Source organism: Poecilia latipinna, unplaced genomic scaffold (genome assembly GCF_001443285.1).
Source record: "Poecilia latipinna isolate Pla-1442-1.1 unplaced genomic scaffold, P_latipinna-1.0 Scaffold500, whole genome shotgun sequence".
In the NCBI taxonomy this organism is placed as follows: domain Eukaryota; kingdom Metazoa; phylum Chordata; class Actinopteri; order Cyprinodontiformes; family Poeciliidae; genus Poecilia; species Poecilia latipinna.
Window position 1 is genome coordinate 3,069 of NW_015113116.1, and position 119,695 is coordinate 122,763.

General features: G+C 37.5%; 8 protein-coding genes and 1 long non-coding RNA gene across 21 annotated transcripts in view; 6 read left to right on the plus strand and 3 right to left on the minus strand.

Annotated features, from left to right (window-relative positions):
* The first annotated feature begins 3,801 nt into the window (after window positions 1-3,801).
* Window positions 3,802-19,280, plus strand: LOC106952217 (neuronal pentraxin-1). Its single transcript, XM_015040201.1, has 6 exons — window positions 3,802-3,924; window positions 9,941-11,175; window positions 13,044-13,725; window positions 14,905-15,155; window positions 17,132-17,311; window positions 17,406-19,280. Exons 2-6 carry the CDS (start codon window positions 10,432-10,434, stop codon window positions 17,613-17,615), a joined length of 2,067 nt encoding a protein of 688 aa, XP_014895687.1. The 5' UTR covers window positions 3,802-3,924; window positions 9,941-10,431; the 3' UTR covers window positions 17,616-19,280.
* A 1,450-nt stretch (window positions 19,281-20,730) lies between these two features.
* On the plus strand, window positions 20,731-25,886 carry LOC106952212 (C-type lectin domain family 1 member A-like). Its single transcript, XM_015040198.1, has 6 exons — window positions 20,731-21,013; window positions 21,641-21,730; window positions 22,333-22,497; window positions 23,135-23,286; window positions 23,771-23,895; window positions 25,164-25,886. Exons 1-6 carry the CDS (start codon window positions 20,950-20,952, stop codon window positions 25,315-25,317), a joined length of 750 nt encoding a protein of 249 aa, XP_014895684.1. The 5' UTR covers window positions 20,731-20,949; the 3' UTR covers window positions 25,318-25,886.
* A 195-nt stretch (window positions 25,887-26,081) lies between these two features.
* LOC106952214 (cytochrome c oxidase subunit 6B1-like) lies at window positions 26,082-29,321 on the plus strand. Of its 2 annotated transcripts, none has more exons than XM_015040199.1 (4): window positions 26,082-26,184; window positions 27,514-27,628; window positions 28,689-28,789; window positions 29,190-29,321. In XM_015040199.1, exons 1-4 carry the CDS (start codon window positions 26,113-26,115, stop codon window positions 29,241-29,243), a joined length of 342 nt encoding a protein of 113 aa, XP_014895685.1. In that variant the 5' UTR covers window positions 26,082-26,112; the 3' UTR covers window positions 29,244-29,321. The 2 variants fall into 2 exon arrangements, with proteins under 2 accessions (XP_014895685.1, XP_014895686.1); XM_015040200.1 differs by lacking the exon at window positions 26,082-26,184 and adding an exon at window positions 26,787-26,895.
* A 1,582-nt stretch (window positions 29,322-30,903) lies between these two features.
* On the plus strand, window positions 30,904-50,365 carry LOC106952218 (solute carrier family 2, facilitated glucose transporter member 1-like). Its single transcript, XM_015040202.1, has 11 exons — window positions 30,904-31,138; window positions 31,420-31,564; window positions 39,075-39,176; window positions 40,091-40,251; window positions 40,374-40,614; window positions 40,978-41,140; window positions 42,084-42,271; window positions 42,673-42,777; window positions 42,863-42,961; window positions 43,706-43,909; window positions 44,523-50,365. Exons 2-11 carry the CDS (start codon window positions 31,553-31,555, stop codon window positions 44,847-44,849), a joined length of 1,602 nt encoding a protein of 533 aa, XP_014895688.1. The 5' UTR covers window positions 30,904-31,138; window positions 31,420-31,552; the 3' UTR covers window positions 44,850-50,365.
* Window positions 50,366-50,875: 510 nt separating this feature from the next.
* On the plus strand, window positions 50,876-67,648 carry LOC106952219 (polyhomeotic-like protein 1). Of its 4 annotated transcripts, none has more exons than XM_015040203.1 (15): window positions 50,876-51,185; window positions 52,692-52,849; window positions 54,574-54,690; window positions 55,017-55,082; window positions 56,049-56,177; window positions 56,250-56,414; window positions 56,514-56,595; window positions 57,287-58,257; window positions 58,573-58,708; window positions 59,581-59,753; window positions 59,843-59,936; window positions 61,412-61,499; window positions 63,402-63,639; window positions 65,107-65,314; window positions 65,807-67,648. In XM_015040203.1, the coding sequence occupies exons 2-15, from the start codon at window positions 52,727-52,729 to the stop codon at window positions 65,956-65,958; spliced, it is 2,742 nt and encodes a 913-aa protein (XP_014895689.1). In that variant the 5' UTR covers window positions 50,876-51,185; window positions 52,692-52,726; the 3' UTR covers window positions 65,959-67,648. The 4 variants fall into 4 exon arrangements, with proteins under 4 accessions (XP_014895689.1, XP_014895690.1, XP_014895692.1 ...); XM_015040204.1 differs by having other exon boundaries at window positions 52,725-52,849; XM_015040206.1 differs by having other exon boundaries at window positions 50,879-51,185; window positions 63,420-63,639.
* A 214-nt stretch (window positions 67,649-67,862) lies between these two features.
* LOC106952221 (tyrosine-protein kinase STYK1-like) lies at window positions 67,863-78,340 on the minus strand. 3 transcript variants are annotated; one of them, XM_015040210.1, is made up of 11 exons: window positions 78,049-78,340; window positions 76,309-76,364; window positions 74,242-74,490; window positions 74,012-74,162; window positions 73,713-73,981; window positions 73,315-73,496; window positions 72,615-72,683; window positions 72,295-72,506; window positions 72,015-72,055; window positions 71,525-71,621; window positions 67,863-69,963 (listed from the first exon to the last, which is right to left on the minus strand). In XM_015040210.1, the coding sequence occupies exons 2-11, from the start codon at window positions 76,361-76,363 to the stop codon at window positions 69,768-69,770; spliced, it is 1,521 nt and encodes a 506-aa protein (XP_014895696.1). In that variant the 5' UTR covers window position 76,364; window positions 78,049-78,340; the 3' UTR covers window positions 67,863-69,767. The 3 variants fall into 3 exon arrangements, with proteins under 3 accessions (XP_014895696.1, XP_014895693.1, XP_014895694.1); XM_015040207.1 differs by having other exon boundaries at window positions 73,713-74,162; window positions 78,049-78,338; XM_015040208.1 differs by lacking the exon at window positions 78,049-78,340 and adding an exon at window positions 77,451-77,707 and having other exon boundaries at window positions 73,713-74,162.
* Window positions 78,341-81,143: 2,803 nt separating this feature from the next.
* On the plus strand, window positions 81,144-111,354 carry clcn1a (chloride channel, voltage-sensitive 1a). Its single transcript, XM_015040211.1, has 24 exons — window positions 81,144-81,245; window positions 85,350-85,629; window positions 85,701-85,832; window positions 86,024-86,152; window positions 86,702-86,835; window positions 86,943-87,020; window positions 87,152-87,230; window positions 87,509-87,634; window positions 87,890-87,974; window positions 88,339-88,440; window positions 88,687-88,771; window positions 93,380-93,535; window positions 96,271-96,340; window positions 97,642-97,752; window positions 98,518-98,731; window positions 99,468-99,601; window positions 99,826-99,917; window positions 102,350-102,442; window positions 102,796-102,883; window positions 103,751-103,833; window positions 105,018-105,062; window positions 106,169-106,273; window positions 107,976-108,062; window positions 108,803-111,354. Exons 1-24 carry the CDS (start codon window positions 81,153-81,155, stop codon window positions 109,310-109,312), a joined length of 3,111 nt encoding a protein of 1,036 aa, XP_014895697.1. The 5' UTR covers window positions 81,144-81,152; the 3' UTR covers window positions 109,313-111,354.
* On the minus strand, window positions 90,222-104,415 carry LOC106952224 (uncharacterized). The gene is made up of 4 exons (XR_001425938.1): window positions 104,404-104,415; window positions 102,184-102,185; window positions 91,003-92,980; window positions 90,222-90,827 (listed from the first exon to the last, which is right to left on the minus strand). It is a non-coding gene; the product is annotated as an uncharacterized LOC106952224 (long non-coding RNA).
* A 1,798-nt stretch (window positions 111,355-113,152) lies between the features above and the next one.
* LOC106952223 (uncharacterized) overlaps window positions 113,153-119,695 on the minus strand; it is a 48,748-nt gene continuing 42,205 nt past the window's right edge. For all 7 annotated transcript variants that reach the window (XM_015040213.1, XM_015040216.1, XM_015040215.1 and 4 more), the window contains 7 exons: window positions 119,279-119,497; window positions 118,707-118,847; window positions 116,161-116,316; window positions 115,884-116,056; window positions 115,281-115,415; window positions 114,381-114,515; window positions 113,153-114,257 (listed from right to left, as the gene is read on the minus strand). In XM_015040213.1, coding sequence (XP_014895699.1) covers window positions 114,027-114,257; window positions 114,381-114,515; window positions 115,281-115,415; window positions 115,884-116,056; window positions 116,161-116,316; window positions 118,707-118,847; window positions 119,279-119,497 — 1,190 coding nt within the window. In that variant the 3' untranslated portion in view covers window positions 113,153-114,026. The remainder of the gene's footprint in view (window positions 114,258-114,380; window positions 114,516-115,280; window positions 115,416-115,883; window positions 116,057-116,160; window positions 116,317-118,706; window positions 118,848-119,278; window positions 119,498-119,695) is intronic.

Genomic DNA, 119,695 nt, shown 5'->3' on the forward strand with positions numbered 1-119,695 from the left:
TAGAAGGCGGTTAGATGTGCCCTTTTTTTTTTTTTGAGCTCCTGCCCCTTTAGTGGCCTCTGCACGGCCCTGTCAGGCTCTGCTGAAACTAAACTCCAAAGAACACTAATGAGTCATCAATTTAAGACTTATGAGTCCAAGCCGTCCTTACATGTCTCTAAATAGATGAAAGTAATGTGGAAGGTTGAGTCCTGTCCTTCATAACTGAAGTCACCAGCTTTTTAAATGGTGGCTGAGACTGAAGTAGATACAGGAGTTTCTGAAGAGAGCGTCAGAGTAGATATTTTGGCAACAAAATCTTATAAAACGTTTCACACAGGCCAGGAGATTAACTAACATGGTCAGCATTATAGTGTTAAAAACATTAAAAAAACAAGAGTATGTGACTATCAGCAGCATTTGATTAATAAGCAATGTTAGAAGACCTAACAGCTTGTTGGTATTTAATGAGCTGTTATGTAAAATGTCCAACTTGTCAAATCTTGTCTTTTCCTCTAAATACTTTTGCAGGGACAAATTTCTATTCAGCTCAGTTTGGGTTTTAGTAGAACAATGGCTTTCAAAATGTCAGTGCATGTAAGAGAGATTTGTGAACTTCCAATTTGAAAAGGGAGAAAAGCTGTGATTTACTCAACACAGAGTTGGAGATGTTTGTATTGTGATTTCATTGTATGATCCAGAGTGTTCATTGCTGTCAAACACCAAAGCATAGACACCATCCTAAAATAACACAAGATGGACTACATTTAGTGATCACATTATCTCTGAAAACAGTTGGTTGCACCAGATTTTATTTTGAGGTATAAGAGTAATGGGTGCCAAATTCAAGTTGGCCTTTCCATTGTGTCCATTTCTTTTCATTCTATGATGTGCTACCTTGTGTTAGTTAGTCCATCAAAGCCTGTGGCTAAAATTATCAAGTGGCGTAGTAGCTTTTGCAAGGCACTGTACATGATTATTTTTAAATCAATATTGATTTAGGAAAGCAACTTTTAAATCAAAGTGATTATCTGGCACCACCAAACAGCTTTAATGATCTAAGCACAAGGCTGGGTATTAGTACAATTACTTAACCAAAAAGTTATAATAAAAATGGTTAACTGGTTGGCTGGCTCTCAACACAGGTCAGAGCAGGGAAAAGACCTGGATTTAGCCCGGCTGAGGGTTATGAGTTCAACCTAACAGGATTATGAAACATGCTTACTGTACGGCCCAGACCAGTGCAGAAGCTCTAAAGTTTTCTGGGACCAGCAGCATGTGACCAAGACCCATTTAAAATTTAACAAAAAGAAATGAAACATTTTATTTCCATTTCCTTTGCAACTCTATAGGTAAAAAAATAGGGCCATTTTTTGTCTGCAGTTTGTTAGGTGATTATTTTCATCACAGTCAAAAATCAGATCCTTCTACATTATTAATTTTATCTCACACCACTGGAGTGTGTAAATTAGAGTGTTATTATTTACAAATCCCAAGAACTGATGTCTTGGTAATTTTCCAAAACCAACAACACAAAAAAAAATCCATTTTGCAAAGCCAACAGTGTTAAACATTTGCAGTCAAAAGACCTTCACAGATACATGAACACGAAAGTTACTCTTCACCCACATGCAGGTTCAAAAAATAGAAAAATAACCCAGTGCTCTCAGAATATCCTGCTTCAGTTTATTCTCACTTTTTTCTACATTCACTTGACTTTCACACATGTATTCCTACTACCACTGCCACTCTCCACCTACATGCTCAAGTGTGCGAGCCAGCAAGGCATGAGAGATTCCAGTGGTGGAACAACATGATCTAACTAACTCTAACCTGTGCTCCCCTGTTAACACATTCTGTTTGTGTCTTAAACCTGCTGCGTGTGATTTACACTACGGCATCTGGTGAACAAAGGTGGCATTGTGTCATTTGTTCTGTGCTTTCAGTCTCTATCTGCTGTCTTTGCAGTCCTCTGATTCTTTTAATAATCCTGTACAATATTGTATTACTGCTACTCTTTCTGTTATGTATTTTTCATCCCATTGATTTTGCTAGTGGTTCAAAGTGTTTTTGTCCTAAATGAAGCCTCAGAAGGAGCTGCTGCTTTCGTTAGTTCTTTAATGTCTTTAACATAGCAAGTATCACTGGAATATTTCTTCTGTTAAAGCGGAGTTGTCCTTTTCACTGCCGTCACATACATGCTCAGTATGAGGGTGAGAGGAAAGGTACAGCCAGTGCCGGGCAACACAGACAGACACTCATACCAACATTTTAGAGCAGACAATTAAACTAAAACTGTTTTTTTTTTTTTTTGCTGTGGAAGGAAGCAGAAGTACCCAGAAAAAAACTCAAGCATGCACAGGCAGAAATTTAATTCAATAACAAAAATAATTTCAGCTGTAAAACCTGAATTATGATTTTAGATGCTAAAACCGGAAAACCTTCTGTACTTTAATAAATATACTACAAATTAAAAAACCTCTATTGAAAAAGAAATTATCTCAACTAACAAGCTGTTTTAAAAAATTTTAACATGATTTATCCCAGGCTTTTTCTAGCCACTCTGCTCCATGCATAGCACATTGTTACTTCAACAGTTCTTTGTTGTTGTGCGCTCTAATTAGTGCCATCAGTGTTCCAGACATGAGCAAATCACTTAAGTGGGACTTTCCACTGCAAATCTTGTGCCCAGGCACATCCGGTGACGCACAATGCTGCAAGTAAGTGAGCTTATTTAATACACCATCAATTAGACTTTAGAAAGATGGGAGATTGGAGTGATCTCTACTTGGGCCTGGTACCTGGATTTCAGGATATAATTATGTTTTATTAAAGGTAAAAATGGTAAAGTGTATTACAAATAACCTACAAAAAGTTACTTGAATTCTTTCTATGACTTGCCTTTGTAGGAGCAATGTTTCCCAGCCTTAGCAGCTTTGATGATACACATGCAAAAAGCCACACAAAACCTCCTTAGTTTTATCTCAACTATAATTCAAGAAGAAGGATGTTAGAAAGATTAGCATTGATTCTCAGAGACTGCAAATAATTTTGAAATAAACTAATTCATTTTAAAACATTTCTTCATCATCTCAATAATTGTGGTGGATCTTTGGGTAGGTTATTTTTCCTTTCTGGTCCATTTGAAACAACAGGGGAGAAATTGTTTTTATTTTCTAAATTTGTATTTTCAGTACAGAGTATGTGAAAAATATGCTAGTCAGAGCTGCACATTATTGCTGGTAATTATTTCATTCTGTTTTCTTTTATTTTAAGTTGTCTCAGCAGCGCCCCCTTCAGGCCCTATTGCTCCAGGAAAATGCCAATGTACCCAGCTCTGCCCAGACTCCCACACTCCCATCAACGGGTTTGACTCTGTGTGATATTAATTTTTCTTATGTGTTGTGTTAATTTTATATCAGACTGATTGAAAATATGACTGAAACAATTATTTTTGTGTTTACCCAGGTAATCTTGGCTTTATTTACATTTGTTTCAAGTGAAATATTCAGTTCAAAAAACAATGACTGCATTATTAGGCATTTGGTCACATTCTGTGGATAACTTGATAAAGCCAAACTTACTATTTCAAATCAGAACATCTGTCTTGAAAAAGTCTTTCAAGACAGATTGTTAGTTTGATATGACTCACATCATATCAAACATAATTTGCATAAAACAAGTGAAACTACACAGACTGACAGCAAAGAAGACGATGAAAAGGAGCAGACACAAAATAAAGCAGAAATTAAACACACTGAACACTCTGACTGCCCTTCTCATAACTGAGAGCTATATCCTCAGGTTACTCTGCATCAATCAAGGAGAGAGAGAAAGAGAGAGAGGGAGAGCGAGTTAAAATTATCCACCTAAAGCCAATCCTCCTCAAGCTGATCACTGAGCTGAATGGACTAACAAGCTCAGGGACTTCAAAACTACAGGCAGGTAAGAAAACTTTGTTTCTTTCTTGAATAACTAAGTTGCTGTTTTCTGCACAAAACAGATAAATACTTGATTGAATCTAACCTTTTACCCACAGCGAAAGGTTGTCATCCCAAAGAAAAAAATATGGAAATAATTCTGCCACAGTCTGAGATCATTTTCATTTGTTTAGATTATCTGAAGTTTAAAGGAAAAGTATATAGTTTTCAGAGTTTTCTTGGGATTTAATGGTTTACAAACAGTTGTAGGTCAGGATAGCTAGGCTTGAGGCTCAAGTTCATAGTTTTCATGTATTGAACTCTGCAAGACTAACAATCCCAGTTTTTTTGAAGGAAAGCGAATCCAGCCAGTTTGGAGGAACAAATTACATATTTTTTTCTATGTGTCCTTTCAAGACAAACTTGGATAGCTGAGCTATAAATGTGTATATAAAGACAGTGACGGTTAGTAAAAGTAACTCTTAAGTTTCCCTTTAAATGCGCTAAAAAACTTGGCTGAATGTCTCACCAATGTGTTGGTTTAACTCAAATCAGTTTTCCTTTTAATTGCAACAATATTTAGTAATTTGATCATTGTGAATTTTTTAAAATCATTTCTTACAGATTTTTTTGACCAACAACTCCTGATATGCTAATAAATTATAGGAAATCGATAATAAACAACATTTTGGTATGTTATTAAATTCTATGATTTTCTTGAAAGAACACCTCTGTCCTTTGTTTTGTAATAGTTTGATTAGTTTGAGGTCATGCGCTGCAAATTTCACACAACCTCAAATAACTGGATAAATATAGAATTATACAAACTTGTGATTTTTTTAGTTTACTGCCTTAAATCTCCCAATATACATTTAATAAACTGACAATTGTAAATTTTATTGGTACTGGATTTTTTCCATACAAAATACAAAATAATGCAGTACCTGCATTCACTTATTTGCTGGCTTATTTTTCTTATGTAAAGAAGAAAAAATCTTTACTGCAAAATAAAGTATCCAGAGAAAAGTTAAGATAATCAAGTTTTTAATCTTGATTATCTTAACTGTGATTCTAATTGATGTATTTGATTTGTGATGTTGAACTTGAGTGTTTGATATTCCTAGTGTTGTGTTGTTACTCAAAAAAAGTGTTGTTATTTTAGCTAATTTTAAATAAACAATAAGATATGCTAAAAACATAATTCACAATTCTAGCAAGGAAAGCACAATGCCTAAAAGGACACTTGGCATAACCTTACAGTAAAAAGACATCAAATTAATTTAATTTTTACCATTTATTTATTTGAAATATCAATACGTAAAGCAGAGCCAACGAGACATTATTACGATTATTATTTTTTATAAGTTTGATCTATCTTTGAGTCCTTGAGTTCTTGGGTCAGTGCATCACTGATGAGGTTGAAGCCACGTGCAGCTCTGGGACTTTAGCTTGACTCTTCTTCACGGGCAGGAGACAGATTAAAAAAGCCAAGCAAATTGTAAGGATGATCCAGTCCCTTTTCAGGTGTGAAGTGCACCTGTTGACTCGCGTGAGAGGCCAGCTCTCATGAAATAAACTCAGAGAAAACATTATCATTTGAACTGAGTTATTTCTCCTCAACACTTTATCACTGTTAACCATTTTTCATGTCATTTGCCTTAAATGCAAGATTGTTCAGAAACTAACAAAATCAATAATCCGGGCACAGTTCACAGTGAGGTCAAGTGTGACAACAATTAATATATAAATATAATTTTGCAAAAAATGGAAATTTCTGATTTGTTGGAACTGATGTTGAAACACAAAATATCTTTATTACAAACTTATTTATTAATGGCTCTTTAGATTCTTTAGCCTGCTTTTTTCAGACTTCTGAAAAAAGCCTGAAAGATAAATTTTTGTACTATGTTGCTAGAAACCTTGCATAACACAGTGGGCCCAAACCCTTTCATGGTTTAGTGCAGAGGTTCCCAACCTGTGGGGCGGGCCCCCTAGGGGGGGGCGCCGTGTCATTGCATGGGGGGGGCGGGAAGCCGTCTGGATGAAAAAAAAAACCTAAATTTGAACACTGTATGCGCTGGGTTTTTACCTTAGAATGGCCAACTCTCTGTTATTCCTATGTCAATTTGATACAGTAGAGGCTTCCACACTTCCCATATTTGTGTCTTCTGTCACTTTTACCAGCAGTTAAAACTGTTTAATCCGTTAACATGTTGTAACCTGTTTTTCCGAGCCGCCTTTAAACGTAACATGAGCGCTACGGCTCGCGCTGGGTTTACACCTGTGAAGGAGACCTGCTGCTGCTGGGCGGAGCTACGTAGGTTTGTGTTAGAATCACGGCAGCAAACCAGCAAAACGCAAATAACTTTTCACAGTTTTTCCCTCCAAACTAACCGACTGAGTTGAGTGAAGCTGTTGGATGCAGGTAATGTTAGCTAAAAGATGACTAGCTAATATCAATACAGAACCTTAAGCTTAACAAATTCCTTGTAGGCTACCGATGTTGGTGTCTATTTTCAGCTACGTACATTCATTTTGCCCCCCAAAAAGTCGATGCGCGCCCCCTTCAAGTTTTTGAGGATTTTAGCTATTCACAGGCCCATGAATACTGGGAGTCCATTGTTTTGGTGATCTGATACATTTGTCACAAAGTATTTCAATCCAGTTAAAGATTACTCAAAAAAGTGTTGTTTTAACCAGTTTCCACTTTTCCCATCAAGGAAGACCTAATTTTTGAAGGTCAACACTGCCTAAATGTTAATTTTATTAACCTCATAACCTTTGATTTCTTCAGTATAGTACAAAGATTGTTTTGACTATAGATAAAACTTTTAGCCTTTGTGAAAGTTTACCTAAATGCCCGCTTCTACTTTCATAACTTTACTGGGCAAATAGTCACAGAAAACAACTCAAAAATGCTCATCATGCAGTGAGGACACAAGTTACAAACCAAACAGTTTATTGGACGTATGCATTTATATGGAACGTGGTTCTCTTTGGCCAAATGAAAACACACATTGTGAAAAGATTATCAGACTATGTTGTTGAGGCTTCAAAAATTTGGATCTTGTAATATTCTTTCTTATTTTTAAAGTGAGGGTTATTGAGGTATCGGCCTCTAAAGAGTCGTCATATGTTGCTCAGAAAAATAAAATAGGGTTTTATTTTAAAAGGATAATTTACCTTTTTTTTATATACCTGCTTTAAGAGCAGGTATATTTTCACTTACCAAACCATCACTTTACTGTTTAGATATAAAGAGAAAACATTTGCATTGGTAGAATATTATATAAAACAACATTTCATTACCATATTAATTAGCTTTCAAGTTACTCTAAATTAGAAGAGAATCTTTTACTAATATAATGGCAAAAAATGTCAGTAGTTATTTTTATTTAGGTAAAAAATTAGAAAAATATTTAAACCGAAATAGCTAATTTCAGAAAAGAGAAATTTACAAATAAAGTTGAAAGAACATTAAAAAAATCTGAGCACCACCAGTCGTGGTTATATTTGCAGTTGCTGATCAAGATGAGGTATAACTCATGTTCCTGTTAAAGTTAACCATGCAGCCAGAGAACCTAATGGGGAGGGTTGAGTCGTGCAAAGCACGAGGTCAAAGTCTGCACAGGAAGAGGCAAAGCATCTTTTAGCCTCAGACAGGTCAGGACCCTGTGTACATGTACACTTATAAGGCAACTGGGTGTCTAGCGCTGTCTTAAAAAGCTAAACTGGCACTGAGAATGACACTGTATGTCAACAACTTCTAAGAAATCTTTCCTAAAGCTGTGTAAAGAACTTTCTTTAGCTTTAAAATAAAACACATATATTTCAATCTATTCCTAAGCCTGGTTAATCACAAGTTCTAAACATCTTTCATACATACTAGTGTGACAATGAAATAACACTTTCAAAGTTGACCATCATTTAAAAATCTCAAAAAATCAAGACAAAACAAAACAAAAAAGAAACATTAGGCACTTTGTGATCACTTATGACGAGACATGCAGAAAATATATTCCTAGTGTTCACAAAACAGAACAATAGTCTGTTTGTTTTTTATGTGTGTTTTTTTTATATTACCACAAAAAACTGACAGTAGGGCCTGGGAGGGAATCTGTTGTTTTCCTCCAGCTGTTATTGAGGGAGATGCGGGTTACATTCAAATCACCAGATATTCAAAACATGACTTTTATGAAAGTCATGGAATGTTTTCTGAAAGGAACAATGTTAGTGTTTTGTGAAAAGATACTTTATTTTCTGCAATTAAACCAAACACTGTTCTAGGATGTCTTATTATTATTGATAATTTTACCTCTTTGCCACTGAAGAGGTATTTGTTTTGAAATTTGATTATTTCATTTTTTGTTAGGTTTTTTATTTATTTATTATTATTCACATTGTGTTTTATTGTATTCTTGTGAAGAAAAAGAAACAGATCTTTGCTTGGAGGGCATCCATGTGCTGCCACGTGTCGTTGAGAAGTATCATGTCTTTAAAGCTCCCTTAATGTTGTCTTTAAGTATGGCTTGTTGTCAGGTTAAGTCCCTCATGTTGTTGCTAAATCTTTTTATCACTCACTCAAAGGTAGCCAATCTACTGTCTGAAGAGGAAAAAAAAGATGTCATGCCTTTCCGGGTCAAGCTAGAAGTTGTTTATTGTGATTTCATATGCAGCAAAATGCATAAAAGCAGCAGGAGTTCCCTAAGAAATCCATGTGACTGTTTGGACTGCAATTTCCCTCACCAGCTTGCGTATCCATGGTAACTTACTGCAATATTGTTTAGTGTTGCTATTGCCATCTCAGACTTTAGCTCAGAGTTGTACCTCAAATTCAGGATAGACAGTCCAGGCACCAGGATGTTGGCTGCTAGTTCTACTGTAACGTCATCTCAGGTTTTACTATGTATGGAGCCTGTCGAAAAGGAAAATGCAGCGATCTCTTACTTAGGGATGTATATGCATGCATACTAGCAGAGACAGGATGACCAATAAAAAGCCATGTTGTAATATTTTTATGCAGGTCAGCTCTAAGTGCTACATGACTAACAGCTTTGTTGAGTGTTATGTTATTGAAAGTTTATCCATTTATTTTGATGACTACTTAAATGTCATGGGAATTTTTTTTTTTTACTGCTCAAATGCTACTACCAAAACTTCAAACCAACATCTGTTCAAACATAAATTTTCACAGTAGCGCAGCAACAAACTGGAATTAGTTAGTTTGTTTATATTTCAAAACCTCTTTTTTTTTCAAAGTCACATAAAGGCATGACATCAGACTCAAATGTCCATGGTCTCAGTGGGTGTTTAAACTGGTGATTGGCTATAAGGATAAGGAGCTTAAAAGGAACAACAGCTTATGTGTTCTGAAACCTTATTTCTTGGCTTTGCATCACACTCTTTGGCAAGCCTCACAAACATCCTTAAGTTGTTTTAGAAATGAAAACATTCACTTTTGTTCCACTTCTGTAAATTTAGTAGAACTCACTCAAATTGTGCTTTTAATACCTTAAAGTTATTTTCTTCTTAAATTAGGCATAAAACAGTCCCCGTCTCTTCAAATTTTTCCCCCCTCTCTAAGTTAAGCAAAAATATATATTTCAAAACCTCTATTTGTGGAAGATATGTGAGTATCAAGGTATAAAAGAAATCTATTAGTAGTCAAAAACTGATATTTGGATGGAGCTCAAACTAGATGTTAACACAAATTTCAACAGAAAAATGAATAAAGTTCTATAATGGTTGTAAATTAGTACATGACATTTAGAAGAGACAATAAATGGAATTGTGATTTTAGATTGTCAGTGGATATAAATGTAGCTTATACTTTTTCTTTAAGACTCAGCAGATGTTATGATTGTTTAGTGGGATCTCTGTTGGTAATAAGGTAAAGTCATCATTTATTAAATGAAGAACATATTTCAACAAAACATCTTATAAAATTTAGCAGTTTGCATCAATTAATGGTTTTGTTTCAATATGCTTTCATTTGCCCAGACTGTTTTTTTTTCTTACCTCGTTCTCTGTCTGTGCAACAGGAAATGTTACTCCAGGATCTGGTGTTTAGAAGCTGAAGTTAAATGGATTACACTGAGCTGTCAAGCACAGGAAGTCACAGGAGCCAAGACTGATCACTTGCCTGGCACTGGCCCAACACCACGTCCTCGAGTGGGTGGAAGAACCTTTCACAATACATCAGCCAAGTTCTCACAGCCTGTTGATTTGCCATGGAGCCAAGAGACTTTGTCTGATTCGAATAGGTTAACTTAAGGGCAAAAAGATAAACAGTTTGGCAGCGACCTTTGTTCATTTCTAGATCACTTCCTTGCTCTCTTGGCATTTGCGTTACTTATATTTGTTTTTTTATCATTCAAGAGGAAATTATGTCTCAAGTGAATCTGTTGAAATGAGATGCTACAAAACACCTACATCCAATACAAATGACATCCATTCATGGTGTTCTTCAAAGTAAAGCTAATTTTTGGGGAAACTGTCATTTATCAAGGGACTACATTCATTCTAACAAAACATGGCCAGAGACAACAGCCTTCTGAGCCTCATGCCTTCACCTGTGAGGTATGAGCAAAAGTGTGGACCACTCCTGCCTCTTTTTCCCCTACATTCTCTGATTTTTTATTACTTTTTGTCATGTGCTGCTGCTGTGGGCACCATAGAATATGACTATGGAATTAGTCCCAAATTTGTCTGTACTCCCGTTCCCCCAGAAGCAGATCCCAGCTGTTATTCACCACCCTCTGTGCCCCATGGACCAAGTAGTAGCAGTCATGGGAATGACCACAGCACTGGCAATCATCGAGGCATAATGTCAGATGAGGCAAAAGCCACCATTTTGCACCTTCGTGAAAGCCTTGTAAGGCAGAAGGAAACAATCCTGGACCAGAGGGAGACCATCAGAGAACTGACTGCCAAACTCACATTGTGTGAAGGGTTTGGTGGTCACCACAGCATTGGTCATCACGAAAGCCACCATGGTTACCAAGACAATCATGACACGCACCATGGCAGCCATCATGACAATCATAACAGCCACCATGATGAGCACCTTGGACATCATGGCAGCCATCATGGGCCATCATCACTGCACCATGGGCCCTCAGCACATCATGGCAGTGATCATCACTCCTCCCATGGCAGCCACAGGTCAGACCTCCACCACCAAAAGGGCTCGTCATATAGCAAACACAACTCTTTTTCGCCAGAACAGACTGGAAAGACGCTACAGACGTTGAAAGAGAGGCTGGAGAACTTGCAGGTGAGTGAAGCAAAATTAATTTCAGACTTTTTCAATGTTCACTTTGACCTTAATTCTAAACTGTTACCAAAATGTTGTTAATGGGTTGCCATGTCATGGTTTTGAAGTGTCACTGAAACTTTTGTATTTTTGGATATTTATGTTAGCCTTGCTATTCAAAGTGCTTAAGTTTATCATCCATGCACAGGGAAAAAACATAAATTGTTTACAGGAAGAACCTCACCGAGAGTCAAGCTAGAGTCTTCTTGTGGGAATCCAACAATGCTGCTAATCTTTCCAACCGTGCAGTATCTAAATCAAACAGCAGAAACATGCATGTTGTTTCTCATCTTGGCGTTTTGTGGGGGCATTTTGACACCTGTGTTTTGTTTACATTGTTTCAAATCAACTTATTTTAACTTTCACCTTCTTCTGGTGGTGTGGTTTCTTGAAATCTTGAAAGTTGCAAAGGGATTTGGTATTGGCAGAAAAGACTTGCAGCCTTTGTTTGTTTACTCTACAACATCCGACAATGCAATGCATACCCGGATACAAGAAGGCATGCGAATTGAGGTTGTAGCATGCATCTGGTACCTGAGTTGTGTTGAGGTTGGATAGCACACTAAACAAATCTCTCTGGATTTCATTTGTAATCGTACTCAGACTACACCCTCCCAACAGTCTTGGTACGTTACGCACCCCAGTGCAATTTCTGTGTTTATATCCAAGTTAAAAAACAAAACCAAATGGGGGAAGGAACCAGAGTTTGTTTTAATGGGGCTCCAGCTCCAGTCCTCCTATTTTTAGATGTCTCTATTCCAACACAGCTGATTGAAATGGCTCAGCTGTACCTGAGCATGCCACAAAGTTGTGCAGAGGCAGTGATTTGATTCACAAGTGTTGAATCAGATAAAAGAACTAAAACATGCAGCATACCCACTCTCGAGGACAAACATTAGACACCACCGTTTTAAATGGACCAAACACTTAAGGTATACAAACATCAGAAGTGCCTATGGGGTGTTTCTTACTACTGTCATTCCAATCAGAGTAAATGAAAAAGACATTTAAAAATTGTTATAGTTAGAACTGTAAACATTTCAACAACCTGTGAAATGTTGTCACAGCCTTTCTGTGGTGTCTTGTGACTTTGTGAAAGCTGGGATAGCCTACAGGTAATGATGAACCAGAACAACATAAATCAGGGACAACAATTGTGCAGATGGAACAATATAACAACTGCACAGATTTTTAAAACAGTTTTACAGTTATTGTGGTTTTTAAAAGTAGATCTTTAAGTGTTAACTGGTCTCTTCTCAACTTATTTTAAGCATACTTCAAGTGAATGAGATATAAAGGTCATTAAATAGATTATATATATTATCTATTTTCTTTAGAAAACAATCAAAATGTGATTAAATATTCTTATCTTCCCAATTCAGAAAATAAGTACAAAGACATATTTGCTCCTAGTCAAAGCAAACCTGTCTTTTAGAGACTCCCTCCTCTAACAAGATGTCTACACCACTAGCCCCTGGTCATGCACCGAAGGGCGCTAGCCAGCCTCACCTTCAATTACCTTCATCCTTCTTGATAAGGCTACTAACTGTGGCGTGTGTTGGCAGGAAACAAAGCCGGATTTGCCGGTGAGGAAGATGAGAACAAGCAACGGGGAGAGGGAATGAAAGCTAATGAAGGCAGGGGTTGAAAGTGCTTTGAAATTTAAGAAATATCTTGCTAAACATTTTTAGTACTACTCCATTAGGATATTATTGCAATAGAAATAAAAATGCTATTTAAAACTTGATTTCATTGTTTCGATTAAAACTCAGACCTCAGGTATGAGATGATAGAGCAGTTTATAATACTATGTATATTTTTATCTCCAGGCAAGAAACTCCTCCAGTTCCTACTCAAGCTCCCTGAGAGAACTCCTCCAGCGGAAGATCAATGCTCTAGAAGAACAGCTGCACAGTTACTACAGAGACCACCATAATGACCACCATGCTGATCACCATGACGACTCACATAATGACAACCACAACGGCAGCCACCATGATGACCACCATTCTAGTCACAATGGTGGCCATCCTGACGATAGCCACCATGATAGCCACCATAGCAGTGGTCACCATGGAGACCATCACAGCAGCCACCACGGTAGCCATAGATACAACCATCACAGCAACCATCACAGTCGCCATTTTGACCCTCAATATGGCTGGCATCATGGTCGTCACTATGGTCACCATGACGACCATCACAGCAGCCACCACAATGACCATCATAATGACCACCATAGTGACCATCATGGTGGCCATGATAGCTATCATGGCCACCATGATTCTCTCCATGGACCTGGACATCATGATGACCACCACGATGATCACCATGGTGACCACCACGATGATCACCATGGTACTCACCATGACACTGAGGACCATGAGCACAACCACGAAGGGGAGCACCCGCCCAGGCGCCTTCCTTACACTAGCAAGGAAACGAGTCTGCGGGGCCCTGGACACAGCAAGCTGGAAACAGTTCTCAGCCAACTACATCACAATGACCATGGTAAGCGCACACACCCACACATGTTCTGACCAAACATTTATATGAATCAGTTGCTATTGGTAATTAGGTATTTTAGATTATTCATCAAAGTTACATCTTCACATAAATACTCAAATATCCTGCAGCTTACCTTTAACTCTATATTTAACAAATATTCCATATACATAATGTTTCCATTTGTTACTGTTCTGATCCCCATTTGAGCCACTCATCGGTGTTGAAATGTGGCAGATTAGAGGTCCTAATAAAACAACAAATAACTTCACGAGGCCTTGTGGTAATAGGTATTATTCAGTGGAGTCTGTGGAATAGTGGAAAAGTATGAAACAGTTGAAACGACTGGCGCCTGCCTTCATCTCTGACTTCTGACATGTCTCCCACTAAACTGCCCTCTTACAGGCATTGGCATTCACCAGTCCCTGTATATTTACTCCTATGTTTCCTCGGTCCTTTGTGGAGTTGTCAGTAGTTTATATTAACATGTGGGAGTTACACAAGGAAGCACTAGGTACTATTAGCCAGTGTTGACAGGTTTCCTAATCCTCGTCCCCACGGCACACACTGCCGTACATGTTTTAGATGTTTCGCTGCTTCATGACACTTAATTTTAATTGATGGCTGATAAACAGGCTTTGCTGAACTGCAATCATCTGAATCATGTGTGTTAAAGGAGGGAAATGTAAAGAGAGAGTGCCTTGTGGAACAGAGCTGAGAAACACTGGTATAACACCTTAAATTATGATTTACTTCTTAAACCTTACACTTTAAGCTAGAAGCCCTACTTTGGTCAGTTAGCTACAGCTACTTTTGTCATTTTATATGGTTGTTTTATTCTTAATGTTATTTGTTTACATTTAATAAACTGTCACCAGTCATGACTTGGATTAAATTATGCATAAGAAGAGATAGACATCATCTATTTCTACTTATGACTATGTTTAATGTGCCTCCTAAATCATCTCAAGTCATGTATAGTGTGTTAAAACAATTATTCAACTTTTGTAGTTAACAAAAACCAACAACAGTTAAAACTAAGCTATGGAAAGGAATTCCACTGAAAATCTCTAGCCTGCTAATGGCCAAAGGTGTTTTTTTTGTGTGTGTGAGAGAAAAGTGCAGACTATGTTTGATCTTTAGATTGACTGGAATTAATCCAATCTTTTCTCCCAATCTTACCAGGAAACCAAAAGAAGCTTAAGAGTCCAAGTGCTTTCCTGCTTGAGTTTCCCATGAGGACCAACTACATGTATGCCAGGATGAAGCGATCAGTGGTCAATGAGATCTTCGCCCTGACCATCTGTCTGTGGCTGAAGCCAGGGGAAGGTTCTGGCCTCGGAACACCCATTTCCTACGCCGTGCCTGGGCAAGCTAACGAGCTGGTGCTAATGGAGTGGGGCAGCAACCCAATGGAACTTCTCATTAATGACAAGGTGAAAACATTGTAACATGGTCACATGTACAAAAACATCTACCATCAGATATGGCAGAAACTGATACTACAAAAATGTGGTTTAAGCACACATAAGCATTTAACCAAAATCTTATATGAGGTCATGCCTTCTTATACACTTGTTCAGGCATAATTTTAAAAAATGATAGTGAATATACAGAAATATATATTTTTACAATTATAAAATAAATGACCAGCTGAAGAAAGTGGGCAACAGGGTTGACTTCTTAAAGGAACATTCCTGTACTACTTTTCCCGACAGTCAAACGTGTTTAGTCGATTTACCCAAATGTTTCCCGTTCCTCGTAAAAAACTTCAATACTAATCTAAACAATAACATCAACTTATTTACTTCATGTATTATTTATGTTGTATTTTAAAAAATGCCCAGGCTTTTTCGGATTTTCTTATGAAGAGAGGTTTGTAAATCTAATTGTATATATTCTGTTTCTCCAGGGAATTAGTTGTGGATATCTAGGTTCGCCTGACACTAACCTACATACAAATGAATGACCTACTAAGATTTCATTATACTGCTAATCCCCTAATCTTTTTTCTCTGAAAATCCTTTACGTTTTTTCCTTTTGAATGGAAAATAGATGGTTGACTATGTCCCTTCCCTGCCCCAGTACTGGGTGATCACAACAAACAAATAAGCAAAGCAATTAATCCTGTTATAGTCTTGTACTGACTGACCTAATTGTCTGTCGGAGAGACCAGGAAGATAAAACTATCATGTTTGCTGTCTGTGAGTCACATGCACAGTCATGACCAAAACTATTAATGACCCACTTAAGACCATGAATTCAGTTAGCAAGGTTTAAAATAATTTGTCGAGTTGAGGTGATCTTCTTCACTGTTCACATGAAAGGCTTATTGTTCAGAATATTAACCATTTTTGCCAGTCTGCTCTTTATAGGATATTGCTGAGAGTACAGTAAGCTGACACTGACGGGTTAATTAATCAGGGTATCTGTTTAAATACCCAGGCTGCTCTTGGCTTCATTACAAATGCTGCTCATAGCTTTCTAAAGGGACTAATAAAACAAAATTAAAATTAAAAGACTAATGAGTAGTGCATCTTTAATTTTGACAATTTTACTTCCAGATATATATTTTCAAACACTTGAAAACTTCTTTCTTTATGCACATACTGTGTGTGTGATACCCTTTTTCATTTAGTTTATCGTCAGTGCACAGCAACACATGTTGAGGTCCATCGCTTGCTGATCTGTTTTATCTTCGTATTGTGGTATTTATGCAGAAATTTAAAACGCTATTGTAAATATTTATTGCTAGTTCTAAACAGAAAAGTTTATTTTCCCCCTATTGCTGCTAAAAGAGATAGGTGGCACTCTGGTGATCTATGGTTTTCTTAAGAGAAAAGAAAAATCCAAATAACCAAATTTCTGTTTTTTATTGGCAAGGGAAAATAAGTGAACAAGCTTTATTTGGGTAGTTATAGGTGTGGGGGTCAGGAGGCATTATTTTATAACTTGCTGCTACATACAGCTAGAAAAAAACTCTAGTTAGTCCGGCAATTCCTCTGCCCTGGCTTTAAATCACAGGAATGGGGTGAAAATTTTAATCTGCTTTGAAACTACAGCTTTAAAAATGTGGCATAACTTGATATTTGTGACCAGCTTGAGCCTAGTGGAATATCAACGTAATAAAATAATTTCTCAAAAACAGTTCACCATGTCCAACAGATGTAGGGATGTTGGACATGGTGTCCACAAATTGACCTATTTTATTCATTTATTTTATCATGTTGCATTTCAAGATATCCACCACACTAGTAAAAATGAATGAAACTGATAAACCGTTTGGGTCAGAGTTATTGACAGGACGTAGCAGGCGTTTGTGAAGACGGCACTTTAAAAGTCTTCAGTTTTAGTTTAAATAACAGATTTTTGTGTATTTTTTTCTACCCTTTCCTTCTTTCCTGGTTTATAGGCGGTGACAGTACCAATAAGTTTGACAGATGGAAAGTGGCATCATGTGTGCGTGACATGGTCAACACGTGACGGCGTTTGGGAGGCTTACCAGGATGGAGTGAAGAAAGGTTCCGGACAGAACCTGTCAGCCTGGAATCCCATAAAACCAGGAGGGATCTTTATGTTGGGTCAGGAGCAGGTGAGACGTTTGCTATAAGTATTATTGAACTTGTTAATCTGTACCTCCTCTTTGGAGTTTTATTTATTTATGTGCCTTCTCCTCCACACCACAGGACACAATGGGAGGTCGCTTTGACATCACTCAGTCTTTCTTGGGAGAGTTGTCAGATCTCCAGTTCTGGTCCAGAGTCTTGACAGCCAATGAGATTCACACCCAAGCAACATGTGGAAGCCACCTCGTTGGTGACGTCCTGTCGTGGTCTGAAGAGCAATTGGAACTTCATGGAGGGCTGACTGAGCTTCCTTTTGAGCCTTGTCACTAAAGAGAAACATTGAATTCTCACAGGCAAAGCAGTAGGATTATACGATTAAATGCATGTGTCAAAAATGGATGGGGAGTGGAGAAATATAATCTTCCTGTCGTCTCCACCTACGCGCTCACTTCCATGTTCTCAGCAGAACTGCTTTGAAAGCTCCCAAGAGCGCAGCGCTCTGGATTTACTGCCTGTATGGTCACGACTGCGGCTGCTCTGATAGATTCAACACACATAATTGGATTTCCTTTCAGCAGAACAGCGACAGAAGTTGCTGGATGCTATTGACGAGCTTGCTGCAATCATCACAAACAGTAAAAAAGGGTGAAAAAGAGAGTAAAAGGGACAGGAGTAAAAGCCTCATCAGCTCCTCAGCAGGACTGATGTTGTCACAGGATGTGTTTCTTTTGCAGGTCAAACCTGGCGTTTTTATAGCATTACTCGATAATGTTAACTTGTATACATTATATTAGTATTTCATATTGAAAATAACGCAGGTTTTTGGAAGAAAAACAAATACAATTGAAAAAAAATAAAATGGATGGGTTATGTGTTGCACCAAATTATGCATGTTGACAACACAGAACTCAAAATGCTTTTCAATTGACCGCTGTCGAAGGGTTGTTGCATAACAGTGAGATGGTTCGATGTCAGGTGTGACATGCTATGGCTTCAAGCCACCCAACAGCATCAAAGCAGGTAAACCGGCCTGCAACGTGTCAGCGCTGTGAAGCCAACGTCTCCTCATCAACTGGCGGCTTATGTTAGGATTTACCTGTGAACATCTGACCTGATCCTGCCTATTTCCAACCAGCTCAAACCTTAAGGCAACGGCAGACATGCCAACACATTTGCAGTTGCACATGCTCAGAAGAGCTGAAGAAGTGAAAGAGTATTGCTGATCCCATGGTAGCAGCTTGTACCTTCAGTTCTTTTTTTTCCCCTTTTTCTACATGTACATAATAATAGATTGTCTCTTTCCATTGATTAAAATACTTTATGACTGTATTTGTTACATTGTAAATAAGTAAAATAAATAAATAAAAAAAAAACATAGCACTTTCCTAATCTTTACTTACCTCATTTTGTTTTTGGAGCATATCTTCTGTAACAAATTGTTGAAATCAGTCTAAGTTCGGCTTTAAGTCAGGCTTTATTGCTTTGACCGGTCTCTGTGTTAAAAAGGGATATTAACTACAGCATTTTAAAAAACATTTTAGTTTTAAACATCTGCTAAATCTTTTTTGTATGCCAAAGTATGAAGCACTTTGAAATGTTGTTCCTGTTTTTTCTGTGATAAATAGTGGGCCAAATGTGTGTTACACCTCTTTCAAACTTTTTTCTTTGTTTTCGTCACTTAGACTACATATATGTACTGCAGAGAAATGTTTGCAAGCTCTTAACTCAATATGTAGAACAATGGTAGCATCATCATCATTAACACAAGATCTGCTTATTTTCGCCTTTGCTGTATATTCCAGCATTTTGATAGCATTTGTTTTGTTCATTCCTGTGTTTGTCTATAACGTGTTATAGTTCAAAACAGTCCCTCCCTCAAGTGTGAGCCAAAAATACATACAGATTTGTAAAACTTGAAGGAGGAAGATTATGAATAATAAATCTGGAAAATGTTTGTAAATATACACCAATTTTGAATAAAACAATTTAAAATAACATTTCTGTATCGTCCTGTAGAGGACATAGTGTACCCAGGCAGTTCATGAGTCTTAGTGATGTTAGCCTCTTTTACAAAAGTACGAAAAGTCAAAAGTTATTTGGTGTTTGAAGAGTTAGTCCAGACTGAAGTGAGCTTCTGCAAAGTTTCTATCTGTGATAATTTGCTTGCTAAATAAAATTGTGGGATGATTGAAGTTGACTGCTAGTCAGAGACACTGTCTGCTTTAGCTGGCTTTACCATATTAAACTATTAAAACCAACAATAATGCTCATATGCACCTAAGAACAGGTCAGTGAAGCTATAATTTGCAAAGGCTCACCAGTAAAAGATTGGAAGAAATGAATACCTAGTCTAATGAGCTTTGATTTCAGCAGTGGCACTCAGGTGTTATGGTCAAAAATTGATACAAACAAAACTAAACATTTTGGTTATATCATGGGTTGCATCAATGGGTCTAAGTCTAAGATGATGTAAAATGAGTAATTTTCCTATTACGTAGACAGTGCCCTCATCATATTGAAGGCCAAGTTCAAAAACAGAAAACAAAAAAAGGTGTATACATTTTAAATTCAAAGTATGTGGTGAAATGAGCTGTTGTTTAAAATATTGCTCAGCCACCACAAGAACTTAAAAATATACCTTGCATCAATTCTAGAGGAAAATGACAAGTTTAATCTTGAAAAGAAATAAAACACTTTCCACAAAGCATCTCAGCTTCTCACCCAAAATGGATTGGAGTTTAAAACTACAAATAAATGGGATTTAATACCTGGATGCATCTATCCTTTTATTAAGTTTCTGTGCTTGGTCTCATGTGGTTTAAGGGGGACTGGAGCAAATGATCAATGATAAACTGACATTTTTCACCCTGTACAGGTCACAAGCTAACCAGAGGGCAACACACAGACATATAGGTGAAATTTAGGGAAACCATCTTAACTTAATCAGTGTTTTGGATGGTGGAAGGAAGCTGGAGTACCCAGGAAAACACAAATGCAGAAGGAAAACATTCAAGGTCAACATGGTCTTGCTGTGAGGCAACAGTGCAAACAACAACTCCACTGTGCACCCTGGTTTGATGCAGCAACTCCAGGATGAGCATCAGTAAGAGCATTTCAGCCCGCAAGTTAGTTAATGCATACAGGTTATTGAAACATTTAGGCAATAAAATCTCAGAAAATCAAGGGCAGCACTAACATCTTGTTCAGTGTTAGATCTATGTTTCTTTAAAGGCCATGTTTGTTGCCAGTTTAAGGGGTATTGTGGAGACACACGAAAAAAATGTTAATAAATAAAACTAAATATTTTAACTAAAACTTTCTTAGCATTGTTAAAGAATATACATTTTTAATTCCTATTGCAGCCACTAGAGGTTGCACATTCCTAGATATTCTCTGAAAGAAGGGGAAGATGGTGGCTTGGGTCCTGTCAGAGTTATTTGACTATCACATTCACTTTTACTTTACAGACAGTTGGAGAGCCATTAATTTGGTATTCATACGTGACACTGAGTCAGACTCTTGATCCTCTCTTTTGTGCTTGTTGGTTGTAGGAGCTTTTGAGCTTTTCAGTGGTTAACAAGCTTTGGAAAGCTAGCTTAAATAGAAAAGTTATGTTTTAATGGAGCAAAAGAGTGAAATCTAACTTGCATATGACGAGATCATAATGGGAGTAAGCAATGGATTAACTCTGCTGGAAGGAGAAACAACTAAAGCCGCCCAAGAAAAAGGTAATTCAGTTTTTTTTCTTTCTTTAAATGGTGTGATTGCATGAAAGCCTTTTTATAGTTTTTGTTTTTCCCAAAACACTAATGACTTTTCACATTCAGAAAAGATCAAGTGTTCAAGTGGATTCTTCCCGTACTTGAAAAATCAGTTATTTTGCATCAAAATGTATTAACTATGTCAAGTGGGTTTTAAAACCTCACTGTGAACTCATTGTTCATTTAGTTATTTTTTCTAATAATTTCATTTCTGAGCTTCTTCTGCTTTGAAGTTAAGGGCTGTTTTTAGGTAACAATGAAAGCTGTGGGGTTTTTTTAGTAAATTATATGAAAGGAAAACATTAGTGTGCGGCCATGCTGATAGGTTCATTTTAGTACACATTTTAAAATGATTTTCTTTTCAAAGTCAAAATGAGAAGGTCTATGTTGATATTTCTTAGAGAGACAGTAACACATGTTCTTATTGTAGTCTGTATCTTGTTCCATATGAATGCATTTCACTCCAATACTTCTCAAAATTCAAGTCAAAACTATCAATATAGCTTGAGTGTAGGTTAAAAATATATGTATCTGCACTGCTGAGCTGATGGTGGGGAATTAGCTCATACTTTTGTTTGGGCTTTTGTCTTTTAGCTTCATTCAGTGACCACAGACAGTTGGCTCATTACTTATCTCTGCTCTGCTTCCTGCTCACCATCGTGACTCTGCTGCAGACTCTCTGCTGTGAGTATGCCGTCTTACATCTGCAACAGTGACTATAATATAGAAATGCAAACAGAAGAGCATATGTGATCATCAGTGTAAGTCTCTAAAACCCCTCTGGAGTACAATCTTAATGAAAACATTACTCTAGAAGACAAATCCTAATTTCGTGTTCAACTGATGTTGTTGCAAAGCATTTTGAGAGACTATTCTAATGTTTAGCTGAGTGTGACAGCTACGCCATTTTATTTACATCAGTTTTCTGTTAGTCAAAGACCCCTGGGGTTATACAGTAAATTATTTTGTCAGGATTCTACATATTAGTGTAAAGTAGAAACAGGGATCCATTGTTCTCAAACTGTTTTATAAATAAAAGTTTCAGATGACATTCAAGGTACTGAAATTTTAAGTTAAACAGATGTTGATAAAATGTGCAAGAAACAGTTAACAGAGCACTGCAATATAAAATTGAGAACAGAAGGACATGTTGTGATGAAACATTAAAAGAAATGTAATTTTTTATCACATATATGTATTCCTTCTAACAATCTACTAACAACAATGTAAATTCAAAAAACTCGCTGAATAAAGAAAAAATGAAAAAAATGTGTGTGATCCCACAGTGGTTCAGATTATGTTGACTTCTCAGTCTCAGTCATCTCTGCAAGAAAATAAACTGCAAGAACTGACAAACAGGCTGGAGAAGCTGAACCAGTCCCATCACCTCCTGTTCGCCCAGTATCCTGCTCTGAACCAGTACTGTCCCATCAACAACTCTTCCACTGGTGGTGAGTTTGTGTTCAAGCTTCAAAATTCTTAAAAATTCACTTTGTTAAAAAAAAAAAAAAAAAAAAAAAACTGTTGGAGATGTGATTTTAAGCTGAAGTTCAGAATTAAAAATGGACTTTTTCATTTGGCTAGAAGGCAACACATACCAGCAAGGGCCTGACAGACTGCCTTAGGCTAAATTAACAGAACTAATAAAGTTGAACAAAATGTGTTTTCTTAGATGTCCTTGTAAATTCTTCAAGCTCTGTTTTGATTTTCATGAAAAATGTTCAGGTATTTCACATTTTTTCACATTTTGAAGAGTTAATTTAAAAAGAAAATTTCAGTGAGGAACTGAAAGGCGTGTGTCTACCTAACTTTGATGTGAACTTTTAATATAAATATTTAATATTTAATATAAAATGCCAAATATAAGCATAAGTAGTCAATAATTATGTCAAAGATAAAATATTGCAATGCTATGTTTTGAAAAGGTGAATTTAAAGGACATTCTAGATGGAGCAGGGGTCAAAATGAGATGATTTCACAACGGCAGTATTAGAAATCCATGGAAAACTTCTGACAAAAAGGGTTTAAAGCAGCTTATGACAATTTCTAATGCTTTTTTCCTCTCTGGGATTTTAACATTTCAAACAGAGAGAAAGTGCAGACCATGTTTGACTGACTGGACACTTCAAGGAGAGAAATGTTTCTACTTTAGTGAGGATAGAGCTGACTGGATCAGTAGTCAGTACCTCTGCATGTCACTGGGAGGCGCTGTGGCTACAATCAAGACAGAGGAGGAGCAGGTGATCAGACATATCTCTCTCTCTCTCTCTGCCTCTCTCTCTCTCTTAAAAAAAAAAAAGATTTAGTTGCATTCAGTCAAAAATTCAATGGAAACCATCTCGGGTTTCACCGCTTAAACATCTTTTCATGTATTTTTATAAGTGGGTTATTGGAGCTCTGTTGGCATTTTATGCATCTTCTGCACATATTTGGGGTTTCTGTGCAATAAGATGTTCTAGAGTTTATATATGCACAGGTTCAACCTGTGCATATATAGCCATGCACATATACATGCATAGCAGCAGCAGTGAGTTTGGTTAAGAATAGCTTTACAACGACTAAAAGGAGCGGAGGCAGCTTAAGGTCATTGGAGGTTTAGTCTTTCATTAAATTTACAGCTCATGTAACACAGATTACATCCAGAATTTATTATCAAAAGTCAAGTTAAAGCAGAACTACTGAAGAAAATTAATTTGACCCTGATGTTATCAACTTTATTCTCAGGAGTTTCTATTTAAAATGGCCCAGAGCCGGAGCCAGGGAGACTCATACTGGCTCGGTCTGAGAAGCAGCGCTGTGGACGGGACCTGGCAGTGGAGTGACGGCACCCCGCTGGAGAACGGACCACAGTGAGTGTAAAGACAGGGCTGAAGAGGCGGAGGGGTGGAAGAAGGGCATGAGAGGTTAGAAGCCAGCAGCTCTTTTTAAGCCTGTGACAGTTTGATCACATGTTTAAGGACAACCTGTCAGGTTACACAGCTACAGAGAGAAAGGATGGTAGTTTAGTTTATCATTTAATTAAAAAGACGTTGTTTCTTCCAAGCAGACAGTTGAAAGTTCTAGGTTTCATCAGATTCTAGATATTTTACTGTCATTCAGAATATTCACTACAAGTGCACACATGAACAAACTTCCATTAAAGCATGACACTTAAAATATATAAAAACTAAACTGAACAGAGGATAGCAGAGAGAAAAGTAATGGTGTACATACAATGGCAATACAGCAGGCATTGCAGAATGCAACTGGATTGTTGCATTTAATTATTACACAGAAATTATTACCCTTAGTTGTCGACATCCTGACAACAAAACTATACACTTTTACAGTATGGAAGTCTCATGGTTTGAGATATGGAGATGTTGCATATGCTGGCTACTCTGCATTTCATGCTGCAGCACCAAGAACTGAACCTGAAGTAGATGTGTACAATTTCTGACACTTTTAACCACATGCAACAAGCAGTTGCATGTTGCATGTGCAACATGCAGTCTCTGTAATTTCCTCTTCTGTCCTCACCACTCTCTCAGGAGCCTTCCAGTCTGCAAATGTGCAGCTGACAAACCATACAGAAATCTACTGGTCAATATGCTCCCTATGGGGCATCGACAGTATGTGCTGAGGGTGTTGGTTGGCAGGTGAATCTTCTTGATTGATTGCAGGAAGTGAAGACTCTGTTGAGCTCATTTTATCAGAGATGTAATGTTCTGCAGTCCAGGATAAATTATTTATTTGACTTCCCAGGAACTTAAAAAAAATCTGAATAATTTTGGGCGCACATTTTTTTTGTATATCATTGAAGTAAATATTATGATTTGTTTGTCTTCTGGTGGATTTAAATATGACTACCAGCAGCACATTCTTTTTAATTGTTTGTGTTGCAGCGCATAGACTTAAAAATAGGAATTACTAAAAATCATAATCTGGATGTCCAATATGAAAGAAATTCAAACATCTGTTTTATCCAATTATACTTGCATCTTAGTAAACATAACTAACATCTTGGGGGATAGAAGATACTAGCAAACTACCTGAGCAACAATATGAGTGAGATATGTTGAAGTAGAGGCGGATAATGTTATATAATGATTTTTTTTAATTTATTTTGTCTCTGCAGGTTTTGGGAACATGAGCCAGACGTCACAGGAGAGAGGAAGGTGCTCTGCGGTCGACTCACACCAGGAGACAACTACAGGAAGAGCTGGTTCAGCTCCGGGTGTTCTGGTCAGCTGAGGAGAATCTGTGAGCGCAGACAAGCTTCACTACAGTGACCAAAGTCAATGACTTATTATTATTATTATTATTATTATTATTATTATTATTATTAATTTATTTATTTTAAATTTACCTCCTAAATCTTTTCTCTTGTATATTAATATGGTTTAACATAGAAAAAATATATATATTAGGGATCAGGCATGTTTTCCCACTTTTTCTGTCGCTGTATAAAGATGTAGAAAATCCCTAAAAGCTATAAGCAAATATTAGGATCATGTTTATAGGACTAATTAGAGAACAGTGACTTTTTTTCTAAGATGTTTTTTGTTACTCACTCATTTTGTGCACTTGCTTAAACCCTACTTATACTTTCTACTTCTTTTTTTTTAATGGTGGATTTTATTTGTAATTTGTCCTCAAAGTTTTTTTTTTCCTTTATGATTTTCATAGTTTAAAATTCTTATTCTTCATATTGTATCTCTGAATTGTATCTTTTGGCTGAAAAAAATATTACAAATAAAATTTTCCAATTATAACTGCCATAAAATGTCGAAGGCTCTTTTAAATTTAAATTGACATTAACGACATTGTAATCTAAATAAAGAAAATTTATTCTTTTTGATTTGTTGACTGAAATTGTGGCATGTTTGTGAAACTATTAGTCTCTGTCTGATTAAAATAACTGTTAATAAATTGGTATATCAATATTAAATTTTTTTTTTACTTAAACTGGCTATCTTCAATACTCTCAAACTTTTATTTCCGTAGTCTATGTGTACATTCTCTGTTTGTCCAGTAGATGGCAGTGCTGCACTGAGAAGTACTTCTTACAGACTCCGTTTCCCAGCATGCTTTATGAGTTATTTCGGTTGCTGAGCAGAAAGATAAAGCGGGGATTAGAGCTGAGATTATTTGAGAAGGTAAATGTTATTTTTTTTTAAAAGAAAAACAATTTAGAATTAACTTTGTTATTTAGAAATACCACCAGCGAATGGATTTAATTATATAAGAATGTGTTCTTTGTGTAAATGCTACGTGAAATAGTAGAATTTACTTGTTTGAAGAGATTAGTGACTGCTGGTGACCAGGTTTAACCATAATTTACTAAATTTATCAAGTAGACCAAAAGTAATGGACAGATTTAGAATCCGGCGGAGTGTCTTTAGCAATTTTGTTCCACTGTTTTATTATTGTTATTATTTTTTAAATGTCACTTAAATAATAACACAGCTTTATATAAATTACAAAATGTGTCATTTTCTCTCTAGAGAACGGTGCGTACATATAACTGTATTCTTTGCAGAGGGCAATATAAATCTCAGTTTCTTGTATGAAAAGCGTTTTAATAATCCAGTAAATAAATTCATAGGTAGAAAATTGTAAGACTAAATTCATGATAAGAATGGTTCAAGAAATGTGGGGTTTGAAATTTGAACAGAGTGGAACATCTGTATTACAAACTGTCTTTGTCATTTTGGCAGAAACATGACCGAGTGAGAGCTCTTAGCAGCAAATTGAATTTCTCCGGTAACCTTGTCAACAAGAATTTAGGCGGTTAGTAGAAAGTAAACGGCTCGTGAACACCCTGAGTGCACTTTATACGCTTCTTACGTTAGAAAACTTTCGTCTTCGTAAGTATTTATGTGTTTGAAATATACGTGGGCTTGTGATGTTTTTTCTTTGGTTGATAAAATATAGAACAGTGTACATAATTTTTGAGTGTAGAGATGCCATATGTATACTTGCTAGTAATGTAGTTTTTCTGTTGTATTTCAGTTAAAAAAGACAGTCTGAGTGTATCATTAAGATGAGTGTATTAGCTAGTAACGTATTTTTGTTTCTGTTATATTACAGTTACAAAAACGTTTTGAGTGTAGCATTGAGATTTGTATTTGCTTCTAATTTAGCTAAATCCATTTATCCACAAAAATCTTAACTGAAAGATCTTCAGTTAAGAAAAGCAAGCCTTGCGTGTTGTGTAGTTGTTCGCCGTGATCACGTGTTGCGAAGACAGCACAAATTCACTTACGTTAATTTCATTCATGCATTCGTTTTAGGTCTAAATTGGTTTGATTTGATTTCAATCTGAAAAATAAGCATAGGTTTAATATTATTTGACATTAAGAGCTTGCCCCATATGCCAGAAATTATCTTCCTAATTTGCATTGATTGCATTTTGCCTGTCATGTAATCCAAATACATTATTCTTCTTATTACCATGCTGTTTAACTTGTGGCATTTTCATCCAGAGGCTGAAAATGTCTGGCAATTTTGAAGAGAAGATTAAGAACTACAGGACAGCTCCTTTTGATGCCCGGTTCCCCAACACCAACCAGACCCGGAACTGCTACCAGAACTACTTAGGTAAGCAAGACAGTGTGCTTTGTTTTATTACATCCATTTAGGATCACTAGCATGTTTTCTCAGGTACTTTATGTTTTTATTTTGTGATAGGATTAAATTTTTTTACGAATGAAAAAAAAACAAGCTTTAGTTCAGTGTGTTGATGTCTCTTCCTGTTTACACTTGGAATTTACACTGTTGGGTAACAGTATATAAAACTAGATATCCCAGCTGTATTATAAGCAACTACTATTTGTATTATAATTTAGTCATTTTAGCACACACAAAGTATTTGATTAAAAAAAAAAAAAAAAAGATAAAAATGTAACTCTTTGATATTAAAATATCACTTCTTATAATATTGGAGGGAAATCCTGCCTCAAGTCAAGATACAGCTCACAGAAATGTAGGTTACATAATTTGTTATATTTCTGGGGCAGAGATGCTCTACAAAGGAGAGGAGAGATGGAGCTGTTGGAGCATGAATAAAATGCTGGCTCCATTTTAGACCGATAGTAAAGCTTCTTCAATGAAACCTTTGGAAGCAGCTAAATGTTCCCTGATGAGACCTGGTGCTGTTTTACTGTCACTTTCAACACATATATGAACCTGTAGTTTACATTCTGGACTTTCAATCACAGAAAATTTTACCAATAATATCAATAATAAAACTTTGGCATTTCTATTTAATAACTACCCACAACAGAACTGATGAGAAATAGTCTTCTCTATGCAGAACAAATGGCATATTACAATTTCTTACATTTTTTTGAAGCTAGATTTCTTCAAGCTTTTTTGGGTTTTGTGACATCTTTTGTGTAAAACTGTAAATATATATAGGACATCATTTGTGCATCCATGCTAGAGCATTTTTTTCAGATCAAAAATGTTTCAGATTGTGCTAAATTTATTGAGTCATACATTTACATATTGTGGTTTTAGCGTAGGGTAAATATGCACAATTAAAACTGGGGAAAGATTAAAGTTTCAGAGGTCCTCAATAATACAAATTACCACAACTGTTTACCTTCTGCTTCTTAACTGAAAGGTTTTTTTTACTGCTTTCACATTTCCTCATCAGATTACCACAGATGTAAGAAAGTTCTGTCTGCTAAAAATCAGAAGACGACTCCTTGTGAGTGGTACCGCAGGGTATACAAGAGTCTCTGCCCCATTGCCTGGGTATGTGTGCTATGATATGGATTAACAGAAGAAAATACAAATAAGTATTAGTGTTAAACATTTGCAGCAACCAACTTAAAGTTTTGTTACTAATCCAACAGGAATCACAGGATTTTGTTTCATCTTCATAAAATTAACTGCCTGAATGCTTTTTGTTACAAGAGACATCTTTTGCAGAGTTACGTATCCCAAGCACTTTGTTCTCTTTTACCATTTGAGCCTGCCAAGTCAAGACGATCTGTTATATGATAGATATAGATGTACTTTAAATAAAATTAATGAATCCAAATTTAAGATTTCAAAAGTAAATATTTTGGGATTTTTTTTCTTCTATCAATGTGATATTTTCATCTGTTTGTATTTTGATTGCCTCACCAGATTTCCCTTACTTGTTTTACAGGTTCAGAAATGGGATGAGCAACGGCAATCAGGGACTTTTGCTGGAAGAATTTGAAGGCAAATTGTTCATTGTTTCTTTTCTCATCCCATAAGCTTAATATGAAGCTTAAATAAAATACTGTTACTGTGAAAATGTGTTTTCTTTCTTTGTGTATTTATTTTTTACCAGCAGGTGCTTAGATCTGCTTCATATTCGGATTGGAAAACTGTTAGGACGATTGATTTTACCCATTTTTTATTCCGTGTTATTTGAGTTTTTATTCTTTTATTTGCAGCAAAATAAGTGTAGAAGAAAAACTAATCACTTGTAGTAAACATATGTGAGGCCTCAGAAAAGTAAGTTAATTAAAAAAATCAGTTAAAAGGTACTGGAGTGAACTCAAAAAAGTTCAGTTTGTGGCATGAAAAGGCTGTGAAAGCTTTAGCGATGAGGACTAAGTGACATGTTTTATGTTTCCAAAATGAGAAAAAGTTTAACTCAAGCTGGAAATGAAATCCTGGTTCTACAGGATTTATATATATATATATTTTTTTTTTTTCACATTACAACCACAACCTTAAATTTATTGTTATTTTATTGGGGTTTTATGAGGTACAATACAAAGGAGCACATGAATCTGAAATGGAAAAAGTGATGCATGCTTTAAAGAAAGGAAATTGGGGGAGTGCTTTAACAGTAACATGAAACGTGGGCACAGTTGATCTGAAGAAAAACTGAGTTAAAAGCAGCCCAGTCCTACAAGAAAACATGGTAGTTTATGCAACAGACTGGAAAGTAGGAAGGAAATTTAGCTTATAGCAGGACAACAACCCTAAATATGCAGTCAGACCCATAATGGAACGGTTCTAGTTAAAATCATTGACATGTCTTGTAAAAGCCAACTTAAAAGCAAAATATTTTGTCCAACTGAAAATCTGTGGATTCAACCCAACTGACTGAGCTTATGCAATATTACTAATGGATTAAAACTGGTTTCAAGTGTGAAACGTTAATAGACTTATTCCAAAAGACTGGAAGCTGCAAATCAATATTTTGTGCAAAACATTGATTTAGGGGGACAAATGTTTTTTGTTTGTTTTAATTAATAAAATATATTTTTGTTTAATTTTCCTTTGAAACAAGCAGTCAAAGAATAAAAATATGAGGCAAGAAATAAGTAGTTTAGGAAGGTAGCCCACATTTTCAACTGATTATTGCATATTTTGTTAGAAATGCTAAGATGATGACTTACTTTTTCTAAAGGGACAGTATAGGTGATTTTGTTTTTAAATACTGACTAAAAATGCGTAATCAGGATATGCTTCACAAGCCTAACTTGGCTTGATTTTAGTAACTAAATGTAGTAACTAAATTTCTATATCAACTTAAAAAACAGTGATCATAGCTATAAACCAAAATGCTTTAAGGAATCATTTTATCGCTGAAGCATCCTCTGAGCTGCATCACATGGCAAGATGTCCCATAAACGGGCCGAGTTGCATCAGCAGCAGCGCCAAGGTCAACTTCTGGAGGCATCATGGAGGACACCGGAAAGAGAGAATGTGTGTGTGTGTGTGTGTGTGAGAGAGAGAAACAGAGAGAGTGGGGGTATACAAATACATCCTCACGACCCACTGTGACACACCCCATCCCCCCACGGGATGCGCATGCGCCTGTTGTGACCAACTAACCGAGTAAGGGCTTCAGCCATGATTGGACGCGGAGGCCTCACAGGATGCGGTGATGCTGCGTTGGAGTCATGATTTTTTCACGCAAAAAGAGGGGCGGGACTACATCACGACACGCTGGCGTTGCCGCCTCTCATAGGCCGAGCTGAAACGGGAGAAATCATAGCGTGTGGTTACGTGCCTTGTTCCTCGCAGCCCCCTGCAAGGGACGAATTGTGTGAGGCAGTGCTACCAAAACGAGACTTGCTGCAGCCCGTAGAGGCTTTCCAGCAGTCACGACAGGTGAGTCTCCTCTGACTGAGCAGTCTGGGATAATATTTGGGATCTTGGAAAGCCTCAGCTGGGGAAAACTCTGTTGCTTAGCCTCTATTTGACTGCAGAAGTAGACGTTAACATCAACCATCTGTTTCTTTACCTAAAGCCTACCTTTCTTATAAGACTTTACAAGGATTTATAACGGTTTTTTTGGGGGGGTTTTTTTAAGGGAGAAGAAGGCGGAGATGTTTTTGGTGCCACGATTGGTACCACGGACAGAGACTAACGAGGTTTTCCATGTTTTGCAGCTGGCAGTAAGGCAGAAGCACCAGCTGACTCTCCCTCCCTCTCTTCCTGCTCCTCCTCTCTGCATCCTGCAGATTCCAAATCTTAGAAATCACCCTTGACAACCGTGAGAGCATCTATAGCATCTTTGGGAAGATGGAAGGCCAGGCAAGTGATTTTTTTTTAACTTGTTATGTGATCCTTATCTAAATGAAGGGTATCAGGCCTTTGATTATTATAATGTAATATAAATGTATATAAAACAAAACTGAGTTAAACTCAAATAGCTCGTTGATGTCATATTTTAGTAATGCATGTCTTTCTAAATAAGTTCGGTCTCTAAGCAGAGCTGTGTGGGTGGTAATGTAAGCCATAATGCTTCCATGAGTCACTCATTACTGCACATGCTGTGGATGTTGTGTGAGTGGAATATCAGGCATGTTTCCATGAAATAATAGTTTATGAGTGGATATCCATTAATGTGAAAGCCTGATTTTGATGATTAATTTTACCGATGATTTTTGTGAAATATTCTTGCTTCTATAAGTTGTCATACAACGAATAAAACAGATTGAGTTTTGAGATCACTGCTAACATACCACACCCACTTTATCTTTGAAATATTTAACTTTTTGTTAATCACAGATAACTACAGGATCTTTTTTCCCCTCACTTTTGACTTTGTGCGTGTGTTTCTGCATGCACATGTGAATTCAGCATCAGCATGACTTAATCAGATCTATCCTTTGGGATTTATGCAGAGGACACATGGGGAATAGAGAAAGCCAGATTCAGTAGCTCAAATATGCAATACAAGCTAGAAAACAGACGATAGTGTTCTCTATGAATAAGGCTCCAAAATTACTTGAAATAAATCACAGAAACAAACAAACTACATGCAAACTGCGGCTGATATAAATAGCATACTGTAACACATACATAATAATAAAAGTGAAGTGTGGCATGCAGTGCAATATTTTGTAGAACTACCTTTTGCTACTTTACAGCTGTATGTCCATTTTGCGCCATTCTTCTTTACCAGCTAAATCACATTGAATTTAATTCATCCCTAAACACAATTTTCTCAAATTTTGCAACAGATCAAGTCACAGTATCAGTTTGATTTAGGTCTGGACTTTGACTTGACCGTTCCTCAGACATAGAATCTGACCTCTAGCAGGTTATCTTCCAGGACTGCAATATGTTTCTGTATTTCAATCCATCCATCTTCTCTGTAACTCTTATGAGCTTCCCTGGCCCTGCTGAGGCCCACAGCATGATGCAGCCATGTTTCAAAGTGGGGAAAGATGTGTTTTGGACTACGTGCAGTTTTACCTTTCTGGCACAAATAGCAATTAACATGTAGGTCAAAATGTTCAGCTTTGGATTCATCTGACATCTCAATACTTGCTATGTCACCAGCATGCCACCATATAGTTGCACTGAATTTTATTTTAGGGGTATCAAAGTAAAGTTTATTTTGCAAAAAAAAAAAAAAAATATTTTGCTTTACTCTTTTGCACTATTTTTGATCATCCAATTGTAATGTTAGAAAATATGAAAAAGCTTAGTTTATTTAGCTGCTCTAAAAAGGTTTTATTCACACTGTTTTACTGCTAAAAAGATTCTCTGTATGGTTTTCTATGAAAGAAAGTGCACTTCACATTGAAAGCATTTATTTTGATACACAAAGGAACAATACTTCTAAATCACAATCATCTACATCTAAATAAAATTGATTTATTAGGTGTTGAAATAGGGGCTGCACAGTGGCGCAGTTGGTAGAAGCAAGAAGGTTCTGGGTTCGATTCCCGGCCTTGGTCTTTCTGCGTGGAGTTTGCATGTTCTCCCTGTGCATTTGTGGGTTTTCTCCGGGTACTCCGGTTTCCTCCCACAGTCCAAAAATGTGACTGTCTGATTAATTGGCCTCTCCAAATTGCCCCTAGGTGTGAGTGTGTGTGTGCATGGTTGTTTGTCCTGTGTGTGTCTGTGTTGCCCTGCAACAGACTGGCGACCTGTCCAGGGTGTACCCCGCCTCTCACCCAAAACGTTAGCTGGAGATAGGCACCAGCTAACCGACCCCACTAAGGGACAAGGGTGTAAAGAAAATGGATGGATGGATAGGAGTTGAAATAATAGAACTATTTTTTCATCTTGCATCTTCGTAGCATCCATGCTGTTCTTGGTCTGCTTCTGATTGTAAATTTCTATATTCCACATCCTTTCATTTACTTGTCTGATGCTGGTTCCATTATTTCTAATCACAGAAAACATAACCCTCAGATATACTAGCATTGTTGTCCAGTTGGTGATTTTTTGTTGATGCATTATCTCATGTAAAGTGGTTTGCTTTTGTGATTTTAACAGTATAACATGCAACTTGCCTGTCCTTGAGAAAATGTGTCAATGCATTGACATGCTGGTCAATATCTGGCATTACAAACCAAATGTTACCAGAAGGTGTGTGTCAGAGAACAGGGTTGGGAGGGGTGTGGGGCTGCCTTCAGGGACAGATGACTAATGGACAATGTAAATAAGCTGGAACAAACATTTAAGCTTGTTAATGTTTGAAGGCACACAGAAGTTTAGAAGCTGAATATGGGGAAACGCTGTTTTAATACCGAAAGTAACAAAGAAAATGTTATTGATGTAAATGCATACCTGGCTGATTAATAGTCTGTGTGTTCTTATTTAGAACACATTTTGTAGTTTTGTGCCTTTTTTCTTTGTTGGATAAACCAGACTTAAAGGGAGGCGCCACCTGCAGCATTTTCATTAAGTAAAACAAGCAGCTGTAAATTTTTAGTTGTACTTGTGTTTTATTGGTGTGGCAGTAAGATCATCAGCATCAGCCTTCTTTTTGTACTTCCTTATGACTTGCTTAATGTGAGTGAGGTCCCTGATTTCTGGATTTAATGCATCTCACCTTGTTCATTTTGTGTGTGTACGTGTTCTCGCACCGAAGCCGTCAGGTAGAGCTGCGCTGTCGTTTCAGGAGTCTTACATGGTTTTATTTTATGAGACCTGTGTGCATATTGCCCAGTTGCAGCTAGACGTCAATTATTCTGCGTCAATAAAGCGGCAGTTTCCAGCTTCGGGCAAGAATGTGTTAGGGGGAAGGTTGGGAAACTAATGACAAACAAACAGATTTAATTTATCAAAGGGCAGTTAGCTGGTTTAAATAGTTTTTGATTCACGGGTTTGAGGGCAGCTAGTGTCATTTTAATCTGTTGTAGTTAAATCTGAATAAATTTAGATGACTCGTTGATCTGTATGTTAGGACTGCAAGACAAGATGTGTGATAACATGGTTTCCGTAGTAACGCAATGTCTGTTCAGCTAATCTCCCTGCTGCAACAGGGAGCTGCTGCTGAAAGTTACTGATTATAAAAGAAGCATTAAAGATTCTCAAGTTTTTATTTATTTTTCCTGTTGGCAATTTGAACCAAGTGGGAATATATTCTTATTTCCAGTGAGCACAAAATGGTTGAATTTCAACTGAGTTTTACAGAAAAAAAAGAAAAGAAAAAAAGAAAAGAAACTATTCAACTATTCAGAAAAGAAACTATTCAAACCCTGAAATTTGTGTGAAACATTTTAGATGAAGAATAAAAAAAATAGCAAAGGAGCAGTAATTTGGACATTTGACCTTCAGATTTCCTATTGATTTTTGTTAGAGATATTTGAGTGCAGTCATGTGACTTGTAAATCTTACTGAGTCACTGTTACATGACAAAAAACTGAGATAAATGCAGTCAATCAAGAAGAAATAGAGAGAATGAATACCAACAAAGTAATTATTTTCAGAATTGTGGCTAACTGTATATTTTTAGGTAATTCTGCATATGCTGCACTTTGTGTTGTAGATACCACTAATTAGAAACAATTGGAAACAACAAATGTGTCATTTTTTATATTATGGTCAACCTTCTACAACACACAAGCATCGGTTGCATAGGATCTATTTGTCTTAATAGGCTTACTTATTTGTAGTGAAAAAGGGTTAAAATGACCTGTAAGGTCAAATTAATTTAAACAATGATAGACATCCAGATATTATAATTTTTCCACTGCAAATTTGCAAATGCTTACTGACTGAAATATACAATTCAATCAAACAAGAGAAGATCTGTATAAAAGTCGTCTTATTTAGATGCCGATGAGCCATCTATCTGCAATGGACACACCCAAAGCTTTCTTTGTGAGGAAAGGAGTATTGATTACTTTGAAATGTCTCCTAATTCCCCAGGAAACTTTCTACCAAACAAACAAACAAGAAGAGGAAAGAGTTGAAAATGTTAAAAGTAAAAACACAGACAAAAAAATAATATATTTTATTTAACTTGGGATCAAAAAAGAATCTGGAAAATATTTTCCCTGCAAAGGATAAATGCTGGAAAACGTGATTTCCACGAGAGAACATGAAAGATATTTATGAGGGCAGCAGATTTATTAATGATCCTGGAGTCTGGCCCCTTTATCACATGACCAATGTGCCTTGAAGCAGCCAATGTTGAGGGATTGTAATCAAAATACCATCAATCTTTTTTTTTTCTACAAAAGAGAAAAATTCACCTTCAATTTTTAGACTTTCTTGCAGTAGGTTTTCTGTAACCCAAGACGTCCGAAAGTCTTGTGTTATGGGCTTATTCCAGGTTACAAATCATAGTTGCTTCAATCATGTTAAATCCACATGCTAAGTAAGAAAAATCGATTTGTGTACAGAACAAATTTAACAACGCAGACGGATAAACCTATTAACATAAAAAAATGAAGAAATTGCTGTTATTGGCCAGAAGTTTGTACCTCACTTGTTGTGAGACAAACCAACAAAGACAGTAAATTTCTATTCTTTTGAATTCATGGATATGTAATTATACCTGAGCGAAATGGAGTGTATTGAAACAAAAAATTCTGCTACTTTGACTGCCAGACGACCTCTTGAGAGCCATGCTAAGACACTGGCTTTTCTAAAGTTGGATAGTTGAGATTTGTTCGTGTCAGATAACTTTAAATAAAGGCAGCTAAATCTACAAAATGTTTTTAATCATGGGGGTGATAGAGACCCTGGCTAAGTGTAGCATTTGACATGTATAATTACTGTATGGAAGTCTCCCACTAGACATCCATGTTTCTATTCACACAAACATTCAGTCACCGTAAATAATTAATCAATGGCTTATTGCAACTGTATGAATAAATAAAATGACATTGTACTGCTCATAAAGTCAGCTAATGTCTCTTTTCTAAAAATTAGACAAACAATGTTGAGAAATCTGCTTCCTTCTGTAGCAGACTGTTCAAATGTTTCTGGAGGAAAACATTATCTAAATGACCAATAATGATGATCGTACATTTTATGTTAGTAATTTAATTGAATTAAATTGTTTTTTTAAAATGTTTTGAATATCATGTCAGCAGGTTGTTTTAAAATGATGGTAGATATTGTGATGTGTATGATAAATATGAAAATGAAAGCAATGTTTTCAGCAAAACTAAAACAAAAATGAATTTAAATCTACAAAAATAAATGAAAGTTTCACCCATTAATAAAAGTAATTTAGGGAAAACAATTTTGTTTTTCAGTCTAAGTTAAATAAAGGAATTCTTTCAGGCTATGGATTTGCACAGAATTTCCACTGCGTATGTTTTGTAGAAGTTTTGAATATTATACTTTCATCTCAGGGTATTGTTCACTCATATCAAACTGCAATCTCAGCCTCACTATTAAGGTCAGAGGTCAGACTCTCACCAATAGCAAAGTGCATTTTTAATATCCACATGCCTTCAAGCCCGGGGTTCACAGCTCTCAGACAATCCTCCTGGTCTTCAGCAGTCGTTTTCTTCTGCTGCAGCTTCTGTCTGAAACTTACTGTCATTTCTCCCTCCAAGCAAACTCAAAGGGGGAAGAGAGATTTTGTGTTCCAATTGAACTTGTACAAAAACATCCCCCTGAAGTCATGAAAGGTCAGGGCCCTTCAAGTAGCCCCAAGTTCAATATCCTGCTGACACGCATTTATTGCTTCAAATTATGAATTGCTAACGGTTCTACTAGCTAACACCACATCATTAAATCCCAACCAATCGACTAGTGCTTTTTGTTTAGCTGCTACCTGATTAGTTTAGATCGGACCTAAAAGAAATCCAACCCGACTGACTATATATTGAGGTTTTCATCAACGCCTCTGTTCTTTCCTCCCCAAACTGATTCAGTTTGGCCAACACCCTTTACCTAAAACAACTGCAGTGTATTCACTCTGCTAATATTGTTTGACCTTATTCTGATATTGCTGAAGCAGAGGCAGAGAATCACCTGAGGTCGACCCACATCTCTGTCGTCTCATATAGCAGCAGCCAGTTCCTCCCTGTCAGCATTCTCCGTCTCTCAGCTACAGACTTTTTGCTGAAACATCGTTCAGTCTGGCCCAGCCACTAAATCACATGAGGTGCATTATTTATTAATGGTGTATGTTAAGAGTCGTTTAATAAACCTTTCATGGTCTGGGCTGGATAACAGAATGGCTTTTGCTTTTGTCAGAAATGTGTACTTGACCCCAAGAAGGGTGTTTATCCCTGGACTTCTTCAACCTCATGATGTAATGTGAGTCCATTTAAAGTTAATTAAAATAACAACATTTAACAATTTGATTTTAAACAAAATGTTCCCCTTGGATTTAACTGAAAATTGATTTTAATATTCTTTTTTTATTTTTATTTTTTTGCATTGTTTATTAAGGTCTAATCATGAATTGATTGTTCAAAATTATAGATGTGGAAATAATACATTTTAGATTAGCTACATCCAAAAGGTCACAAAACTTACAAGCTTTTCAGTTTTAACTAAAAATTTAAATACTTAAAATGTGTCTTGAAAATCAAACCTCAGTTGCACTGGAATACATTCCGTCTTTTTATTACTTGTTTTTGACTTTACAGCTTTTGGAAATGTTCATGATTTATCTTCAATACACTGGTGCCTGCTTATTTATTGATATGGAAGTATTATTTGTATTATTATTTGTGTTAATGTAGTATTGTATTTTCTTCGTATATTAAATGTTCCAACATGCAGAGGTAAAAATAAAAAAAAGAAGCAAAATAGGATGGAATAAATTCTTTAGAGCTCTGCCGAAGCCCAATAAGCATTCAAACATCTTGTTGTCATTACGGTTGATGTGGTTTTCTTCAATTATGCAGATAAATCAATAATATTAAAGGCTGTGACACAATTACAGGCAAATGACCGTGGAAACAAATTTCATCTGAATTTATCCAATTATGTTCAGGAAAGAGACAAACTGAGTCATGAATGCTGTGGATCACAGAGACACTGAATTAGCTTGATCATCTTCATCTTTTTTGCAAGGCTGTAGAAGAAAAAATAAACATTTGTTTTTGTAATTTGACTTATTTTGCATTTTATTTGTATTTTGTGGAAGATCTTGTATGTATTAGCAAGTAGATGTGGGGAAGCCGAGCTCTAGAGTGAGTTCACTGCTATGTTGCTGAATCACTGACCTTTTTGCCTCTAGCATCCCAGTTTATTGCATCCAACCTAGCTCCGTATTTTACAATGCCATTAAGATCTCAGATTTCATATTTATCTTTTATCTTTGCATCAACCCATCAACTTCAATTATCCTTCTTACTCCGGTTCTTTCCATTACTCTGACCCTCAGGGAAAGCAAGTAACGGGTTATCTGTTGTTCTCGCTGGGCACGGCTGTCATCGGCTCTCTGCAGTTTGGTTACAACACAGGAGTCATCAATGCTCCGGAAGAGGTTGGTGAAGTTTACTACCAAGATACTAACAGAAATCTTGCTGTTTTGCATATTCAGATGAAAAAGAAAGCAGATCAGGCAATACATTTTCTCACTGCCAAAAGAAAACAAATACTATTAAGTAAATATTGTCAGTTTAATTATCATTTTTTTAATCTTTATAGAAAGATAGGTGCACTTTGCCCTTGATTTTACTGTAATTATCTTTATACTGCTTCACAAAATGCTGTAAACAAGAGATGGTCACCCACCTCAAAAGTGAAATGGATCTAAACATTTAAATCTTCAGGCCAGTTAGATGCTAACTAACAGTGTAGCTACTGCCTGTTCTGCTCTGCAGTAATAAAAGACGTAAGTGTGTACGTCTCATGCTGAGATCACGTTTACCAGAACATAAAACAAAAAAGGGTCACAACCTAAAGGCTGTTTATCAAAACGTATTAATTGACTGATCTACTTGGTGTTTTTGTAGAGGAAGCAAACACCAATGATTAACAGTTCTGGTAATAGATGGAGAAAGAGTCATAATTCTCAGGTCTTGTGCTTTTATTTTGCAGGAAATAAATCAGTATGAAGTGCACTTAAACTGGGAGTTTTATCCTTTGAACTTTTACCCTAAGAGTTTTAATTATGGTGTCAGGTTTTTTTTTTGTTAGCTTTTTCATAGTTATTATAACAGATATCCTGTCACGGAGATCACACTTTATGGCTTAGTCGTGACGTGCAAGCCAAAATAGATTCAGTAAAGTTTTTATATTTAAGACCTAAAGTTTTATCTCTTGAAACTTCCAGCTGAAAATGTTGTAATTATGAAATATTCATGATGTAAACACATTTAACCACTAAATCGAGAAGAAGAGAGAGAAGTACTCATCTTTTATCTGTCTTAACCCACAAATCTACTTGTTATTTAGAAACTACGGTCATTCTTCAACCAAACCTGGATGCAGCGTTACAACGAGCCCATCAGTTCAGGGGTTTGTACCATCGTCTGGAGCGTCGCTGTTTCCATCTTCAGTGTGGGCGGCATGGTGGGCTCCTTCAGTGTGGGCGTCATGGCCAATAGATTTGGCAGGTAGGAGATGAAATTTCATGTCAGCATTTATAGATTCGAGAATCCTCAGCCGGAAATCATTTTCTGTACCACTAGTTCATGTTTTTGTCCATTTAGTGTTTCTTTACTCTTCCTCTCCGCAGACGGCGCTCCATGTTCCTGGTGAACATCCTGGCTGTGATCGGAGGCCTCCTCATGGGGTTCTCCACCATCTGCTCCTCCTATGAGATGGTGATTGCGGGTCGTCTGGTCATTGGCCTGTTCTGCGGCCTCTTCACCGGGCTGACTCCCATGTACGTGGGGGAGGTGTCACCAACACCTCTTCGTGGAGCATTTGGTACTCTGCATCAGCTCGGTGTGGTAGTGGGCATCCTGATTGCTCAGGTTTGAAACTTTACTCACTTCCAAATACTCAAGTTCTTATAATTAATGACTTTCCTCTATTTATTTTTAAAATAATTAGATTAAAGCCCATATATAAATACCGTAAAGACACAATTATGCAAGGCAGCAACAAATATCAAAAGCAATGATGAAATGAACCAGAGCAGATGCAAAATCAAATGTATTTTAAATTTACTTAAAGAACAAATCAATAATGGCTTTTGGTAGGTTATTCAACAACTTAGTGACATAAATAAATAATCTTTCAAGAAAATACACGGCCATGAATCATGTGAAATGGGTTGCATTCAGCTTAACCTGATAGAATCAAATTAGTTCTTCTGGTGTGTCTTTTCCTTTTAGATCTTTGGTCTGGAGGTTCTGTTGGGTTCTGACAAGCTGTGGCCCCTGCTGCTGGCCCTCACCGTGGCCCCTGCTGTGCTGCAGTGCATCTTGCTTCCCTTTTGTCCTGAGAGTCCCCGCTTCCTTCTGATCAACCTTAAGCAAGAGGAACAAGCATGCAAAGGTAGATGCTTATAGATTACTGCTTTTACTGCTCCTACATGCAGTATTAATGGAGGACCTGTCGCTGTTGAACAAGAGGAAAGTCATTCAGAAAGGCAGAGGGGCAAACTCACAGCTTTGTGAGAATCTGTTCTCGCAAAGCTGTGAGAATCTGAAAGCAGATCTGAAATTGCAACTTCTTGGACAACTTGGAAAATATTCTACAATTGTGTATTTAACTTTTATCACTTCGCATTGTTGGGGATCCACTGTTCACATTTAAATTTTTTCTGCAACCTGCTGTTAAATATAGGTAGATTTTATCTGCAGTGCCATCTACTGTTTGAAATAAGAACTGTGAATCATCAAATTGCCTTTCTTTCTTTAAATCCAGCTGCTGAATGAAGGTTTAACCACAGCTGCAGATGCAGTGATTTTCTGCCACTGGTGTGCTTGTGGCTGAAGAGAGAATAACTGGGACCTGATGAATGAAGAGTCATTTCAGAGCTGTAAGAGCTCTTCTGAGGGAACCAAGTCAAAAGTAGTAAATCTTTGAAAAAAGCTGGATCTGCCACTATTATTGCAGATTGCTTGCACAGGCTGGACTTGATGTTTATGTCTACTTGTATTTGGAGCAGCAAGTTTAAAGAATCTGGAGCAGAAATGAAATAGATAGCATACAAAACTGAGCCAAACATGCAGTAAGTAGTGGAGCTTTGTGAATCTGTTCAAAACAGAAACAATCAGAGGTTGGAAGGAGGCTTTGGAAAAGCTGCTAAAAATACAGGAGGTTAGACGAGTCAGGAAGCTGTTTTTTCCCCCCATCATTTTAAAACACACTTTGCTACTCAGAAGTTAACTTCTCCTTCAATTTCTGTTAAAACTTGTTTTATATAACTCTCTCTTTCAAAATCAGTCCATCTCCATCAGAAGTGACTCATCCTGATATATAATTCTGTTGACAGCTCTGGTTCGTCTACGTGGCACGGAGGATGTGAACAAAGACCTCCAGGAGATGAAGGAGGAGAGTGCCAAGATGGCGATGGAGAAGAAGGTGACCATCGCTGAGCTGTTTCGCTCAGCGGCCTACAGGCAGCCCCTCCTCATCGCCGTCATGCTGCAGCTCTCCCAGCAGCTATCGGGAATCAATGCTGTGAGTGCTGAGAAACATTCTCACATGCTCATACTTTGTAAACACACAGCTCTGCTCTATTATACTCCATGTTTAACTATCGACATTATAACCAAAAAATATTACAGTTGCCGTTTTTGTAACCGTAAATACAGCAAGTACAGACGTGACATTACGTCATAGGACAACATGGGAAAATCAAGAATAAATCAGAGTAGGAAAACATCTGAAAAAGTTCCTGTAATGTGAGTTCAACGTTTTTATAAAGACGGTTTTTAAATAAGATATGGGTTTTATTTTAGTTTTCAGTCAGAAATTACGGTTTATGAATAAAAAACAACATTAAAAGCCTGTTTCTATAATTTATAAGTTGCATTTTAACCACAAGTTTCTTTTTTTCCTTTCCTATACGTATCTCTCAGGTGTTTTACTACTCCACAGGGATCTTTAGCTCAGCTGGAGTGAAGCAACCCATCTACGCCACAATAGGAGCCGGAATTGTCAACACTATCTTCACCGTTGTTTCTGTAAGTGACTCAGCAAACGCTCCATTTCCTGCCTGCATTTAGGTCCATTCTACAGAGGATCACAGTCTCCTTCTCTGTCCTTCAGCTCTTTCTGGTGGAAAAGGCTGGACGAAGGACTCTCCATCTCCTGGGACTGGGAGGAATGGCCGTCAGTGCCCTGGTCATGACAGTCTCCCTCCTGTTGGTGGGTGGATGCACAGATATGAGCAAATATTTACATACATAGACAGCAAAAATACAAAATTTTACCAAGTATTTTTGGTATAGTTTCCAGTGTAAATATCTTAGAACACTTAAAATAAGACAAAACTTAGACGCAACTTCACCAAGATATAGAAACTTGTTTTAAGTAAGTAATTCCTTACTGTTGATTAAAAAGCACTGGTTCCACTGGCAGATTATGTAATTTATAACAAGACATTTTTCCCATCTTATATGTGAAACAATATGCCAGTGGAACTTGTTCTCTTTATTGATATTCAAGAATTACTGACACATGTTAGTGTGTCTTGCTGAAAAGTTACTTGTGAATTAGTTTTGTCTTATTTCAAATGTAATAATATATTTGCACTAGACTCTAAAAAATGCTTTTGTGATTTTGTTTTTACAGTGTAGATAGTTAGAATGGACTTTTTTTTACATTTTTACTTTCACATATTTTAGATGCAGTTTCAGCTCATAAAATAATAAATTTCTGCCATAGTTTAATATCTTTTTGTCATGGTGTTTGGTTTAGATCGACAGAACACTAAACATGGTTCCTGAAATGAGAAATAACACAAAGAGTCATGAGAGACATTTAGAGTTGTGCATTCTGCAGCAGATGCTCTCATTATCATTAGCTTCTAATCAACTTTTCCGCCAGTGAATAATCTCTCATGTGTGTCTTTGTCTGATCATTTCCTTTTTCTTCCCACTTTCTGAGCAGAAGCACATCACAGCTATGAGCTACGTGGCGATCCTGGCTGTCATGCTTTTTGTGGCTATGTTTGAGCTGGGCCCCGGTCCCATTCCATGGTTCATTGTGGCTGAGCTTTTCTCCCAGGGGCCCCGTCCTGCGGCCATGGCTGTAGCAGGATGCTGCAACTGGACAGCCAATTTCCTTGTTGGAATGAGCTTTCCTAAACTAGTGGTAAGAAAAGAGAATGCTGCCCTGATTGGCTACGCTAAGTTTAGACTTCTAGTGTTTCCATTTTTCTGTTTCTGACTTGATTTTGAACACTAAAATCTTTAAAACATTATATGAGTTTTGTTTTGTTTTGTTTTGTTTTGTTTTGTTTTGTTTTTGTTTGTTTTTTGGGGGGCGGAGGATAATCACAATTCAAAACCACAAAATCTTAGTATTTTTTTGTCTCGTTTCTAATGCGAATTTCTTAGCTCACTTGAATTTAAGACTAAATTAACTTACAAGTTAGGTTGGATGTTTGAACAAGATACAGGAGCTTTGTTTGTGTTTGCAGTAAATAATTCCTTAATATCGATTTTAAAAAGGATTAGTTTCACTGGCAGATTTTTTTCCACTTATAACAAGACAAATAACCTGTCAGTGGAAGTAGTAATTTTTTATTAATATTTAGGAATTATTTACTGAAAACAAGCTGCCATATATTGCTAAAAAGTTAATTTCAGCAATAATAATTTCATGTGTACAAAGACATTTTCAGTCAAAGCTAGTGAAAATGACTTAGCAAGATTTTGTGCTTTTGTAGTCCAGTTATTCTGATTTCCCTCCTGTCTCTCCACAGGAGTTGTGTGGACCCTGGGTGTTCCTCATCTTCACTGCCTTCCTCATCATCTTTTTCATCTTCACATTTATCAAAGTCCCAGAGACGAAGGGAAAGACATTTGACGAGATCGCCCGTGAATTTGGCGGCGCTCCGCCTCCTGCCGCCTCTTCCGCTGAGGATCCTGGTGCCACTTCCAGCACCGCCATAACGCTTCAAGCCTCTTCTCCTGAGAAAGAGAAGGTCCCGCTGGTGGAGGCGCCGGCTGCAGCTCCTGCAGCCGCCGCTCCGGCAACCGAAACCACACCCCTTAAAGATAAATCCGGCGCACAAGGGGAGCAGGTGTAGACAGGTTTTAGATTGGTGAGAGAAATTACAAGTAACGGAAGAATCACAGAATACAAACATGCTGAAACAGAGGAATCAGTTTCAATCTTTCTCTCCAACTTTATGGTACATTCCTGAAATCAGCTGCATCCATTTAAAGGGTGAGTCAAAGTCAGTGTCTCTCAAGTCACAATGACACTCAGATCTGGTTACTTGAAACTTAAACATGGGTCAAAAATGTGCAGCTAATTTGTTCATTAATGCAGTTTATAAGCAGGGTGACTTAAGGTGAGTTGTGCAGATTTAGACATAAAAAACAGGTCAGTTCCTTGTCATATGAATTAATTGAGATGATTAACAAAGATCCACATTTAAACAAAATTATTTGTGTGTTTTTTTAAGTGTCAGATGACTTAATGTGTATTTCCCCTTGGTTTAACTCCCAACAGGTTCTTTGGCCAGTTACTTGTTCCCCCATTAGACTGCAGGTCTAATATATCTAAATTGTGTGCTTTACCTTTCACTGGGATTGTTTGCATTACCAAAGTGAATAACCACCTGATGAACACATCTAACCTCATAATGTAGTCTGCAGAGTTCACAGCAGCTAAGGGTACTAAAATGCATCATTGTTGTTAAATGTTAACATCTACAGTCATTCATTATTTAATAGGGATTTAATTACTGACTCATATGATTCACTTCTTTTTATTAATTATGTGTGTTGACATGTTGTCGGCCTATTTAAGTACTGAATGCTGCCAAAATGTAACCGTAGCCAAGACAAAAAAATAGACATAACACTTTCCTCAAAGAACTTTCACATAGACATATACATGTGTTCAAACACAAATACAACTTCATTAAGATTCATATATGTGGCCTAAAAAATAAATACATACAACACCCTTCACAGTTATGGGCACCCATGTCAGTCAACACCCATCTGCTTTAATTTAGATGACATGACAGAGGAAGATTTGACCCAGAGTCCTCAGTTGTGAGGAATATATATCCATTAAATAAATGGATATTTTCCTCCATTTATTTAAGGAGCTTTGATTAAAGGCTAGATTTTTATTGTTTCTCAGTGTGAGATTATCATGCCACAAGGAAAATGTTATTTTTAGGCATTTCATACATTTTTACAAGAGGTGCCAGTAAAAGTGGTGGATGCTGTATGTGCAACCATGAGAATTAGTCGTTTGTCAGCTGTTCTTCTAGAATCTAATTATTCCAACAGAGAAATTGTATGACACATACTTGTAATGTAACAATAGGGTAACAGACGAGATATATTTATTTGCTGAAAGAAAGATTATTTATAGGATTGTGTAAGAATCTATTTTCCTATTAATTATTTTAGATCATATAAAGAAACATAATTGTTTTTCTGGCTTCAAAAGGTGAAAAGTAAGTCTTGGACTTTTTGCTTTCAGTTGAGGAGTAACTGAATTACTTCAGGGGAAATTTTAGATCAGTGTTTGTTTGTACACTTTAGTACACTGTAAAAAAAGTCTCTAATTTATGGTAAAATATCTTCTGCTGTGGTAGCCAGAATTTTAGCATATAAATATGGTAGAGTCGGTATTTATGCGTTAAAATTCTGCCTGTATTTTACTGTAAATTAGAGACTTTTTAAGGTGTTGTCAGGCAAGTTTTAGAGTCACTATTCATACTATAAGTAGTAGAAGTAATGAGCATCACCGTTCTTTCCATCAAGCTAACACAGCGCTAATGATCTGCATTGGCATTAATAATAACAACCATATATCTAAGCAAGCTGTTAGTAGAACAGATAAAGACTATGAACTGTGCAATCATTATTGAAAAATAACTCTTAGCAGATAGAGGCAACTAATGGGGAAGTGCTAATACTTTATTAATCCTGGCAGTATAGCTTTAAGTGAAACATGCAACTAATGTTAGTGGTTTAATAGATAATTATGTCTGATCTTACCTTATTGTTTTGCAAAGCAAGAGACTAATGCAGATCTGTGAGGATTACTTTGTTTAGAACCAAAACAAAAGAATGTCAATTTAAAATTATACATACCGCATTTTTAATCATTAGAGCACTTTTTATAATTAAAATAGTATATATATATATATATATATATATATAAATTTGAATATAACAATAAGGAAATGACTAATGGGAGAGTTTTCAAGCAATTAGTTTATATTTTGGTTGAAAAGCTAATTGGCAGACTGTTGTCTATTACAGTCCAAAGGATGTGGGGTCGGTTGTAGGAATTATGATTAGCATTTTTATTTTTCTAGACTGCATCTGTTAACACATTTTAAAAATATATCAGATTTCTAACATGACCTTCTAATAGGATCCTAAAAGAGAAAATCTTCAAAAGTCTAAAAGCTGAGAATGTAAAGCTCTGAAATCATTTTTTTTCTCAGCTCTGTAATAATTTTATTGTTTCACAAGAATTTTAGCTAATGTCTTCCCATCATAACCTGCATATTTCAGGCAAACAATGCTTGTTTTCTATACGTTTCACATAATTTAATTATCTCAACTGAAAAATCTGCACTGTTGTATGAAACCTAATCTAATTTATTATCGAGTAAACGTTAATATAAATGTGACATACCCTGCTATTACAACCAAAAAGCGAGGTTTTATATCTCAACACACAGAAAAAAAACAAAAAAACAAAAAACAACATATAGTGATCTTAAACTTTGGCATAATTATGTTTGTGTCCGTTAGTTTTATTTTGAAAGTACAAACGCACTTAACAGAGTTTTAGACGTGTTACAAAGTTTCTGGATAGCCAGCAAATACTTAAGTCATTTTCTCGGGCCAACTGCTGCTCACCAATGAAATCCAAATCTCCATTAAGAAATTAACAGCAGTTTTCAGAGACCATTATATTTAAAATATATTTAAACTACTATGAAGAGTAGAAGGATTTATTGTAAGTCAAAATGTATTTTAAGCTTTATGTGTGGGGTCCTGATCCTGTCTGCGCTGTGTCACTTTGTCTGCGTTGTTTGGTCTCAACAGATTTATGAAATGTATATCTAATACCGTATGACATGTGATGTGTGTATGTGAGTAACACAAAGTATATTTTCTTTACTCTGTTATTGTGTGGATTGCTGTTGCTACTTGAACTCTATTCTTACCCTTGCAGACCATTTATTTATTTATTTCTGTATATTTCTGGTAGAATTTACACTTGAAGAGGTAAAGTATCTATAAAGAGATAAAGTATCTATAGAGATTTAAGATTTAAACCACTTGTATAACTTTAGGACATAACTTTGTAACTGATATTTAATTTTGAATGGATGTCAGAAGGCTTGTTAAGTGGATTATTTTTTTCACTGGAAATATTGGACATATGTCCATGATATTGGTGTGTTTTCCTGTAATTGTGGATGGTGATGTTGTGTTTGCACTGAGGGAGGATTGTTGTGCACACGTGTCTAGTCGAGATTAATGTTATATTCAGTGTTTCCTGTTGAGGTGCTGCTTCTGTCTTTGGATATTCGCACACTGCTCCTTTTTTACCCTAACAAGGATTTCACTTCTAAATTCAAAATGCTTGTTGTTCCACATGTTGCTATTGCCTTTTGTGATGTCACAAACTCAGACAATTCTAAGCAGGCAAATGGAGGAATATGTTTAGAACAAGGGAATATGGACATGTTATTAAAATATTTCATTTATATTATTGTCTTTTTTTTTTTACCAATTTTTCAAAAGCAAAGTTTGTGTTAATGTTTCAAACTTGGCAGCATATGACTCATTAATGGATGGAGCCATTTTTATTATGATGGCTATTGATTGAATTACAATACTAAAACATAATCTTCTTCAATAACAAATTGGCTACAAATACAATCACTACAAGTTTTAGCTGCCTAGTGACAACACACCAAACTAAATGCTCATATTAAACTCATAACTTTTTAAGCAATGACTGCTCTTGCTTTTCTAACTTCCTGTAGTAGCGCAGTAGCCTCTACCAGGTGATGCTGCAGTACTACCTCTGCCTATCATTCAGTGAACCTGCTGTTTTATTTAGTCACTACAATGGTACCTGTGGAACCAGCAGCCTCTGTTTTCCCACTTGTGCCTCCCAGATTGGTGCTTCTCATGTCTTAAGGTTGAAATTTAAGTATCAGACTTTCAAGTAAAGGAAAAAGTGGGGGAAATTATTTAGTTTGGTTAATCAACCCCAACCCTGCTTCTGATTTTGAAAGATTCATCATAGTCCAATACTAAGCCATACTGTTTGCTACAGTTGCACTTATAACAATGATTTATTTTTTAAGGTCCAAGTTGTTGAAAATAATTTACAACCATTTCCTAAAGTTTGTAAAACAATCTGTAATATAAACTAACCAAAATATATACATATTGTTGCCAACAATCCGATTCTATTATGCAAATTCATGAATCTGGTAAGGATTACATGAAAAATGCAGAGTTGAGAAAACAACTTAGCATGACTGTAGTTCTCGTATGTTCTCTGTCGACTGGGACAGTTGTCTTAAAGTTTTATCTATTTTATCCATTACTCACTATTGTCTTTATCTTGCGTATAATTTATGGTGAAGATATGCTACTGCTAATGAAATTTGCAAACCACTGCCATGGTATGTGACTGAGGTGTTGCAATAAAGTATTTGAAAGGATTTAATAAAGAAATAAAAGAAAGGACCAAAGTGCAGACTGCTGATAATTATAGCAAGCAACTGGATGTACAAACTCAAACCCTTTCACACTGTACAGAGACAAATATAAGCGTTCATTATTTTGTAAATCTGTATATTTTAAAGGACATTGATAGATCTGTTGCATTGTTCTATTTTGCTATAGAGTGCACATTGTCTAGATTTCATACACTGCTCTTCACTTTGGTTAAATACATTTCTATGTTCAGATTATACGTCTATTTTTAAAGGTCTGATTGATGACTGCTGCTGGTCATCGTCTTATTTTCCTTTTGTGTTTGTTTCATTACTTGGTTGCAGCCAGGCCTCATCAGACGACATTCTTAGTTTGGGCTGCTGTGTTTTTGCACCACGACTCTTTAACATGTTGGCAAAAAGAGCAGCGAAGCGGCAAACACATTAACTCAAGAATAAAGTGTGGCTGCTGCATTTATGCGTTTGTTCTTCACTGTGATGTTGCGCTGTAAGTGATTGAGTATTTTTTGTCTACATTTTGTGATTTCTTACCTCACCTTTGTTTAAGCTGATTTTCATTGTGTTTTGCTTATGTTTTTGAATCGCTCTTTCATTCTTGATGATGCTGAATTTTTGTCCCCACATAAAAGGAGTTTGAGAACAGCATTCATTTTGGGCTTTAGTGCTGTGATTGGAGAAATATTTGATGTGTAACAGCTCCATGTGTGTTACTTTTGCGTTTTAGTGGCTACTGAATGAGTAAATGGTGTGTAGCTTTCTATTTTTTCTGTGTGCAACAGCATTGATGCACTCTTGACTGTTTCATTTGCCCTGTACATACCACAAATGTTGTTGTTAAATAAAGTTGACATCTTGTATTGAGGAATATTGTGAAATTATTTATAGCATCTGTGTCTCATACAGTCTTTGGTAAAACTTGTTCTTCATTCAGTGCACTAAATCACAGTTGGTGGAGTTTTCTGAATTTTTACTCAAGTAAGAAGAGTAGTGATATTTAATAATATTGCTAAAGTAAAAGCAAAAAGTGCAGTTGTGTAACTTAGAAAAAAAGTTATAGCTACATTCTTCTTCAGTTTCTCTCTATATACAAAATAAAGTAATACAAATTCTGATAACAATTAAATTAGCCTATGCTGTTAACCACAAGTAGGTTAAGAAATACAGGAAAAAATTATTGCAATAATGACGTTGAAAAATTACGCAATTTTGCATATTTGCGACACCAAACTAAAATTTCTAACTTGCACTTTAATTTATGTTTGTTGTCTTTGCAAAGTAACAAGCAAATGTTATAGTAAGTAATACAATGAAAATGTCCTATTGTTTTTTCCTCATTTATTTATTTACATGCAATTTTTAAAAAGACCAAAGTTGATGCCAAAGTCGACCTGTGTCTAAGGTATTCCCTCGTTAATCTCCGTCATCCCGTCGCGCCGGAAAAGGCAGAGCATCTGAAAAAAAAGGAGGCGTTTCCATCTAAACAACACCGCACAATCAGCTGCAAATTTATGCAGAGCAGTGAAATCTGTGCTGCTGCTCCTGCTACTGCTGTTGTCCTGCAAAAGAAGAGCAAGGGGAAAAAAGAGGCAGCACCACCGGGCACCGCGCATACCAACCGCCCGGGAGGCCGCTGAGTCCGCTGCGGGGAGCCGGAGCGAGGAACCCGGAGCGGTGACGGTAAGGACGGACCGAGCTGCCCCGTTAACGAGCCAGACAGCAGCGGCGGCTAGCGGGATACTAGCTGGAGTAGCCTCCAGCGGATCTGGTATCAACTGGTCTGAAGCATGGAGGGCAGCTAGCAAGCGTTAGCTCTGTGTTTGCTTCTCAGCTGATTGCTGCAGCTAAAGAAGGTTTTATGGGGTTGTGGAGGCTGCAGACTGAATGGTGTGCGGAAGGAATATTTAGAGGATGTGGACGAGTGATTACGATCATGCAATAAGAAAATGGGTTGGGGACACCTGATTTAAATGGGTCCTACATCCAGCTCACCTGCAAGGTGATGCATAGTTAAAAGAAAAAAAATATATATTTTTAGATAAAATGCATTTTTTAAAAATCGGATTTAGTCAAGATTTGAAAGCTTTGGGTTTGTAGGTAAGTGCATCAGTTTAGCTTATGTTTTGAAACTGCAAAATTCAACAGAGCAACAGCATTACAACTGTACATCATTTATTACATCTGCTATTGAGATGCTGAGAATAAATCAGAGATGCACCGATCAGATTTTCACTGGCTGATAGTAACTGCTCCTCTTTTAAGTCTGAACTAAAAGTTTTTTTTTAAGATTCAGCTTTTCTTCCCAAGAACTACAGTACATACAAAATCATTAGTGTGAACTTTGTATTCTTTACCATTTAAATGTTGTTAAACATTGACCATAAGAAAAAAAAAATGCAGTGAAGTCTCCTTGGGGGAGGTAATCCAATGAAAAATTAAGAGATTACAAAACTCATTATACTCGCTTTGTTTTTGTTCTACAAATCAGTAAGTTGTGTTAGTTTTTCAGCTTTGATGCATTTAATGCGCAGAAAAAAAAAAAAAAGAAAAACAGATTTTCAGAATTTGACCTTTTGGCTGATGAGAGCTGATCAATGGAATATTGGCTGATTTTTATCACTGATGAATGCATTTCTCAGAAATTGGACCTATAAATATCATCCTTACAATGTCATGAAAGGACTGGTTGAAATAAGATATGTGTTTCCCCTCAGAAATTCATGTTTTGTATTCCAATAATATGTTCAATCTGGTGGATGGAGTCTCAACCCAGTGGTTGCCCCCCACTGGACACAGATGACAGTACCCAGAGGTTAAAGGTCACTGAGAGAGTTGAAGCATCATGATGGCAAATGATCAGAAAACCAGTGAGGAAAATATTAACCAATCACAACTGACAACATCATTGCAGTTTTTATGTTATTTTCCCATTGTTTGATTTTCTAAAATCCCCTAAAGATTAATAGCACATTAAAAGCCGTATCCATCAAGTATTTCTGCAAAATGGTATGTGTTTGTTAACAGAGCACATTCAGTAATAGTTAATAGCCAACAGTGTGACAACACAGAGGGGTGATATTTGACCTGACGTGAGACAAGTTTTTTTTTTTTTTTTTTTTTTTGTTTTTTAAGGAGGAAATTCAGTTTTGTTTTGTTTTGTTTTTCTTCTTCTGTGTGTTACTTAAGGTTGTCTCAATAGTCTCCTGTGCTCATCTGCAGCCATGGAGGCGGATGGAGAGCAGAGCCAGCAGGGAGCCTCGACCAATGGGAGCGCAGCGTCTGGGGCGAGCTCCCGCCCCTCACCAATGAATTCCATGTCTGCGTATGAAAGGCAGGCGGTTCAGGTAGGTCTCAGTTTGTGTGAGTAATACGCCATCGGCTTACCTCAATAGCTGTTTTTGTTGTAGCAATTTAAAGCCACAAAGTCGACTTCAAAACGGTAAATTTGACACAGACATCTAGAAAACAATCTGACGTGCCAAGCCCAAGTTTACTCACGAAGCCAAACTAAAGAACTGAATTCAAATCCTGACTGTTCTAAAGGTTCTGTCTGTTTATAGAGTTTATCACCTGCCTGTATTATGGCTTTAGGTTTTATATTTAATGGTGAAAGATTTTTGCCTTCTCATTGTCAGAATTGTGAGTGAAGCAGTTGGATCCGTTTTACACACAGGTTACAACCACTTGTGTTGCCATGGCAAAGAGCAGAAATTTTTCCTGTCTTGCAGTGTTTCATGTCCCACGTTTTTTATTGTGCAAAGTTTCACCTAAGTGACCAAGGTAGGGTGGCCAGGCTCATGTTGGACAAAAGCAACTCTGCATGCCTGAGGATTACACATAGTAAATTACATTATCTTGACTCCAGAAATCTGTTAGATATAATATGTAGTAAGTCTAAAATAACTTAAAGTGACTGGTGTTTTTGTTGTTGTTGTTCTTTTTGATTTCTGGTGGCAAAAAAATACTTTTTTAATTCACTGTTAATATGCAGATTAACAGATTGCCATAAATTGGGGTAATTGTCATAATTGGGGTTTTTCCCAAATCCGAATATGTACGGGGGAAAAAAGAAAAACAAGTATGATTTTTTTATGTAATTCCACACTTTATTCTGTTTTTGGTCATTTTTTTATTGTCTTGCTTATTTTCTACCATTTTTATTTCTTTAAAATTTTCCCTTTGTTGTTGTTTTTTTCTAATGTTCCTTCTTTTTTCCTTCTGCCATTCCTTCCTTTCTTTTTTACATTGTCTTTCTTTCTCCTTTCTGTTCTCCCTGACATATTTCTTGTTTTACTTTCATGTTTTTTCCTTCTTTCTTTTCTTCCTTTTATCTTCCGTTCCTTACTTCCTTTCTGACCTGATTTCATAATGTGTTTTTGCTGCCTGTATTTCAAAGTCTTTTAAAAAACTTTTATATTTATGCTTACAAAATTAGCCATAAATATACAGAAAAGTGAGTCTGGAAAAGTATGAAATGTGAAATTGAACCTGTGGAGGAACTCTGGTTATTTAACTATGAAAGGAGGGCCATGAATATTCTTTGAAAAAGAAAAAAAGGTAATTGTACGCATTTGTTTTCCCAAATCTTGTCTCTGGGTGGTAATCTTTCTAATTTATGTCTTACGCTGATAATTAGTGAGAGAATCGAGTAGGTAAGGAAAGAGAGTGAGACTTGGAGGAGGCTGGGTGTTATTTTCTCAGGCCTTTGTCACCCTCCACCGCCATCTGTCTTTGTCACCCTGCACATACTAATCCAAGCCGCCGCGCTCGCATTCATCCTCTCAACTTATTACTGTATGAGGCTCAGCTCATACATCAGGCAGCTGGCAGGAAGCTGCAGCAGCATCTCTCCCTCCTGTTCTTGTTGATCTCACTATGTAGTTTTCTTCTCTCATCTAACCTCTTTCTTGGACAGCCTCTTTTTAGATTAGTTTTCTTCTAACAGACCTCCACCTAAATCACTTTAGTTGCTTCTACTCTTTTCTCCTTTATATCTACTGTTCTCTGTTCTCTCCCTGAAACTGCTTGTCATAATTCTCAATTTTAATATTTCTGCCATTACCTCTAGGCCCTGCAGGCATTGCAGAGACAGCCTAATGCAGCTCAGTACTTTCAGCAATTGATGCTGCAGCAACAAATCAACAGTGCCCAGTTGCAGAATCTGGCTGCTGTGCAACAAGTCAAGGTAAATATGATGAAGCTCAATACAAAATCCCACTCTGTTTATTGCAAAGATTTGTTTTAAATTGATCAAATAATGCATGAATAAAAAATGGATTGCAAAATAAGGCAGGGTGCAGTAATAAATTCCAGTGACAGAAGTTTAAAATGCAGGCAGTGTCCTGGACAGATGCTGTGTTATATTGGCAGACATACAACCAGAAACACTGAGCCACGTCCGCCGTCAACCACACGACAGCCTCTGCATTCACGTTTGTTTGGATTCAAGCGAAACCTCAAACATTTCCTTTTCTTCTTCTGTTTTTCTGCTCTTTGTCTCGTCTCCTACAGGCAACTCTGGCTGCCAGTCGTCAATCCAGTCCGTCCAGCAGCTCTTCTCAGACCAGCACTACAGTAGTACGCTCTGTTTTTTGTTGCTAGCTTAAAGCAAAAAAAAAAAAAAGGAATAATATTAAAAACATTTTAATACAAAACCTCATTTTTATGGACATTAATTAGCTAAAGATATACTGATCTTAGCTGTTTTTTTGGGCCAGTTCCAAGTCCTAATTTTAATAAATTGACTATTTGCAAAAGTCTTTAATATTTCCCTGAAAACTGTACTAGGTTAGAATTTTCTCTTCAAAAAGATCCGTGAACTTGTTGAATGAAACTATTTTATGGAAAAACGTAAAAACCTCACAGCAGATCATGAGTAGATGATGGGAAACACTTCCAGTCATCCATTGTCAAAGCGGGTATAACTGAATGCAAGCTTGATTAAAAATGCCTCCACTTTTTTTTTAGTTGAAAAAAGTCAGATGCAAAACAACCAAAGCTGCATTCAAATAAATTGGTGAAAGGGTGAAAAAAACAGGTAAATAAAAAAACATTAATCCAGAAAACTCCTATGAATGTCAACATGACTCTCACAGGCTCCCATAAGATTAAAGCAGGTATTAATGAGAGGTCTAATGGTTTACAGATATCCAGATTTCTGATATTTATGTCCGTCTTGTTTCTTAAATGATTTCAAGCAAGGCGTGAAATAATTTAAAAACCTAGATTTCTAGTCTGATTCAATAGCATGATCTATTAGTGATGTTTAAGTGGCAAATCCAGAGTACACTTTTTGGTTAGATAAATAACCTCCCAGCACAGATACATTATATGTGCAATAACCCACCATGGTTATTAATTCCTTGGCTAGATTACATTTAAAATAAACCGTCCTAATTCAGATCCAGTTCAGGTCTTAATTCAGTCAAGATGATGCGGTTTGATTCTAGCCAGAGCCATCAAGCATTCTCTAAACAGAAGAAGAAAATTCATTAGGAAAAGAAAGATTTCCACATATTAAAGTCTCACACTGTTGCTCTTCAGGCCAGTGTAACATCTGGAGCAGGTTCCACAACCAGCAGCCGTCCGTTAGGTGCCTCAGCGACGTCCACCCTCAGTCAGTCCGTGCTGCTCAGCGGAGCGACAGGTGGTCAGGGACAAATGTACCTGAGGGTGAGTCTCCCTCAGACAGCCGTATTCTCTGATCATATCAGTGTCAGCCATGACTTGCCATTTGTCCTGCAGGTCAACCGCTCCCTGAGACCCCCCATGTCCCCGCAGCTCATCTTCATGCCCGGTAGCACAGCGACCGCTGCTGTGGCGACCGTCGCCCAGCAGCCTCAGAGTCAGCAGCAACAGGAAGTAACTCCAGCCTCCTCCTCTTCCGGCGGCCAGTCGGATAATGACCAGGTTTGCGGAGTAACTGAGCCGACGAGTTCAAGTTGTGGTTTTGTCAGGCTGTGTCACAGAAGTGCTAATGTCACTGAAACATTTCTCGTGTCTCTGTAGGCGCAGAACCTTGCCATCAGAGGTGTGACGAGTCCCAAAGGTGTGGGTGTTAAAACCGAAGCCCCAGACAGGACTGACTCAGGTGGGGAGAAAGAAAATGGTTTTGACTCGCCTCATTTCTTAGTTTCCCCTTGTGGTTATTTTACAGCAGATCCTTTTACAGTAATTAAAAAATGTGGGGCTCCATTCCTTCTGACTAGAGTTGACAGGTTTGATTTATAAAGGTTTCCATTTTGATGTCTATTATAATTGTTTCATATTTTGTCTTATTTGTCTCTGCAAAGTGACAAATAAGTTATTTAGTTCCACGTTAACAATGAAAATAGCCTTCTTTTAACTACTAAATTAACTCTTTGAACTAACTTGTATTTTCTAGCTGTGGAAAAAGTTAGAACACCCTACAGCTAGTCTTCTCACCTGGTGGAAATAAGTTCAGTAAGAGGCTTTTTACCAGCCTCTAACATCGGTCTGAGGAAAAATTGCCTCATTCCTCACTTTCAGCTGTGATATATTAGAGATATTTCTTGCATGTACAGCCCATTTACATTATCTGAAAAGGCTAAAGTTCTGAGCTATTATTGTGTCCAGGACCTTTTATTTCAACCAGTTCTTAGTGGAATTACTGCTGTGTTTATGGTCTTTGTCGTGTGGCAAGTTTGGTTTCAGCTTTTATTTTGACAGATGGTTTTACATTTTCCTCCAGCCTGCGCTATTAGACTGTAGATGTTCTGTTTGATTGTGACCTGTATTAACATTTTCTTTTCTTTGTTCAGCTTCCTACTCGCTGGTCCAGCCGTCCCACCCATCAACCCCCCAGTCCCCATCTAAACCCAGCCCACAGCCGCCTCACATCAAGATCCCTACCTACCCTCAGCCTACGAACCTTAAAGCACACCCCGTCTCTTCGTCCGGTGCCTCCTCCTCTTCCTCATCCTCCACCTCCTCCATCCCTCTCTCCCAGCTCCTGCTTCATGGAACTCGAACACTGACCACAGGGACCACAGCTCCCACAGCGGCACACGCACTGGTCCTGACGTCCAACGCCACATCACAGGCCCATGGCTACCCGGTTGGCACGGCGACCATCAAACCTGCGGTCAACGCTCAGACTCTGGTAGTGCAGCCTTTGCAGAAAACGGCACTCGGCACGGAGAAATCGGGCCACTCTAACGGACCCATTCCCATCCAACCGAAGACTTTTCAGGGTCTCCGCGTTCCCCTTCAGCTTCCCTCCAGAAACCCCCCTCCCATCTTGCCTGCCCCGCCACCTGCTAGCAGCTCCAACCATTCATCCCAGCCTCCTCACATCCCGGTCCAAATTGTGGGGGCGAGGCAGAGCACGCTGGGGGGTACCCAGGCCCTCGCCCTGGCCCGTGGCAGCTGCAGCCAGGAAGGAGCGGCTGTGCTCAGCAGCTCATCCAGCCTGCTCACCATGGTGGCCTCCATCACCTCCAGGGAAGGCGGGGTTGTGGGCAGAGGGGTGGGGCTTAAGACTCTCCAGACTCCCCAGGAGGCTGCTCCACCAGCCCAGGCCCCTCAAGTTCATCCCCAGACCAATCAAAGCTCTGCACAGAGTCAGAATGGACCTGCATCTCAGAGCTCCGCCTCCTCTCAGTCACCAACCGTTACAGCTCCTCCCCCATCGCAGTCTCGCTCCACACACTCCCTCCCACAGGTGACTGAAGAGCAGAGAAGAGCTGGGGTGACGACCAATGGAGACTCATCAGGCGCCCAGACTCCACAGGTCAGATGGTTACTGTCTTTTGCCAGTTATATCGGCATAAAGATGCCTGACAGATGATGGTGATCAACACCATGCTGTGCCCTATATAATGTTTACAGCTGTTACAGCTCCTCCCCTATTGTTTCAAAATGACATATTAGTCATTAATCTTTAGTAGTTTGCATCTTGGATCATTTCCTGGGTATTTGCGTTCATAAAGTCTTTTTCAGATTGTGGTGCCTTTTTTGTTTCCAATTGAAATGATTCCTCGCTGTTTGAAAAATCTGAAATCTGTTCCCAGCTTTCATCTTTTCATTCTGCTTGTTTTGTTTTAAGGGAAAGCAGGTGAATGCCTCCCTAAAAAGAAAATCAGACTCTGGTTCAGCAAATGATGAAGACGGTCCGTCTCCTCCACGGCTCCAGCCAGTCAGAGACCACACCTCTGCACCCCCAGGCAACCCAGTCAGTGCAGGTAACTTCACAGTAAACAAGGGTAGCATGACATTTTTTTATTGCCAAGACAATAAAACTCTCCCATTATCAACTAGGCTGTTGCAGCACACTGGTTGCATGACGTTGTGTGATGCAACTGCGTCAAGTATTCTGCCCAAAATTATTAATGCTCCTGTCAGATTTATGTCTCGACGTAGTCTTCTCATTCTGTTGACATGTTTCCTCAATTTGCATCTCATGGAGGATCTCAAAAACTTAGACCTCATCACCAACAGTAAATTATCCATAAAATAACAAAATACCAGTGGAAACATGCAATAAACTGGTTAGCAATTACAAGAAGGGTTTTAAGGGTTTTTTAGTGCCAGTAAAGATTTTTCCACTTATTTGGAAGACTAATGATTAAATATCTTTTGACTTGCCATTTTTTTAATTAAAATAAAAACAGCTAAATATATATATTTAAATTTATACACTTTTTTACTTTCCTTACTGTCTTTTGAGAAATGCAGTCTCATTTCCTATCTCTAAAAAACTTCTTGATTAAATGAAATACAGCATTTTTTAATCAAAATTTTATTTTAAATCTAGAAGGATTAACAAAAATAAATAAATACATTTGGCCTAAATGTAGTTATCGTTGCTCTCATGAAACAAATGGCAAATAAGTATTTCAAACAGCAAAAGTTATAATTCCAACCATATTTGGATTTGGGGGTTGCAAACATTAATAAAGTAAATCACAGTTCATTCGGTGACTTTCTTTCCTTTTTTTTTTTTTTTTTGCTATAATGATAAATATTGGTCCACACCTCCTTCACAAAGACATGCTTCTTTAAATCATCCTGAACAGGTAATGGAAAAATCGTTACTCTTTCTCTGCCTCTGCAGGTTCTGCTTCTCCTCCTCCCGCCTCCTCCTCTCCCACCCCGATCCTGTCCGTGTCTCGGGGGGCTTGCAGTCAGGGGGAGCGGGCGTCCCCACCTCAGGCTGTAGTTAAACCACATGTTCTCACTCATCTAATCGAAGGCTTCGTCATCCAGGAGGGAGCAGAACCGTTCCCAGTGTGTACAATACATTTTTTGATTCATTAATTCCTTCCCATGTTTTCAGCCCTGTGTTATTACCGATTTTTGTTTTTCTTCTTCACCAGCAGATTTGTGGTCCAGCAAAGGACTCGGCTGGAGAGGATCTAACGGACGATAGTCCAGACACTAACCAATCAGAAACGGTCACTACGGCAACAGGTATCACCCTAGCTGACTTAAAATCACTACTTCCTTAGTCAATTTGTGTATTCCTCAAGAAAGTAAATCCTTATCTTGGCTGAGATTTCCAAGAGGCGTCTGAATTTAGCCTGTTGAGAGAGTGACCGAATTTGAAAGCTCAGAAAGGTAAAGCAGAGCAACTTTACTGAACTCTGCAGATGTTTCAACATGTAGACGAAAATAATTTCCCTTTTGCAACTCAGACCTTCCCCTTCATTTTTTTTTTTCAAATATCACTGATGCTGAAGATATCCAGCTCAGTCGTTTTTACTCAGCATCATTGCCCACATTGATTGTCATCATGACTTTGGGGAGCTTGCTGTATTTTTCAGACTATAAGTCGCTACTGTTTTTTCCCACGCTTTGAACCATGCAGCTTTTCTGTGGATTTCTCTTCCACCACCAGGGGGCTCTTTAGCAGGAAGTGAATCATTGGAAGTTCAAATTGGAAATCAAAGAAGAAAGTGCTAATTTTCATTTAGAACAAGCACATGCTAGCAGCAGGTGTTTTCAAACTCAAACCCCCTGATCATGGAAACTAAACGAAGAAGTTCATATGATGCAGCTTTTAAGTTGAGGGCTACCGATCTGGTAATACAAGAGGGAAATAGAGCCGCTGCACGTAAGCTCGGCGTGAACAAATCCATGGTTCGGTGTTGGAGACGCGAACCATGTGAAAAACCGAGAGCGGCGGAGATACCAGCCAGGTGCGGCTTATATGTGTACGCTTCCAGTTTAAAAAAACAAAAACAAAAAACTTTGAAGGTGCGGCTTATAGTAAAGATGCTCTATATAGTCCGGAAAATACGGTATTTATCGCACATTCACAGGGTGTCTCCGCATCGTTAAAAAGTCTTACATTCATTTGAAAAAAATTAAAAAGTAAGCACATATTCACAGGTCTTAATTTTTTTGGTGACAGGACTGCTTTATCTTGCGTATTCTATGTAGTTTATTTTTCTAGTGGGACTTTTTTGTCAGGCAAAACTTTTGGCCACAGGCCGATATCTTTGCGTTCTGAGAGTCAAATTGGTTGAGGCTACTGCTAACTAGCTGCCACCAAACCCTTGCTAGCTTACTGCTTTTGTGTTTACAACCACAGTCACCAGAAATCAAGCTGATAATCGGCCTGTTCTGCTCTCACACTCTTAGTCCGTCTGACATTGTTCAACAGTTTGGACCCTGTTTGAATTTGCGACTGCGTTGTAACAGCACAGTTTTAATTACAGCTTCCAAACTGGGAATTTCCACTTCTGAGTTTAATTGCAAGAGAGCTGAGAATGGAAAAAAACAATCTCAGCAAAGTATAACCCTTGCCTTCTCTCAACCCTGTGATTATGTACATTAGGAACAAAACCTTGAAAGAATGAGTCTCTTTCGTTCATATTGTCACATATTTATGAAAGTTTGGTAGCTGTATTAAGTAACTTCTGTCTTCTCTTTTGAAACCTCAGTGCTGAAGTGCGAGTACTGCAAAAACTTTGCTCCTGCCAACCAGTTCAGAGGCACCAAAAGGTTCTGCTCCATGTCTTGCGCCAAGAGGTACTTTACATGCATGAAACATGTGACACAATATATACAGTAGACATAAGATGATGAGCATCATCTTATAAACTCTCTTCATTTCAAGCTGCTGTAGCCACTCATATTTCATGGTTCTCTGAATCCTTTCAGCTATTTTTCCCATTGATATATTAATGTCTCTAGAATTTAAGCAAATTAATTTAAATTTCAGCAAAATAAATAGATTATTTTTTATTCACACATTGCATTTTAAAAGTGTTTATCCCCTTGAACTTTTGCACTTATGTTACAACCAGAAACATCAAGGTGTTCTGTTGAGGTTTTATCCTATTGACCAGAGCAACTCGATTGGATGCTAAGATGGGTCAGATTTTCTAACTTAGGAATTGGTCAGGCTTTGCCTTTGGCATGTCGATAGCAGATAAAACGCATTCAAAACACAGCACCACACACTCACTGCAAATTAAGCCATGCAGACGGGCATTTGGATCTGATGGCATAATAATATTTGTCACCTTAATCAGAATTAAATTTAGTTTTTGTTAACAATTTTGGGTCCTAGTCTTCATGAAGACGTGTTGTTTGAATCAAACTAATTACTTTTCAAGACACAAAGCAATGCACTGTGTTGAGGGGTTTATGATGCCACAGAATCATAAACCCGGTGCGTTCATGCCCCTTACAATTGTAGGAATTTTTGTAAGATATTTTAAAGATTAGCAAAATGCATGGATTTTTCTGTTGTTTTTCTAGCAAAGCCATGATCTGGGCCATTTGGAAACCTGTTCTAAGCTGCATGTGGGCTGTAAGCAAACAAAAATCTTAGCAAACTCAATAAATATGAGGTTTATCAGTGAACATTATTACAGAACAAACATCATGAAGACCCAGGAACACAGAGAAACAAAAGTGACAAGGAGGAAGCTCTTGTTCATTAAAGACAAGTGGAATCTGGTTTGGCAGCAGGCCATGCAGGTAACACGGTAAATACATTCTGGTCCGGTGATACCAAAATTAAACATTTCGGCCTACTATCAAAATACTCTGTTGAAACTGGCACTTCACTCTATACCTACATAGAAACGTGGTGGCAGCATCAAGTTGTGGGGACAGGGAACTTAACAGCAGATGATATAATGATTGACGGAGCTAAATACATGTTCATTCTGGGGGAAAAAAACAACAAAAACTCTTGCAATAGAGTTGAGGCCAAGATGTAGATTTAATTGTTAGCAGGATAAAAAAAAACCTGCACATGCTACATTTTTCAGAATTTTATTTGCAAAAGTTGTTGGAAAACCATGTATGTAACTTCCCTTTCACCTCCCATATTATGCACTTGTTTGTGTTGGTCTATCGCATAAAAGCCTGGTGTGTAAGTTAAAAATGTAAGTTATAGTTAAAAAAATTGTGGAAAAGTTCAAGGGGTGTACATTTTATAGCAACATGCCTTACATAACTCAGAGATTAATCATAATCAGAATGAATCCACAGAGGATTCTCATGAATTATCGTGTGGCTTCAGCTGTATGTTCACAGCATGTGTGTTTTCTGTGCTGCTTAAATTTGTTTTTTATGTTTAAATATTGTTACAGCCCAACTTCATTCATGTTGCAATTCCTATCTGGCTTGGAAATGTTTGTCTTCTGGAATTTCTATTGAACTGGCATCATTTTGTGATTTTTATATTGTATTTATTACATTATGTTTCACAATATAAACAATGCATGTTTTGCATTGTTTGGAACAGTATTTTGCCAGCATATGAGTTTGAAATTAATTTGCTTCTGCTTTGCATTTGTCTCCTTGCCCGATGCGTGTGTATAACTTCTATACCGCACACGGCCCAAAGAGACAAAAACTGTGTGTTGCTCGTCCCGGCTTCAGTACCGTATATGTCACTCTTTGTCTACGATACAGTATGTATTGGTTCCCCAGGTACAACGTCAGCTTCAGGCAGAAGTTTGGGATGCGACACAGTCACAGCCAGCGTCAGGATCAGGACCACGCCACAGACCGGGACCGGGACCAGGGCCAGGGCCAGGGTCACTTCTCTAACTCGGATGAGGAAGGAGGGATTGCAAGGCGGAGGGTTCCTCGTAGGACTAGCTCAGAAATAGCCAGTGCAAAGATCGCAGGAAGACCGGTACCTGCAAAGGTGAGAGAAAAGTTCTAAAACTTTATTAAATAATCAAAAATAGGTATTAATAAGCAGGTTTTTGTCATTCCTTTCTATGTAAAATGGAATAACAAATGATTTTAAGGGTAAATTTAATCAAAGCGGTTTCTGTAACAATGAAAAATGAACCATCAAACTGAATTTGGTGCCATCTGACATGAGTTGGTTGAGGTTTGGTGCCATCTAGTGGCCACAATAACACCACCACATTTCAGATTTTGTAATCCTTTACTTTTATTTACATTAGACTGTCTTAAAAGTGTATTTAGAGATGCCTCTTTTCTTAAATTGTGCCACTTTAGTCTTTATTCGTGCAACATTTTCTGGTAGATGGGCTGTTTTTATCTGGTTAGAGTGGTTTTATAGCTTTACTACTACTTTCGGGGATTCATCCAAAACCACATTTCCTCCAGATTGTGATTGGTGTTCTGCTGTTGTGGACTTGTTGCATACAGATACAGGACAAAGAAAGTTTAAATAAGTAAACAGTAAAAAAGTGAAGTGAATGTATGCAAATTCTGATTAGGTCTGTGAGTATGGTGCTACTATTCAAATGTTTTAGGATAATCATTATAGGTGTGGCAAGCAGCAGTTTTGTTAGTTTGTTGCTGTAGAACGTAGATGTTTGTGTTGAGGCAACGCCACGATGGGAAGGCGTCAGCAGACAATCAGTTGTTGCTCTATGTTTCTGTGAAGCAGGGCTCAGCAGCCTTTTCCATTCAAAGAGCCACGCTGCAACAATTTTCTAAGTTTGTACTACATACAATGTTTTATTATGAAAGCTAACAAAATTAAACCAAAATATATTTCTATTTTCAGATTTTAGAACAAAATTATTCCTCTGTTACAAGAGAGATTAGTTTAGAATGAAGTGAACTTTTTCTATAAATATGAAAAATGAAAGAAGATGGGTAGCACAGTCTGAAGTTAGATACTTTTATAATTAACTATGTAATTGACCAATAATTGGCTATGTAAGATTTTGCTACCTGCTGTGTTTTTTTCAAGCTAGTAAATGATTGCAGTGTACTTAATATTTCACACAGAACTTTTCCAGCTTCAGCTACATTTTTTAAAAAAAATTGAATCTGTTGTATATTTTTGTATTCTTTAGATTACATTCAAAAATGTTGAGTATATGATTCTGATACGTTAAACACTGAAATTGAAATAGTTAGGTTTTTTTTTTTATAAATTCACTTCTAGCATCTCCTATGAATAACAGTAGGAGCCTGTTGGGAAACACGTAGAATAAAAAAAAATCAGGCATATTTTAGGTCAACACTGGCTCTGTAATAAAGCACGAGGCTTTCAAATGTGTTTACACCAAACGTTTTTAGCTGAATGTGGCACCAAATGTTAGCGGATGTCATTTAAGATTTTGTTCAATAATTCTACAGTTTCTGCATTATGAATTGTCCAGTAACTCTCCTCTTCCACCCTCAGTGCCGCTCAGAGTCCAGCCATTCAGACGAGGAGTCCAGTGGACAGGAGGACGAAGAAGACGCCATGTCTCTGTCACCTGCTTCTTCAGCTTCCTGCCACCAGCCGCCTCCACCGCCTGCGACCGAGAGCTCAGCACCCACCTGCCTGCCTACCAGCCCCGCCCAGTGGACAGTGGAGGAAGTGTCGCAGTTCATTTCTTCGCTACAAGGTTGGAAGATCCGACTTCTGTCTTCCACCTTTTTACTTTCTCTTTACTCATCCACTTCAGTTAAATTGAAGAATCAACTTTGTTATTTGAGTTAATAGTTGCCTACTTTTAAAATTGATATCAGTTGCTTCTAAATTTGGAGTTAGCTCATTAAATTGTGTCAAACAGGAAGGTAATTGTCATGATATGAGGGAATAAACGAGAGGTAATCGTCAGTGGAAAACCGTACTTCTTTTATTTAGCTAACGCATAAGGTAACAACTTAACCTGCTTCTTATTCGAACTCATTTTTATGTATAGTTTCCTGGTGCTCCCTCAGGGGTCATGAAACCAAACTACCGTAACTCCAGATAAACAATAGAAACTAATCTCTCAACAGTAATTAAGTGGTTTACTTTTCTGTGTTGGTGTTTCTACAGTTTGAATAAGTTCTGTTAAGACACAGTTTTCTGTCCTTCCTTCCTACTTTGCTTGTGTTGCTGTTGCTCTCAGGCTGCGAGGAGCTCGCTTCCCAGTTCTTGTCACAGGAAATTGACGGACAGGCTTTGCTCCTGCTGAAGGAGGAGCATCTCATGTCCACCATGAACATCAAACTGGGCCCAGCCCTGAAGATCTGTGCTCACATCAACAATCTGAGGGACTAACGGTCGAGATCCTGGACCAGGATCAGATGCGGAGCTGTTGAAAGGGGGAAGGGAGGACCTCCAGGTGAATGTAAATGAGGTTCATTAAGGTTTCAAAACAGACTCTCCACTTGAATCGAGTGCTTCAGAATTGAAGCTTGTTGTCGGATTTCTCTCATATTTGCGAAGATTGAAAGGAATATCTGCTTGGTAATTTATCTAAAAACTGTGTTGGATGAAGATTTTTGGTGAAGGTACTGATTGCTGCCCAAAGTCGCTCCATACAACACATAAATGAAGATTTTATTTTCTTATTGTTTTGCACTTCAGAAACAAATGGCTGAAACATTTTTTCCCCAACATGTAGGAAAATAACTCCTCTTTTTGAAAGGTGGGGGCTGTCATATTTCATATACTTGTGAAATTGAGTTTTTCTAGATCACGTTGATTTATTTGTGAAATGAAAAATGGTTGCAGAGACAGCTATTGTTGATTTGGAAGGAAGCTCTGAACTCTAAAATGGCTCCTTGTGGGTCTTTGTGCGGAAAAATGTTTATTTGGATCAGTGTTTGTATACTGAGCTGTTACTCAGTAGGAATGACCATCATCATGTTTAAATGCTGGCCTTTTTTGATGGGTTCCCTCTAGCTAACAGGGTACAGAAAGAGAACAGGGTACGAAAAGCTGAAATGCCAGACAAGACTCCAAATGAAACCCAAAACGGTGACGGTTCTGGGAGTAAATCACATGTAGAGAAGACTTGAACATCCTAGGGGTTTATTTTACATGATGTAAAGTAGACAAACATGACAGCAGCAAATCTTTAGGATTTCTTTGCAGCCTGAGAAAAAGATGGAATTTGCTTTGATCATTTTCCAGAAAACACAATATGAAAAAAGATTTGAATTTCAAGACATAACATCTAACAATCCTTATCTCTAAACCGTGAATACTTACCTTCATTTATATTTAAATTAAAATATTTTAAATCTTAGAATTTCTACACCTTAAAGTGATTTTTTTTTTTTTTGACAAACTTAGTTTTTGGTTTGGTTTAGAGTTCCTAGCTGACATAACACACAAATTCAAAAGGGCCATTTCAATTATTTTTTGCATCTGGACGCTGTGGACCTGTGTGTTGTTAACACTGAGTCTTGTTAAGGCGTCAAACCGAACACTGAAACCTCTCACAGAACAGACGTTTCAACTTTACAAACTCTGCTTTAAAGAGGCTGTATTTACAGAAGGATAAACCAGTGCAGATTTACCAAAACAAAGTGTTAAAAATGTCAGAGTTGATTTAACTTGCCAAAAAAATAAATAAATATATGGATGATTGCTCTTTGCCACACCTCTAGATCAGAAACCAACCTTAGCATAATATTGGTACATGATTATTTTTCTTAATACAGAAAATTTAACCCAACTAGTTATTTTTTTAACTCAAAAGTCCAGAAAAATCTTGAGTTTGTAAACGCATTGAAGTCTGAAATGAAAAACATGCAAAAAACCTGAGTTTTTCACCTTGTCTCATTAAGCTTTATTTAAGGAGACCTACTGTTTTTTTTATTTTATTATTTAAACTGTGTAAACAGAAGCTTGTAGGAAATGCTGTCTGAAATGTGAAATAAAAATGAGCAGCAAACAATGCTAAATGCCAGCTGATAAGATATCTCTAAGCTGAGTTGTTGTGAACCGTCTTGAGGAAATGGGAAATGTGGACCTACATTTGTCACAGACTAGCAAACAGTTACATCAGACTGAATGACTGTGTGAATAAGAAAACCTTAAGCTATACTGTAGTAAGTGTAAAAAATTGCCTTTATATTTAATTGCACATTTGTTTGCTCGACTTTTTAGTTTGAGCCTTTTTTTATGTCCAAGTTTTCTCATGTTCTATCGTGGCCTTTCTTACTAGCCTCTACACTAGATTTAGACGAAGACTTTTCATATCATTCCTTCTTTTCTACGAACATCCGTAATTTTTAAAAACGTCTTCTTTCAAGCAATGACGTCCATTGCTTTTTCCCAAAGTGTGACTGAAATAGTAGCTACATTGATCAAGGAAACTTCTCTGTCTTCCTCATAGCTTTGTCATATATTGTGTACTTACCACCAATATTTACCTTTGTAGCTAGCTATTTTTGGCTTCATTGTGACTGGTTGTGGCTGCTTTCGTTCAAGAAGGGATAATCCTTGATGTGTGGTTTTTTTTTCAGTTTTCCCAGGATTCTGAAGTATTTAAATTTGCAGGTCCTTCCACGTGTAAAGTTGGATTAAAAGGACTCATTGACTGTGTTGTGAGCCTGTTAGTTCCTGTGTAATGTTTTTATTAGGTGCATCCATGCAGATTTGTTCATTTGATCTACATTTGCCCAAACAAGCAGCACCTTTCATCCCTAAATTACTGAAGATTCTGCAAATCTTTCATTTGCAATAATCAGAAAAACTGCAAAATCGTGAAGGAGTGTGTTTGACGAAGAATGATTGATACTATAATGCAAATAAATAATCAAGAAACTGTTGTAGAACTTTGATTCCGGAGTCTTGATTTTTATTCAGACAGTTTTTTTTATAATATAGCTCCACCTCTCCATCCACTGGCTTAGAGTTCATAATTCCATATTGGACTGCAGGGAGGTCTTGAATTTTGTGTGGCATTTATGAAGTACGTTTCCCCGGAATGGGCATCAATTTTATTTTATCATCTTTTCTTCGACTTGTGTGAGTCAAGTGACATAACAGCAATGCAAACATTGTACTATCATTCACAATTCTACAGAATCTATTACTTATTGTAGATAAACATTGTTCATGTTTCTTCTTACATTGTTGGTAGATTAATTTCCCAGCAGGACTTGACACCTAGCAGCACCACTAAGGATGGTGACATCTGATTTAATGTTGTCACTCTGGTCATCCATCAAACTGACCAGATTTAAACCCTGTAATCACTCTTTATTCAATCACTAGCATTTTTTAAATGTAATTTCTCAAAAATGTTACTTTTTGGGATGCAGCAAGAATACCAGTAACCAAGAAAGATGGCTGTGTTTTTGTTTCTGACTGTTTTTATAGAAACTTCTCTAGTTCCATCTAGATTTTCTTGCGAGCTTGCAGCTAATAGCTGAACTGATGAGTTTGCTGTGAGATATCCCAACGCTGTGGTAAATCTCTGATTCATAACCAGATGCAGTAGTAATGGCGTTAAAGACTACCAATTGGCCAGTGCAACATTTGGTTACCATGGAGACTGCACATTTCTTTGACAACTTTTCCACTTCCTCGAAAGTCAAGACATTCGTCAGGTGCTGTTACTCTACCAAAATTTGTTTGATTTCTTCTTGGTGAAACAGAGACTAGGTTTTATCAATATTCTCCAGACAATAAAAAATCTATTAAATACTACTGTATGTTTATGAAGTCATAATTTATTTGTTTGAGCACTGCACATAAACCCTGCATCTTATTTCTTTGTGGTGATATGGATCGAATTAATAAAATAAGCAATACTTTTTGGTATGTCTTTAAAAAAAAGACAGGACTGACTTTATGTTTTAAGTGCTTTATTTATTACGTCCAAGACGACCAAGGTATTATTTACCAAAATATTTTAAAAAGAATAAGTTACCTAAAACATACTACATGGTTGTGCTTCATATTTTTTGTTCCAAAACTACTTATAAATATAAAAATATGTTTTCTAAACAAACAATGTAATTGGCACATTTTGTGCTCCTGCAGCAGTACTTGGTACTTTAAGGAATTAGTTTCGCTGGACTGTGAATAATTGCTCCAATAGAGTCCTTTGTCACAGCAGTTCCAGCCAATCAGAACACAGCGTAGTTCAACGCCTCTCCATATCCCGCCTCCCTCATGTATCTTTCCAAGTTCAGTGGCTCAGGCGCTCTTAGAGCTGTGCTCCCATTTGCCGATTGCTCTCCTGTATGAAGCATCCTAATCAGTCCGGTGACCGAGGGACGTCCTTGGGGGCTCCAGCTGCAGCACGATTTCATCATGGAGTACCTACAAACACAGTTAAAGAGTGAAAAACGCAAACATGTTATATTTGCAATTTACTTAAGCAGCTGCAGAAAAACATGAGTTTGCCACAGGAGGGATAAACTACCGTATTTTCCGCACTATAAGGCGCACCGGATTATAAGGCGAATAGAATAGAGGCGTCATACTCTATTATTACACATCCACATTTATAAAGAACTGGTCCCCGAGTACTTTATATAGTAGGCTGGCCCAGTCGTTGTTTCACTCACGGTGTTGCGATATTATGCCCAACTGCTTTCTGGGTAACACAGACCAACCGACATGCTGCAGAGAGTCTCTGTCTCTCTTCCCCTGCCCCTCCCCCCCTTTAAATGTATTATCAAAATTTATTAACAAAACCGTGTTCTGACAACTATCCCAGCATGCACCGCGCACTTCTTCTTCTACGGGGAAAAAGAAGTTGGCGGCTGCTTACCGTAGTGGACCAACTACGTAAGCAACCTACTGCATGTCTGTGTAAACATGACGTCTTTCATTTCGATCTGAGTTAATTAGCGTAGCATTTCTGCCGGATTTTCACAACATATCAGCCACGACAATGGACAGGGGAACCAACAAGTTCATATCATCTTTTTTGGACGACATCAAGGTGTTTGAGCCACGGGATGCCTCTAACATTGTGCGCGTCACAGCTAAAAGCTACCGATAGATGAGGAAAACAGCAGATCCTCACACCCTCAGCATATAGCTGTGGACAAGATCACTGATGCCTATTGTTCTTGCAAGGCTGGGTAAGTCGGCATTCATGGTTTTGATGGTCCACAATGTACATTAGCATATGTTTAGTACTGTAACTTGTGTTTGTGAGACGGTCACGCACGTGGTAGCTGCACTGTGACCTAAAATGGGCATTAGCCAATGAAACGCGGCCCCTGTGGTATAGTCCGTTGCTGGACCTGTTGTGGCTGAATATTGGTCCATATATAAGGCGCACCGGATTATAAGGCGCACTGTCGGCTTTTGAGGAAATTGAAGGTTTTTAGGTGCGTCTTATAGTGCGGAAAATACGGTACATGTTTTATGAGAGCAGGGCACTGTAAATATGTTACTAATAACATGTTTGGTAATTCCTGTGAAAAGCTTAAAGTAATTTCTGTATGTTTATTTGTATCAACAAATATTTTCCACATATGATCTGCTGTTTTTTTTTCAGTTTGAGATCCGGTAATTTAAGTCTTTGGCTATTTTGAGATAAAACTGATATGATCAAGATTTTGTAATTTGCTTCTGTAAATCAGGTCATTAAGTACCCTTTCTTAGACTAAAATTCAATAATATACTCCAAATGTTTTCAGAAACAGAATAACCACAGAAACACAAAAAATGTGTTTCTGTAAATCTGTAAAAAATACAGTTTTAGATCTAAACTGAAAAAATGAAATCTATACTCATTTTTCTCTATCAACGTAAGTTTATAAAAAAAATTTCTGACCAGCTACTGCACTTTTTAGCCTTCATGTGTAGACATGGGATCATGGTAATGTGTTTCTGCATAAAGCCTGTTTTCTGCGGCCGTTCTTACAGTGTGTTGGAGCAGTTGGTTGGTCGTTTCAAAGTTTTTCCTCTTTGGAGATACTGCAGGAGTTCAGTCGACATGATGTGAGCAAAAGGTGGGTCACCTAAAAGCAGAGAAGTTTTCATTTATTATTTTATGACTTACTGCCTATTTGTTTATAATCGTTTAATTAATGCATTTGCATGACTGGTGTTAAAATATTACTAAATCTGTTGACTTGCTAAGGAGATAAATCATTTTTTATCAATTTTAGACATTTTTACTGCCCTGTAAAAAAAAAAGAAACATGTAGAATGTGCAATTTTCTTATTTGTATATGTGTAGTTTCCTCACCTTTGTTGTTCAAATCTAAACTTTATATAGCTATATGATTTAAGAAAGTGGAAGAGATGACAAGTTGTGACACAAAATCCATAATATGGAAAAAAAATCTAAACCCAGTAAGAATTGAGGATATTTTGAAATTCTTTCTCAATAGTGCTTGTGGAGTACTCACCCAATGAGACCATTTCATAAAGGAGGACACCAAATGACCATCTGTGAAAATATTTGAAAGGTAACTTTAGGTCACTTAAGTTTTTACCAGGTTAAGCTACAGCATTTGCAAAGTCCAGATGTGCAACAAAAATGTCTGAATGCAGCAGATTTACATTGAAGTGAATCATTCTGATATATTTGGTAATGCCAAATCCTGACATACAACATCCAGATCCATTCTCTCCGGTCAGTAACACGTTCCTATCGTTGTGTTTCTTATAGGGAACTTAAACACTTACACGTCGCTGCTGTTACTGGCCGTTCTCCTGGCCAGAACTTCAGGTGCCTGCCATTTCTTCAGCTCCATTTCCTCCACCAGCCCAGCAGTGTCGACCTGTGTTCTGTGATAAGCTGGGCCCAATCCCCACAGTTTGGCCGTCAAGTCGCCACCAACCAGAACGCTGCGAGCTCCGATGTTCCCGTGGATAGATCCCTGACTGTGCAGGTAATCCTAGGATGAAAAAGATGACATAGGTTGGATATAAGTCAAAAGTAAATGGTAGAGTAGTAGAAATTTCAGAAATGAGAACATAATAAGAAAGACCGCAGTTCAACTAACCAGAGCAGAGGCCACTTGTCCTGCCATGGTGAAGATCCTCTTTTCTGTCAGTTCATGACTTGTGTTATCCTTTAGTGGGGGAAAAGTGAGGGAAGTTAGGGGCTTCCATGTTTCAATGCATGTTTTGAGGTCTAAGCAAACTGAAAGTCTCCAAAAGGCCCAGAATTCATTTAATATGGTGCGACATTAGGGCCAAAATTAAGATTATTGGGCACCCGGTGGTGGTTACGTAAGGACATGTTGACCAACTCAAGAATTGCACAATACTAAGAAAAACGTTCATAGCTCAAAAGTTATGTTGACACATTCATAATTTTAAGATAATTTAAATTAACCTCTGCTAGTTAAAGAAATGGTCAGAACATAATGACATCAGTCGTTCCTTTAGAGGGCATGAACAAAGCTAAACAAAAAAACTCAAGAGTTTAATACAGTGAAAAAAACTAAAACTGGAAAAATATCTGCTTTGTGTTAATAAGTGGAAATCATTATTTTCTAAATAATTAAAATAGACCTTGAACAAAACAGAAAAAAATAACTTTTTTGTTGGTTGTGTTTTGTAGCTGGTGGCTGATTTATTACAGATATTATTACACCTTCTCAAACGAATCGCAAGTGATGCTGTTTTTATTTAAACATGAGTCTAAACCCACATGTGACAATATTATCAATGTTTCTGAGAAGAACGATTGTACTCTACCTCTCTGCACTTCCACAGGAACCCCAGTAGGTCTCTGTGCCTCAGCTCCTCCAGCACTATCACCAACGGCGACCGTACAGAAACCACGCCCAGTAGAGCAGGAATAAAAGGGTGAGGGCCCAGTCCTCCCAGGAAGGATGCAAACCCCAGAAAGTGCTGTTTCTCACGGTTACTCGCATTTTCTGAGGAAAAATGAGGATAAGAGAACTGATTTAAAAAAAAAAAAAAAAATATATATATATATATATATATATATATATTTAGCAGCAAGTGCTAAAATCTTGCAGCTTTGGAGCTTTCATTTTCTAAGAAATTTAAATTAATCTTTGATTTTCCAAATTTTTTTGTCAGTATTTGAAAAACAAAAAACAAACAAACAAACAAAAAACTATGTTTACCTTTTAGTGCTCTCAGGATGACATCCTTGTTGTCCATGCGAGCTCTGTAGAAGCTTACTGTGTCATTAGGTTTGGTGTAGAAAGATGGTGTCAATGCAGTGACATCACTAAAGTTTCCAAGAGGCCTCCTTGTGGATGTCTGTGGTTCTGCAGTCACTTGTCTCTCTGGAGAGTGATGCCTTGTTGCATGTCTTTCTGGAGAGTGATGCCTTGTTGCATGTCTTTCTGGAGAGCGATGCCTTGTTGCATGTCTTTCTGGAGAGCGATGCCTTGTTGCATGTCTTTCTGGAGAGCGATGCCTGGTTGCAGCTGCATGTCTGTCTCTAGTTCTATGTGGTGCTGCAGTCCCGTGCCTCTCTGGGGATTCATGTTGTGGCTTCGCATTGTGATGTGTGTTTTGAACTCTCATTGGCACATCTTCATGTTCAAGAGGGTCAATCCCTGGGGGCGCTTTTTGAGAGAAAAAATACAGAATAAATCATCTGTTTGATTAGTATTTCACAGAAAGAGTAGACCAAAATTAGCGTACCATCTATTCCCTGAAGGTGGTGCCTGTGGTGGGGGTGACGGTTGTTGTCGTGGTGGTGATGGTGGTTTCGCTGTGTGTGTCTCTGGTTTGTGGTGTGCTGGTGATTGTGGTATCGAGTAGGAGTTCTGACTCGTGTCCGCTCACTCTGATTACAGAACAGTAATATAAAAATGATCAATAATGTGATCAAGGTGAGCGAGACCAACAACGAAGGGACGACAATCACTCCAAGCTGATATTCTCGTGTTACTGTGAGAAAAAAGATAAAGGAACATGTGTTAGCATGAAGTCCAAGAAAATGCAAAGCTTTTAAAATTTTTAGTCCTATTTCATTCCGTTCTGCTGTGTTTTCTCATGCTGACGGGAATTTCTGTCTTGACATTGTTGTCTTCTCTTCCCACCAAAGATTATAATGTTCACACTGTGTGGAATGGTAACCACTTAAAAGATAAAAAAAACAACAACTAGATTTTATAGATTTTACAGCAAACTTCATAATAACCCTGGAAGTCTTTATATGTGTTTCTTTTTTTAAATTCCTTGTTCATTAATTTTTTGGGGCTTTTGCCCGTTTCTGTCCCTTCAGTTGCTCTCTGACCTCCATATTGATTCCTTTCTCCACCCTTTAACCATTTGGTGTTTGAGGCTGATTCTATGTCAATTCTCGTATTGTCTCTCAAATCCATGGATTTACACACCCTCTGCTGTTTAACACAAGGCTCAGCTGTCTTCTTGATGAAGAATGTAAAGCTACTGTTGAAGTTGAACAAATCCCATTCTGGTTCTGGCACATTTTAAGGAGTGGTGTGAACTTTGTGGAATGATGTAAATCATTCAGTGACATTCTCATTAAAGGCTTGGCTTGAACTTTCAAGAGCAGACCTTTGATCAACAAGGATTTCCAGCATTCTCCTGCTCTCTGCTCATCTTGAATCTATGGATATATAGTTTTTTAAATTAATGTTTCATAGGACAAAGAGGTAAAACCAGTTGCTAACTAACTAGAATCACATTGAAAGGCAAACCTGAGACTTTCTTTCCACATACATTTGATCGGTGAATGCTTTCTAGACATTTATAAGATCTAGACATAGAGAAGAAAATACGTTGCTTCCTTACTCCATTTCATTCCCCGTCCTCACTGTTTTCTGGTTTGGAGCAAAATTTATTTAATAACCCAATAACGTATCTACTTTTTCTTTATCTAAACTTACTGTGGTTGATTACTGTCTCTTGTTGCACTAATCACCTTTAATCATTGTTCTGAATCATTCCCCTTTAGTTTTTTCAGTCACTGCTGGTTTATCTGCTCTCCTCCATTGTCTGCTTTCTGTTTGTGAATTTTCATGTTTCATTTCCTGCACTTTGTTTGGGGTTTTTAGAATTTGAGACTTTAGAGTTTTTTCCTTATAAGTTTTAGTATAATGTATTAAACATTTTTTCCCCCCATTCATCTCTGTCTCACTCAATGCCTGTATTTGGGTCCCACAGTCATTGCTTATATAAATGTTAGCTGTTGTTGGTTGAAACATGTAGGCTTTAAAAAAAAAAAAAAGAAAAGATAATGAATGTGTCTTGGATTTTCAGGCAGTTGCTGCATTGACAGCCTTTGGAGTTTCTGGTGTATTTTTGTCATTTCTCCATCGTTGTGAATAGTTTCAATCTATTTTCATCTCAGAAATTATCTAGTCTAAATTAGACAATTTAGACTAATTCTGCATAATTCACATTTGAAAGTCAGTAATCAAATAAATCTCTATAAACATATAAAAGTATAATAATGTCACTTGCAATGCAAGTACTTCATTTACAGCCAAATTGAGCTAATGTTTTATTCAGCAGTTTAGGTTAGCTTCAGCATAATGTGCAACAATCACATTTAAAATAGCTCATAACCAGAATGAAAATCTGAACTGAAGTTTACAAAATGTTATATTTTGGCCTTTTTTTTTCAGGGTAAAACAGGAAGATAAGTATGAATTTTAAACAATCGGAGTGGAAATGGCATACATGAGATAAAGCTTTGAAAATGTTAAGTATAGTGAAGATGCAGTTTTTATTACTTACAACAGAGCCTGTCATCTGGAGCACAGGGACTAATGTCCGTGTAGTTGGTTGTCATCCTGTGGAAAACAGGAAGATTATACAACAGACATTTCAGCACAGAGATCAGCTAGAAACATTTCCAGTGTCCAGCAGCAAAAGACCACTGCCTTTATGTCAGCCTAATGATGGAGTTTGTTACATGATGCAACACACACTTGCACATGCCTAAAATCAATTAATAAACCTTTAAATAAAGTCATTTTCTGTAAATCTGAAGTCTCAAAAGAATATAGAAATAATTGCATTCAGAAACATGAATACATGACACAATAAATAATACGGTAATACAGCAATATCTTGAGCCTAACGGTTGACAGAGAAGCGTTTTGCAAACAAGACGACCTCCACCACTTTATGTCGCAACCTTTCAAATTTCTGTGAAACATTTCCAACGTTCACCTTAGTAACAGTACGGATCAGGAGAACAAAACTAAAACACAGTTACAAGATAAAAAAATGACGATAAAGGGGAGAAGAAGAAACACACATGGAAAGGCCCTTTGTGTAATATCTAGATGTTACACCCATTTTCCTTCCACCAGAACGTGTTTATATATTGACAGATAAGCTCATGGATCAGGTTACAATAGGAAACCTCTTCAATCATATTCAATAATTAGAATGTACGCCCAATGAATCTCATTTGTCAGATTAAAGGTATAATAAGTTTTTTATTGGTCTGATGAATTATTCTAATTTTCATGATAACTGACAGAAGTAAACATTTAAACAGCCTTTATAGAAAAAGAATATGTGTATATATAGTTCTTATATGAATCTATATAACGTGTTTCACTTAGTGACGACATCCTTAAAACAAATGGTTTTTTCAATAATATTTACATTTATTGAATGTGTCTGTACAAGACCCATCCCCATGTTTAAATACAAAATAATGTCATTTATTTATTCATTTATTATTTTTTTAAATACATAATAAAGACTCAAGTAGATAACCATCAACTAATGAGTTATAATCTTTAACAGGATTGAATGTTTGGTTTTTGGAGAACTGAGGTTATTTTAAGACATTTATAAGATAAATTTTATATTTTTCTTTCAAATTGAACATATGTTCATCAGATTTTCTTGTTGTTTCTTACCTTCAAAGGCCAGTTTTACCAAACATGTTTAACTGGAGCAAAAGTCACCACAGTGATAGGGTGGCGTTAAGATATCTACACCAAGACCAGACAAACATCCAGCAGTGCTGGATCATCCAAGACCTTTATGGTTTATAACTTATAAATCTACTACGGAATATTTGCACGAGTTAAAAAGTAAAACACAGCATGTGGAAAAAAAAACAAAAAACATTTGTACAGAAACAAAACGCAAAGTCACACCTGACGTTTGTGTTCTGACTTAAATAAATGTGACTAAACCAGTTTGACAGCATTGTTCGATGACAATCATGTCTCGTAGTGACTGCGACGAGCTCCTACTGTACAAACAATCAGAGTGAAAATGACATTTCACAGTTGGGAAGTAAAATAAAAGTATTCATTCACATTCAGTCATATTGAAATGTTGTTGCAAATTTGTGGGCTAAGACAAAGATACCCTGAACATGACAGAGTGCACTCAATAATGTTAAGATTGTAAAGTGATGCTATCTGTTTACAGGAGATACATTGCTATATAAAATGCAAAAGCAGAACAAAGAAAAGTATTCTGAAAGCCACCATATTTCCATCTTACCTGGCCACCTATGTGAGACCGCTGAGGTGTCAAACTCTGTGTTGTAGGAACAAACGTATAGTTTCCTCTTTAGCTTTCCGTATTTGTTTAGAGCTATAGAGTAAATTCCATTGCTTCCTCTCAGTCGTCATTGTTTTCAGCAGATAAAACAACAACCAGACACATTTTCATTAGAGATAGAAGTTTCTTAAAATGTAGCTTCTGTTGTGTTGTCACCCGCATAGTACTATTCTCTCACTTGTCCTTCCACTTCACTTTTTCTCTCAGGTTTTCCACACCCACATCCCGCCCAGCGCCCTCAGCGCCTGCATGCAGTGTGTCGTTAGGCTGTGTTGTATTTTCTGTATGTCATCCATTGCATGTGTGTGGTAGGAAAAATTCAAATCGAGAGTACTTAGCATTTTGAATACATTATTAATACCTGGCTTCACCTGGTGTCACATCATCTCTGCTGTTTTTAGCCTGCTGTTTTAATCTGTTGTTTTAAACTAAAACCTGAATTATGGGCATTATTAGAATGTTAAAATATTTAGAATGAAGCTCAGGTGCGTTGCAATGATTCTCATTCATCTAGCTTTTTGACTTTTTTTCTCCAAACTGAAATGTATTTTGAAATAATTTAATAATCCAAAGCAAAGTGGTTTGTAATTTAGATCCCAGTTAGTGATTTAAAAATTGTGTGTAGTCACAGTATAAACACAGCTAAACACAAAGTAAATAATTTTTACCACCTAATGACAACTATGGGTTTGTGTTGGCCTCTCACATAAAATAAGTTAAATAATCTGACTTGTTTTAATTTAACAAGATGTGAAACATATTAAGAAGAGCCAAACTTTTTAGGGTACTCTACTCTTCCTTGTTTAAACCAGAAAGTGTTTGCAAGTTTTAATTTACTAACCTGGGTATAGACTCTAGATTTATCCTGCACTTCAAAATTAGATAGTATTGACAACATATCTTTACATTTATCATTGTGATATGCAGAAGCATTATTTATGATTTCTACACCAAAGTACTTTAATAATATTGCAATATTATTAAAAGTAGTTATCATCCAAGTTATTTAATTTGGACTTACCGAGCAGGAATCAGAGGGATTGAGAGAAATTAATTAATTTTGTTAAAGGTGAAGGCATGACCACAAATGAACTTTTCACTTGCTTACTGAGTCACTTCCAGCTCTTTGTTCCAAAATCAAGTCGGTACACTCACACACCCATTAGCAAATATGGCCTTTTGCTCACCTGTCATGTTCCTGCCACGTTGATTTGCATCAGTCATGAGAAATGATGCATGATAAATAATCTTTGCTAAAGAAATAGCTTGGTTCTTATATATATATATATATATATATATATATATATATATATATATATATATTTATAAAAACTCTCCCTTCAGTCAAAACCTGAGTTTTATCAGTTAAAGATTGAACAAAACTTTAATGGAAGAAAAATGTGGTCAGGTTACAACTCAATGTACCTATGATTCAATGGGTTGTACAGCCAACCATTGGCTGCAACGAGATACATCCTTGTTGGAGGACTTTTTTTTTCCTAGGCTCTGGTTCAATAAAGTTGCAGGTTTTTCCTTATATACAAGTCAAGTCAAGTTTATTTGGCTAGTAAATTTCAGCAACAAGGCAGTTCAAAGTGCTTTACACGATAAAAACACAATAAGCCATTATGAAACAAGCAATAAACGCTACATTTTGTCAAATGCCATCATCAAGAATATGCCGCCTTGAGTCCTAATTAAGTTCAGGTCATTCTAGTTGTGGTCAGGTTTTGTCTGTCACAGAAATTTGACTCTAGAATACTTTGGTGTACGGAAAGGTTGATGGTCATCTCGTTATCTGTGAAATGCCGAGGCAGAAACGAGCCTAAATCATGATCCTTCCGCTGTTTCTGTGCTGATGCTTCATTATGATGCTGTGAATGATGGTCAAACATCACCTTTTGGTCTCATCTGTCCAAAGGACATTGTTCTAGAGCGTATTGTTCAGATCCAAATATGCTGTTGACACACAACTTTAAATCTGTCTCACCACATGACCATAACCCACTGTATGGGTTATAATCACTGACTCTGTGTTAATATCATTTGGTGGAATCATCTAGCTTTTTACCAGACTCTGTGGATGGTAAAAGTTCTTCTTTATTTAATGGAATTTGTTTACTTTGTTTCTTAATAATGCAAAGTACCACCGCTAAGTCTTTGAGCTACTAATGACCAGTAATTTACTAAACTCCTAAATACACACAGTTTATGTATTTTATTAAAATTTCTTTAAGGATAAAACAATGATTCTAAGCAAATAGATTTGTAAAAAGCACAGATGCAATTGATCTTGGAATTCAAAGAATGGATAAGAAGGTAAGACATTTGCATTTTTCATGAAAAACAAATCAGAAGCATGTTTAAATGTGAACCAAAACTCATCTAGGAATGCTGTTGGGCGATTACTACCATGTTATGCTTTCTAGTTTGAACTCAGGAATCCTGACAAGTAACACAGTCACCATGATGAAGCCTTCCACTCTGATTTCCGGTATCTATGGCTGGTACAGGAAGAACATTGAGTACTTTCAGTGTGACTGACTTCAATTCGTACTGGCTGTTTCTGTAATGGCACAAATTCACAAAATGGCAGACGCAATCCGAATCCGAAAAATATATATGTTTAAAAAAAAGTATTTGTTTATTTCTTAGTTATTACTAAGTAGTAATACATTTGGCTGTCAGAGTGGAGAGTTTTTTTGTGCACTGTTTTTAAAGGAGCTTAGGTGAAAGATGAAAGCAATGTCCACTGGTTGATGAGGTTAAACAAAAAAACTCTGGTAATTATCAGGGAAATATTTGAACTCAGACATTCTGCACCCCCAGTCCCTCCTCCTACCACCGGCTATTCCATATCGTTGTGGAAAGCCAATGCTACTGTAACCGCAGCCGGAGATAATTTACACCATGTCCGAATGCGAGTGTGTAACAGAGTGTGTATGTGTTGGTGCACATGCTGATGAGAGGATGTGTGCCTTTCTGTGTGTGTGCATGTGTGCGAGGGAACGTCCAGAGCACTCCTGGTAATCCTGAGACTCCCCATGAGCGGCTGGGTTTATTTTTGGGTCAGTGACAGTGTGTCAATGGCTGCAGATGCGTCGGACAGGAAGGCTCTGAGGTACAAGCAAACGCTGGTCAGTGTCCTCCTCTTTATTTCCTCTTTCCTGTCACTTTTCCTCACTCTGTCTTACTCAGTTTGTATCTGTCAAACATTGTTAAGTCACGTTTTGGTTCATTTGCAACGTGTCAAGGGCCTTTTCCTGAATTGCTTTCTACTCATGACGCACCTGTATGTGCAAATCAAAGTTGTGTGGATGGGGGGCCTCCTCATTTGAAGTGTCAAGACATCAAACGAGGCTTTCAGCTTCTGTGGAGAGCATTTACCTAAGACAGGGTTCTACACATGGTAGAATATAACGTACTGAGACGCTGTGCACCTCTCGATCTTGCCATGTGCATACACACTTGCGCGCATAACACATTCTGTCCATCTTGCTGCTTCCCACCGTTGATTCCTCCACCTGTTTTCTAGCCTCTCTGCACCTCATTTTTTTTAAGCCCTGCCTGGACTTAACACATGTGAGGACAACTTCTGTGCTTGATCCCTGTGTCTATTTTACACACAGTTACCATACATGTGAATCTATGGAGCAGTGCGTGGGTGTTCATGTTTCTGTGCTGCTGTTTTTATATGTTTGAACCTTAGTGTGTGTTTGTGCATGTGTCCTTGATGTTGTTTTCCAATGAGGAGAAACCTGATCTTGGAGTAGAGTCTGACCCCATTCATGTAGGTGCGAGGAATGCAGCATGAAGGGTGAACATCTGGAGAAGGAGATTTCATGCAAGATAACTTTCAAGCTGTGTTGGCGCATGGTAATATTTTGCAACAATGACCTTTTTTGGCATGAAAAACAATGAAATTGTGGCAAACCCTAAATTTTAATTGTTTTGAATAAACGGTGAAGTTGTGTTTTTAGAAACTGAAAGAAGCAAATACTGGAATGTAAAGTTGGTTTCTTACTTGCTTAGTTATACATGATTTTAATAAATGTTCTGATAGTGGTTCACAATAATTATGTAGCACGAGTTAACCCTCATTGTGCTTGTTTTAATAGGAAATATTTGCAGCAAGATTACTTTACCTCAGAAAGGTTCCTAATTCCTAATTAAAATAGTGTGAGACGTTGGGATTCCAAAAAGGCAATGCCCCAGTAGTCACTGTTCACAGCAGCTCTTATGAACAGCATTTTAAGCTGTTCCACATGGAAACACCTCTTTTAATTTGTTCAGTTAAGAGATGCAAGGATTACATATAACACTGATTTTAGACACACTCTTACAAATCTGCCTTGTACAACAAGCTTTTTTTCACCTCACCTTAATATTATTGAAGCGAGGAGCTGCCCATATGGATCATAAGGGCTTAAAAAATGTTCAGATTTTCTGAGGAGGTCCAACTTCGACTGGTTCAGTTGGTGTTTCTGGAATTCAGAATTTTCAAGTTCAAACTACAAATAGAACACAGCGTAAGCAGATTTGTAAGCTTTATTCTGGCTTTATGTGTTGATCATGAAGTATTTTTTTTCCCTTCCTGAGCTAATGTTTTTACAGCACAGGCTGTTGAAAATGTAAAAGCTCTGGAAAGCATGTCCACAGAGTCTTTTGCTGTTGTCCTCAGCTGATCAGCTGTGGGACATTGAACTATTTTCTGTCCTGAATGCTACGATGACTGGGCATTCCCATAGTATTCACAAAAACGACATCACTGGTACGTTTTTGTGAAGATGAATCATGTTGAAAATGCTCAGCAAAGGAAGCGACTTCTTTCATTCGAAGTTTCACAAACATTCCAAAAATTGTGTTCAAGCACATGAATATCCAAAATATATGTATATATTTCTTGTAAAAATCTATTATTGAATATTATTCTAAAGCACAGTATTGTTCTGATCCATGTTGTCAGTTTTTCGGGAACCTGCTTCTTTTTGGATGAGTTTTTCATGTGCTCCTTAAAATATGAAGCACTGCAATATTATTTACCCTTCTTGGTAAATTAAATAGAATGAGAACATAATTTCCTTAAGATTTTTTTTTCTTTCAGATAAACCGTTTGTTGCTTTTTAGGTCTATCAATCTGCCAATGTAAACATTCCGAGTTCGTTTCTTCGTAAAGAAATTTAGATGCTCAAACTATTTGAAGTTCCTTTGCTACAGTCTTCAGTCAATATAAACAGCCATTAAAAACAGCAAAGGACTAGTTATACATTACATTTAATATCAAACTAATAAGCACATCGTACTAAGTCAAGACAACTGTGCATGCTATTGTTTGAGTCTGGCATTTAGTCATAGTTAATTGTGTGTTGCACTCCTCAAGTTTCAGTGTGCATCGACTGGCATTTCTGCTCACACGCACGGTATCTCCAGTGCTTTAGGTACATGTGCATCTAAATCCATCTTTTACCAGCCTGTCCATGAACCCATTAAATTAGAAGCTGTTGAAAGGTTGCTGCATGGAAGTCATAAGTATCAGCAGCACACCCAACTTACCAGCTTGTCACTTATATTCCTGAAGAGCTATTGTCTACATGTGTTGGAGGACCTAGAACACTTATTTGCATAGCCGTTACTGTTGCTTGATTATTTGTTGATGATGATAATTTATTAAGATCTTGTGCATCCAATTATAGCCAACAAATTCATAACATGAATACTAATACTGAACAGAATTGATTTTAAAGTGGATTCAAGATTTAGTTTTTGTGATGCAACACAAATTCAACTATTTTAAAAGCAATAATTTGGTGCATAAATAATTGATGTTTTCTTACAATTTTTTTGCAGTGCAGAAGCACATAATTGTGAAGTGGAAACAAAACAGTGCATGTTTCTCAAAAAGTTATGCAAAATAAAAACTCAATAATTGTGGTATGCAATTATTTTCAGCCTTTTACTTTGATAACAAATAAAATCTTGCGTAAATAACAATCTTCAGAAGTCACCTCATAATAAGTCCACCTCAGGATGAATAATAGCTTCAGAAGTTTGTTTGAGAACATTAGTTAAAAACAGCATCATGACAACCAAACAACACAGCAGACAGGTCAGGGATGAAGTCCTGTGAAATCTAAAGCAGAGTTAGGTAACAGTAAGCGGACCAGCCTGTCACTGAGAGTGTTTATCAGAGTAGCCAAGATGCACATGGTAACACTGAGAAGCTGCAGAGATTCACAGTTTAGGTGGAAAGTAATGTTGAGAACTCTACAAATCAGCCAGTTAAAGTCCATGCATCATTTGTCTTCCACTACGAAATTTTGGAAAACTTAGTACTGCTCTATTATGCAAACCAATAAAATACATGAACGTTTCTGGCTGTAATGTGACAAAATGTAGAAAAGTGCTAAGGTTATTGGTATTCACATAAGTCTCTTAACAAGGAGTGCTGACAAGCCTTGAAAGTAACCTCGCAACTCCAAGGCTTCTCATTGATAAATATTGAGTGGAGCACGTTGCCAGTCCAAAAATTATTTGCTGACCAAAAGTAACAATGGAAAAATTAAAAGGGCTAAAAAAATGTTCTAAGAAGGAGAGCTGGATAATTTTTTGAAATATTACTAAATGAATAAGTATTTCAAAATGAACAGTTTATGTAAGTACAAAATATCTGGTTTTCATCACAATACCTGACAATCCAACCTTTCCCCTTCAAATGATAAAAAAGAAATGCTTTTTTTGTCATCATTCATACTCTGAGAAATTATCAAAATATCAGAAATTCTGCTGCTGTATGTAAACTAATAAGCACAACTGTATCAGCTGCTGTATTAAGAAGTCAGCTAGGTCTGCTTTCATTGATGTAAAATTTAGAGAAGAGGAAGACTGTGCTAAGTGCTAGGCTAAGGTTGGACACATGAGAGACTAGATGAGGGCATCTTTCAGTTATAGACATGTTTACTTGCGATCCAGAGAATTAATCTCTTCCCCAGATGTCCTGGGTAGTTTTTATGGAGCCCGTCCAGAGGTGATAAATCTAGATGCCGAGTCCATGTTTCCGCTTCCATTAGAGCCTTTGAGGGTCAACACATGGTTCTGTCTATTTTTAAAATGAACCCCTCTCAGCCAGAGTACTATTACGCTCCACATTCTACCAGTGCATGTTGATGGGTTTCAATGATGAATGCCGTTCAGATGTGATGTGCTCTGCTTTGTTCTAATGGAATGGTCTGCCGGCGCTACAGCTCTATGGAGAGTACCAGGAGAACCAGGGTGGCTCGGGCAGACGGGAGGCCACACGCCTGCTGACGGAGAGGCAGATCAAGAAACATGGAAATCATCATCATCATCATCACAGCCATGAGAGGACACATGGTCGCCATAGTTACGGCCACCAACATGGCAATCACAGCAGGCAAAAGACAAGATTTCAGCCCAACATGGAAAGTGAGGCTACAGATGAGCAAATGGCTGATAACGAATTTACCTCCACGAGGAAAATGCGATCCTACTCTAAATGCAGAGGTTAGCATCATCAAGTAAAAAATATTTAAGATGCGGACCATTTTCTAATCTTCTGCTGCTTGGATTCACAGACTGCATAGCACGGGTGCAGCGGTTTCTTGTCACGAGGCTGGGAGAAGACTGGATCTTCCTGGTTCTACTGGGAATCACGATGGCTCTGGTCAGCTGGACTATGGACTATGCTAGTGCAAAAAGCCTGCAAGGTATAATTAAACACAGATGAGTAGTTGCACAAAATGGAATTTCTTCCTTCATGTTTTCCCTTTGTTTCCCATTACACTTTAAATCCTCCATTTCCATTTTCTAGCATAATAGCTTCATCACATTTTTGGTCATCATTTTTGTCTTTACTCCCTTCAGTTTTTCCTCCTTGTCCAAATTCCTCTTTCTTTAGCGTATAAATGGATTTATAAGGAACTGAAGGGAAACATCCCCCTGCAGTACCTGGCCTGGGTTTCCTATCCCCTGATGTTTATCCTCTTCTCCTCACTTTTCTGTCACCTGGTTTCTCCTCAAGCTATCGGTTTGTACCAACTCTACCCTCATGTTTACCTTCACGCTTCTCTGTGAAAACCTGCATGTCCAGGAGAATATCTGTTTGCTCTTACCTTAACTTACACTGGCTGAACCAATATTATTCTATTCCATGATGTTTAGTTTAACTATGTTAATTTGCTCTGCGTCAAGTTTGGTTGTTTAAGCTGACTGTTTGAAAATGAAGTTGAAATTCCCATACTTCTTCATATTGTCCTCTGTCTTATACCTCAAAACAATATTTTGTTACTTGCCCAACTTTCAGTAAATGGTTCTCCAGCATTGCCTTCCGTAATGTGATGAAAATCTGAGCCAATCTGGCAAAGATTTTACTAAGTCTAAAAGTACAAATTTTCTTTTCAAAATATTTCATGGTAAGAAGATCACATCTTAGAGATACTATTCCAGAAACAGAAATAGTCCTCTGTTGACCTTTTTCTGAAGAACTTTACAGTGTGACCTTAAGATGTAAAACAAATAGTTTTATTTACAGAGAAGACTGTGCTCCTATAAACTCAGTCTTGCCTTTTTTTGTAAGGTTCTGGTATCCCTGAGTTGAAGACCATTCTGAGAGGTGTTGTTCTTAAGGAATATTTGACTCTAAAGGCTTTTATTGCAAAAGTCATTGGCCTGACTGCAGCTCTGGGCAGTGGGATGCCCGTAGGAAAAGAGGTAGGCAAAGAAATAACCCACCCCCCTTGCTTTTCTTTCTTTTTGTTTGGAGTGTGATGGTCAGTTTTTACTATTTGATTCAAATTTTCCTGTTCTCCTCCACCCAGGGTCCTTTTGTACACATCGCAAGCATCTGTGCAGCAGTTCTCAGCCGCTTCATGTCCTTCTTTTCAGGAGTGTATCAGGTAAGCTAAAGTCAGGAAACGCAAGGTTTTCCATGCAGATTTTCCCTGTAACTGTAAATAATGTATATGATGGAAATATCTTGCAGTTTTTCCTTATTTTAATTACCTCTCCTTGCTCTTTGGATCAGTAGAATCCCTACTGTTACACGGACATCCTGACAGTGGGCTGTGCTGTTGGGGTGGGCTGCTGCTTTGGTACTCCACTTGGAGGTAGTCAACCATGTTCATTTTATTTGTAATTTTTGTTTGTTTCCTCGTTTGTCTGTTTGTTTTTAGCCAACTTTACTTGCAATGATGCGTAGAGAAGTATTTATTAAAGATAGTTCAGAATCTGACTGAAAAATCTGCAAAACCTTTTTTAATGACAAATGTTTAAATTAGTCTGAAATATATAATGACATTTTTAAATGTTGAAAATATAAAGCTGCAACATTTGATATGTTCTGCATGTTTTCTTTCTTTGTGCTTTTGTTCTTTTTCTCCAACAGGTGTGCTCTTTAGCATTGAGGTAACATCCACATACTTTGCTGTGAGAAACTACTGGAGAGGATACTTTGCTGCTACATTTAGTGCCTTCATCTTTAGAGTGCTATCTGTGTTTAACAAGGATGCAGGTATGGATCGGAGAGAAATATTTGCATGTACTGTATGAATAGGATCATGTATGTCTCTTCCACAAGGGGGCGCCATTTTTCTACTTTCCGTTATTAAACAAATTCGACTCTGTGTTTATGGGCTAAAACGTACATCTGATCAAAACGTTCATTTCTCTGATTTTATTTTTGGACTGAGTTGCAAAAGGATTCATTAATTTTTCCCTCTTTTTTTCTAGATTTTTAAAATGTTGAGTCTTTTTTGTTGTTTTCTAGTGACCATCACTGCTCTGTTCAGGACAAACTTTCGTATGGATTTCCCGTTTGATCTTCAGGAACTTCCTGCATTCGCAATCATTGGGTGAGTAATTGAAAAACATAGAAAGACATGTGGAGCCCCATTTTGAACGTATCCACATTTCAACCAAAATGTTATTTCAAATACATGTTGGTTGCCTCAGATGTCTGAGGATATAAAACTCAAAATTTACCTCAGAAATCAAGAAATGTCACTAATATAATTTTTGTGTCTCCATTTGTTCAACAGTAAAAATCAAGAGGTTTCTTCTCAGAAAATAAACTTGTGTGGAATATCAGAGACTTTCCAGCTTTTACTTATTAGCTTACCAATATTCCAGCTATTTTAATATAAAGGAATATATTTTTAGTAAGCTGTTTTGCTTTAATAGTGAGCGCTGTAACTCCAGGTTCCTCTGTCTTTGCAGGATTGCCTGTGGATTTCTTGGGGCGTTTTTTGTCTACCTGAACAGACAGGTGGTGCTGTTCATGAGACGACCAAACGCAATGACCCGCTTCCTGATTAAACAGTGAGTCTTTGTATGTTACAGTGTGAAGAATTTATTTGTCGTATATGCTTAACTGAACACAGATTTATGAATTTTATTTGCAGGTCATAATATTCTTCACAGACATATTCAAATAGTTATTTGTGTTTTGTTATTAATAACAGCTTTTTTCTTCTCTTCCTCTGTTTCTTTGTGTGTGTGTGTGTGTGTGTGTGTGTGTGTGTGTGTGTATGTGTGTTGTGTGCGTGTGTGTTTTAACACTTCAAGTCGACTCATCTTTCCAGCTACTGTTACACTGGTCATTGCCACCTTGACCTTCCCACCAGGGTTTGGACAGTTTATGGCTGGAGAGGTCAGAGTGCAAATTTGATCATTTTAGCCTGTCTTAAAGCAAAACATAACAAAACAAAAAAACAATTCTGTTTTGTTCCATAGCTACAACAACCAGTAGTTTCTACAAATAGGTACGATGATAATTATGTGGCTGCTTTCTACTCGTAGCTGGTTTATCACATGGTTTTTCCTGAAGTTCAAAGGTAAATTTTATCTCCCATAAAAATTTGTTTTATTCAAATTTTGTGAAACAGGGAACAAGAGAAAAAAATAATAAACAATGGTGGGACAGAAAAAAACAATGTAATAAGTTAATTATTTGAACAAAAATATTTAAAATAATATTATGCATTGATGCAAAAAGAGAAAATAATTTGAGGGTTTCCGACTTCAAAAGTTGCAAAATGCAGACTCCTGCTAAGCTATTCACACCCCTAAACCATTCTACATTTTGTCACATTGCATCCACACAGTCAGTAAATAGAGCTGTTCACAAATAAATCCCTGGCACGGAAAGCAGCAATTTGCCACAAGCAAACATGTGGAAGAAGGCGCTCAAGCCAGATGAGACAAAAGCTCAACCTTTTGCAACTATGTGCAAAATGCTTTGACAACCAAAGTTGCAAGGAAATAGTTTTGATTGTTGTCTACACAGAAACAAAGTTAGCTTTAGCTATCTTGCGAATATAAATGGGTAAACATTTCAGTCAGCTTTCAAAGTTCAAAGCTTTAAGAGAGACATCTGTTAAAACTTTGTGCTGCAGTTGCAGTGAAAGGTAGTTATGTAAAAAGCTGACTCACAGGGGCTGAATATAGATGCACAACTTCAGATTTATTTTCTAAAAACATATAAGATCTTGTTTTATTTCCCTTGTGCTTCTTAGTAATACACTAATTTGTGATGGTTTATCAAATAAAACTGAAGTTTGTAGTGGTGACAAGATAGAAAAAAAGTTAAAGGGATGTTAATAGTGAGCAAAAATCTGCGTTATGTACTCATTAGAATACTAATCCAAAAGTTAAATTGGAAAACTCTGAGAAGCATGTCTGAACACCTAAACATGTAAAATAAACCATAAATTAAAATTGTGAAGCTAAATGTATTAGCAGCTCTGAGCCAAAATTAAGCCTCATCACGAGGTCCACAGATGCTCAGAATAGACCACTTAATGATCAATATATAATTAATTATATACTGTACATACACACTAGTGTACCAGTGTGTATATATATAGTAACATATATAGTAACTTATGCCGCTTTCGTCAAAGCAAAATTTGATTTTTTGGACCCAACTGTCTCCTTCTCATTGGGATGATTGACAAAGTTGTGTCTCCATAGTGTTCCATAAAGAAGTATACAGACAATATATAGAAAAAATAAAACCCCAAAATAATCACTAAAGTAAAGAGAATCTCGTAATAAAAATAAAAAGCACAAGCAATACAAACCAAAAAACAACAATAACAAAAGTTGTTCCCATATATTTTTGAGAAAACACAAAATTTCTGTCTCCTTCACGTTATCTTCTTTGCAGCAAACTTCCCCAACCGGAGAAGTTTGGTCTTTTAGAAGACTGGGGAAATCATTCCCTCGGACAGTGGTCTGGACAGCACTCTCTTCATGGGTCCAGACTTCTAGAGCCGCCTTCATCAAAGTAAAACTTGATTTTCTGAACCCAACTGTCTCCTTCTCACTGATAAGATTGGCACAATCATTCCCTCGGACAGTGATCTGGACAGGCTACAAACTTCCCCAGCCTGGGAAGCTTGCTTGTCAGTCGAGGAAGGCTCCCGAAGAACTTCCCCAGTCGGGGAAGGTTCATAAAGAAAGGCATCAAAAACATCATACACAGAGAAGCAAACTTCCCCAGCCAGGGAAGGCGTTTATTCTTTATATGCCTGTGGTTTCTTTGCTAGCTGTTTGGACATTTTCTGCTCTATTACTCAGCTCGTAGCGGGTTCTGGTTTTGGTTCTAATAGTTCATGTTGTGAAAACAAAAAAACAAACTTACAGAGTTGTTTGGGTCCTCCAGATCCGAGCACCTTTACCGTCATACATAATGAACCGATGGTCTGCGGAAAAGAATTAGCACTTCCCTCAGTTAACATTCAAACTACTTTGATAGTTGTTTGTAAAACAAAACAAAACAAAAAAAAGAATAAAATTAAATAAATACTTCGGTTGTTGGAAATGAAACTAACAGACTGGTTCCGACAGGAAGGTAGCATACTAGCATAGTTAGCTTACCTGACTTTCCACCATGTTTTCCTCTTCATGGCAGACCTCTCTTCTACCCCTCAGCAGGTTTTCACCTCAGCTTCAATTAAAAAAGGTGCTTAATTTCTCAAAATGGCCTTATATTGTTTTACCTTAAATTTAAGGGGGAGTTTTTATCATTAAAAAGCTTCATGTGCAGCTTCTTCGGGCCATTTTCTCCTACAAGTGGCGCCAATCAGAATACTCCAGGCTGCACCTGCAGCTGTCCAGATGGTGCGTTTGCAGCTTCAGGACATTTGAGCACCACTCTGCCACACATCGTTTCCCAGTCAAAAACAGCCCAACATACAGTGGACATTTTTAATTAAAAAATAAAACGCAGCTGCATAAAATAAAACTGGTTGAAGCGAAGCTGCAATCCTAAATAACAAGCAGCATCGCAGCAGTTTTACAAATGTTCATAAAAAATGTTTTATTATCATCAATATTTCTTCTTCTTTTACATTTTTTTTTTTTTTTACAAATATTAATGTTGTGCAACTGAAAAGGAGCTGAAAATTCACAGTTAGAAGCCTGACCTGGACAGAGAGAGCTGTAACAAGGCAACAGTGGACAGATAGGGACGAAAAAGCCAGGACACACACACACACACACACACACACATGCAGGCGCACACCCACACACACCCGCATATGCACACGCACACACATCAAATAAACTGGATTGGAATTGAACTTGTATTTCACCTGCACCTGCACCTGTAGCTAACCCCTCACATCACACAAGCTCCCAAACACAACAAAAAGCAATTTGAGGCATAATAAAAACAAATTCAGTATAGAGGATATAAAGGCCCTAAATCAAACTACCCTAGTTGATTCCTTGCTGAAGCCGTGAGCAGATGTTTCACTGCCCAACAGGTCATAGGTTGTACGTTCACACATACTGTCCGACACAAGATGCTAAACATCTTATATAATTTTGCAGGATGTTAAACATAACATTTTGAACATCTAATGGTCAACATATGTTGATGATGTTCTTATGTTGTTGTATGAGAGAATTTCATAATTGACATCCTAAACAGTATAAAGAATGAACTGTTGACAAAAAAATTACCGATTGTTGACTTATTTCCCTTTTAGTATAGTTAATTCAGAAGTAATTACTTCACATTTATATAATTACAATAATAAACTTTTACTGTGTAAAAGAAAACTTACGACAGTTGGTTTGTGTTGTATAACAAAAAAAAAAAAACATGATAAAAATGAATTAAATTAAGTTTAATTGATAAATAACAGATTGTTTGATCATGCAAAATAGATTTTGGATTTCAAATTCAAGTAAGCTGCTTTATTTTGGGGTTTTTGTTAGGGTGGGACATTTTTGACCCGTAGGACAAGGCGAGTAAACAGAATGTTAAGATCGTATGAGGGTTAAATAAACAGGAAAAATGATACCTGAAATTAAGTCGATTATAGAAAATATAGCTGCACAATGGATCATCTAACCTTTACTTTTACTTATCTATCATTATATTTCTTGTTTTCGTGAATAAAATCCTTACTGTCCAAGGAGAGTAGTGTAAAGTTACAGAAGCAACAACACAAGAGGAAAGTGAATGCTAAGAAGTAGGATTAGACCCAAAATGTCAAAACGTGAAATTAAAGACAATTTAGACTTTTTTGTTGACGTTCAAGATTCATCTTACATCTTCCATGGTGGGCATCAATTTAACCCCGACACAAGCAGGAAGTGCAAAAGTGGAAAATCAAAATGACACTGGCGTTGCTATTTTCCCTGCAGAGGCATTATGCAGATGCAGCACTATGGTTTTCTGGCTCAGAGCAAATTCAGAGACATCTATGCAAATGTGGAGCAAAATGGTTGAAGTGAATTAGTCATTCATGAGTCATCCAAAGGGAATGATTCATTTGGACACGGCCACCCATACCAGTCTACGTCCCGCTTGATGAATGACTTCCTGCATGTTTATTATATCCGACTTCTTTTCACTTTTATCTAATCTAAAATCTTTTATTTCTCATCCTCCTTTTGTTAAGCTTCACTCTGTCTCAAACTGTTTTCCTTTTTCTTTCTCTCATCGAGTCCAAAGAGTATTTCTTCTTTTTATCTTAATTTCTTCTTCTGTCTCTTTCCTCTGCTTCACTCTTCTTGATAATTTTCTTGTCCCACACTTTAATTTTTTTTTTACCTCTTTGTGCATTCAGTTTTTCTGTTTCCTCTTGTTTGCCTCATGTCTTTTAGACTTTTAACCATTTTTGTATTCCATTTTTCCCACTGACTGATGGCTTTCTGTTCTCAATCCTCTTCCGTCCCCTTTCCATCGTTCTGCTTTGTCTTTCTTCCCCTCTGTTTCTCACCTTTCCTCCCACGTCTCCAGCTAATGCCCAGGGAGTGCATCAACTCTTTGTTTGATAACTTTACATGGACGAAGATTTCGGGATCTCCCTCTCCGGCTGTTCTGGGCCGGTCTGCTGCGTGGCTGCACCCTGACGTTAGCGTCTTTATCATCCTGCTGCTCTTCTTCATCATGAAGGTACGTGCCTGTCTCCTGGGAAATTGTGTGTGTGTGTGTGTGTGTTTGAGTGTGGTATTTGCTGCGTTAGATATTTAGGTGTTTTATTGTTTGGTGTCTGGACACAAATTTCTGCTTGCGTTGCATCTACCTCCTTGGATGTGACTGAGATTGTTTGTGCGTGGCCCCGGTGCCACCTGACGTCAGCATTTTCGTCATCCTCCTCTTCGTCAGGGACAATTGTTGCAGGGTCACTTGTGTTGTGTCTGTGATTGGGACATCTGTGTATGTGTGTGTTCTAGTGTGAGTTTGCCTCCACATTTTATTCTTGTCCAAGGTCAGCAATGCTGGCAAGCTTCCAGCACCTCTTGCTGTTTTATGATTTCTTAGAAACTTGTACACACACGCACACACTTCCTGTGTGATGACGATTCTAATAAGCAAAGCAATTTACTCTTTGTAACCTGAACAAGGAGCTTAGATGACAGTGAGACATGAAGGGCAGAATTTATTTTCCCTGAGGTGTATCCTGGGTCTTTCCGAAATGCGCCTCAGGGATGTGATCCCAACCTGAAAAGAGCAATCCACTGTTTTTTCTTTTTGGTTAAGAGCCTTTGCCTCATATTTAAGTCATTACCTGACATATTGTTTTATTTTAACTGTCGTCTTGATCCCCTTGGTTGAAATTTTCCTTAGCAGAATGTGTATAACGTCACCCATCTGATGACTCAGATTCAGATTTAACATCATCATTTCTCTCTCTTTGTGTTTGATACCAAAGTCTGAGCAGAAATCTCCAGATGTCTCCAGCCTCAGGTACCTCTAAGACATTTCTGAGCCCACTATTAGACTTGATATTTCTACAGTGAGGTTTCCTTAATGATTAACATGTGTGAAACAGGTATGGAAAGCATCCCTGCCAAATCTTAATTGTATCCCATGAATCTCATCTTCCATTTAAGTTGTTGAAATTATTAAAACTGATTCAACTGGAGTGCCTATCTGACTAGGATTAGTGGACTATTGACAGCATTTTTAGAAATCACCTCTTCAAAAAAACACAAATTATCTTGAGAAAATCATTTGCAAGTACAATGTGATATGTGATATGACAACTTGGTGCCATGTAAGTGCCAAAAAACTGTTTTTTCTTTCTACATTTAGGGTTACAGCAAACTAATGCTCTTCCTTTCGTAGTGTATTGTCCACAGTGGCAATCTGTGTGCTACAGTTTCCACTTTAGTTTCTAAAGATACGTCTGATCATCCCTGGCATAAAGTGATTAGTTAATGTTAAAACTAGAATGTATAATCTCTGTATTCAATTCAATACATTGATAATTCTGCTCATAATTTCATTGTGGTGATGGATAAACTTGTGCAGATACACAGCAGCTGCAGCCAGTCCGATCTAAGTTTTGCTGTAAATTTCATTGTAAAGAATGAAAAATACTTTGATCAGTTTAGTTAGATCAATAGCCTGTATGTTTATGCAATGAGGCCAATCAAATCTGGACATCCCTGGTTTAAACCTCCACACCGTCTTTCTTTTTTGGTGTCCTGTATTTTATTTTACTTTGAAACACACTTGGACTTCTGCACTAATTTCATAGCATGTTGCTAGTACCATCTGTCAAAGGATTTGTGACACCGACGAAAGAGTGTGTGCCGACTGACATGTCTTTTTGTGTGTGAAACTGCTTTTGTGAGTTGTGTGTCTTTCTGCCTGATTGATTTTGGCTGTTGAGATTAAAAGAGAGGAAAAAAACTGAGCACACTCTTCTCTGTCATCAGCAGAGGAGCTGCCCTGTGAGAGACGTGCTAATGAGTTTTTATTTTCTTCCATAGTAATTTAGTTCTCAAACACTGATGTGAGATGACGCATGGAATAGTATTCTGGACTGGTGAAATGGTAATGTTATGTTTCCAAAAACTCTTTTCGAATGAGGGCGGCGGTGTGCAGCAGGTGTTTTGGAGGGGTTCTGGTAAACCACAGATGTTTTCAGGTAAATGCCAAAAAACAAACAAAAAAAATCCACCACTAAGGTTGTTATTATCTCTGATGGGGACGAGAACAAAGCATATTATTATAAATGCAGATTTGAAATTACATTCAAATTAAGAAAGTGTTGTTTTGAAAATAATGCAATTGACATTTGAAAGCAAAGTTTAGCACGAGTCCAGAGGAGTTTGTTCATTCTTCATGCCTCCTTTCACACTTCCACTGGTAAGCAGCCCACACTGAGCTGGCAAGGCTGCAGCAGCGGCATCTGTAGCTTCTCTGGGGCAGATGTTCATTAAGTGCCATGCTCAAGCATACCCAGGGATGATTGAATCTCCTCCCCGACCTTACATACAAAACAGCACAAACGCCATCACTGGAACTCATCAAGCTGTGGCTGAATAGGAAGATTTTTTTCCCCCCAACTCAAATGGGGAAAAAAAAAGTTAATAAGAAGCTCAAATTGTGTGGTACTATACACTCTTGTTGCTATGCGACGTGACACCTTGGCTGCAGTCTGAATGTAAGGTGGGTAACATAATGAGAGTAAAAGAGCAGTTATTAAACGAAAATATAATACATTTTTCTTGTCTCATAATGTCTCAAAATTAGTTGTTCAGCTTGTCAAAACCTTGTATGAATGCTGCACTACATATACAAACAACTTATTCAAATTTGTGTTCAATCATTTTAAGATGTGCTTCAAACTCTTTTATTGGCAGATTTTCAGTATTGCATCTCTTTCTGACATGCAGTTCTGGATGTCTGCAGTGGCCACCACCATGCCCATTCCATCTGGGGCCTTCATGCCCGTCTTCATACTCGGTGAGAAAGAAACAACAAGTGATTATTATTGGGTGGAAATTATTTTTTTCATTCCTCAACCATCAATCCATTTTCTACACAGTGACTATCTCCAGCTGCCTATAGGGGAGAGGCTGGGTCAACTCTGGTCAGCTTCCCAGCTCATGAAAAGGCAACACAGAGACAGACATAGCAAATAACTGTTCATAAATTACTATTTTTGATGCCATCAGCTGAAGGAGTAATCATTTAAGTTGTAAACATCAACTATCACTCATTATTATGATTATGATGGTTGAAAATACTTTTGTGCTTTTGCTAGATGAACTAAATAATCCGCTCGGCCAACAATACAGTTTTCCAATTCTTGCACATGAAAACAGGCCAGGTGCTTTTTGTATAATTAAAACCTGCAACCAATGTTAATAAATGTGGTTCCAAATGTGTTAGATGTTATTAGTTATTTGTGACATTAAACTGATACATTTTCATCCCGCTGTGTTCCAAAATATTAACAGTTTTTAATTTTCACTAATTTAAAGCAGATTTTAAATTTCAAAAGCTGGATTCTCTCCATTGTACTGACTTGAACATCATATTCACCAGATTCCTACAATTGAAAAGATGGTTCAGTGTGCAAAGCACTTCTGAAGGAGAACTAAAGGCAGAACAACTTCATGCTCTTCCTTGTTGTTTTATGCATCCTTAAATCTAGCTCAGTACCTCTTTAAAATATGCAGATGGATGCCCTATTTGCTCCCTTCACATTAAAATTGGACCCAAATTTCAAATAGATCAAAAGCTGTTTTTAAAGATTGCCTCCGGGCAGAAATACATTATTTGGTCAGAGAGCCTCAAGTGAAGAACTTTGAAGTGATAATTTCTAAGCGCTGCCTCTACATTAAACTTACTGCACTGTCTCACTGTATTACTGGAACCTGATGTGGATGTGTGACCTAGTTGAAGAAATTTTATTTGTCCTCTCTCATGCTTCTTCTGCCAACTGTTTTTTTTTAAGTAAAAATGAGCAAACACTTTGAATCTAATTACACTTCTGTGTGTGTAAGGGAAAAGTTTTATGTGTGTGTGTTGGCCCTGTAATGGACTGGTACCCTCTCCTGGGTTTACCCTGGCTTTTACCCAGTGACCACTGGAGATGAGCTCCAGCCTCCCAGTTCAACAACACTGAACACAATTAAGTGCACATAGGAAGTAGATGAATGTATAATTCACAGACATACTGTAGAAACGCTCTAGATGTTTCATATTTGAGTGTCTACTGTTGAATATGTATTCACTTTCACCATATGCTCCTTTTTTAGGAGCTGCATTTGGGAGGCTGGTTGGGGAAGTCATGGCAACCCTGTTTCCTCATGGGATTGTGTTTGATAGCATTCTGTACCGCATCATTCCAGGGGGTTACGCAGTCATCGGTTAGTATGTAGTTTCTTTTCTCATCTATTCTTGCTCTGTTTTGTGTTAGTGCTTTTTGTCATGGGTTAGGGTTTTTAAGTTTTGCTACCAAACTGTCCGTTTCCGATGTCGTCATGCAGTGTCTCTCTATGGATTTCTTTTTCACTGCATCCTGCCAACTTCATGCATCCAATGATTTGAAAAAGTGTCAAGTATATCTTTCTTGTCAACTTCTCTTCCACTTCTTGTCAAACTTGCTGGTCCTCCAGTCGTCACTTGCTGTCAAGTCGTCTTCCTGCCCTTCTGCCCACCTAATCCTCCTCACCTCCCCCAACTTTCACCGTTTGTTGTCTCTCTCCCCCTTTGTTCCCTTCATCCTTTCTTTTAGAACCTCTGGTTGCTTTGCTTTGACAGTTAAATGTCACAGTAGGTTTGCTCTGCAGTGCTCACCTCAGCAGCTGACTCAGAAATGTGGCCTCCCTTCATTCTCTATCCTGTTGCCCTGCAAAGGCCATCTCTCCTCTTTGTTCATTGATCTCTCCAACCAGTCTTCTTCTGATCTCATTTTTCCATCTCCATGCTGTGTTTGTGAAAATCATTATTTTTATACAGCCACCACTACCTTAATATCTTTATTGCTCTGTGTCCTGACTTGTTTAAGTCCCCTAGTTTACTTGTAGTTATATCTTCTGTTTTAATTTTGTGTCGCTGGTCGTCTTTCCATTACTGTTCCTTTGCTCTGTGTCCCATACTTCTGTCATTTTTCCACCCTATGTCTCTGACAGGTGCAGCAGCATTGACCGGAGCTGTGACTCATACCGTGTCTACGGCCGTTATCTGTTTTGAGCTGACAGGACAAATCTCCCACATACTCCCCATGATGGTGGCTGTAATCCTAGCCAACATGGTGGCCCAGGGCCTGCAACCTTCCCTGTATGACTCTATCATCCAGGTCAAGAAGCTACCGTACCTGCCAGAGCTTGGCTTTGGACACATGAGGTTTGTGTTATTTGCATAGAGATTTAACTAAAACTTCTACCATGGTGTTATATATTCTCAAATATGTGTTTGAAAGACTAGAAAATGTGTTTGGTAAATTAGTTTAACTTTTCTTTTATAAACAGGGATAACTTCTTGTAATTTGCTAATTATAAATATAAGGAAATGAGCACCACATCTGGGGATCCCCAAAGGTCTGTTCTTGGGCCAGTTTTATTTTATCTTTACGTTCTCTCTGTCTTCAATTATGGAGTTATACAACACGCTTTACTAAACGTGTGCTGATGACAAGCAGTTTTCAAATCAAGACAACAGTCAATGAGTAAGTTTGTCCATAGCATAAACAAGCACACAGTTTTAAAATCTTGTTAATGGTCATTGAGACTCTGAAAGGTACTGGGCTTAAATACATTTCAGGATTGTTTGCCAGGTGAGAACTAAGTTCAAAAGATCCCAAACCTCAACAAGGGGAGGCAGTATTTAGTTTATTTGCTCCATAAATCTGGAACCAACACCCTGAAAATCTGAGATGTGCAAAAACTGTTTGACTAAAAGCATCATAACATAACAACTTCTTAATAATGGCAGACAATTATTATTATCAGTTAACTTTCATCATGTCTTAGCAATATATGAGTTTTAAATTTCTGTTTATTTTCTTTCCATGTAATGCTTAAGTTGACTTCTTTAAATGTATTTCTAATCTTGAATGTATTTTTTTTTTTTACCTCTGCAGCCAATACAACATCTTTGTAGAGGACATTATGGTTAGAAAGGTGAAGTTCATATCATCCCAGTCGACATACAGAGAAGTCAAACACCTGTTGGACTCCTTCTCACTGAAAACTATCCCTTTGGTTGACTCTAAAGGTATGCTTATTATATATTTAAACTAGGCGTCTTAAATTGAACTGAAGCAAAACATAAAGTGAGGTACAGTTAAAATAAATTCTAATGCAGAGGAAAATCTTCTAACGTATCATAAATGAGTTTGTGTAAGGTTACATTTGCCAGCCTCAAAATCCTAAGGCACTTAAGTTAATTTTTTTTATTTGTTGCAGTCCAAGTAATTCTTATTTTTGTTGTTTATTTAGATTCTATGATCCTCTTGGGCAGCGTTGACCGGGTGGAGCTTCTAGCGCTCTGTGATTGGTGGTTGTCCCCAGAAAGAAGACTTCTGATGGAGGTAAATTACATGTAACCGGGTCATTTATTTAGATTTTTTAGACTATTTTTCATTGTTGCTGCATTAATGTGTAAGATTGCAAGTTTTACTGTTCACAACTTTGGATAATGGCCCACATAATCTGGGAAAATCCCAATATGCTTTTCATGTGACGTTTCACAAAGCCCATCATGATGTGTGTAGTGCCCTTCAGATTACATTAAATTGGATGGGAAATGTTTGCTCCATAAAACAGATATGTAATAGGTTGCATAAAACATGTGCTGAAGCATAATTGCAAATGCAGTAATTGGTCTAATGACTGGTCTACATTGCAGAAGAGGTTATGTTTAATTTAAATCATGACTGTCAGTAATTGAAACTATTTGTCTGTTTCATCTACTTAGCCGAGGCTGTTTTTGTAAGGTAATGTAATTTTATTATCAGTTTTTGTCTCTGTCCATTGAGTGACAGAGACACAAAGCAATTGTTAAAATGAAACAGAAGTAGATGGTTAGAAAATGTTTATGTTTAGGTTATATTTGCTCTGTTTTTATCTCTAATATTTTTGGTGTGACAACATTAATGGCTTTACCAACAGTGGATAATCCAGGTGGATTTTATGAAAGTTTTGTAACCATGTGTTGATATAAAAAAAATATTTTAGTTGAGTTTATTGGAGAGGTTCAATCAAGGAAAGTTCATCTCAGGAAACAAAATAAAACATTCAATTATTGGTTTTGCATAGAAATAGAATATCACTTCAAAACCTTAATACATAATTATTGGCATTTTGAAAATATTTTTGCGTATTGTGCAGTAATTTTACTTGTTTAAGCCCAAACTTGTTCATACATCTACCAGATTTAGATGCTAATTATTTTCATTTAAGCAAGAAGTTTGTTTCTGATGGAATTTTATTATTTTTTTTGTATAAAAATGTTTCTTATTGCAGTTATAACTTTACCTGTGCATGTTTTGCTACCAGACTTTGCCTTCCACTTTTTTATCAATGTGCTTATGTAACGGTTGGCAACAGGAAGTCAATCACACCGGAATCAGGATTCAGGATAGTTTTATTCCTGTTCAAAACAAGAACATTTTAAACAGCAGCTCCTGGGCTCCGGATTCTCCACAAACACCCTCTCCCCAGCGCAGCTTGGCGCAGACCGACACAGAAATGCATTAAACAAAACCAAAATTCTCTGATGTTCACTAATAAAATAAATCTACAGTCATACAAAACAATTAAAACAAAACCTAAACAGAAATAATCTGCCCTATAATTACAATCTTCCACCATAACATAGAAATATACTAAATAGATTAATTTCACATCCAAATAACATTTGAAACACACATACCTGTTCAAAACAAGAACATTTTAAACAGCAGCTCCTGGGCTCCGGATTCTCCACAAACACCCTAACCAACCAAAAGAAAAAATTAAATAACCACGTTGATACAGAAAACTTGATGGGTGTCACCAATGTGGGAGACAAATGCCCAGCATAGTGCTGCGCTAAACATGAACAGTTAAACAACAATATATATATAACATGTGAGTTTACAACATATTTTTAGAACATTTCCAATATTTTAATACACAAATGAAAGACAACTCTGTACACTTACCTCTCCCCAGCGCAGCTTGGCGCGAACTGAGGAGGGCAGCGGGAACACACAGGATATAACGCAAAAACAGGAAGTAAGAAAATAAAAGCTTCCCCACCAAAATAAAATACAATTAAAAAACAAAGAAAAACAAATATTCATAGATGAGGGTGGATTTTTGCACACTAGGAACCAAAAATGAAAGCAAAATAAAACAGAAATAATATATAACAGACATGTCAATTCAAAGAAAATTAGTTTTGAGAAGGTTCATAAAGAAAAATAAAATAAATAAAATTAACTCTGCTACACTTAGACACAGACTACATTAGAGGCCAGCTTCTTTAGCAATTTACTTTTGTGGCTTAACCCCCTTGTTTAGGGTGTCATTGATTGTCTCCTGGACAGTTTCAGGTCAGCAGCCTTCCTATGTATAACTGCGAATTGAAAGAAGATTTCAGGGATGTCCAAGTCCAGCTCTGGAAAGCTTCTATCCTTCAGCTTTTACATGCATTCCTTCTCCAAGGCACCTGAATCAAATAATTGGCTCCCTACCAGGACTCTGCATAGCTGGATGACATTCTGATAAGAGAATTCAGCCGTGTGATTCAGGTTTGCAGGAGAAGGAATGCAACTAAAAGTTGCAGGATAGTTGAGGACTGGACTTGGCCACCGCTGGACTAAAGAATGTAACCCTCTACTATTTCTAAAAGACCTGACCATCACATTCTATCTGTCTCTGTGGATTATATACCATGTCAAATGTGAAAGTATAGATGTTTATTTATTCATACAAAATATCCATGTACTTTAAAATCTCTCTCTGACTGTGAGCTCAGGGTCCGAGCCTACAGGAGCAGATTCAGTGTCCAAAAAGCAGTTGGGAGTCATTCGCCTTTGTAGATGAGGAAGAAGATGAAGAAAGAGTCAAGGTGGGCCAACAATTTGCTTTATGTTTTATTCCTGATTACATCTGTTTATTAAAACAATGCATCATTATGTTTCAAACCATAATAGTTGCTTGTATTTTAGCAACTTTACCTGCACATTTAAGACCAAGCAATTAAAAGAAAACCATAAAAGTAGAATATAATTCTATTCCCTAAGAGCATAATTAGCTAAATAGAGCATCCCCTTAACTGACAGTTAAACCTAACAGTGGTATAGCATTGCAAATGAAAGAGAACAGGCCAGTTATAATAACCAATATGAATGATAAAGTACATATGCTGTCCAATTTGGAGCATCAGCTTAGACATCCAGAGCTGTGTCTTGTTGTTTTCAGGGCAGCCCTGTTCAGGAGGAAAGAAACGGCCCTGTACCCCGTCCGAAACCTCAGGACCCTTCCTTCAACCACACTGCACCTGCAATTGGTGAGTTCAAAGGTCAACACATTTTTGCATCATGTATTCACCTCTGAAAACACATGAAACATAATTTCACTGCAGTTGAAGAAAAATAATTAGCAATTTCCTACCTTGTAACCCAAAGATAAAGCTTCTGTTGGAGTTAATTACTACATAAATAACCAGTTTTTACAGGACATGAAGTCAATGTAGCATATTCCACTACATTCTGAGAGCCTTTCAGAGAAATATTGATTTCTTTATACAAGTTCAATCACTAGACTGATGTAAATTAATATCTGCTTGGTGTGAGTACAATTCCTTCTTCTCCTGAAATGAAAAGCTGATATACATACCCAAACAAACTGGTTTTTAAAAAGAGAACATTTAGTAAACTTTTTCTTCCCACCTCACAGTTATGCATTATTTTTATTAATCTATCAAACAAAATTCCAATTAAAAATAAACAAAACCATCCAACACCTGTATCTTGCGGCTTCACAAAAGCCCAATGTGCCAAACTTGGTAAGACTCGTTTAATTAATGTCAGCTTTTCATTAAACAGATTCAAACATGTTTGTTCCTCTGCACTCAACAGATGTCAAACAATCAGACAGTGTAGCTTTGTATTGCTAACAGCAATGACTTGGCTGAATGTTTGCAGGGAGGAGGCAGATGGTGTGTGTGGATGTGTGTGTGAGTTGTTGCACAGTAGCTTATCAAACTCAACAATTTGCAGCCTCCAAGTAAAGTGGTATCTAGGCAACCACAATAAAAAGGTTTCGTTGATTCCTGCAGAATCTTGACATTCCATTTGCAGTTGGGTTACTTTCTTTAAAGGTGTGTTTGTATAATTCATTGACTCTCGTCTTGTTTCCGCCGCTCCTCTTTCAGAAAAAGGTCCGCTGCAGTCGGTGAGGAGAACGCTCAGAAATCTCTTCACCTCTAAAAGCAGACAGTCGGAGAAGGAACTGCAGGTGTGTCTGTGAATGCAGCTTTTGTTGAGCGTCACTCAATTTCTGAATGTGCTCCATTAACAATGCAGTTCCTCTGTTTTTTGCTGCTCTGCATGTTATTTTCTGGGTGGTAATTTGTTCCTTTTTCCTTCAATCAGCTATTTAAATGTGACTCGGTAATGAAATGTTATGAACTATTGAAATGCAAATAGCTCTTCATCCCTTAGACATAGCCTACCGCCAGAACCGCGTTCATGCACGGCTACTGGTAGGTGAACTTGTTAGCATTTGACCTCTATTCATTGATCGACAGAGATTTTAGAATGACAACCTGCTTCAGAAAAACCTCTCCAAAATCACACATTTCTTTCCAATCTTCTCTCATCTGGGAAGTTCTTATATTCAGCTCTGCAGTCAGTCTGACTCACCGAGGGAAACAAAGCTCGTCACCTGCAGGCTGGAAAATCACACTGTACGGAAGTGTGTGGTTGCAAGCTGGAGGGTTCAGAATGTGATTTCTGTTCTACCCACTACTGAGGGTTTTGTATTGTCGAGCTGATTATCAATTCCCTCCAAGGGGAATGTTTTCACATCAAACAAAAATCTATTACTCAGAATATCAAGCAGACATGCAAGGGGACATTTTCCACCAGCATTCTTCCATAATGTTGTTGGAGGTAGTAATTTACTGTTTAGACCACTATTTTTACCCACATTCTAAGCCGTTTTGCAAGTAATATAAAAGCTTTAGCGATATTGGCTGAAAGTAGAAAACACTCCCCTTGTTTCCTTCTTATTTAAATAAACAGAAACAGCATTTCATTGGAGTAAGATTATGTTGTTTCCATCACTTGGAGGACAAAGCTTAGCAAGACATGAAGTCAATGCATGCAGGACAGGCCCCACTTCTACAAAATAAGTCACAGCAGGTGTTGCCCTGAATTTCAACGCCTGCATCCATTCAGGCCTCTTCTGCTGGATGTGCTGTGCAAATTGCAGAGAGACTGCAGGCCAAAAATAAAATAATCCATATAAAATACAGCCTCTTCAAACAGAAATTCCAGCTTTTAGATGTCATTTTTAGAGCCAAGGCAAATGTTTACCATTACTGTTAAGGTAACATTTTCATTTCACTTGCAGTCACCCCAAACTTCAGATTCAGAAACTAATCTCTTTTTTTTTGTCTTTTCTTGTTTTATCTCAAGGAACCCTGTCCTCCTCCTCTATCAGACTCAATGTCTTCAGACAAGGTAGGTCAATGACCAATGAAGAATATTAAAAGATTTTCTAGATTGTTTGTATTTCTTTTATAAACACAGTGGTCAATTTTCCACTGTCTTAAATCAATTTATTTTCACAGTAAAGTATCACTGTGGTTTTGAGTTCTTGATTTTTTTTTAAAGCCATCAATTTCCATTCTATTCTGCTAACTGTTGACGAGAGAATCCCATCATCCACCGATACAAAAACTGATTTCATCTGAACAAAGTGTTTCATCTGAATGAACCACAAACAAAATCTGCTGCAATTTGACCACAGAAAAGCTGAACTTGTGCACTGTGACGATCTTGAAGTAATTTGAAAGCAAGGAAACACATCCGTGTCCTTGCAAAATATTATTACTGCATGCAAGATGAAATCATTTTTCTCCTATGTTCATTTTTTTTTTTATTCTCTCTCAAAGAGACATATTCAAGGAGTCCACATTCTGATACACAACACTGTTTAAAGGTTGTTTAATGATAGAAATATCACCAATGACATGTGACTTAATAGCAAATTTGCTGCATTGGAGATTCAAAGCACGGAGGTTTTTCTGTGCTAATCCACCAAAACACCATTATTCCCTGTGGTGTTTTTCTGTCTGCCAACCTGGTTCTACTCTTTAGACGCCTTCCCAAAATTCTCCACACCATCCTGTAAAAAAGCGCTGGCTCTGTCACAAGAGGCCGAGTCTTATCTGCAAAATCCAAAAAGAGGCTAAAAGGTGTCACACCCTCTAAATCTCAGGGTAAAAGCAGGACATGCAAGGACTAGACACAAGGTCTCAAGGTTTTTCAATGCCCTTCTTATTGCAAAAGAAAGGCATTCTCCTCTTTGTAGCTAAAAATACAGTTTACAGACATGAATATTTTTTACCCATACTGACATCTCAGTGTTTATAAATTATATAATGGCTATTTTTATTGCCTGATAGATTTGTTCATATGTTTTATGACTCCTCAGAAAAAACAAATCTTGATGCTTCCCTCTGGCTAAAGTCATACTTCTGAATACAATAACTTTGTTTCCCCCTGGTCTGAATCTCAGTCGGCTGATTCATCCCTGTGGCCTTGGTGTTTATTTGCTGCTGCAGATCAAAGCGTGGGAAGAGGCAGAGATGGACAAGCCGATGGAAATCGATGAGATACGAATTGACCCTTCACCTTTCCAGCTGGTGGAGAGAACTTCATTGCACAAGGTTGGTGGAGGAAGGCTTCCCCCTGAATCCTTGTAAAACAGCTGTTCTCCTGCTCTAATTTCATTTCTCCGAAAGCGTTACGTCGAATCTTAACACCCTGGACTTTCTGCGCATTCGGAAATGTTGTGCATAATTGGAAATGTATAATCTAATCAAAATACCACATCTGTTGATTTTCTAGTCTTGTTTCAGTGGGTGTTATGTGACCTCGTTGTCCACATATGAGTCAGATTTCTCCCCGGTCTGAAATTACAAATGTTCATGCATTAATCAGTGCCATATATTCAAACCATGATTTCTCACATCTGTACCTGCAAACAGAGCTGCAGGCATGTCGAAGGTGGATCATGAAAAAGTAAAACGCTGATTTTCATATTTATGCTGCTAATGAATGATAAAATATGCAAGAAAAAAAACCTAATACATTGGCGTTGATGTTTAGAAAAGCAGTTGTTACACAACAATAAAGGCCGAGGTTTGGATCTAAGTTTCAGTTTGAAGTTTCCATGTCTTCTTATACATTCATGAGTATCACTTGGATACGCCAGACTGTCAAAAATGTGGCTGATAGAAGTCAATGAGATAAAAACTGACCCTTCATCAAACTAAATTGCTCTTGCACATTCCTAGCTGTGTGTAAAGGACTGGTGACCTCTGCAGGGTGTATAAAAGAGGACTTTTTATGAAACCAATACTATTCCCTATATGACCAAGGCGCTTATTCATCATTCTTATTATTAAGTAAAATAAAGACGTTATAAAACACATATTAATTAATCTTGTTGTGAGAGCTGTCAAAAAATTATCTGTACATGCAAGTATTTTGTACAATAAATTTGATAATCCAAGGCATTTTTGCATTGTTGGTGTTTGCACAGTTATTGTTTAATTTTGACTAAAACGGCCATCCCCTGTTGCAGGAAACCTTGATGTGCAGAATTTCCTAGGTTTGCTGATTGTGAGCTAATTGATACATTCTGAGACTTTTCTTAGAACTTCAGTTTTTTGTTAAATTGTTTATTTTTTTTTATTTGTTAGTCATTATGATTTAAAACAAAATATTTTACTACTTCATTGCTTAAGATGACTGTCATTCTTTTCCGTTTGCATTTAAATAGCAGTGTGAAAGACGATATAAACATTCCAGAAATCTCTCTTAGTTGCAAATTTTCTCACATTATGTAAATCTGCTTTCTGGTAACACTTCCACACACTCATTAGACTTCTGCTCTTTTCATGTATTCAGCAGTTGGTACCACAGGATTGAATTCCCATTGTTATAAATCTTAGTGGATCCAGGATTTACTGTCATTTTCAGGAGGCAGAAGCGAATAAACACCATCTTAGCCTTATTATTCTTTTTTGCGATTTCATTTCCATGGTAATACACAGAATACCGTGCTCATTCATGTGCAAAAGAGTCCTTGTGATTGAGATGTACTGATGCATACAAAGAGCTCCCCTCAGTGGGACCTCAGCTGCTGTATGAAAAATATAGTTTGTGCATTCAAAATATGCTCAAGGACTTTCCCTTTGTGTTGAGTCTGAAGCCACTTTGTTCTCTTTGTGTCTAGACAGAGCAGACAGAGAAGCACTGGGCTTGTAAATCGTCTGAAGTCACAGACAGATAAAAAGAAATGTCCTTTTAGGAGCAGTATTTTCTGACAGTTGGCTGAGTTACCTTTTCACCTTGTCTCTGCAGACTCACACATTATTCTCCCTGCTTGGACTAAGTCACGCTTATGTGACCAGCATTGGAAAACTTGTGGGGGTGGTGGCTTTAAAAGAGGTAAGAAACTTAAGTTAGAAAAGTCACTTTTTCTGCTTCTCTCTCTTGCCATTGCACTACGTATGACACAAAATATCAGCATTTTGTTCATGCAACCAAATACTGACACCTAACTCTTCTTCTTTGATAAATAAGAAAAACAATGAATAGATGCTGCACACATTTGTGGTCAATTTCCAATTTGGCCAATCATTTGACTTTCTGATACCAACTGTATCCTATTGTAATTTTTAAAAGCATAAACACATATTTCCTATCATTTCTGTCACGGTAAACAATTATTATTAGAAGCACAGAAGAGTGTTACTGGGAGATATAGGTGGCAGAAAAGGAAGAAGTCATGCATTGTCTAATGACAGTTTTGTGGCCCATGATTGAAATTTATATTTTTGTTTAAATCAGTATATGTATATCATTTGCTCTATGTTTAAATGTTGACACAGTGGTCAAGCTTATACCTTTTAGACTAGCTTTAAGTAATTCTGTTGCATTTCTTTGACTATGAAGCCAAAATGCAAATGCTTTTTCCAATTGCTTTAGACTTAAAAGTCTCTTAAACTGTCTGAAATTATTGACTTCAATAATATAGTGTTTGTTAATGACTGGCTTTGATTTCCATAATTTTCTAAGAGCCTTGTACTGAAATGTCATTTTTTTCTTCTGTATCGTCTTATAAATCCTATTTTCTTAATTCTTTTTCTTTTATTTCCAATTCCGTTTCCCTTTCTTTGCTTCCTCAGCTCCAGAAGGCCATCGAAGGCTCCACGCGCTCCGGTGTCCGGCTCCGGCCCCCTTTGGCCAGCTTTCGTGACATCAGCAAACACAAATCTGTCCCTAAACCTCCACCCTCTTCTTCCAGTGCTCCCTCATCTCCCACTGCAGCCTCTCCACCATTGTCTCAAATTATCCCAGAGCCTCCCCTCTCTTTAACCCCTGACCACAACCAACACCATAATAATAATCATCATCATGATCACCATGAGCATGAAACAGAGGTATGGATTGAGGGTGTACCGAGGGAAGTAGAGGAGTGTAGCAGCAGCATCCGCCGCTGCAGCAGCACTTCAACAAGTGGAAGTTACAGTTACAACAGCAATCTCACCCTCCCTCCACCTTCCACTCCTCCTCCTGCCCCTCCTTCCACAACCCCTCCTCCATCACCTTCTTCCTCCATCCCTCTCTCCACCCTGAGGCCTTCACAGAGACTCCTTCAGGTGGTAGAAGACAGCGATGATGAGCCAATGGTTTAGCTTACAAACAAAGAATATTTTTTATACTGGAAATTTGTATTTAAAGATTTTTTTTTTCCATTCTTAACTTATCATCCTGGTATTTGGGCACTTTATCTACCTCTTTATCACACTGCTACAAATTTTTTGTGATTTAGAGATTTAGTTCTCCAGCAAAACCTTTGCCATCACTTCTAAACACGAAGCAGTGGTGTTGTACCTCAGGGATCAATCCTTTCCCCCTTTTACTTTCAATTTACATACCTCCTTTACACCAGCTTAACCAGAACTTATAGCATATTGCATTGGTTGAAAATAGGAAATGAAACTTAAAATTATGTTTATGATTGTTTCAGAGCCAAAGCAGCATAGAAAATTTTGACATAACATTCACCATAACCTGCTTGTTGGAAATGTTTTGCTTTTCGTTAAGAATTCCATGGAAAACAAGAAACAATAAGTAAATGCATCCCATGCTGCTTTCCTATTTTTATTAGTTAATTTGATTATTTCTGTTTAATAACTGTTTCCCATCCAAAATGAGGCTGCACTTTTATCTATTTATTGTTAGCAACTTTGTTGAATTAGCAAAATATTGCCTGGCAAAAACCGTCGCGGCTCCAGAGAAAGGTTCCTGTAGTGCCAAATTACCTGATTGTTCTTGTCTTAGTTTTTAAAATGATATCAGAACAGGTGAAGTTAATTTGGCACAAACTTTTGGGATAGCAGCTCAGTATTGAAGCTGTTCAGTCCACCATGAAAGACTGGCCAAAGCCCCACAACAACCTCTGTGCTGACCTTGGGGAAGCAGCCTCAGAGCTCATTTCTCCATGGCTAAGTTGACAAATGAAGCAGCTAAAGGCGACTGACAACACCAAACCCTCTCTAACAAAGATTCCTTTTGGTTTTTTTTTTTTTTTTTTACAAAGCCACGTCCCAGAATGACTCACAGCTTCTTTGAATAATTTACAGGAGAATATTTATGAGAATCAAATCGGACAGAACAAATACCCATCTACGGCATCCTCAGCAAAAGTGATGGTTAGTGTCTATGACAGTAAATGACAGCTGACAGTTTGTTGTATAACTTGTTGTATAACTTCTACACATGATAGAGATTCTGACATCTGAAAATTTATAAGATTCCAGATGGGAATCTTCTAAATTAGTATTTAAATTTAATTTAATTTAAATATTTAAAGGAGGAACAGTCAGGATGAATTAATTCAGGGGCTGGAAGTTAAGACACAGAAATGTGTCTTGCATCACGAATAGAAGGTTTTATGTCTCCTCTCAATACAAATGCTGATCTGTATTTGAAATCTGCAGTTCTCTGTTACTGAAAGTCTGTTTATATGGAAATTAGAAGTTGGGTGCATGTTCTAACTAAAGTTAGTACCTTAGAGGACTCCTTAATAGAACAAAGTCATTTCATTCACAGATAATGTCATAAAAGGTTTGCGAAAAGAAAAACTTACACATCAAACCACACTCCAGCTACCAACAAGGTTCTGAATTTTATTTTCTGCTCACTAATGAAATTTTTACTGAAATACATCTGTCCTTATGATGCACCATTTCCAGATTTCATCTTATACGCTTGCACTATTAAGTTCTCTTAACGCAAAGTTAGTCCTCAGGTGCTGTTTTAAAAGTCTTTAAATGTATCTTTTTTTAAGCAGCTTTTATGTTCACATAAAATATGTATCTGTATCTTAAGCAGGTGTTTAGTCTCTATAATCTTGTATCATCTGTTTATCTGGGGTAATAATATTTATTTATTAACTTATTTATTTTTTTGGTGTTTCTGTAGATTCAAATGTTTTCAGATGTTCATATAACTGCAAAATAGTAGATTAATAAAGCTTTATTTGAATGTAGATTTGGAATTTATTTTGCCTTCACTGAATGTTAACTTCTAAGAGCCTGCAACTAAGTTCCTGTATGTATAAAATATCCTGACTAAAACATTTTTTTCTTTTTCTTGCCACCTTGAGTTACTGCTTATAACAGAAAATGAGTGCTATTTGCAGCTGGTTAAAGTGATGTTCGGTTTTAAAGCCTGGAACAGATAATAACTGATTTAGCATCTTAATTTTGTATGATTTGAGATTAGTTAGCTCCCATACGCATTAGCTAACAGCTAATCAAAGTGGGGCCAAGTCAGGTTTTTGGTGTCCTCAAACGCCAGTCTCAAATTTAATAGTGATCACAAATGTTATTTTACAAACTTCCATCGCAGTTGCATTTCATTTTTAATATTGTAGCTGAGCATATCTTGTCATAGTAACTCTGTAACCACTTTCTACCTTATAAAACCTTTTCCGCATATTTGTTTCATACAAAAGACTGTCAATGCTATGCTATCCCTGACTACAGTGTAAAAAACTACATACTTCAACAAAAACACATTTTTAACAGTTGAAGTTGTGCAACTTCACTGTTGGAATCAATTTGAACAAAAATAAATACAAAATAGTGTTGAAGAATGCATGTTGAAAATAAGGTGCCTTTTTAGTATCCTTCATAAATGCCATTTGCTTTGTAGCAATCTGCAGGTGAATGTTCAAGTTCAAAATGTTTATTGCAGAAAAACAAAAATAAATGTTAGACAATTTACTGCATCGCAGTAATCCCACAAAGTCTAAAGTAAAATTATAAATGCACAATGTGAATTAATGCATTTCCTCCCATATACATTAAGTGGGCTTTTTTAATGACATTTTAAAATATATCTTACTTTCTGTGGACATTTCTAATGGTTGTCTAGGCTCTTCAATTTATGACTGAGCCTCTATAAGTGCCACATAACAGATCTCTCTTTATTAAAAGTCTTTTTTCACTTTATTGGAAATGAGTTGGTGAATTTTACCATTTTATATTCGCTATTTCCATGTCATTATCTAAGTGTCACTTCTGTAGTTGAGCTTCAGAGCAGCTCACAGGATAAGATCTTGGAGCAACATGAGGACAAGAAGAGGGCGGATGAGTATGAGAGCAATTAGGGGCTTCAGGGTCTTGATCGCTGGAGAGTAAGAATGAAATGAAAGCCACATGTTGCTCTGGCTTTTTCTTCACGTTCCATAGTTTTAAAGTAAATTCTGTCATATGTAAAGAAATCCAGGAACCATTTTTAAGTAGATATTTTAGCATGAACCTATATGGATTTTGCTAAGCTAAACCATTCAAAATTATCGACCAGACAAGGACTTTACTGCCTTTACAAAGCAAGAAAAATATTTAGGTTAATGAATGAGGCAAATGTGCTGAGTGGAACCGTTTCACATTTTTTCTGTGGCGCTAATAAGGATCTGTTTTATTATTAATTTTACTCCTCAGAAATTAATTAGAAAGCAGACAAAACCAAAAAGCGTAGATTTTGCATTTTGCATTATCTCTACAAACAGAGACAATTGGTGAAGATGGAAAAATAAGCATTTGGTCAGAAAATAAATGATCTTTTTGTTTACAGTACCACAATTGCCTACTATAAGGTTTGGTAGATTTTAGAGTTGCACAGTTTATCATATAGCAGTTATCCTTGCAACGTGAATATGACATGTACTTTTAGTAGCCAAGATGCTAAAGCATAGAGAGGACGTCATAATGAAAGTAGCAAGTCCAGAGAATAGTTGTGATCAATATTTCCATCATAATATTCAGCAATAGCATCGCTATTAAAATTTTGTCACTTTTCAGTGTGCGATTATTTTATAGTAAAAGTAGTTGGCTGTAATGAAATATTTCATTGAAACAAACAAATTGACTGAAATATTAGATTGTATGAATCTAAAATACACTGAAATACTAACCTGAATGTTTTTTCATTATGTACAACATGCTTAAAATAACCAGCGCTGATATGAGTTTGTTTCCCAGAATATATATTTTACACACGAAGCAGCTACATTCATACACACATACATACAGTCTTACATTCATACAGATACATATCAGTTTATTGTTTTTTTTTTTTCCTTTTATTGTAAAAAACAATTTGTTATATTATTACTTGTATACTGGGTTATACTGTTAGGGCTAGGTCACTGTTAAAAAGCATGCATTTTTTGGTTGTGGTCAGATGGTTTGTTTGCAAATAACTCAAAGTGCACGCCCCAGGTTGCTCTGAGGTTTGAGTCTCCACTTTGCATTAAGCAGGAATGCAGTCCAACCAAAATGCATCAATTAGCAAACCAAACAGCTCTCCAACAGTCTCTCTGAGACTTCTGTTGCTCCAAGGAACAGGAACCAAACACTCTGAATTATTTAACAACCCATTTTTGTATCCATAATTATTGTATTGCACAGATGTGTTTTTTTATTTTTTTTTATTTGCCCTTTTATTCATCTCTCAGTTTTGTCTCTGTTTTGGGGAATTTTGCATCCATCCTTTTATCCCCTATTTGGTTTCCAGTCCTGGCTCGTCAGTCGGGTTGGTCCAAACATTAGTAATTCATTATATCTTCAGTTTCTGAGTTCCAGCAGGGTAAGACTTCTTGTCCCTCCCGTCCTTTAATATTACTTGTTCATAGTCTTGTTCAGGTCCACTTTTTTGATGCTAAACTGGGAGGCTGGGAGTTGATGGCATCTAGTTTGTATACATTACATCCAACATTTCCAGCTGAAGTAGCGTTTACTCGGGTTTAGAAAGGTAAATATTTGGGAGAAGGAAGGAAGGGGTGGGGTAGAAGCTTGATTAATTATTGAAGTCTTAGTCTTTTTGTGGCCGTGTGACTCAGTTTGTTGCAACGACGACAATGGAGCCCTCCTCCGCCTCCTCGTCTTTCTCTTCGAGCGATTGGACGACGCAAGGGGTGACATCAAAAGGTATCCTCTCTGGAATGGGTTCTGCAGGCTGCGCTGGTGTTCCTGGGCTTGAACCCCTTGTCGTTGGGGCTTCCTCCCTCAGCGGGGCTGGTGTTAAAGAGCATGTCTCTGGCTCTAAGGTCAGTGTTATCTCCTCTACCTGTAAAATGTAATCAAGGTCATTTATAATGCCTTTTAAACAAATTTATTAACGTTTTAGCTGCTCTTGTGACACTAAAACTTTTGACTACAGGTTTTAAGGAAACAAAAAGTTTCAGCGAACCCTTGTCAGTTCTTCTTCCTCTTCATGTTGCTCCAGGATCCCTTCGGATTCAGGCTCCGGTTCCTCCCCGACCGTCTCTACAACTCCTCCAACCATGTCGAGCATCTGCTCACTCAGCTGACCAACGATCTCCACCTGAAACCAGATGAGGTTACTGATTCCATTGAATTTCAACTTTTTGTTTCAAAGTGGTAACAATTTAGTTGTCATGTTTAACAGGTATGTACTATATACTTCGATTTAAAACCCCAAAGAAAGGCAAAAAAATGCAACAGAGTAAGTAGGGAAGAGGGGCAAGCAGTTTCCTGTCGCAACCCAGCTTGGCTGGGCATCAGGGTTAAACAAGACTTCAGTGGATGCAAGATGTGCAGATGCTGAATCCAAATGCCTCGAGTCGTAACCTTGCAGACTTTCAGACATGCCATCATGGAGGCCAGGATGATTTACCCAGGACTGTTCCACAAAATTCATCAAATCCACTTCAAGCTGCCATGCAGATCTTTGGGAGTTCGCCATGCAGACCTTCATCCTGTCTCCTACCTGGAAGACACCTCTGGCACTTCATCACTCACTGCACTACAGTTGTGTGCTAAATAGGCCTGCTGATATAAAAAACTCAAACCAGTAAGACAAAAAAAATTAGTATACACACTCTCTTTACCTTTGATGCAGTGAAACAAAAACATAAACCTCTGTGACACTTAACAGGTTGGGAGTGATGGCCGTGACATCTCTGCCTTATAGTGACTAAAGACAGATTTTGTATGCTTGTGACTGTATGTGCTTCAAACACCCTTGTGTCCTTGTTCTCTGTCAGACCTGTTCTGTCAAGCCTTATTAAACCATCACCTATTTTGCAAATATAATCTGTTAATTTTGAGTCAGCAGGCAAATGCATACCTGATGGGCCTCTACCTGCGCAGCCCCCCACAGGTCCACTAGCCGGGGGTGAGTGGGAGGACCGAGGCTGTGGATGGTGCTGTTCGGAGTGGCTTGGAGGGAAGGGGAGCCACTGTGTAGCCTGTGCTCCAAAGACTGGAGAAACGAATGAAAGGCAAAGGGACAAGCAGAAGACAGCCCACGTCAAGTTAAGTTAACTTTATTTGTGTAGCACATTTCCACAATAACCTCATAAAAAACATAATAGAGTGACCAGTTATGAAACAAGCTGCAGACATTACATTTTGTTAAATACATTCATCAAAATCATCACTCAAATATATAACAAGTTTATTGATCAATGTTCCAGTTATTATTATGCTGCATGCTGCTTCTCCATGTTTGGTTCTGGTTCTGGAGCAGCAGAACAGGCTACAACTAGAAGAATAATCAGAATAATACTTGCTGTTTCTGTTAGAAATAAAAGCAATAAAATCATGCGATTATGTTTTGCTTGAATTGACCCATAACTGCTGGATTTTTCTTATGTGTACAAATTTGCTTTTGTGATCCCTTCCATTTTAAAGAAATGTAAGTCATCTTATTAAAGTGTGCACTGCACACCTGTTGTTGTTGGTACTGCAGAAACTGTTGCTGCTGGTAGTGATGAAGCTGTTGTAGGTGCTGGAGTTGACTTTGTTGCTGCAGTGCAAGATGAGTCTGGTGCTGCTGAAGGTAACTGCCAACCGTGCCCTCATACCCATCTCCAGGGGTACCTTCTGCTCCACTACCACCACCTGCAACACCCGCAAAATGCCTAATACCTTGTGCTCACACAACCATACATGCGCTTGGAGACTAATTTAGCACAAAAGGTTTTAAGAGTGTAATTAATCCTTACCGGCAGCCATGATGTAGGAGCCTGCGGCAGGTGAAACCACGCCCGAGGGCTGGCTGGTGATTGGGTCCCAAGCATCAGAGGAAGACAGGCAGTACAGGCCCTGTGAGACGTAGGTGTGAGGCCAGACATCTGCAGAGGAGTGATGGAGCACCTGGTCTGTTCAAAGATGCACAGAAACATGGAGATGTGAGGTATAAACAAAAAGACTGTTCAGAAGGGGAGAAGCAATTTCATTTATTGACGAGATTTCCTCACATTGACTTTAATAGGAGTGTTATTGACCTATAAACATGTTTGTTATACACCAAACACGTGGACATTGTGGAAAACCATCTCCTCTGTCCAATAAAGTTGTAACTGATGCTGTGTTTATGTGCCGTACACTTGTGTTGATGTTTTATGCTAAATGAAGCCTTGCAGAGCCCCATATGGTGGCGTTAATGAAAGCAAAGCTGCAGAGCTAAGTCCTTGTGGTAACCTACAGGGTCCCGCAGGGCTTAGACAAAGTTCTACACTGCTAAACACCAGTGAGAAAAGAAATGTATTCCTGTCACAGTGGCACTTGGCATGAAAGTCCTGGTTAGAGTTGCAAATTCACTACAGATTATTTTGGAGTAGCTAGAACCATCTGTAGTTGTCATAGAGCTCCTTGTTTCAATTATCTTTATTGCAGTTATGTAATGGTAGTCTCTTTGATATTAAATAGGGTTTTCTAAACCATCTACTTTTTCCTGGTTCATTAATGTCTTAGGCTGGAGCTAAATCACAGCAGTGCCTTTTAGCTTGAGCCCGTCAGTTTTTAGTTTAAAAACAAGTATAAAGAACGCTCTTCAATTATTTGTGTCATTCTCACTGTCCTTTAGATTTCTAAGTCAGTTCTCTCATACAGCACATGTTAAACCCCATCTGATGTTTCAGAAATGACAGGCTGTCATCCGGATTTGTCATTTGGAAGTTCCTGACTAAGTGCCCTGCAGGAGTGAAAACCAGAAATGTGCAGCAATGTGGCTGACCTCCAAAAGTACTTGACTTTTGGCTAAAAGTGTGACTGATGGGGCTCCTTTTTAGTTTTCAACACTCACATTCAGAAATTTAATGTGACACCAAAGACATATGACTAAATAAGAGAAATTTAAAACCATTTCGTTTTGCTCGCTGTAGGAGCATAAAATCTGTTGTGTTTAGATTCTAGCAGCCTTAAGTATACAGACTTGGAGGGATTTCCTAGATGTAGTCTTTAATTGAGAAATTGACTCAATTCCATCTAAATGTGCAAATAGTAGAAATGAAGAAAGACAAACCTAATCAAGCCTTTATGTTTTTGACAGCAATAAAATGCATAGCTCTTACTTATTCACTTATTACAGTATCAAACAGATTTTAAGCATTATTATCAGCAAAAGGTCAAGCTAGTAGCAATAATGTCACAAAGACATGTGGCATGTGGGTGAGCACAGGCTTGATGTTCAACAGTAATAATAATATTAGGATAATTAAATGTATTTGCTTATCAGGAAAGGACCCATCTTACAAAGTACCTGTTTCTATTTCCAAGTATGCTGTTCACTGGAATAAGCAAATTGTGATGAATCAAGAACTCTTTACAAAAAGTCACACATCATACATTCCCTGGACATTGGCTCAGGTTTTTCTGTTAAATAAATTCGTACCGTGATGGTGCCTTTGTAGCAGTGTGCAGTCGACAGCTGTAATTAGATCGGGCAAATTGACTCCTGCTACAGTTTAAACCTTAATCTTGGTCTGTTAAACTGCCAAGATGAAAATTTGACAAAGGCATGCCTATGGTTCATTCCCTCCCACACAGCGGGCATGGCTCGCCTCTGGCTTAAATACCAAAGATCTAAACTGCCTGTGAACTTCATCTGAAATGTTCCTGTGGCCAATGCAGTCAGCAGCTGTATGGGTAGAGGCAGTGAATGACTCTTCATCATGTTATACTCTAAGACCAGCTGCATTTGAACACAGTTCCAAACTGACTGCCTTTGGAAACTAAAAGCAACTGATGAGCTTGTTGTCCTTTTAGACCAAGAATCCTCTTGGCGACTAAATACACTCTCTCTTCACAAATCAGCATTTCCAATAGCTTCTATTAAGGCTAAAACTACTGATGTCAAAGACATTTTCTGATTATTATATTTAAAGCTTTGCATGAAGAAAATATTTGTCAACATTACACTCGCATGTCAAAATGACTGTAAACAGATGAGTAATTACACAACCGTACATCTTTGAAAAGCAGAAGTGGAGCCTCTTGCACAACCAAGAACAATGCAGCAAGTGATTTATGGATGATTAGCCAACAATAAAACACTTTTCTTTTCCAGAAGCCATTGTACAGAGCATACAGTGGTGAAACCAGCCTGGAGGTCTGCATGTGTTGCTAGGTGAGGGGCTTTATGGCATTACATTCAGAAGGTTTTTGAAACGGTTTGCAAACACCAAACATCATGAACTTATTGCCAAAACAATCACTGGATATCACCACTTAGGTAGAAGAAACATTCAGAGCTTTAAAGCTCATTTACCTCTGCTGGTAATACTCTCCTGGTTGACCTCGCTCAGGTGAGCGACGCTGCCCTGGTTCGAGCCAGCTCCCATGCTGTCACCATCCATCGAGTTCCACCCAAACAGAGTCGCCTCAGAGATTGCAAACTGCTGCATAATACCTGAGGAGGGAACAGAGAGCCATCAGTACAAGCTGAGAGGCAGCAGGGCTCATGTTAGAAAGTGTAACATGCAACAGTATGATGCCTTATCTTACTAATTAGGGCTGGAGAGCCTAATAAGAATCTCAGACCCTGCTTTGCTGGTGCATACAGGTGTTAATTTGTGATTAAAGCAACAACAACAGTCATTAACATGGAGAACCAGGCAGCTTTGAGAGCAGTGAAGGAGAATATGGAGGGGAGTGTTTACTCCAAATGGGAAATCAAGATTTGTTGAAAACAAGTAAATGTAAGCCTAATCAACCAGAATAACTTATTTCACCAGTATATTTGTGAACCATATAAAGAGCTGGTCTTGAATATAGTCAATATAACACAATCACTTGTTTCTGGACATTGTATATTGTATAAATTAAAGTCCAGGTGTTTACCTGCTGCAAAGCGAGCCTCCTTCTCGCCGTCACTGAGGTCGCTGTAAGCATCGTTTTCCAACCTCCTCTCCTTTTCCCGCTGCAGGTTGGCACGCCCTGTGCTCCCGCACGGCCCCGCCGTCGGTTTGCCCCAGCTTTGCCACTCGATCATGTGGGCAACCCGACCCTGGGCCATGGCAGTGGGCTTGGTCACCTTGTCCTTCATTGACCGTGTCACACCTACACCAAGTTTGAGGGCGGCAGGAGTTGCAGGCCAGCAACAGACACACGTAGACAGAGACAAACACACCAGACACACACACACACACACACACACACACACACACACACACACACACACACACACACACACACACACACACACACTCAAAAAACATTTTCTCACTCTCAAAAAAAAAAAAACCCCCCCCACCGAGA

Coding starts and splice junctions, on each gene's coding strand:
- LOC106952212 (XM_015040198.1), top strand. CDS start 20,950: ATGGGAGTAAGCAATGGATTAACTCTGCTGGAAGGAGAAACAACTAAA. Junction 21,014..21,640: donor TAAAGCCGCCCAAGAAAAAG/GTAATTCAGTTT, acceptor TTTGTCTTTTAG/CTTCATTCAGTGACCACAGA. Junction 21,731..22,332: donor TCTGCTGCAGACTCTCTGCT/GTGAGTATGCCG, acceptor GTGATCCCACAG/TGGTTCAGATTATGTTGACT.
- LOC106952217 (XM_015040201.1), top strand. CDS start 10,432: ATGGCCAGAGACAACAGCCTTCTGAGCCTCATGCCTTCACCTGTGAGG. Junction 13,726..14,904: donor ACTACATCACAATGACCATG/GTAAGCGCACAC, acceptor CAATCTTACCAG/GAAACCAAAAGAAGCTTAAG. Junction 15,156..17,131: donor AACTTCTCATTAATGACAAG/GTGAAAACATTG, acceptor CCTGGTTTATAG/GCGGTGACAGTACCAATAAG.
- LOC106952218 (XM_015040202.1), top strand. Junction 40,615..40,977: donor TGGGCATCCTGATTGCTCAG/GTTTGAAACTTT, acceptor TTTTCCTTTTAG/ATCTTTGGTCTGGAGGTTCT. Junction 42,272..42,672: donor AGCTATCGGGAATCAATGCT/GTGAGTGCTGAG, acceptor CGTATCTCTCAG/GTGTTTTACTACTCCACAGG.
- clcn1a (XM_015040211.1), top strand. CDS start 81,153: ATGAGCGGCTGGGTTTATTTTTGGGTCAGTGACAGTGTGTCAATGGCT. Junction 99,602..99,825: donor CCCTTTGGTTGACTCTAAAG/GTATGCTTATTA, acceptor TTGTTTATTTAG/ATTCTATGATCCTCTTGGGC. Junction 106,274..107,975: donor AGAGAACTTCATTGCACAAG/GTTGGTGGAGGA, acceptor TTGTCTCTGCAG/ACTCACACATTATTCTCCCT.
- LOC106952221 (XM_015040207.1), bottom strand. CDS start 76,363: ATGACAACCAACTACACGGACATTAGTCCCTGTGCTCCAGATGACAGG. Junction 73,497..73,712: donor CATCCTGAGAGCACTAAAAG/GTAAACATAGTT, acceptor ATTTTTCCTCAG/AAAATGCGAGTAACCGTGAG. Junction 72,684..73,314: donor TCCTGTGGAAGTGCAGAGAG/GTAGAGTACAAT, acceptor CCCCCACTAAAG/GATAACACAAGTCATGAACT.
- LOC106952214 (XM_015040199.1), top strand. CDS start 26,113: ATGCTTTATGAGTTATTTCGGTTGCTGAGCAGAAAGATAAAGCGGGGA. Junction 26,185..27,513: donor AGCTGAGATTATTTGAGAAG/GTAAATGTTATT, acceptor ATTTTCATCCAG/AGGCTGAAAATGTCTGGCAA. Junction 27,629..28,688: donor CTGCTACCAGAACTACTTAG/GTAAGCAAGACA, acceptor TTTCCTCATCAG/ATTACCACAGATGTAAGAAA.
- LOC106952219 (XM_015040203.1), top strand. CDS start 52,727: ATGGAGGCGGATGGAGAGCAGAGCCAGCAGGGAGCCTCGACCAATGGG. Junction 56,596..57,286: donor CCCAGACAGGACTGACTCAG/GTGGGGAGAAAG, acceptor TTCTTTGTTCAG/CTTCCTACTCGCTGGTCCAG. Junction 59,937..61,411: donor AACGGTCACTACGGCAACAG/GTATCACCCTAG, acceptor TTGAAACCTCAG/TGCTGAAGTGCGAGTACTGC.